Here is a 129,785-nt window from a genome sequence, read left to right as displayed (position 1 = left end):
CTTTGTTGGAGAGTACGAGGAGCCTACCTCAGAATTGTACTCAAGAAGAATCCTTGAGGAAATGTACTTTATTACTTTCCACAACAGTTAATGTATAATAATGATAGCCTGTCTTTATTTTTAAGTGCTACACACAAAAAAGACGGTAGTCAAACTCAAGTGCAACAAAAATAACTATAAACAAAATAACTATAACTACTATAACTATAGACAAAATAACACAAGACAACTTGTCTTGTGTTATTCTGTCTATTGACAACAAGTGAAACGGCACAAACAGGAACAAAATCTAAAGTAATGGATGAAAATAATAATGTGGGCAAAAGGAAGTTTTGAGAGAAGATTTAAGAAAACACAGTGAAGTTGCTGGTCCTAGTTCCCAACTATCTAGAAAAGGTGAAATATATTCCAGAGGGCCAGGACCCTGGCCAATCAGAAACACTCAGGCTATGGGTTGGTGAGGACTGAAGCTCATCCAAACTCTCAGCCAAACTATGCAGAGCCTTAAAATGGAAGCCAGTTATTAAGGGATGCTAAAACAGGGGAGATATGATCATTCTTTCGCAATTTAGTTAATCACATTGTGAATGCAATTGGACAACTGGAAGCTTAGCAATAGGTTTTGGTTAATGGTCCGTTAACATTGCATTAGAAGTTCCTATAGTGAAAGGAAGTAACAACATGATCGTAATCAGGATTTGTTTGTCTTTTTAATATGTGACATGGGGATTGATACTCGAGGGGGAGTTGGTGGAGCTGGTTGTAACCAGAGTTCAGGCCCTGCCAAAGGGTCATCACATCAATCTAAGGGGGTCGATGCATGATAATGAATGAGGATAAGAGAAAGAACAAAGTGCAGACTCTTCATGCTGATGGTAAAACAGTTCATAGACAGAGCACCAACTCAATACTCGTGTGCAGACTCACTGGCCAGGTTGTATTTGATAATGTATACATTTTTCACGCAAAATCTGAAGAGCAAAAGCTATGGGCTACTGATTTAAAAATGAATATATGTTTAACTCTGAAAAATGCAAGTAGGGCCAACTCCGGTTCAAATCAAGCTCTCCAACATTTTATTTAAATATGACTTCCAGCACCTGACACTTGAAACGAAACAGCCTGTGACGAGCACACACTTCCAAGAGTGGAACCTTTTAGAAAAAGCAATAAGTCGTCTCCTCAACATGTGTTATTTAAAACTTTACCTGTGCTTCACTGTTTATCACAAAAGCCTAATTCATTTGATTTTTTTTGTATGATTTTCTTCAATGGCAACATTAGTAGAGAATAGCTTAGAATTTATAACAAGTAAAACAAGTAAAGTGGAAAAGTTAAGCTGTCATTATAACATCAATAGAACTCATTAGGATTCTATCAATGGGTCTAAATTAAAAGTGCCAAGTCACACCCACACTCACACTTTCACACTTTCACACTTTCACACTTTCACACACACACACACACACACACACGCACACACACACACACACACACACACACACACACACACACACACACACACACACACACACACACACTAACACACACACACACACACACACACACACACACACACACACACACACACACACACACACACTCACACACAGACCCTTGGGCTCATCCGCTCGCAGGAGTGGGGAAACATTATGTCGAACCGTACCCTTTGCCTTATCATTAGCCTGTTTAGATTAGATTCAACTTTATTGTCATTGCACAGTACAAGTACTTATACAACGAAATGCAGTTTAGCATCTAACCAGAAGTGCAAAAAAAGGCAGTAAAGTGCAGAGTATCGTGCGTATTTAAAGTGGAATGTAAATATATAGATATGTACCGTAAGAAATATATATGGAATAGTACAGTATTAACAGGTATTGTATGATATAAGAACTATGAGCAGTAAGAAATATATATTGAATAGTACAGTATTAACAGGTATTGTGTGATATAAGAACTATGAGCAAGACAAATGTATAAAAATATATAAATATGAATATACTATAGGCGGGATAATACAGTTGTAAAAAAAGTGTAGTGCAAATGTTCAAATGTTCAGTGGTTGGAGGAGGGTGTGTGGCAGTCCAAGCCAGGGTGGAGGGGGGAAGTATAGTCACTGGAGAAGGTGTGTGTGTGTGTGGGGGGGCAGCTGCTGCTATCACTGTGATGCAGAGTTCAGCAGGGTGACAGCCGCAGGGATGAAGCTGTTCCTGAACCTACTGGTCCAGGAACGGGGGACCCTGTAGCGCCTCCCAGAAGGGAGGAGGGCAAACAATCTGTGGCTGGGGTACGAGCTGTCCTTGACAATGCCCTCCGCAGACATCTCTTGCTCTGGACAGCTGCAATGGTGGGGAGTGAGGAACCAGTGATGCATTGGGCAGTTTTCACCACCCTCTGCAGTGATTTGCTGTCCGCAACAGAGCAGCTGCCATACCACATTGAGATGCAGTTGGTAAGGATGCTCTCGATGGTGCAGCGGTAGAAATTTTTCAAGTCCAATTAAGGACCAATGCATACTAATATGTCTGCAACAGGCCAAAACTACAGGCCTCGTACATGATGCAGTCAGAGATTAGAAAGTCCCTTGCTTCAGTAAACCCAAATATCCCCACACCTGTGCACCTCAGACCCCAATTCTCCTCTTTTGTGGGTTAGCACCTTAATCACTGGTTGGTTGTCTTAGCCATTTGTTATGTATATGGCCCCAATCGATGACACAGCTACAGAAACACATTGAACGGCATTTGAGTGTGACGTGTGTCGCATGCCCTGTGAAGGAGATTTGTAAAACCTCGTCAATAACGGAAAAATTGCTTTTTTTAATAAAGAAAATAAATATTCCTCAAACAATTTGGAATAATTGCCTCCTAAAAAAAAGAATTTGAATCCATAAACTCTAGACCTAATTTTTAAAACTTTAACTTATTGAAGTGATGGAGTGACTTACTTTAATTATTTGGTCCTTCATCACCCCGGGTCCCACGAACAGCAGAACTGCTCCAGAAAGCACTGTCAGAACCCCTGACACCATAAATCCAATGGCTACTTTGGATTTATTTATGCGCATGCTTGCGAGTAATGAACGACGTTGCCTAAGAACAGAAGAGAAGAAAGTTCCCAGCTGCCCCTGAGTCTGCAGTGTCTTAAAATCCAAGCATGGATGGTGCAGGATGGGTCGAGAGGAGGCTGTGGTCCAGCATGCTGGCTATATTTACACTGTGCAGACCCCGCCTATGCACGCACTGAAGGGGGAGTGGGTTCATCCTTTAAAGCGTCCAACCTCAAATCCGTGAAAATCCATGTGGAGTCACATTGAAATCAGATGACAGCTTAGTATGTTACTTCATGTGTTCTCATCTTGTCATTATTAAACAACGATTTCTGGCAACACAGATCATTTTGACATGTCCCCTGGGGACTGACGACGCAGGGCATGTGACGCAGATGTGTTTGTCAGCTGCACACAAGATGTTCTGTTGTGACTTAGCTGCCCCATGGCTACATTGCTTTAATGTATTTCATTCATTACCATATTGAAATGTTCCTGCCCAAGTCAGTGCAAAGTACATGAGCAGGTTGGCCAAATGACCAAGTGGGCTGTCGTGCACTAGTCTATTATTTCTTATTATTTAATCCATCACCAGATCATATTTAGAGTAGATCATGCGGTGCTGTCACAGTATTTCCCTCAGTGATAAAGAGCAGCCATTTGACCTTTTTAAAACACACACAGATCAGTAGGGTACACATATCAAACGTATACAAATTACCTCATATCAAGGCATTCTAAACATATTGATATTTAGTGTGCAGGAATCCTCTAATACAGTGCCAGGGGGTTCCTTCATATCCATATCCTGCTGTGTGACATCAGAATCAGAATCCGAATCAGAAGTATTTTATTGCGAAGTAGGTTTACACCTACAAGGAATTTGCTGTGGTTATTGGTGCTAACAATGAACATAGAAACATAAAACGCAATAAATACAACATACGTAGGAAAAGCAATAAAAAATAGAAAACCAGTATATATTTACTCACTGTTTACTTCTTATTTACTCACTTTCTTCCAATATTTATACAAAGTAGCATTTATTTTGACATAAAAATTTCTGAATATAAATATATGAAAGATAAAAGATATAAAAGTGAAGTAAAAAAGAGAAATGCAAAATACAAAACAGTAAACAGTGTCCGATTGCAATATGCAATGTAATACAGTATAATATAATATATTATAGTGCTGTTGCTTCAGTAAGATACTCTGTTGATAACGCCGACTCCTAAGGTGGTCAAACTTGGTCCAAGGAAAATGCAAAAAAAATAATAAATTCTAGACTTTCAAGAAACCCAGAACCCACTACCTGCTCAGCATAACCTTTAGGTTGTCTTTCAAGTTCTACTCCTCGAACAAAATTATTACAGACAAGTGGATATACTGATCACTACATGGTAAATGGAACACATTTATATAACACATGGTTTAGGGTTAACCCTAATCCCCCCCCTCCACCTCCAAATATTTGAAGATGCAGACAGGAGAAGCAGGAAAGGAACCATCAACCTTTCGATTAGTGGACAACCCGCTACGTCCTGAGTCACTGCCAAGTATGTAAGGGGGATGAACATTCACTTTGCAATACCTGTTTATCGTCAAACAACTGAAAGCTAAAGAGACAGACAGGTGTACCCTCGGAAGGTAGTGGAGACCAAACAGAGCAAAAAGAGAGGTGAAATGGGCTATTCCTCATCAGCAAGTTACTGTGTGTTTGCTAACCTTTGCTAACCTTTCACAGAGATAATGTGTTGACAGCTTTTTTCCTGGAGGAGATAGGGATGTGGTGGTCTCGCTATCTTTGACCTTTTAATCAAACAAGCCTCAAAAGAATGAGCTTTCCCAGAATTTACGTATTTAATTCCAAATTTGCTAAAATAAATGGTTGTCAGTGGTTAATCTTCAACATCTAACAACTTCAGCTCTTGAGCTCCTAGCGGTACAACTACAATCCCAGACCTCAGCAGTTAAAGGGTTAAATGCCCAAATGAAATATGAAGATTTAATTTATTCACATGATAGGTATGGATGTTGGTTGAATGTATGGGATTTGCTGCCTTCAGATTGGCCCCATATACCTTAACCACTTGCTCACCAAGCGTGTCATGAACATGCCTTTCCAACATCGGAACCACAAGCTCACAAATTCCATTTGAAAGTATCAACAGTTTATTGTCCTTGTAAGGTTACTACAAGGCAAGAGGCCTGTGGGGTAAAGTCTTTTGCACAGTTGTGACACAATTAAGCTTTGAAGTGAGCGACTACTGATTTTTTTTTGTATTTAGCCATAACTGAATAATAATTGTATTTGTGTTGATTCCTTCATACAGAGATATATCCTTTAGTACTAAAGAAAGAGCAAACTAAGTCTTTGCTTACAATAACTCCTTCACTACTTTAATGACCGAAACTTCCAGAAATTAGGGAACCAGAAGAATCAACCTCGAGGACTAATCTAGGAACTAGATTTCGTTCCTGTTTTTATCTGGGGAATCGTGTCGATTTGGAAAATTAGACCCCAGATGGATAAAAAAAAAAAACATTCCATTTTGCTTCTTAACCTGGATTCAAGTTAAAAAGAGTTTTTCAAGGATAAACAAGGTAAAACATTTAGTGCTTGTCAATAAATGAGGACAGTTTGTATTACTTCATATTATTTTATTATGTTCATCTTTATTTATTTTTATTTAAGTTTTTTATCTATTTTTGTTCATATAGGATTTGATCAGAGCAGTCTCCCACATGGGTTGCCTGTGACCATGCAACAATAAAACAAAATGTAAAGATCAAACATCTGGTCAATTAAAACTACAAAAGTGCAAATAAAAGACATTGATAAATTGGTTAAATTATCAAAAGGTATAAAACCAGTACTAAATAATGATTGCGAAATTAATCCTTTGAAAAAAAGTAGAGCAGCTCTTTCAGGATACATTGAAAAGACAATGACATGCTGATGGTTTGAACCTGGAGCTTGGTAATGTTTAGATTTGATATGTTTTTTTTGTTTGTTGTTGTTATTTTTGGGTTGGTTTTCTAATTTCCCACTGAGTAGTTGTTTTCTTTAATTCAGAGTTACCTACCATGTGTCGTTTACTCCATGTACTTCCTGTCTGCTTGTTTTCCCACTTTATGTGATTCACCCAAATCATCCCTGCCTCCTTGTTTGCTTGGTCTCTGTGCTCCCTGATCTTCCTTGTCAGTTCATCTATTCAGTTTAGAGCTAGTCAACCTAGTTTGGTTCAGTCCAGTCCTGCTTGTTTCCTGCTTGTTTCCTGCTTGTTTCCTGCTTGTTTCCAGAATTTTGACTGTGTTCATGCTGACTTGGAAGTTTAGTTTTCTTCTTGTCTATCAACCTGTCAAAGACTGTAAGCCTGTTCTTGCTAAATATTATTGTTGCCCACACCTACAATTTGGATCAAGTGAGGAGACACATAATAATCTGTATCCGGTGAATTTAAAGTTGGACTGTTGGGCCTTGGCCGAGGTGCTGTATGTCCTCTGTAAATGTGCAAATTGTAATTGCAGATGAATACTATTTATGTCAAGCACTAAGTAATCTAGAATTTGAGAGGTGCTATACAAATAAATTATTACCATCTAATAGATAAATTCAAATATTTAACTCTTATGTTGGCCTGAGAGGAAAGGTCAGGGGATCGTCACAGTTTTAACAAAGCATGAACTGGACAGCATGAATGTGTTTATATAATTCCATGCCAATCCATCCAGTATTGTTGAGATGTTTCAGTTTGGACTGATCGAGTCATGGCTCTTCATGTTATCATTAATAGTGGTGGTGGATCCGGATTTATTGCACTTCTGTCCCCTGTTTACCAGGAGTTAGTTTTTCCTTACTCTCGTTGAGGGTTAAGGGCAGAGGATGTTAAACCTTAAGCCCTATTAGACAAATTGTGGTTTGTGAATATGGCCTATTTAAAAAGACTTGTATTGATTTATTGAATCTTAAGTCCGTCTGTGTATCTGTGTTGGATTTTTCCTTTAGGTGGTATCATATTGAACTGCACGCTGTTATGTAATTATATAGTCTCAAAGTCATCCATCGTCATGTCAAATGTTTTCCTGCGCGTTATAAAGATGTCTCTGTAAGACCAGAAACCGGGGAACATTCCCATCAAATGAATCTCACAAATGCAGCCAGTCTTTGCTCCAGGACATATTATTTAAGGCCCTTAACCACCAATGATGTTTAATACCTCACGCATCTTTATTCATGGATTTGGTGAATTTGGGTGATGAAGAGGTCCCCTCTTACTCAGTTTGCACATGATCACTTCATACAAATTACAGAGCTATGGGGCCACGACAGCAGTCGACCACAGCCCCTCATCTGACTGTGCTGTGAAATCGCTCGTTCTCAGATCGTTTTAGGCATTACCACAGACTGACATGGCATTTTCCTCACATGTTTTCCTTTCTATACGCTGATGTTAGCATTAATAAAGCGGAAGTTTAAACCATGCAGGCTTTAAGCTTGATTGAGCTTCCCCCTCATTGTCATGTGTTTTCAATGTGATTTATACTCTATGTGTCATTGCTTAAAAAAACAATGATGATCATCTTCAACACTTTGTTGTCACACAGTTAGTGCACACATCAGTCAGGAACACTACCACCAGATTTTGAGCAGCACTTTAAAAACTTACCCATGGATTTCAATTCAAATGGATTTTTTTCTTAGGATACATACTCATCATGACAGATCCATTTAAAATGTACATTCCCAAAAAGCAAAGATGAGAGAGAACTCAATGAATCAGTTTTCTTCTTGCCACTCTATCTGTCTGTGGACTATTACAGTGACTATATTCTTGGTGTTGAGTTGTTCAAAGACAAAGAAAAGAAGCTGTCAGACACAAACTACTCTCTAATTATTGAGGTTGGACATTTTTGTCAAAACAGAATTTCATATTTATATATTGTCATTACATAATAGCCTCATCATGACATTTACACAATATAAGCTTTATATCAAGTCTTTAATGTTGCTTGTTGTAAAATAAATGCATTACTATGATTTTAACTGTGACAAATTCATTTTTACCACATGATCACAATAATGTTTTTTCATCTATAGTCCTAAAATATGGAGATTTACAGTCTATGGTAGATTTACCTCAAAAATTCATTTTTTAACTGTAATTACTTTATTATGAAATCACTAAATGGGGTGGAATACGGATTGGATCAATACCAACTTTAGATTGTCCAGAGGAATGTGTTTATCAAGTTTGGTAAATTTTCATCCATTTGTAGACACATGTGCACTAGCACATGTACACGCACACCCAAAAGCACAAGCACACCCACACGCACAAGCACACGCCCACCCTACAAATCTTTTCTAAACATAACGCAACACAGTCTTGAAATTCTCATGCAGATTAATGCTACAGGTTTTACAGCAGTTAATTCAGAACAACAGAGTTTTGGGAATATTTGGGAACATTACTTTATAGGCTAAAAATCGTATTGATCCTAATGTGAGCCCACATACAGAGACAACTACTCTTTTAAAGTCAAGAAACGATTGGCCTTAACATTGCTTATTATCAGTTGGACACAGCTTCCAAATCTGGCTGAGATCTTCCATTTACACAAGAAAAAGAAAATCTGAGTTTTTTTTGTGGCATCTATTAAAGGCAAGATCAAACAGCTTATCTGTGATTTGAAATTGGCTGGCATTTCAATTCTCCCACATAAAAGGAACACTGGTGACGCGCGTCACCAACACTTTCCACCTTCCTGATGCAAGTCACTGTTTAAATTTTTCCTAGTAACCCTAGTTTTTGAAGTTTTCCTCATCCACTATCAACATAACTGGAACTGTAGAAGTGTCAAAAAGAATAACGTGCATAATGAGAAGCATGGATGGAAAACTGAACAAGCAAGATTGTGTATATAATTAAAGGTTCAGTGTGTAATATTTTGGTGAAAGAGAGCTATTGGCGGAAATTAAGTATATAATAATCCTTGTGATGTTTTCACCTGTGTGATTCATCTAAATCGTATGAAGTGTTGTTTTCTTTAGCCTATAACAGGCCCTTTGTATTTAAATACCTATATTTATATTAGGAGCAGGGCCTCTCTAAGGAGGCTGCCATGTTTTTCACAGTAGCCCAGAATGGTCAAACTAAACACCTTTTGTGTTTTTATGACAACTGAAAGCTTCCACAGGTTCTCTTTCATGTGAGATTCAGCTGCAACATGCAACTTCACTACTAAATGTGTCTAAATTCTACACACTGAACTTCGAGGTAGCCATAATTGGGATCTCAACACTGAAGTTTATTGTCTACACCACTGGTTCCCAATCTGGGATACATGACCACCCACCACTGGTCTTTTCTGAAATGTGAACTGACATCTCTTCTGCAGGTCCTGCCGTGCTCGTTCCAGAGAATAATGGTACACATGGGTATAAATGGTAACATTCACATTCAACAACTATTTTAAAGAACATTTTTATGTGTTATATTCTACTTAACTCTGGAAAGTCTGTCATCAGTGGCTCAACCCCTGTACTCGGCCATGGTTTAGATCAGTTTAGTTTAGTTCTCAGCCTCCACACCTTGCTCCAGACTATTTCAACCACACATCGTCCAGTCAACTCACCTTTGCTCTCTTAAGAGTTAACGTGTGTTTTGAACCGCTATCAGCCTTGTCATTAGATTTACAATAGATCAGCGCCACATAATAGGAGATGCAAGAATTATTGAGATATCATGTTCACAGGAATTGGACGGAGAGATAGGCAGACAACCCAAACTCATAATGCCTCCCACCACTGGCTGTCGCTGGCGTGGAGGCATAATAAAACATTTTGACAATAGCACACGTAAAGCAGATGACAAACTGCAATGGTGTTATGTTTCCACTAGGTGGCAGAATCTACCTATTTTTTTAGGGGGGGTTTGTAACCATTTTAAGTTGAAGTAAAATCCCATGAAGATAATCTGACACATAGGTAGACAACAGTAATATACGAATGAATGATTGTGAATGAGTGTATTTATATATAGGGTCATGGAACAACAATGGAAACAATTGGACCTACAATGTTAAACATATTAGGAGAATGTATTTTTTACAGCAAAATATAAAAAATGTAATATTACTGTAATAGATTCATTAAATTCTGTTGGGAAAATACATCTCAGTCATCGTCTGCTTCAAACGAATCAGATGACTTTTGCCCTCAAGCATTAGAGTCATTTGCAGATATGGCCACAGATGAATGTGATATGGATATGTCCGAAAAGTTCAGTGACCTTTTTCTTGTAAACATCAGTTTATTCAACTTGAAATTGCAAATTTCTATTACTTGCTTCAACCATACAGAACATTGATGAGGAGATGCAAACCATCCATAAGTTGGCTCAGGGATATACTTTGAGAAAACTTACTTCACTTTTAAAAGAAAAGAGACATTGTTATCAAATTAAGACATCAACAAAGTTTTTGAGTCTGTCAGGGGATCTGATCTGATAGGTCATACAGGGCCAATGAGGACGGCATCCCAACGCGAGCAGTCTTTCAAAAGAAACTATGTGGAGCCTAAGAGAATGTTTTCGGTAGAGATGAGAACAGCAGGTTTTTATAAAGACAAAAGGCAAGGTTGGACTGTGATTGCAGCGGGACTGCTTGGCATGTCATGTTGGGGTTGTCCTTCGGGATGCTTACCCTCATCAAATGCTGCTAGAGACTTTAATCTTTAATCTTGAAGACTTTAATCTTGATGATGTTCTTCTACACGTGGCATCTATTGCACTTCTGTCCGTCCTGGGAGAGGGATCCCTCACATGTGGCTCTCTCTGAGGTTTCTACGTATTTTTACCCTGTTAAAAGGGTTTTTAGTAGTTTTTGCTGAGGGTTAAGGACAGAGGATGTCACACCCTGTTAAAGCCCTATGAGATGAATTGTAATTTGTGAATATGGGCTATACAAATAAAATTGATTGATTGATTGATTGAAGGTTCACTTACTCCACTCTCAATCAATGCACTAAACAGCTCAAAAACTTTGCCTCTGATGCTTCGATAAAGCAAAGTGAGGCCAGCCCTCATTATAGGTGACAGAGTGAGGGATACATGAGATGATGTGTGGCAGCTGAAAGAAAGTGTGCACATGATTAGTGCTAAAAACCTTGATGTTCTTATTCAAGAATATCTACAAAAGCTCTGCTCCCAGAAATTAACCTGAAACCAAAGCTACTTCCCCATTACCCAGCCCTGACTCATTGGCCCCTTGATCGGACTGTGGACAATGAGCTCTGAAAAGTAAGCAAAGTTATTTCAAGAGATGTGCAAGGAATTTGAAGAATTTCAAGAACCTCTGCTTATCTGTCTGTGAAAGGCACCAAATGGCTTATCTAACAGCAGGATCATTGGGTCACTGTCTTGCAAGTTAAAGGTGGTTCTCCATATACCCAGGGCTGTACATTCAAGCCATTAAGATGCAGTCACACTATTTGGCTCCATGAGACCAGCACAAAGGTCACAGCTAAAATTCTGTACATGGGGACATCATACAATAAAAAGTACAATTCCTTGTCACAGGGAACATAGACTCTGTAGAGTTTGGTGAACTACTGCATACTTTGATAACAAATGACACGGTCAAAGCACATAGCAGAATTCCTTCCCTGTTACCATCTTCACCCAGTTCGAAAAAACAATGAAAAGATGCAGTGTCTGAACATCAATGAATTGATTGATTTATATCCATTGCCACCTTATATGAAGGATGGATACCAAATGGTTTGAGCATGAATCAGAAATGGATGATGCGGAGCAAAACATCCTCAGCAGTGCCATTGCTAAGGTTTTGCCAGACCTCCCAGGCTCGAGTCAAAATATTTTGGAGGTGACACTGCTATCATTCAGGGTGGAGACCACTGAGGATTTCCCTTCATCCAATAAGCTGATCTGCTTTCAGTCCTGAGGCCAATTCAAACAAGGAAATTGGTTGCTGCCTGGAAAAAGTAATTACATTTAGATAAATTAATTTTAGTGTCACCAATGACAAAAGATCATTCAATAGATGTTGTAAATGTCATTATTTTGGTTTTACAGCACAGAGCACTGAATTCTACAAGGGGTCAGTGTTGACAACTCCAGCTTCCTCATCACGCTCCTCACTCTCTCCTTCTCCATCACCCAGTCACTCAACAGTGCTTTGATACAATGTTTGGAGAAGGAGAAAGAGGCCAAGCCCACGGTTACGGGTTGTGTTGTTGTCTCTGAGATGATGAAGGCCTGTGGATCTCCAAGTAAACAAGCATCAATAGAAGTTGGTTGCGAAATATCCACGATCACTGCAACATGTAATCAAAGGTGATAAAGTTGGGGCAGGTTATCACTCACTGGTCAAGCAGTTCCAAGCCCGAATTGAAAATGTGAAGCGTTTGTCGGCACAAAGAATTAGAATTGAATCCAAGCAGAACAAAAGGCAGCTAGCAGAAAACATAAGTCTGCATGTAGTGGGACGTGGAATTCATGCCAGAGAGTGAGACACCAATGTGCCTGTCCAGTGAATGCAGCATGCATGTGAGTGACATGGGGGGCGGGGTCGTGTGTGCGTGTGAGAGAGAGAGCCGGAAGAGAAAAGAGTGGCTTTGGCTGTGCGGAGAGCAAGAGGGTGAAATTCATAGTTTTCCGCCCTCTTTCGCGCAGGTCATGATGTATCCAGTGCTTCATTTGTAAATCACAAGGTGCCGGTCATTTGTAAATCACAAGGTGCCGGAACGCTAAGTACATATGACAGCGCAGGTACGACGAGCACAGGTCCCGGAACGCACATAAAACGAGGCAAAATTATACTCGTGTTGCACAGACGCACGCATGCACGCAAGACACGCAACACGCCCCTTTCGAGCCCTCTGGCGGCTTGCGTGCGTCCGCCAATTTTTCTAACTATACGACAAAACGACGCGAGCCTCACGCAGCCCGCAAGGCTTGTGATTGGTCGGCTGACTACATCCCGTCCGGAGTCTAGTTTCCGGTTTCATGCCCCACAATACGCGGAAATCACGGAAGATTTAGAAGAACGAATATGGACCAAATAGAAGAGCACTTGGCAGAAGAGATCCGAAAGTATGACCACTTATATAACCCGTCACTGACTGGCCGATTTGTCCGCCAGAAATAGGCTATGAGGAGCCGGAGTGGCGATGTAAATAAACATTCGACGAAGAAGAAGACGTCTCTTCTTTGTGTGTTTTGTTTTCGAAAAAAAAAGTTACTCCGCCTAGTGTTCTGGCGGTGAATTGCGTTGCAACACGCGCAACACGTTTAGGAAGCATAAACCAAAACGGATCCGTCGATGCAGCTGCGTGGCCTTCCGCGGTTGCAGTCGCAGGACTATAATTAGGCCAAAAAAAAGACAGCACACACATGCCACGTACAATGCAGTGGGCAATTCGGCCTCTACTGCAGTGACGGTATCAGTCTTTGTGTCAGTGATTAATAAAGTGGCATCTTGAGCAAAGGCGACTTCTGTGTCCAGCGGAGAAAACGAACGGAACACACACACACACACACACACACACACAAACAATTTGTTAAATTTAAGGCAAATTCAAGGGACACCACGGCTCCTTTACGCAGACGCTGCGCTGTGATGTTTTGGGAGCTTCTTTAGGCAGACGGATTATTCTAAAACGCAGCAGTTTATAACACGTCATTGAGCTAATATCTACATTTTACAGTCTGGGCTGTTTTACATTATTATTTACACCTGACATGTGTGGATGAATTTTAATGATTTAAATTCCCTCTGGTGGTGACATTTACGCACCGAGCCACAGACTGTACATGACGATGTGCATAATTATTTTGGTTCATCTTAGAAGTCTGCATTTGTTATTATTTTATGAAATTGTGATGCTGTTGTTAAGAAAGCTTTATATATAACTTATTATCTTGTTATTGCGTGGCCACAATTAGTAATTTATCCACCGATGTCAACAGGGGCTCCTTAATTTTCTAGTGATTACATTATATTGTTATATTTATATATTTTTTCGATACGAGAGGTACCGGATCTGGCAGCAAGAAGTAGGCAAGAGAAAGCATGTTCAGAAGATCCGTTCATGTTCTTCAATATTCTATTCATGTTCAGAAGAATCCATTGAAGTTAAATAACTGTTAATGAGGACATTTGAGAAGTTATTTTTTGTGGAATACGTGATGCGGCCCAGCCTTACCCAGATACTGCCTCCAGTGGCCCCCAGGTAATTTGAGTTTGAGACCCCTGAGTTAGAAGGACGCTCAGAAGATGTGAAGGATATGGTGCTCCTCCTTCTTGCCTATTTTTTTGGGGAAAAGGAGAACCTCTTCCCGTATGTAGAGGAAACAGGTCTGGCAAGGGATGTTAAAGTAGAAAGCTTAACTGTTGCACATGAATCAGTGTATGTGGCAAGTAGATATTCAGTTATTTTTCTTTATAAATTGATAAAGAAAAGCAATCGTTAGTTGCAGCACTGTAAAAAATAATTATGCATACATATGTATATATGTATGTATGTATATATATATATATATATACACAGTATATATTTACATATAAAAATACACAGTAATGTGTAAAGTCAATGAACTTAAATTTAGTGCCATTGTTGTGTTGAAGTTTCAGCTCTGTCAATAAAAAACTGAAAAATTATTTAATATAAATAATATATTAGAAACACACACACACATCAATAGGGCTCCACACTATTCATCAAAGAAACAAGATACATTTATACCAGTAAAATAAACAAAATAACTTAATCACACATTTATTCAAAAGCCTTATAAAGTATAAATCATCAAGTTATAACGGGGATCAAAATTAGATACAATAAACAAGGTGTGTGTTTGTCCTTTGTGTTTGTCCCTACCTGCTGTCTCTGCTCCTCCCCCTGTTTTCTCTACAGGTGAGATGGGCGTGGTTCCTTCCTCCACTAAGTACAGCTTGTCCAACCAGAAGTGAGGGGGATCTCGACCTGAGTGTTAGTTGCATTGGTATTAGAGCAAACTTGTTAAAGTACAGTTATTAATGTGGTGGGAAGGAAGGACTGGGTAGGTTGGGTACCCTATACACTCATCCACGTAGGTTTTATTTTTTGTTTAGAAACACTAGTGAGCTTAGTTGTTGCCACCTTTGTATTTTTTTCAGTGAAGCTCTTTTTTAGAAAATCAACTTAGGCCTTTGTTTGTGGTTTTGTGTAAGAGGTAGTAAATGGTCAAGACTAGCTTAGTTATATTTAATATATACATATTTACCTATAGCCCTTTGTAGTTTGGATTTCTTGAAGAAAATTGTACTTTCTTGATTTGTTGTTCTGGCTTTGTACCCTCATGGTTGAATGCACTTATAGTAGGTTGCTTTTGATAAAAGCGTCAGCTGTATGAAATGTAATGTAATATTCATTTAATTTCGTTGGCAACTTCCTTTGTTCCATCCTTCCCTACATTCTGTGATTCTTGGTAACATTTGCATTTGATCTATAATTAAATGAAAGACACCTTTATTTGTCAAATCCGCTCTGACTCCATCACGTTATTGTTTGTTGTGGGTTACCGTCCTTCTTTACCCCTTGTTCCACCCAGGGGACATAACAAAGGGAACAGGAAATAATAAAGACCCACAAATTAAGCAGACGCGGATAATCCAAATCTAAACAAAAATGCGACAAACTCATGTGCAAACTGTTGAAAGGCTCGCACTTAACTCAGTAAAGGAATCTGACGTGATTTTTAATGAGCCAAGGGAAAACAAACTATGTATCTCTACATAATAGCAGAACGAAACGTTAAGTACAACAAAGTAAGACAACACGTCAAGGCAAAGCAACCGAGGCAAAGCAGGAACGTGATGAGAAACCAACGCAGCTTTCCAGCCGTACGGTCTCTGAAAAACGCCTTGACGAACACTTCATGTGAGGGGGGATGCACCTTAAACACCTGTTTCACCAACGGAAGTCAAACGTACAGAGTAACGAGTGTGTCATCACCAACCAAGGTTGGAGGCATTAGGTTTCTGTCCATCTACATACATATATTTGCTACTGTACATATCTTATTTATTTACATTCCATTTTACATACGCACAATATTCTGCACTTTAACTCCTTTTTTTGCACTTCTGGTTAGAAGCTAAACTGCATTTCGTTGTATAAGTACTTGTGCAATATAATGTACTGTGCAATGACAATAAAGTTGAATCTAATCTAAATCTAATCTGTGTGACTGCCAGACTGTTCATGAACGTGATATCACAGTAGTGCATCACAGGAATTTCTTTAAAATTTAACCAGGTCACAAGCTTACAGGAATGTTTGTGCGGCAGTAGACCATGCCACAGGGTTCTCCCGCACACACGCAGAGACTAGGGTGTTGCCTTTCAGCATACTTCATTAAATGAAAACATAAATTCAAAAGTCTAACTTAAAGTTCCTGCGCTTTGCAGCTAAGTCTGTGTCTCTGACTCTGTCCGAGGAACATGAGGATCACTCCGCTAACAGCTCTGCCCTGTGCGTGGAGTACACAAATGTTTTTGGCCATGACTCGAGAAAGAAAGGATTATTGTGCTAATTATGACAGATCATAACAGAACATACTATATTACCATATTCTGTAGACCTGTGTGACTGCAAGGTTTGTGTGTGTCTGTGTGTCGTCAATAAAAGGTCACTGACACAGCAGGTACTGAAAAACCGAGCTAGCTCCAATGTGTTGGGACAGCAGAGTGACTGTGATCTTACAACCACTGAAATCTACTCAGTTAATCTTTGTTTCAAACTGAATATTTATCTAAAGCTAACAAACCTAACCCAAACTTTTGTGCCAAATTTAAGAAAATTCCCTCAAGAACATATTGCATTCACCTGAAAGGCACAGACCCCCTGAAGAAATAATGCTGCCACCAATGAAATGGTCTGTAATTATATCGCTCTTCCTTGTATTGATACACAAAGAGTGCATCTATGTGCTGCACTTTCCCTGTCATCACTTACATGCTGCTGGAACAGCCACCAGGACAGTCAGTTTCTTGCCCAAGGACACTTTGGCACACGTAAAGGCACAGACTGAGATTGAACTGCCAACTCTCTCGCCAAACTGTTTGCTCTAGTGGGAGCTGTGGAGTTTCTCTATAACTTTCCAAGATATCAACCTTACTATGTAATGTGTCCTGAGATAATGTGTGTTATGATTTAGGGCTATACAAATAAAATTGACTTGAATTGACTTGAATTGGACAACGACAAAAAAATGGGATCAAATAAGAAAATGGCAAAAAATGCTCACACATTTTCCCAAATCATGATCATGACAATCAAAGTCCAAAGTATCTCCCCCTTCTCAGTATCATATAAACCTTTGAATTTATTATTTTCTTTCTACTCGTCTAATATAAATTCAAGTTAATGTCATTTTGCCCTCTGGAGGTGTCTGTAATATATCCCCACACTCCTGGGAACTTTGAGAAACACAGATGACAAGCATTCTGCAGTGTTTGTCCCGCCTCCATGACGTGGGAGCGTCCTTTCGTTCTTTCACTGTTGAGCAAAATAATTGCATACACCTGCTTCTCCATTCAATAGTGAGTCACAGGGACTGCAGGTAGCAGCTAAATGACACACCTCATCACTCCAACTCAACCAACAGAACTGCTGCTATTTACTGGGACTGCTGATGAGCTCAGATTTGATCACAGACAGTGCATGAAGACTGGATTGTGCCGCTGTCTTGGGACAAATAGACAAGGACAACTTAACTCAAAACAGACACACACACCGCCATGGAGATTGAAAGCATGGTGGCAAACAGTGCTCTTATTAAAGCCCGGGAAGGTAAGAGTTCATTTAAAAAAAACTTAAAAACCTTAAAAATGTATCAGAAACGATTGGAAAGTTCAGTTTCTCAGCTCAGACGTCATGTGATAGAATTTTAAAGGATGACAACTGCTCAGTGTCGTCACATAATCTTTGTCAGGAGCCCAGAGGTCAATGCCTATGCAGTTGTGTTTTGGTCGGGTGATCTGAGGTCAGTCAGCCAACAAGGTGCTGAATGATGAGGGATGATGAAACTTTTTATCACAACTGCTGACTTATAGGTCTCTGTTATGAATCCATGCAAATGTTGGTGTCATTTTTTCCCACAGCGTTTTTTTTTTTTTTTACATTTATAGTTTCTGTCCCTGTTTATCTTCTGTGAACACTGCGCGACCTGTGGGGTCTCCTGAAGAAAAACCAGGTTGCAAGCAGCACAGTCAAACCCTGTAGGAGAAAAATCTCAGTCCTCATTTAAAGGGAATGTACCGATACCTTTGACTTGCAAATGTAGATGTAATCTTCCAGTGGTATCTTTGTGACCGTCTAAAGATGGAAGTAAGTTGCAGAGTAATGCAGTCCCACAGGCTTTGCTTACCTGTTCCCAGAGCTATTAATAGTTCATTCACTGTAGCTGAACCTGCTATTGTTTGAAACCTGAAGGACGGGCGCACGCATGTACGTGTGCTTGTTTCTGAAACATTGCAGATGTGAGTCTGAGTTATTATTCATTACTTAGCTAATTTCTTTTAACATATTTTCACATTCGCTGTCTGTCTGCCTGTGTGTCTGTCTGCGTGTATCTGTGTGTCCGTCTGTGTCTGTCTCTGTGTGTGTGTCTGTCTGTGTGTATCTGTTTGTCTGTGTGTGTCTGTGTGTGTGTGTGTGTGTGTCTGTCTGTGTGTCTGCTTGCAGGTGGAAGGAGTAAAGGCAGAAGCTGGAAATGGAGAGAGATGCTTCGCTTCCCTCACATCAGTCAGTGTGTGGACCTGGCCATGAGCATTGGTATGTGCACCAATGCATTTCTGTTTGTTTTGTTTCAGCTGTTATCATCACATGATCAGTTTTGTTTTGCGTGATGACACCACACGTTTTATTTTCTCCGACAGAACGAGACTATCAAAGTCTATGTGTGACGCAGCCTATTGGCAAGAAACTTTTCCAGCTCTTCTGTCGGAATCGTCCTGATCTGCAGAACTACATGTCCCTCCTGGATGCTCTGGTATATTTCAACTATGGAGACTTTCCTGGCAACAAGTATTTATAGGACGTGTTCTATAGGAAATACAGAGAAACAGAGATCTGATCTGAGCACATTTTTAAATCTTACAATTACAGAAAGCCAAAATACACCAAACAAAATCTACACTAACTTTACGCTATTAACCCGAAATGGCGACAAGGCAACAGAAGTCCAGAAAAGGTGGGGAAAGCCTTTTAATTGAAAGGGATCTCAGTGAAATACAATATGCACAGGGATTGATTTTTTTCTAACGTGGCCACGCACCAGTAAACTGCATCACTGGAAACCAGAGCGGGGAGGAAGTAGTGTAAGGAAACATTTGATTAAATAATTTGCAGCCAGCATAGAGGAGGCTGTCACCTAAGGCTTGAACTGGAGTTTCCTGGAGAGACTGGTTCACAAGACAAAAAGAGTAACAATTTAAAATGTGACTCCAGTGTGACTCAAGTTTTTAATTTGATTCTGCATTGGAAAATTGTGTTCTAGATAAATTTCAAAAGAGTTGAATGCAAGTCTCAGATACTTGCATTCATCAAGCATCAAAATGATAACATTCTGCTGGAGAAAGTTACATAAAGGACGTGTTTTGTTGATATGAGCTCCATGAAAAGATAGGTTGAGTTCTGAAGTCGTTACATTTGAAGCAGCCTGTCTGATGTTTGTCAAGCGTGTGATGTGATAAGTGCAAAAGTTTGCACTGTGTATTCAGACTCTGTTTCCCTAAATGTTTATCTCATTCTTCTTTGTCACTTTTTAGGACATCTTCGACACAAAGTCGGACGATGAGCGAAGAGAGTTTGGCATCAGCATCATTCAGAGATTCCTCACGAGTCAGGTGTGACAAAGGCATGACGTCACATGTCTTTACTAGATATTTATTTTTATGAACATGGTTTATCTCCAGAATAACTAACCAAAGTATCAAATAGCTGGATATTAACACAACAAAGTATCATTAAAATTGCACTCATTTTCCAAAGTATCAATACTATTAACTGGGTCTTTCTTGCGCTTTCAGTCGATTCAATGTGTACCCACAGTGCTGAGCCATGAACAGAGAAGCATCCAGAGACTGGAGCTGGATCCCTGTGGGGACATCTTCCATGACTGCAGGGAGTGAGTCCACACACACTGCCTGTGATGTTGTGTACACGTGCCTGTGATTTTTAGGGTATAACAACTTAACTCTCTATTTCATGGATCAGAGACCTACACAAACACCTGAGTGGAGAGGCCTTCACACTGTACCAGGAGAGCATGTTCTTTGACCGTTTTCTTCAGTGGAAGATGTTGGAGAGGTCAGAGTGTGTGTGTGTGTGTATGTGTATGTATATTTGTGTGTGTGTGTGTGTGTGTGTGTGTGTGTGTGTGTGTGTGTGTGTGTGTGTGTGTGTGTGTGTGTGTGTGTGTTCACCAGCCAGAGGAAGCATGACACAGAACATCCTGTGTGTGGTTGTGCATGTGGCTGGTTCATCCGCTTGCACTTGATGAACTCCACTGTAATTACTGTGTCACATTTAGCTCACACATCTTCTTCAGACTTTGTGTGAATGAAAACAAGCTGTCCTTTTTCTTTAAGGGAGCCCATCACCAAGAATAAATTCAGACAGTACAGACTACTGGGGAAAGGCGGGTTTGGAGAGGTAAGTCACAGTCACATCACTTTAAGTACAACATCACTCTCTGTTATGGATTTCAGGGTCTGTTCTCCCCAATCAAAAAACATGCTCTCATTTAAATCTGGTGGCATCTACAAATTAAGAGAGCTTATGCGTTATCTGTCCCTAATTTGAAATGTCTGCTTTTGAAAAAAACGATGATAAAAATTATCAACTTTACTTATACTTTATGTTAATCAGAAGGCTACAATCAAACAGTCATGGACTCCTCAGATTTAACAGACTACAGTTATAAACGGTTCAGAAAGACTGCTCAAGGAAAATATAAATTGAGGTAAAATCAAGAAAGGCTCTCAGATAAAATGTTGTCTTAAGAAGGAACTGAGAAGTTACTGAGTCAGTTGACCTGATAGCTTGCCTTCAAACACGCCAATCCCTTCACCCTGTACCAGAACCCCTGTTAATCTAAACAGTGACTGTCCATGGAGTCCAAGACATTTTTTTTTTTTTATTATTAGAGGATGTCATTTTCATCACAGTTCACAGACCCGTGCAGCAGCACTGTCTGCTCTTAATGTGAGAAAATCAATACATTTCCGCATTACTTTCTGAGTCTGTGTGCACTTGGTCAAGTCTGAGAAAATCTTTAAATTTCCCCCAAACTTTCAACAAGGAGCCAGGATTTTTTGTTTCTCTATTGCATTATGTAGAATGAAGGTCCCAGTGTTTGTGAAGCTTTGGCATCGAGAACAAGAGGAGGAAACTATCAACAACATGAAGATTAACGTACTTCTTATCATCAAGTTTTGTTTTAAGTTCAATGAATTTTCTCAAATAAGTACAAATCCAGCAGAAAACTATGCTATAGGTCTTACTTACAAAGCTATGTGAGGACAGTTCATTGCCGCTACAATAGTTAACCTCAGGAAGCTGCCATTTTGCTTTCCTAACGTCATTTTCTAAGCAGATTTGCCACATTGTTAGCATCTCTGTTTCCTCTCCAGGTGTGGGCTTGTCAGGTCCGGGCCACAGGAATGATGTACGCCTGCAAAAAGCTGGAGAAGACCCATGTGAAGAAGCGGCGAGGGGAGGCCATGGCTCTCAATGAGAAAAAGATACTGGAAGGATTGGTCAGTCGATTTGTGGTGAGATTACCACACTTGTAGTCTGGCTGTTGGATCCTTTACCCTTTTGTCTGCTTGCTTTTTATATGATATACACTAAGCTTCCAAACCCACATTTGGTAGGATGAGTCTGATTCTAAAGTTCCTGTAGTAAACTTAAAAGATTTTAGTTTTAGATCGAGTGATGAATACAGGATAATACTACAGTAATGGAACAAATGTGGATCCTCCATTTTGACCGGGGGGGGGGGGGGGGGGTGCTGTTTTCGGCCCTGTCAGTTGGCTTGTTTGTTTGTCAGCAGTATAACACAAAAACAGATTTCAACAAAAACATGGCACAAGGGCCACAGAAATAACCTCAATGTTGTTGTGGATCAATACGAAGGGGTGGAGCCAGGACTTATGTATTCTTTCACTTTTCTTTCACTTCCATTTCTTGGTCCCAGTGTGTGCCACTCTACAAAAAGTAAGGGATCAGGCACAGATAATCTTTAAATAACATAAAATAAAATATAAACATCAAATATTTGGTTGCTTTCAAAAACTGCATTAAGACTGCGTCCTACTGACATCACCAAAGTGCTGCATTCTTCATTAGTGATGCTTTAACTGCAGCCCCTTCAGTTCCAGTTTGTTTGGTGGGCGTTCTCCCCCCCAAAAAAAAAAGAGGAGGAGAGGCGCTGGTCTATTGGCAGAAACTTCGACTATGAGCAGAAAAGGTCCACGGAGAAAAAACAAAAAGACGAATCTGGATTGATCTGTCCAAAAATCCAAGAGGATTCTCCCTTCCCCGTCTAGTGCCCCTGAGCAAGGCACCGTACTCCCCCAACATCTGCTCCCTGGGCGCCGTACATGGTTGCTCACTGCTCTGTGTGTCCTGCACCAGATGGGTTAAAAGCAGAGGTTAAATTACCCTACAATTGCATGAGTGTGCCTGTGCCTGTGCATGTGTTTGGGATAAATAAATGTATCTTAATCTTAATCTTAATCAGTCTCCTCTTCAGGAAGTGAGCTGCTGCTCTGATTGGTTAAATGTCTGGGATTCTTTACCCACACTCCCATCTTTACCCACACTCCCATCACTTTGGTAAAGCTCCATCAAGAGGAGCTTCACAGGTGAATCTCAAAGGAAAAACTAAGAGTAGACGCTCACAGGTGAATCTCAGGTGTAAAACTAAGAATAGAGGTTCACAGGTGAATCTCAAGAGTAAAACTGAGAGTCGACGCTCAGAGCTAATTCATTTTGGAACATTCAATCTAAACGACTACGCCTTGGCAACAAGTATGACCTGAAACAAAAGGGTGGGTTCGAAAAACAAGAGCTATTTCAAAATCAGAGAATAAAAGCTATAGCCTTTGTCTCCTCACCCCTGGACTTATATACATGCACAAGTCGATCCTCAGTTTCTTGACATTTTAACTGTTGCAGAACGCTACTGCTTGCATTTTAACCAAACCCAAGTATATGGCTCATAGCTCTCCAATTCTTACCTCACTGCATTGACTGTAAGTTAAATTAATGATTGATTTTGAGATTTCATTGACTTTTAAAGATCTGGCCGTTTTAATGAACTCGTTTTGCTAACAACGGAGAGCTGGCTAACGTAAACATTGTTCCTGTGCGACTGGAACGCTATTCGCTCAGGTTGTTCAGGTGTGATGTCATTCCGAGGGCCAAGCTCTGAGCTGTGATGGAACACAAAGTAATCCAGTCTTGCTAGTAGTTCCAGTGAGCAAGCTTCTGCCATGAGGACATCGACTCTCTTGAATTCCTTGTTGAAGAGATTAGTCTTGCCAGCACTTTACCTGTTTTTAAATCATTGCACTAATCATAATTTTATAGGAAAACTTTTAAATATATTTTAACATGTACATAACATCTATTTATTTATTTGTTCTGCGTTGTTAATAGTGGATTGTTTACATAAGTGCTGTACAAATTAAGTTTATATTATAATGTTCTGTGATTAATATTATTTAAATATATTATTATATATATTATTACACTTTCTCTCGGCCTCTGTTAAGGTGAACCTGGCTTATGCTTATGAGACCAAGCACGCCCTCTGTATGGTTCTGACCATGATGAGCGGTGGGGACTTGAAGTATCACATTTATAACATCGGAGTTCCCGGCCTGGAGAGAGACAGGGTATGTTTCTACGCTGCAGAAGTCTGCTGTGGTTTGATGCACCTTCATCAGAAATCAATATTATACAGGTCAGTGTATTTCCACATTGGCACTGCTTAATGCCACATGTTCTGTTCAGGAGGTTACTGAGTAGTAAGGTTGCATTCTGTGTTACAGAGATCTGAAACCAGAAAATATTCTGCTGGATGACAACGGTAAGTACAGCCACAGTAAACACCCTTTGTTTGTTCTGGAGTGACCTTGCAACAGATCACATTCCAAGCTGTGCAGGTGGAACATGATGACATGTTTCAGAGCACCTTCCGATGGGGCTATTTTTAACTATAATTACAAGTTGATAATAGTTCAAGTTTGACCAGAAAATCACTCGGCCAATCAGATTCAGGATGCAGCTACCAAGGAGGAAGCAGTTAATGGCATTTGGCAGTTAATGGCAAGAGCACAAACTGAAGAAGGTTGGGGAAGGGAAAGCCAGGGGGAATCAGGTGTGGTATCTATTTTAAGAGACCTCAGCACCTGTGGAACCACCTTTCTGACAGTGCGTCACAGCAGCAAGAATCTCAACCACGAAACCAGCTCAGTGGATTCTTTTGTACTTGTTCAATGAAGGACACATCCGCATCTCTGACCTGGGCCTGGCTGTGAAGCTCTCCGAGGGGAGTCTGGTGCGAGGAAGGGTGGGCACGCTGGGCTACATGGGTATGTGTGAAACTCGCATTGTTGAAGTCCACCCTGAGTCCCATGAAGACCCTTAGTCTGGAGGTTTCCATCTGAGTAAAAGAGGTCAGAGGCTGATTTCACTGGACAAGAGCCAGGATGGGAGCTGTGTTAGACTGCCATGTTCACTGTGAACAAAAAAACAAACTCCAGAATTTTTTTTTTCATCCCCAGCAATCACAGTGAAATGTTTGCAATAAATGAGCAGTCAGTCTAATGACTGTGTATGCTACAAAACAATTAACAGATAATGAAATGCATGTTATCCACATGTTGTGTTAACTCCCTGAAGTCTCCTGCAAAACTATAGGTTTTGGGCAGTTTTGGGTAGAGCTGCGAATGACTAGATAAATAGAGCATCCATCTTATTTAACCTAGTTTTACTGCTGTTTATTTTCTAAAAGGTTTTACAGTATCAAAATTATGAAATAATTGCAACTCGTGTTGGACAGTGCAAACATAAAGCTGAACAGATTGAATCACTGGTGACAGTCTGTTTCTTCTGAAGACTTAGAATTTAGTTGTCTATTCTTTACAGTTTCAACTTTAGCATTCAAATTCAACTTCCAGCAGTTGTACTAGTAACAATTTAACAAATAACAGTCCGCACTAAAGCTAAACTAAAGATTAACAGATTTAGTGCCTGAGATTTATTTTTAAGGTCTAATGGTGAACAAGGCTCTTGTGATGGAAACCTGCAGACTATATAGACAGAAAATACATCTCCTACAGGTACAAGTGAGCAACTGACAGGCTTGCTGCAGCAGAGCAGACAGTTTATTAATTTGAATAATGATTTCAGCTCCCGAGGTGATCGGCCATGATCATTATGGGATGAGTGCAGACTGGTGGGGCCTCGGCTGTCTGATTTACGAAATGACCTCAGGGCAGCCGCCGTTCAGAGCCCGAGGAGAGAATCCAGGTTCCTCAGAGATGGAGCGACGGATTCAGACGCAGCAGGAGGAATACAGCGTCAAGTTCAGCAGGGAGGCGAAAGAACTCTGCTCCTCGGTGGGTGCTCAGAAATCGTCAGAGCTGCTCAGCTGACAGCTTTCACAGCTCAAAACTCAATCAAGTGCAAATACAACTTTCTTAAAGCTTTAAAACTAACCAGGTGTCCTTCCCTTTTGTGCTGTAGCTGCTGACTAAGGACCCAAGGCAGAGGTTGGGCTGCCAGGGGTCAAAGGGGAGAAAAGTCCAGTCACATCCTTTTTTCCAGAATATCAACTTCCGGATGCTGGAGGCGGGACTCGTCAAGCCTCCGTTTACACCTGATGTAGGTACCCCAACCCTGATTGGTTTAGACACAAGTCATATTCACATGGGCAGTGACAGGAGAAGCATTCAGATACATTATGCAACAATAACAACGACACAGTGCAAACTATAAGGAGCATTTCTATTCAAATGCACTTTTTATTGTACTAAAACACAATTGGATTTGGTACCACTTTCTAACAAGCCACTCTTTTAGGGGAATGAATACTAGTTTGTCTTAGTGGTTCATAATTGTCTTATAATTGTCTCAGTAGTTTCTTAAATTGTGATGCTTATTAATAGTAATACTAATTATAAAAATAACACAGAAACTATAGACAAGGTTTGGGAATTCCCATAGGAATTCCATCTAAACCCTGAATCTTATTTATTTGACAGTTAATAACTAATTAAGTAATTATTATAAATTCCTAGTCCCTCATATAAATACTTTTTCTGGTTTAGATCCACCAACATAATTCACTTTGTCTTATTAGTTCTGGCATCAAAGACCAGAACAAATTTATAAACTGTGGTTTAAATCACAAAATATAGGGGGCGACCTAATAGCTGAATGATGAGGGTGCACAACCCTTGAGGAGGAGGACCCTTGTTCGACTTCCTGTCGGTCAGACCATATGCCATGTGTGTCTCCCCTACCCTGTTCCAAACCCTAATCCTAACATTTTCACCGCTCAAAAAAGGCTTAATGGACAAAAAAACTATTTATATATTTATTCTAGAGTGTTGTCCAGAATTTATATCTTTGACTGTTTGAGGTGTTCTTAACCCGAAATGTATAATGGGCATTTTGATCCATTATAATCGTAGTCGAAGTGCAACATGGATTCAAATCTATACAAAAAGACCAGTGATTATGGCTCTGAATTTGTAGAGTAGGTTAAGATGAGCTTGAATACATGTGGGTGTAGGTTGCAGTGAATAAAAAGTTTATAGCAGCGATTGTTTTTTACTCCTCCAGCCCAGACAGGTGTACTGCAGTGATGTGCAGGACATTGAAGAGTTTTCTACAGTGAAAGGAGTCAGTCTGGACCGAACAGACGATGACTTCTACGCCAAGTTCAATACAGGCAGCATTCCTATAACCTGGCAAAATGAGGTGTGTTCATTGGCAAACACACATCGTATTATCAATCTTTTCTTATGTTTAAAGCAGAGTTAAAGATCTATCTGTCGTCCCTGTAGATAATAGAGACAGGATGTTTTAAGGAGCTGAATGTTTTTGGCGCAGTTGGAACCCGAAGCCAGGACCTGGACTGGAACCAGGCCCCTGACAGCCCCAAACGTAGCCTGCTACGCCGAATCTTCCGCAGACACGTAAGAAGTCAGCGCGCTGCTTATCAAACTGTGTGTGTACAGTTGTTTGTGAAAGTTGACCATTTCTCTCTCTCTCTCCACCGACAGCATATTTCGGACTCCTCAGACGAAGGCAAACAGAGCTTGGTGCCAGAGGAAACCTACCTGAAGTCAGGACTTCTCAGCACCGCCCTCTGAGGGCAGTCACAGCAGAAACTACTGGCAAAGATATTGACAACAACCAGCTTTAAATCCAAGCATCGACCCCCCCCCCCCCCCCCCTTTTTTAGAGCTACATTAGCTCTAGTTTATAGCTGCACAAACTTGCACTCACTCATTTCCATCCATTTGGAAAAACATTGTCCATCTATTCCTTTTTGTTGAGTACTTGAATTTGGACAAAAATGGAATATGAAGCAATGTCGTAACATTGTATCCAGTTTTTTCCCAGCCATATGAGCCATAAAATATCTTTGTTGCGTCACTTCCCTGCCAGGGTTTCATCCGACAAAAAAGAAAAACATATTCAACCAACAAGAGATTTTTTCTCTGGGTCAAAAGTAAAGAGATTTTTAAAGCAAAAGTAAAGTGTGACTAATATACTGGTTCCGCATGTAAATATTTACAAATGGTGATTGTCTTGTAGGATAGTCAACTTAATACCTTCTATTTTTGGTTTGTTGGAAGGACAACTCATGACATTCAGAGAGGCTATCTTGGACTTGTGATGGGCATTTAAAAAATGTGTGATATTTTTAAAACAATGAATCGAGAAATTTGGAAAATACTTAATATTTGAAAGGCGCACAATACATTAATCATAAACTTCAATATTTAGCATTTATAAGCAGCAAAATAACTCTTAATACATGAGTACCAACAAGACTAATGTAGTTGAGTACCGATGGGTTTAACGACAAATTGAAATTAAGACTTGAGGGAGGACCCACAGCGTCAACACTGTGATACTGGTTTGTCGAGTGTGGCTTACTAATGTCGGCTGGCTAGCTCCATCAGCCTTCTTTCCTTGTAGGTTAACGTCCACATACCCAAGCTTAATGTGACACATCACTTTAGTCAAGCTGTTATATGCCAGTTTATCCTGTTTTGATATAGAAACTGAAAAATTATTTTTGTATTCAACAGTTATTTCACATTTATCCTGGCATTTAATCGTCTACATTCAAAATTACTTTCCGTTTCTATATCAAATCACTGATAACCCATACTGGTTTTACCACAAGTCATCTGTCCCACTTTCCGCATTGGCAGTTTACAACGGTGCATGAGGTGGGCTGATGCCCATCAGATCTCCAGCCCCACCTAGTGACAGGCAGTTGTGTAACATCTTATATTCAACAGTTAACCAGCAATGTAGAAGAATCAAATATTAACCATCAGGTTAAATAACTAGCAATTCCTTTATCAACTGGTTGGGGGAGAAATGTTCTAAAATCATGAAGCTGATAGTTTCCACAAATATCTTGATGTAAGCAGCTATAAGTGTTTATTTACTTATTTGTAAATAACTTATACTCCCCATACACATACCTGTCATCAGATGCAGGTATATGCTCAGATAAGAGATGATAATATAGAAAAATATAATGATATGAATTATGTCTTCATAGAAACTGTATGGTACATTCATTGATGCACTTAAATGTCTTTTTATACATTAAATTCTAAAACTTGTATATAGTACACATGAATTCTTAAGGCTTTCGATGTAAATGTCAGGAAGCACTTTAATGTAAAATGCATCTTTCTTTGAAATTTCAGATCTCATGAATTCAACTGGGTCCTTGTATTATTTATTTTTATTTAACTCAAGAGTATAAAACAGTAAATAACTGACATACATTGCAATACAAATAAAATTAGCAAAAAGACAGACCATACTAAAGACTGCAGAATCAACTCTAGTCTAGAGACTGATTGTGGGAAATGTTGTTGTGGGTCTATTGGGCCGCAGCTAAACGCAGAACATTAGAGGTGGAACATGATACTCAACATGTGTGTTGTAACTGGCCCCCAGTTCGGTCTCTAACAAGAACTTCAAAATGTACATATATTTCTAAGCAGAGCCTCAAAGATAATCCCATTTTGTTGTTGGCTGATGGCACGCTTGCTGACATATAGAAGTCCATCAAAAGCAATTTCATTAATTTTAATTTATGGACCATAGCTCACGGCATTGTGTGGTGCTTTTATTTTACGACTTGAAGGAGGAGCAATGTTTTGATTCGTGAGGAGGGTGTATACTGAATTCAAGCCGGATTCATCCTTCCCACGGAGGACTGCGTCGGCCGTCCACATCGGTCTCCACGTGGTACAGCATGTCAGACAGTGTGTGCTCGATCACAGCTCCCCAGCCCATGTCACTCATCTGAGAGGAAGACACATATGATTGATCGTGCAATAGGTCAGAAGGGTAACTTTGAATGCAAAGGGATAATAACACCGTCAAGCTGCTTTCAGACATGCACTGAACTCTGCAGACTACCTCCGCCTAGCCCCCTAATATAAAGGGTGTCGAAAGTCAGGAGAATCCGATATGAGAACACAGTGGGGTATCCATTATTGGAAACACCTCGAGTGCTCTGAAAGGTGCCTATGAATAAAATGTATTATTATTATTATAATCTTTGAAGAGAAGGTGTTGTGCGTGTGTGAAAAGCGACGTCTGGGTAAAATCCAGACCCAATTCCCCAGACTTTCCTCTTTAGCTTGTTTGTAGTATTTTCTACAACTAAGCAACCAACTAAAGAGACTATCCTTGTTTACATGTACACAAGACATATTCAAATTAAAAGATATTAGAGTGGACATAGCCTGAGGTTTGTAAAGTCCTCGACACAGAGGAAGTGATGGTCTCACCGGCTGATACTTGATGTCCTTTGGCGGATATTTGAAATGTGGCCCAAAATTGACTGAAACCTGAAAAGAGACAGAGGTGAACTTTAACTGACTAGAAAATGAAAAGGGTACAGATTTCATAAGCGTGCCTCGTGTACCGACCGTGCAGCTTTTGTAGAGCGAGATGGCGGGGAAGTAGATGCCTTCAAACAGGTTTTCAAAGGCAACACCTTGACTCACTCCATTTTTAAAGAAAATCATCTGAAAAACATGATCCACAAGTTTAAAGCAGCCAATTCTTCCAGCTTTTTTTTACCACATTTTATGTTGGAGGAGTTTTCTGACCTTGGTAGGAGTCGTTGACTTGAGACTTTTCTCTGCTTTGTCCACATAGTCCTTCTCCTCAAAGTACAGGTAGCTCTTGAACTTGATTAGCGCCTGTAATCAGAACGGAGCAAGAAAAGGTGTCAGACTAACAGCCTGTAAACAGTTATTAGCTCTCATTATTTCTCAGTTGTTACCTTGTCTTTGTATGTATCTGGCAGAGCCTTGGCTGTCTCTGTGCCATCGGGCAGCTCTATGAAGAAGCCCAGCGTGTCTCCTTGACCGTATCCTGAGGAATAATGCTTTCCAATGGACTGATGAAACCGCGTGCCCTTCTTACTGCGCCACGAGTAGCTGAACTTGTCATAACCCAGAGGTGCCTGCAAGTTACCTGTAAAATACAAGAAAATAATTCACTATACTATTTCAAATAACAACACAACAAGCCTACAATGACTTCAGCCATTTGTATAATTTAGAACGAATAAAATATGTTTCAAAGTCAGGTACCATCTATGTTTTACTAGAATGCATTTAAACCAAGCAACATGTAAAACAATGTTTGGAGTGAAAGCAGATTTCTGCAAAATGTGACTCCCTTTAATGAAGGCACATTATATCACATGACTATTATTATATATTAGGGAGCAATGCGAGTCAAACTCTAGGTCCACATTATTTCTAGTCCGACTATTTATATTACGGCATAACGCTATAACAGTATTTTGGTTAATGTGATTCCACTACAGCTCAAAGAAAATAGCAAGAAGTCTTTCTAGACTTAACAAGGACTGTGGGTTTTGTTCCCATCACTTACACTGAAGGTTCATCAGATCTTCTTATAACCAGTATGAACATGAATTATTACAGCCAGTATATTCTGTTTCAGTTTTCATGTGGTCAGGTCCCCTGACTATTATTTTAGGAAGAATGCAAAGAAACAGAAACTTACTCTTCGAGGGTTTGCATTAGATACACTGTGGTATAATCAGTTGAGAAATTAAGACTTTAAACAACTTGTTAGAAATTGGACCTTAAATGTTGGGATTTCCACTCTGTCCGTCTCAACCAGAGAGCAAAAGGCAAAGAGGTACGTGTGAGGATGGAGCAGATACTGACCGAGTGGTTGAGACCAGCCAAGCCTAGCCGCGGTCTCTGCAGGCATGTCATCAACAGAGACCTCAAAGAACCAGGAACCTTTCCGTATGCCGTGCGATGCTCGCACCATGGAGTAGCCCTTCTCTCCAGTCACTGTCAGACGGTCATCAGAGATCTTCAACTGAGGCGCTGCAACATGAACATGAGGAGTCTCGTACACATCAAATAAAAATGGATTCGGCAGCACAGCTTGATCACAAAAGAATAAGCCTTTTGATTCACGGACATAAAATCTAAATCTGCTCTGAAACAGGGCACGTAAGCTTTCTGATATTTCACAAATAGCTCAATTCCCCAATTTCTGTTGTTTAGTGGGAACTTTACAGCGATATGATTTTGGAAGCTGTGTAATGTGAACTTGGCCTTACATAAATAATTTTGGTGGCTTTTAATGACATGTTTTTAATGAAATGTGTAACATGATAAAGCAATGGGCCTAAACAACTTGTGGATAGGATGTTATCTAAAAACAAATTACGCAACTTTGCTATATATGAGGTTTTCTAAGTACCTCTGTCATGTAAGGCCAGCAGCACCCTCTCATAGAGACAGGCCCTGTACAGATCACCAGGTATGGGCTTGCCAGCCCAGCAGTCCAGCTCAAGCTTCTCTGGGTCGGGAGCATGAGGGTCGGGTTCTGCCAGGATGTAACGATATCCGTCTTTATTGAAGGGGTGCTCCAGTGGGTAACCATGAGGCGGTAGGCGCTGGGCCGAGAACAGAGGATCACTGTGATGGGGGAAGAAGAGAAATACAAGTTTATTCGAACTCTTCATTCATTTGGAAAACATTGTCTCCCTTGTGGAGCAGTCTTGTGTTTTGTCTTGTGCTGGCCTAATACTACATTGTTTGAAAGTCTCCTGACTGGATCTGCACACACAGTATCTTAGGACCCTCATATCACTGCACCAGATATTTTTCATTGTGTTGCAGGTCAGCACACAAAAAAAAACTTTCAGCACAAGATTCCAGTTAAAAAATATGCAAATATGTGCAAAAATATGAGGGTTTGTGGTATCAGGTTACAGGAAAACTGGCAATACTAAGTACTTTTATTTATTTATTTTCTGTTTTATTATGTACTGTTTTTGTTCTTATATATCTCATTCCTCTGTGAAGCCTTGCAAATCTTAAGCTGCTTTTCATAGTGAACATGTGGGCGTGTTGATGACATTTACAACATGTGATGGATGAAAAACTGAAAAAATTTAAATATCTCAGTATTAAAAAGAGAAGCCACTCATGAAGGAGTTGTCCACTTGGAAAGACAACAACATTTAAGGGCTTTTGGTAGTTAGCCAAGAAGTGGTTTGCTTCACAACCAAAAGGAGTGCATGCATTCAAAGATCCCGGACAAGCTCAACAGATCATTGGTGGATATCCCCAACGTGTCAGCGTTGACGGACACTACTCATTACCTGCGGGTTCTCTTGGTTGCCCCGGCAGCTGTGCCTTCCTGTTGCTGCTGCTGTTTACGTTTAGCTCCTCTGCCTTTTCCTGGACCAGGGGCCAAAGCACCTTCAAAAACAAACCACAGATTACACTGCTGAACAGAAAAAGCTGGACCAACACAAACACACCAACTTACACAGTGAAGGCACGCTATTAGGCGTTTGGTATACGTAGGGAAATAGCAGGCACGAAAGGCAGGAATTAGTTTGCATGGCGTCTTCCAAACACTATCAGCCTCATAGGATCCCTCTTCAATTCAAACTTGCTAGACTGTTATGTCAGTGAGTAAAACCACAGCCACATGCTGGGGTTTACTTCATCTTCCTTCCAAGAATAACACTTGTTATATGGAAAAGTAAATATAGTGTAGAAGAAGAGTCTAAAACTGTGTGTTCCCTCTTACAAATGATCATCTACCCAGTAACAAAGAGCTCAAAACAAAGCACAGGCTAGTTCAGATACTATACACATAAAAATATTCCACAAAATACTGTATCCATGTGGAAAACAAAGTTTTACCAAAGACAAGAAATGTCTTTGGTAATTACAACTTACGCAATGTCCATTTGTCCTCATTTGAGTCAGTGCATTAACGTCACAGGTGATGGTGATTGTACAAACCTACAATCATCTTGACCTAATGTTGATGATGTAATGACGTCCAATGATGTTTTAGTAAAACTATGTACATTTGAAACAAAAACCCACAGGAGAAGTAAGAGGATGAGGCTAATCAGCATTGGATGAAAGCCAACGGCACAATTAAAAAATGGCACTCTGCTCTCACGTGTGTCGTGGTGTTGAAGGCAGAGTGTCATTTCAGTGCGGAGTTGTATTTTAGGGATTTCAGGGCTCATTAACAGCAAGCCGGAAGAGACGAGAAAGGTATGTTCACCGATCAAAAGAGGGGGGTGGGGGCGGCAAAGCTTTTGGGAGGGTGGCACCAAACAGACGCAGAGATCAGACAGGGAGGTTACAACTGAACATGGATGAAGTTGCCCACAAGATGCTTGTTGAGGATCAGTTTAGGTCGAGTTTGGTTTGAATGAGGGGAAAGAGCAAACTCAAGTCGGATTGGAACCTCAGGGCCAACTTCTATCCGGAGGGTTACAAGACAAAAACACACTGAGCAGTTCCAGATGCCAAAGTACCACATAGTCACCTGAGAAAGCAGATCCACCTGGAACACAACACACAGAGTCACCATGGTCATCACATGTAACAGTCTCTTGGGCTACATCCACACTTAGGCCTTTTAGCTTTAAAACTGAATTTTAAAACACTCACTCCATCCATATTAAAACATGAGAAAAGGCAGCACATGTCCCTTCACAAACACTGGTCCTGTGCATGACAGTGTGAATAGCAAGCAGATTGTGCACTCTGAAGTTGGTTGCTTAGTTACAGAAAATACATTGAAAAAGAAAAACGATGAAAAGTAAGAGCAGGTTTTTCGTTTATTGAACCAACGAGGTGGATATGTAAGTGACAGGAAGTGTGGTACTTCCAAACATCATAATTTCTGCCCGTTTAGAGTAAAATGCAGACCTTGAGTTTTCACTCTCAAACAGAGCCGGCAGGATTTCTGAAGTTCTCCCTTTCAGGTGATTGAACCTTCCGGAGTAGTGTGGATGTCAGGCGTAAATAGCAACAGTGATGCATTTTAAGTCTGAAACATAGTAGCGTGGATGCAGACTTACTCTCAATTTGGGGGATTTATACTGGCTATTGTATTGGCTATTGACTTATATTGTGAGGGTGCTTCCACACCTAACTTGTTTGGTTTAGTTCTAACAAAATTTGCAGTCTTTGTGTATTTAGGGCATCTTTTGGTCTGTGGTGAAGTCAAAACCAGACATGAGATGTCCTGAAAAGACAGATTTTGGTCATCTTCCAAGTAGACCTCAACAGAGAGCAGTAGGTTTGTCCAGGTCCCTCCAAAATGAAAAGGAGTCATATTACAGGGAAAAAAAACACCTCTTTTTGTTTCCGTTTGTCATGATATATGATGATGTCCGCTTAGTCTGAGCCTTTGTGATCTCGACCTGACGCAAAAAGCAACGCAGAACAACCCTTTGGTCCACACCTAATGGAAGAACAGGTGTGGAAGCACCTTTAACTGTTCTGCCCTTTGGCCTTTTTTGAAACAAGAGGAAATTATCCTTTTTCAGAGATTAGATGTTATTGTATCACATTCTCACCATTGAGTCCACCAGCCGTAGGCGCAGCAGTAGCCTGTTTCTGTGTGTCATATGACGGTCCAATGGTTCCCAGGTCCTATAGAAGATTAACAGAAGCTAATGTTATACACAAAATCATTTGGTTTCTACAGCCCGCTTCCCAACATAGTGCTTTATGTATCGCAGCCGAGTGGTAAATACCTGGTCCAACAAGCCGAATTTTGGGTACTCCTCCTCTGGGTCTTTACTGCCGGGGTCAGGGTGTTCCTTCACTAGAAAGACATCTCGCTCTTTGCTCTAGAAAATAAACAAAAGTACCAATACTGAACTGCTTAACCACTAAAGCAAGGCCAGTTGCAAGAAAGAATGAGACCACAACAGTTCTGCCATTGACTGATTTTTACATGAAGGTTTAGAAGCAGCATCTCTAAATTCTCTGTGTGCTGGATTGGGTTTCCCAGACTATACACCACAACATTACCATTGTTTTCACTATGTTGTTGGGCCAGGTGAGCTTCCCTGGTCTCTGACGGGTTGTCATGCACTCCCAGTACTTGTCAATGAATGGTATGATATCCTGCAACAAAGAATTACAAGAAACACAGACAAATGGTTCCATGAATGAAAAGTTTTCAGAGAGTCAGTGTTCAACACTCTAATATCAAAAACAATTCCACTTTCTTTTTCTTTCTCTCGATGAACATTAAGTGAAGAGCAGCAGTCAAGGGTGAGTTCAACCTAAGTCTGCAGATCTTTGTATTTCGTGAAACAGCACCATATAATGTGTATGGTGTGACTGTGAACACAGACATAAATAATTTATTTATTTATTTTATTACAAGGACATAAATCAATAATATAATGAATTAATCTACACACACACTACAGTTCAAGCCTTTATGTACAGAGCTGGCCTCAGTTTGTGACATAATCTAAAAACCACAATAATGAATGATGATTTTTTTATTTAACCAATTAATCTGCTATTATATTTAGTTATTTATTATTTAATCAATGGAGGCACACAGTGGTTAGCAAGGTTGCCAGTTAATTTACTATCAGCATAATATCATGTGGATACACTAATTTATTGTGCTTTAAAGTCAAGTTTATCTAAACTGCTATTTATTACACATTGTGCAACTTGGGCACCACATCTGCAACTGCACATTCGCTGAAAATGTATAACTCTCACCTTGTCTTTGGGGAACATGGTCTTTGGATGCTCGTCTTGTGATCTGGATCTCCATGTGAGGTTTGCCAGGGCTGTGAGACACATCTCTTTCAGGTCTGAACACAAAAAGCAACATCAGCTTATAAGTGATTGAAAACACTGTGGATGGTAGCAGTAATTTCAGGTCCTAACACACAAAACACCTACTTGCTTGTTTCCTCAGGAAGTATGTGTTACCACTGTGATGGCACACGTTGCAGTGAAACACATAATTAGTCATAAAGGGGAGACAGGTCCTGGAGAGGAGGAAATGAGCGAATTATTAAAACGGTCAGGGTGAAAGCGCAACAGCAGATGTTTCATTGAGAATTAACTGAATAACAGATTACTATACATACACGGTGTCGATGGCAAACGTGTCTGCAGTGAACCACTTCATACACAAGGCACACTGCAGCTCCACCTCCCCCAGTTGCCTCCCACTCTCCTCATCTCCTGATCCAGTCAGAGCATCAGCTGCCTCAGAGCCTTCCCCGGCTGCCTCCTGTGTAAAACACAACAGAGTATTTGTATTGAAGACATGAAGTATACATCACATTTGAGCAGTCAGAAAACCAATCCATGACACCAACGTGTAACACAAAATTTCAGAAAGAGTCATAAAAGAATAATATCTTGGGATGTTACCATTCCCTCTTTGCCATTTGAAGATTCAGTATCCATGCTGATGGGTAGTTCCCCAAATGCACCATCCCTGGAAGTCAGCAGAAAGATTCATCAATCAATCAATCAATCAATCAAATTTTATTTGTATAGCCCATATTCACAAATTACAATTCATCTCATAGGGCTTTAACAGGGTGTGACATCCTCTGTCCTTAACCCTCAGCAAGAGTAAGGAAAACTACAAAAAAACCCTTTTAACAGGGTAAAAATATGTAGAAACCTCAGAGAGAGCCACATGTGAGGGATCCCTCTCCCAGGACGGACAGAAGTGCAATAGATGCCACGTGCAGGAGAACAGATCAGAATCAGAATGTATTTATTGCCAAGTAGGTTTACACCTACGAGGAATTTGCTCTGGTTATTGGTGCATACAATGAACATAGAACATAAAAACATACAAACACAATAAATACAACACACATAAGAAAAATAAACAACATATGTTTACTCACTATTTACTTCTTATTTACTCCATTTTTCTAATATTTATACAAAGTAACTTTTATTTAGACATAAACATATCTAAATAAAATATATATAATCGATAAGATATAAAAAGTGAAGTTAAAAGTGAAATGCAAGAGAGTGAACAGTGTCAGATTGCAATATGCAATGCAATGCATAACTAGACATTTAACCAGATCCCTACAAAAGCTAACTCCATTTCACCTAGTTAAATAAGTCCTCGAAGGTTTTTTCGAGTCTAAAAGAATAGAAGTGCAATACATTCCCGAGGCATCATGTTTCCAGTCAGAAAGGAAAATGAACATACAGTATCAAACTACAATAATATCAACAGGATTTCAAGGTACTTTTTTTATTTCCCCCTTTTAATAACGTGGAAGTTCAAACATTTTCCGGCACATTTCTAATGTCCAATTGTCTTCCCGTGTTGATTAAAACTGACATTATTCAAAGGGAATCTGTCCTGAGGGGTTTTATGTTATTATCAGAGAACCGTTATCATCACATCCAAAGACAACCGGCAGACTATGTAACATTGAAATGTTATATTTTAAGATAGGTGTTTTCTCTCCATTGGAGCTAAAGAGATCATCTGTAACATTGAATGGTTCCGCCGTTGAGTCTGTGCTTCGCTAACGTTAGCTAGCTAGCTATCTGCTACTAGCAGCTTGTATGGCTAAAATAAGCAAAAGCATTTCTGCGGTTGGACGTCTCACAAATAGTCGATGTCATGTCCTACTCATCAGTGCCGGTAAAACCCTTGTGCAAGGATCAGACTCACCCTTCTCCACTCTCCGGCTCGGTTGTAGCAGCGTTACCCGCCTCAACCTCAGACGCCATGTTTCAAATCAATGAAAACAAAAAAATATCGCGAGAGACAATTGAGACAAGCACTTCCGGTCATGGCACCACTTAACAGCGACACGACAGGTTTGACGGTGAACTGCAATTATTCTGCACTTAGCCATACATAGACTGTGTATAAAAAGTGTGCATACAAGGAATTTGAGTCGAATTTTTTGTCGCTGTTAATGTACCTACTGTCATGGAAATTATTGAATCGAACTGTCCTCTTCTGAATTGTAACAGATCCTCCTGTCCTGACAGCTATGCTCAAAGTTCAGTGGGATTGACCTGAAAAAACATCATTATTTAAATTCCACTTAATGTTTGCATCTGCCTGATATCAGGAAATGTTAGTTAGTTTGAGCCTAAACGTTCTTGTGACTATTTTATTTTCTACCCAGTGACTATACACTCAGGAGAGAGGGGGGCATTTTGCCCATCCTCTGAGCAATGTCTGACAAAGTCTGAGCACTGGACACGTCCTACCTGCATGATATCGAAGGATGACGTGAACCCTTGAGCTGTGCATAAAAGCTGGCACATCCCACCCGCCATTTGGCAGATCCTTGATACCTGCAGTGGTGTTGAGAATTCTGTCCCGCTTGGCGGTACAGAGTGTTTGCTTAGTAACTCTGTTTGTGTTCAAATCTATTCTCAGTAAATTGTTTCTTGACCATTAATTAAATACTTTGATATCATTAGATTGATCACTCAGTCTGATGGTTTATTACCTCACCAGGGGATTAAATACAAATTCCCTCTACACCTACACACAGCACCAGTAATAATTTGCAGCAAGATAAACGTGAAGAGAAACAACAAAGACAAAGAGGCTGTGATAAACAAAAAAATAGGACTGTAACTGCATGTGTGTTAATAGAGTTATTCGAATTTTACACAAATCAATGGCCTTTTAATGGAGGGTGCAATTTTACAACATGTTTTTGTCTATGCTCTTGAGAACATTCAGAAGAAAGTTCACTCTTTGTTGAAACGGGATTTTATGTGTTCCTGTGATGAAGCCAGGGATTTTGCCTGGTGGAAGCTGGGTGCTGAGGGTTGATAGGAAATTCAGCATTTTCTGATAGAAACTGTGTGGAAAAATTGTATTTCTCTATTTTTGTCAAAGTTTTATCTAACTGTATCTGCTTTATTTAATATATTACTGAAACTGAATATTTGCACAACTAGCTATGAGCCAATGAGAGACCAACATTTGAATAACCACAATACAAAATTAGCTATTGTTAAAAAATGTGTTTCATACAATCATGTTTCAATATTATTCTATTTCTTTTTGGATACATTTTAGTTCATATCTGGACATTCAACTGCAGCATGTGGAAATCGTTTTCATGACAATGGATTTTTTCAAATTGTTTGACCAACTCCACACTTCTTCACACACTTTACTTGAATATAACACAGAACTGTTTAAAAAAAGAAAAAGGAGAGATCTCCTGTGCTCATCATTGTCCTGACATTAACATCCACCAGGTTTTTGAATGTCCAAACGTCTCCTCTACTTTTACTGTTTCCATTCACTGATTACGGCCAAAGGGCAGTGCACTGTTAAAAGCTTTGTGGTGACATGAGACCACCCCACACACTTTCTGAAAGTCAAACGTTATTTAGACATTTGTAGGGGCCATTTCAGAGCATGTAAAGATGAGTTGAGCACAAAGGCAAGTGTGCCAGAGGACATTTCACAAAAGAGCTTGGGGAATGCTAAGAACACCCCTGGGTGCTTCAATAAATGCCTTCAAGACATTGTTAGGGAGATAATAGCTGTGTTTTCTCCTCCCCTTTCCTCTTGCAATGGAAACACATCTGTGATGTTGGGATAGTGTGTTTGACGCACACTTTGATTGAAGAAATCAGATCTTTGTGTTTGACCTCATATTTTGTACAAAGATATAGATTGACTGTCTTTTTCTTACTTGATATGATTTATATAAAGATATTTCCAAGTCAGATCTAAAACTTGAATTGTTTTTTTTTATGAACAGGTCGCCATCTTGCCACTATTGTTCATCTCATTCTAAAGATGCTTTTAAATTTTACTGATACATGCCTCCTTCATAACTGGCTTTCAGGTGTCCCTCCATGTTTCTAAAATGCTGACCATAATATTGTATATCATTGACAGGGCTTTTCTACTTCTTCTTTTAATATTTGTACTCTCCACCAGTTCATGCAGAGAGGGTATATTTGTACACACAGCACAAAAAAAACACTTTTATTTCTAACAACAATCTAACGCTATGTCTTCCCATTCAAAATATGAGGTAAGATGACAAGAGGGAGAAAAAGTAACGTTTGAATAAATTACATGAGGTTCCAGATCATGTTCTAGCATAATTTTCTTGTCTTACTTTCCCCCTCCACTCCACAACGTATCCCTCCTCATCATCACCAAATCATCGCTCCATCAGTCCCCCCCCTCCCGACTCTATCCATTTCCCCCTGTCCTCTGGAACAAATCCCAGGGTCAGAGAGGGTCAAGCTTACTGGTGACATCTGCTAATTGTCCTGATGGGCCGCCCTCTCTTGTCCCCTCAATGCCAGTCTCTCTGTAGGTGTCTGGAGCTGTGACACACAGGCAGCTGCCACCTTTTTGACTTACTCCTCCATAAGATCATTTACCCCCCCCCCAACTCCAACCCCGCGGATCCCCCTTCACTTTGTGAGGAATGGTGATGGGGTGTATTAGGAAACTATATCGGATAATGTGTGTTTAAAGATGGGACTGTTTAGGGTTAATGAAGCCACTGGAGGCAGATAACCAACAAAAAAGGAACTATATAAACTAGAAACTCTTTAACATGATGTGTGATCTACATATTTAAATATCCTCTTAAAACCCATTTTTATGTGTCGTTGTGTTTAACTGTCTTATTAATGTTTTCTTTTCACCTTTACATGACTCCTTTTATGTGTTCTGACATAGCTCTATTAATTTAATTTGAAAACTACCCTGTTTCAGACCTCCATGTCAACCTCCATGTCACATCCGGCTTATTTCTCTTATATTTCGTTTTCTTGCTTTGTGCTCAAAGTATTTCGTAAACTCTGTCTCTAAATTGTTTTAATGTATTTATTATGTATTTATATGCCTGTAAAGCATCCTCTAATGATTGACACTGAAATAGTTCAATTATGTATTGAACTCAGTCATCCACAGATGCATTCATTCAGCTTTTCGGTTGGAGAGATGATCGTATTGTCTGTCAGTATTGCACATGCTCTGTATTAGGTTGTTGAAGCTCTTTACTGAAGCCCCTTGAGAACTGGAATACTGATCGTACAAACAGTGACTCCACTCATTAGATTTACTCTCTCATTAGAACAGGCCTCAAATTTGTGACCTCCACATAAATTCCATCATAAGTTTCAGCTCTGTAGGTTATAATATTTTATAAAATGGGGAATTTATAGAGTGGAAACAAATCAAATATCGCATTTTTATCCATTTCTTTCTCTTCTTAACACATTGAATAAAACCTCTCTGTCTACAGTCACACACACATGCCACACAATTCACTTTTATGCTGGTGATTCAGAAAAGAAGATTGAGTGTGGCAATATTTCTCAAAACCTAATTATTATAAATTAAAGAAAATTGAGCTTTGTATTGGTTGTTCATATATTTGAGAAAACACTGCTATATGTTGGAGGTTTTGCTCGATGACTGACTTAAAATCAATTCAAAGTCAAGTCAATTTCTTTCCATAAACTGATAGACTACGTGTTTAAGGACTGTAAAATAATCAGTGGAAAGCTCTTCTGTAAAATCATCAACAGCAATGGAATTTGTATATGTGATTTACGTCATTTCTCTGCCAGTTTGAAGTAGCTACAAAGATAAGATGGTCAATAGCTCTCATAAAGTTGTTAGTGGGCTTCTAATTAAACCTACGCGCTTTGTGAGGAGTCAACGGGACAAATGGAAACAGTAGAAACTGGGACACAGGGGAGAGAAGACGCAAACTTTCCCCTTTGTTGAGTCCATCAATTAGCATCACAACCAGCGTTCACGTGTCCTACCAGCGTAAAATCTCACATTCGCAAATAATGACAAGCCAAAGCACAATGAGGAACACGGAGGGGAATAAAGGGGGCACATTTTAAACAGATGCCCGGTAATAAATAACAGGCTCGGTGCCCCCCTCTCTCTCTCCAGCTGAGAGCGGACATTTACATTTTGAAGTGCCGGCACGGGGGTCCACCAGGGGCCGGAGCGTGTCCCGCAGGAATGACAGGGTCACAATTGTTCGTGGAGGGACTCGTTGCTTTATTTCGAATGTAATGCAAATTTGCAAGCGCTCCGGTGGCGTGCGCGCAGACTGGAGCGCATATAAACATCTCGGGGAGCGCATGCACAGCCACACGCGTCCTCGTCGGTCTTCAGCCGAAATGCAGCCAGTTGCAGCCAAACTACCGCTCGTGCACAGAACGCCTTTTTCTGTGGAGGATATTTTGGACCCCACGAAATTTACAAGGAAAAGATTCAGTTCTGAAGATGCAGCAACTACAGGTGAGAGTAAAACTCGGTTTTGTGGAGCATGTGTGTGCTGAGTGAAGATAACTCAAACACCTTTCTCCTTTTTAAAAGATAGAGTACTTTTCATAATGAATGTCTTTTATTTTAGAAGCCTCTACCGAAAGAGATGAACCCAGAGAGAGGCAGCTTCCCCCGGCAGGTGAGAGCTGCAGCCCGGAGGAGGTGGCGCTGAGTCCGGGGAAGCTCGACGAGTCAAGTGCAAAAAAGAGCCGACGCATCCGCACCGCTTTCAGCCTGGAGCAGCTGCAGGTCCTGGAGCGCAGCTTCCACCGGTGCCACTACCTGTCGGTGCTGGAGCGACACACCATCGCCTCGGCCCTCCGCCTCTCAGAGACCCAGGTGAAGATCTGGTTTCAGAACAGACGCACCAAGTGGAAGAAGGAGCGTGTGCAGGGCAGCGAGCCTGAGGAGGATCACGGCTTCTCGGCGTCCTTCACCTCCCACCCTGCTCTGTGCTCCTGTCCCAGCTGTCTGCCGCTGCTCTGCCGCCACCTGCAGCTCCCTGCGCCGCTGCTGCCGCTGCCGCTGCTGCCCCATCACCTCTACTATATGTAGACCTGCACTGAGGGACCGAGCTCCACACAAAGTGGCACTGAGATTAATGTCAATATATAAAAATGTTTAATATTTTCTAATGTAATTATACTATAACTTATTTTGATAAACACTTTTATATTGATTCATTGGATCTTTGTTTTATTTAAAATGACTTTACACTTTATTCCCTGAAAGTTTAGCGCTCACAAGAGAAAATTAAAAAAGTTCAAATTAACTCTGTTGACTCTTAGATTATGATTTAGCTTTATATGTCAATACTGTGGATTTACCTGTAGACTTTGCCTTGTTCATTCAGCTATGAACAGCCACATGTTCAGATATATTATGATGTAAAACTATGAACAGGTCAATGTTTGCAATACTTACCAGGCAATAATGTGACTCAGGGACATGTTAAGGTTGAAAGGGGTAAAAGTTGTGTGGTAAAGTGTTTTCTTCCATCTGATGGTGAGGACCGTGACAGTGAGGGAGTAGATTTAAGAAAAAGGTGTAAAAACAACAAAAATACTGTCAAATTGAACTGAAGAACCTCAGTGATAAGTAATAACATTTAATACAAGGCAATGCATCCTAATATTACATAAAATATATCGGAGAAAATAAATAGAAAATCGATTCAATGGAATAAGAGAATGAAAAAAGTAATGGTGGGTTAAAAGCTGAATCACCAAAGGTTTATAACTCACGGACTCATGCCAGACCTGAGAAGGCAGATGTTGGTGCAATACCATGAAGTGCTTTTAAAACCAGGTACATTTTAACATCAGTTTTTAAAATGGAGAGGTGGTCAATCATCCTCTCCTTCTTACCCGGGCCAGAACTCAGGCTGCAGACTTCTGGACACATTTCTTGGTATAGACCAGAAAACAGAGCATCACAGTGCAGTTAGTGAGCATCAGTTAGAGACCAAACGTTCCTCATCCAGATTCAGTTATATCTTGAATCATGAAATATTCTTATTTGGCTATTTGTGCTACAGTACACAAGTGTCGGGTGGAAGGTATAGGAACAACAGAGAATGACATGTGGTCATACAAGTCAGTGTAGAGTGCTGTTATGCAGATGCAGAGAGCAGAAATGTGTTAATAATCTCCATTTTATGACTAAAAGAGACAACATCCTGCAGAGGTTTCACACAGCATGTGTCAACAGCCTTGCTACAGTACTTAGACAACAAGCTGACTACAAAGTTGACCACCTTCTACATCTCAGCCATGATGCTTGACCTCTTTACCACCTGTCTGCAGTCCAAATGACATTGGCAAATTATTGTTTTATCAGGGCTTCTGTGAAGAAATTATGACCATGGATTTAAATTTATTGAAAAGAGCTCTTTGCTGCTTCTACATCTTCAATCAGATATAACAGGACATAGAAAAGAAAACAAAGTGCACAGATGTCATTTAATGAGGGAGGGGGTGAAGGGTATTTGAATATTTACATGTCATTAAATGGGAGAAACACTGCCAACCATCAGACTAACTGGAAATATTCAAAGTAACATGGCCATACCATGCAGCTGAATTATCCCAAAAATCATGCTTTATACAAATAAATAAATACCGTCAATTTCTAAAATGATTCCCCCGGGGTTTCTTTGGGACATAGTTTAAATGTTATGATTGACAGAGTTTTGAAACAAGATAAAGCCCCCCCAAAATGTTTTTAAGAAACTCAGAACATTTGAATTCGTGTTTTTCATACATTGTGTCATTTCCTCTTTCCTCGAGTTTAGCCAGAGCAGGTCAAACTGTCTCTCAGCCAAAGATGGAGGATATGTAATGTTACTTGCTGCCATCCTGCCGAGGCCTTGAAGGAATTCAACCATATGATGTATTAGCACTGTCAGTTGACAGTGAGAAGGTTCCGGCCAATCAGAGCTTGTCTGTGTGGAGTTAGTTCTGTCAGGCCACTCTGATTTCCTCCCACTTTCCAAACACGTACAGTTTCGGCTGTAAGTTTAAGTTAATTGTTGAAATGCCAACAGGTGTTGATGTGAGTATGAATGGTTGGTCGTCTATATCAAAAAATAATTATTGCCTCTTTTATAACAGGGTAATCCATTTATTGACATCTGTATTAGTTGTTTAAAATGTACAATATTTATATTTGTCATTAAAGGTAGAGCCTTCACAAAATGCAGGGACACCCAAGGTGGAAATTCATTGAGTCATACACTGTCCTCACTTAGAACTGTTCTTATGATGTTTTCCATTTATGAAAAAAGTATTCATTCTGTATTGCCTTTATTTGTATTATATTTGTATTCACTTTATTATTTGATCAAATATAGTAAATGATGAAGGTCCCAACCAGATTAACTATTCAGGAAGAACTTGTGTTTGTTCAGGACCTGTTCAACCAATCTATAACAAAGCATGTCATCTTATAAATAGATGTGTGTGGCGCTGTTGAGCTAGTCACTGTGTGTGCATGTTTTAGTTGTAATATCACACGCAGATTGGACAGCAGAGAAACCTTTATGGAGTCAGGAAAGTGAAAAAGTCAATCAATGTGAGCATGACACAGCTCAGAGAGGAAGAAATAGTCCATTTGACCGAGCACTGCTGTCTCTTGTGGCCAAAATGAGTATGACAACAACAAACAAATTTAATTTGCCTCATAAAGTTATAGTTACAGTTTCAGTGTAAATGTCAGTGCAATCTGACAATTGTTGACACATTACACAAACACAAATGTGAATCTCAGGGTGGCTCTAGAGAAAATTTCACAGGAATTCTTAAGCCTAAAGGATTTTCTGAGGAAACTGAATCTACCTAGAAGTTGCTGAGATATTTCAGTTTGAAAAAAAGCCATCCTGCGGCGCACATCATCACCGCACATCATCCTGCTGCGCACATCATCCTCCTGCGCACATCATCGTGTTGCACATATCATCATCACCTCACATCATCGTGCTGCACACATCATCGTGCGGTATCATCCTGCGGCGCACATCATCCTGTGGCGCACTTCATCCTGCGGTGCACCTCATTGTGCGGCGCACATCATCCTGCTGGCATAGTGCGGCGAACATCATCCTGTCGCACATCATCACCGCACATCATCGTGCAGCGCATATCATCCTGTGGCGCACATCATCCTGCAGCGCACATCATCCTGCGGCTCACATCGTCCTGTGCCGCACTTCATCCTTCAGTGCACATCATCTTGCAGCGCACATCATCCTGCGGCGCACATCATAGTGCGAGGCACATCATCCTGCGGTGCACATCATCGTGCAGCGCACATCATCACCGCACATCATCCTGCGGGCACATCATCACCGCACATCATCCTGCGGAGTACATCATCCTGCGGTGCACATTATCGTGCAGCGCATATAATACTGTGGCGCACATCATCCTGCTGCGCACATCATCGTGCTGCGTATATCATCATCACCGCACATCATCGTGTGGCGCACATCATCCTGCGGCGCATATCATCATCACTGCACATCATCGCGCGGTGCACATCATCCTGCGGCGCACATCATAGTGAAGCATATATCATCATCACTGCACATCATCGTGAGGCGCACATCATCCTGCGGCGCATATAATTATCACTGGACATCATCGTGCGGCGCACATCATCTTGAGGCTCACATCATCCGGCGGGGCACATCATCCTGCAGCGCACATCATCCTGGGGCGCACATCGGCGCACATCGTCCTGCAGCGCAGATTATCGTGCGCGCACATCGTCCTGTGGCGCACTTCATCCTGTGGCGCACATCGTCCTGTGGCACGTATCACCCTGCGGAGCACATCATCCTGAGGCACACATCATCCTGCGGCACATCAAAGGAGGAGGGTTGGACCTTGAGCTAGAAGTTCCACCCCACATAGCAGCCTTTTGATTAAATTTGATATTCTAACATTTAACAATACAGGACAAAATCGATTTCTTGATACAGCATTAAAGTCATGAAATTATTATGAGAAGTGATGGCCTATTTCAATGGCAAGACAAAAAAAAATCAACAGAACGGAAACGTATTGCATTCACTTTTATTTTTATTTTTTGGGGCACTTGTCTCGGAATTTCCAAGATAATTATCCCAAAAAAACAGAATAATTTTTTTGTGAAGTGACTGTAATACACTTCTTTAGAGGAAAGCTTATTTTAAGTTCTAAACATATTTAAGGTGTTTTTTCTCTCATTCTGTACGTCCTATAGACCATTACATTATGCAAATTAGGCAATGACGTCATTTAGCGACATCTTGCGACTTTTAGGACAGCCAATTGCTACTTTCCTTACTGAGGAGTTGGCAACACTGCACACATAGTGAGATCAGAGCTCGTTCACGTGAATCAGCCGGTCAGGGACAAACAAGAGATGGTGTTCAAAAACCAAGTTGAAAAGAAAGTACAATGAAGCCTGTCTTGCTCTTGGGTTCACAGTCAATGTGGTAGGTCATGAGGAGAGACCAGTGTGTAATTTATGTCTGAAAACTCTCTGAGAACCAACAAATTAAGAAGACTCTTAGAAACAAAAACAAATCAAGAACTTCTCTGACCTGCCATCAAAAACCTATAAATTATTCTTAATATTTTATATTATTGTATCTCTGCTCTTGTTAACTTTTTTCTATATCTGATTGTATATATTTTTGCCACTTATATGTTGTAACTTATACTGTGTGGTTTTTTCGGGGGGGGGGGGGCAGAACCACCAATGCACACTCACACACACACACACACACACAAACATGCTCCTGAGCACATCTGTATGCAATTTAGCATATGCTATTATCCTCAGATGTCAGGGGGTTTTAACTCTCAAGACAAATCAATGAAATATGAGTTTTTAATACACCATTGAAAAACTGTGATATAAAAAACGAAGAAACTTAAAAACCAGGGAAAATATACATTGACAACATTAAATGCTGTTTTGTCTGATGAATAGATTTTCACCTGACAGGCTGGTTAGAGAGAAACTGATCTGAAGCCACCTCCATCGGTGAGTTATTGGAAACAGATGGAGACAAAAAAAAAAGAAAAAGAAGATGACTGGACAAGATGGAGGACACACTCACACACACACACACAGTTCTGAAAAAAACAAAGCCAAAACTGTGAGCGTGAGCAGGGAAATGAGTCATAATCAAATCGAAACAAAGGAATATTGTTTCCATGGTTCATAATAAAACAAAAATTATCTGGCTGATATGAAACATGCAACTAAGATTTGGCTTCCCTTATCCACAGGAATTAAGACTCTTACAAAAATGTTCAATGCTTCCTTTTCTGTAACCTTAAAAACACACAGCCAAGCAAATTCATCTCACTCTGTGACACGTTTCAGACCGGACCAGACAGATGAACTGGCCTGACAATGGTATCACTGTGAATAACAGTGCTGATGTACAGATCCATTGTAAAATCTGTCCTGATCTCCTCTCTAATTTGATGGTCTGGGAAAAACAAACTATTCGCTCTTAACAATTTATGTTACACATATTATTATGGCAGCCGCCTCTTTGAATGTCAATGTTGGTCTTTAGGTCAGTTAACATCCTAACTTTGTCTACATGCATTGTTACAGCATTTGCTGCAGACGCTCATTGTAGCAATGATATTTCCAAAGCACTACTGTACCAAAGTGCAGCCACACAGAGCAACTAGCTTGTCAAGACTCTTTTTCATTTGTTTTTGACTCACTTTCAATGTTAGTGTTGGATCTTTTATATTTGTGTTATATTTTATTGGCTTTACCAAACTGAAGTGTGCATCTTTTTGAGACTCGAACACAAAATCTGCTGTCTTTTACATCAAGACTCAGTTTGTTCACTCATATATGTATATATGTATTGAAACCCTCACATCTGCTTTCAGTTTTCTGACTGATGTAATGCTGCATGACCCCATTGTTGACTGAGATGCACACTTCAATACAAAAATGTTAAATAAAACACTTTCTTCTACAGTGGGTACGCCTTTTCCTTATTATATCACCCACAACCATTCAATCCACATCTTGTTTCCATTAGATTGTTCATATCTCATATATGTTTTCATAATTGAATGTCTGTCAAAGTCCAGAAAACACAGTGGGAATTAAAGTCGATAGTCATAATCCAGATTTGGCCACAATGCTTGATTTTCACTTTATGAAAGGTTAACAGTCAAGAGACATTGCCATATGTGATCAACGATGATGTTTAATGTAAAAAGGTAGTAGCTATAGTTACCAACCCAGTAATAATCATCTGTCAAAAATGCAGCTCCTCAGAATTTGATTTGCTTTGTTTAGTGTTTTCTAAACATTGTAATTATTAACATCTTTTCCAGCAGCAGCAGCTGTTTTTATTGAAAAGCTGTGATAAACCACTGTACACAACCTGCACAGCCCCAAACAACAGATGGACACAGTTAAGCCATTGTAACATGTGAAAATGTCCAGAGAACTAGGTCAGTTAGTTTACCTTCCCACACATTTAGTGCACAACTGCAGATTGTCCTTGTGAGACATGTTCTCACCTACTGGAATTATTCCATTTGGTTTAGCAGAGTACATGGCGTCAACATGTCTTCTCACTGCAAGAGACAATGTCCTGCTCTGTTCACACATCAGCTCAATCAGACATTACACAGAGTTTGGACCAGGGCGATGGCAGAAGTTTGAGTAATGTCCAGTCCAGCTGATCCATTCACACGTACAGCTCCTCTGGATAATGTTTGTAGGTTAGGTTTGAGACCAGCTGGTGAATAAAGCGCAGCACTTAAGAGTTAAACAGCACAATGTTTCCCTCATGAGTTGGTAGAGACCAAAACCTGAGCTTAAAGAAAGTGAATGAGAGACCTAAATATGTGAGATGGATACAAACACTGCTCCACTTCCTGTGTCAATTGTGTAATTAAGCAAATGGTTTTATGGTTTCACCATCTTTTATTGTTATTGTTGTTTTCAGGTAGTTCTGCTGCCTTCAAGTGGACAACAATGTATAAATTCAGTTTTCCAACATCATCAGTGATATCTTCAGATGCAAAACGTCAGTGTATTAAGTTAAGAGCAATAGTGTGTATGTGTGTCATTTGATTATCAAGTTAGCTTTTCTTGTTGCAGGTGTTTCATAGTGCAACACTGCTGAATATTTGCACAGCAGGAATAGCAGCACTTGTCTCTTTATTATTGCAGAAATTTATACCAACCTAATTCTCACGTATTTCCGTCTATATCTTCCATAAAAGTGTAAAAGAGACAAGCAGATGTCCTGATTTTTTTTGATGTTCTGAAGAAATGTGGAGGCTGAGCCATATACTTTCAGTCGTCTCTCTTTCCAAGTTGTGTCTCATATCCTAACTGAATCCACATGAACTTGAACAGCCCTCTCAACTCCTCATGTGAACACCTACAAACCAGAGTAAAAAGTCCTTAAATTTTCTTTTCTTCCTTTCCTCATTTCCATGTAGGAATGTCCCATGTGGGAGATGCTCCTCCCCTCTGCTCAGAGTTGGGTGAGGGGAAAAGGGGGTGAAGGGCCAGGAGGGAGAGATGTGACTGAGGAGTGTGTGGGAGAGGAGGAGGGAGCAGGATGAGGCAGGGAGGTGTGTAGCTCTGCTGCGGCTGCTGCTGAAAATCCATTTCCTCTGCTGAAGCACGGCCAGGACGCTGCTTTAAAACTTCCAGCCCTCAACATTTTCTCACTGATCCTCTATCAGACAGGAGGAAGCTCTGCAGACCTCCTCAAGCTCATCCTTTTGTTCTCTCCCTTTCATGTGTTGTGAGTCCCAAGGCAGCTCAAGCTCTGCGTCTACAGGTCAGATGTTGGTTATTGTGAGCCCACAGTTATTTGTACGGCTAGTTTGAGATTCAGGGATCTTCCTGGAGCACGCCTGTTCTGTTTCCTCTTCATTTGTGTTTTCTCTGGAGAGATGAGGGCGGAGGTGCTGCTCATCTGGAGCAGTTTGACTCTGTGCTGCGTCCTGATCTGTGCCGGAGAAGAGGTACAGGAGAGCCAACTCTCCAGAGGCCGGGTTCAGGTGAGAGAAAGTAAAGGACTGGTCAAACACAGGAGACTGGAGGAGGAAGGAGATGTTTTAATGTCAGACGAGCCTGCTGAAGCAGTGGAAGCAGAGAAGACAAAGCCAAAGAGGAAGAAAACTCCTGAGGAAATTGAAGCAGGTGAGTAGGAAGCTCTGCAAACTCTCTTACTGCCATGGTGAGTAACACAGACTCTATGTCACCAGTCCTCAGATGATGCTGATCAGTCATTGAGTTTAATAAATTAGTGGGCATGTATGTGCATGATTGTTGTTTTGTCCTTTCCTGGCTTCTCCTCTCTGAGCTTGAGCCTCAGTTTGCGGCCAAAACACAGAGAATACACAGACAGGATAAGTCAGTATTTGGATTGCACTGAAAAATAACCTCATGTTATCTGGTCCACTCTCTCCAACTGTCTCCTGCTGTGCAAATCCAGAGAATACCTCCCCTCAGACAATATGTTTATCTCCATATACTCCAATTCTTTTAGTAAAGGATGAGTTATTCAGAGATGACAGGGCAGAACTGATTCATTCCAAAACTTTCTTGGCAGACACTGTTGCTTGCATGACCTTCTCTCTCTGCTGGGAAGTTGTGGACAAAACTGTTCCAGGTTTTGGTAGCATGGCCCAATGATCAGATAGTGAACATTTACCGCCAGAGTGGCGTCTGTGCCTCAATTATGTCTACAACTGTGAAAAACACACAGTCTGAGCAAGAGCGGAAATATTTCCACTACTATTTTCCACAAGTGAGCAGACAGGATTTACGGGAGGCCCACTTTGAGTAGTATTGAGGCAATGGCCCTGATGTTCTGAATGTTAACTTTCCGCTGCGTGAAGCAAAACCACAAGCCATGTAGCCAGATACATAAAGGCCATAATTAACCCAAGACACCAAACATTTAGTAATTCCTGTCAAGCTTTGTTTATCCAGGGAAAACTTTGCTGACAGTGCAGAATCCCTTGCTCCTTGCCCAAGAGAACCCCAGGGGCTGCTGAGAGTGTGGATGTAATTTGCTGTCTTTTTCAGAAGCAATTTTCAGAGCTTGTCAATAGAACGAATGCTGCTATCTTCTGCATACTTTGGTATTTTGGTTAAGGCCTTTGAAATTGATTTACTGTGTGCATGGCCCGATTAACCTTCTGGGGGCCTAGAGGCAAAAGTCATGGTAACAATCATAAAATCATACTTGAAGTTGTTGTGATAAAAGAAACAACAAAGACTGTGACCACAGTAACAACGACTGAGTGACAAGGTAACAGAAAGCTTACATGAGTTGCAATGACCTCGGGTCACGTTCACACGTTCGTCAGGGCTCGGACAGAAATGTGCAGCCAGAGCCACACGCGTGGTGGAAATCATGTGTTTTGTCTTCACACATGAATCTTACAATAAATCATGTTAGCACAATACAAACAAACAAACTTGAGGGCTGGCTTCAAGAGAGGGCCACAATATCACATAATAATGCAGTACAACTTAGTTTATTGTGTCAAAGTTACCTAACAAATGTCCATGATTTATATGAACATGATCTGAACATGTTGTGAGCCTGAACAGTTTAGGACATTTGAGGGGGCCAGACTTCGTCCTGCTATGACTGCAAGTTACCATTACACATTATTTGGCAAGAAACCTATCTGCTGTCAGGGATGTTACAAATGCAAGAGCCCCCCTTCACTCTTCCATGTTGTGTAATGCAAAATCAAAATACCAAGAAAGGTTGACTGACACCGATAAAAAGTGTGCGTGCAGTGCACCCTGGGGGAGTAATGGATGGGCTGTGGCAGACTGTTGTGTTTACGCACCAGTTGAACATTAGGGAAATATGTTCAGTAGAAGAAAACAAGCAGCCCACTGTTTCTGCTTTGGAGTGGTGGTATAATGTGGGACGATCAAAAACCCTCCGGACATCTCCTCCATGTCATTTTCTAGAAAGCTCAATGTGAAACCACCTATTTCACATTGTAAGGTTTATAAGTGGTTTCTTGAGAGGGTGTAATGCAAAACCTCAGCATAGCTGCATGTCAGGAAACAGTTTACTGCCCCATCCGCCCACTTTGTTTGTCTGTGACCTTCATATCTTTCAAACTAAAGGCTGGGTTTGAATACCTTTGGCTTTTCGTACACTTTGAGTCAATTGAACATGTATTAATTAGTTCATTCAGTTTGTTGTTCGGTTGTTTAGTTATATTGGCAAGAAGTGTGACTTGGACATGCTTTACTTTTTGTGATATTGACAGTATGTGAATGGTGTGTATGACAGAAGAAGCCTGGTATATGTATGAATGTGTGAAAGACACTTTGAGGGGTCAATAAGATAATTTACCATTTGTTGATAACTTGCATATGCACATGCATCACTCTGACTGATGAGTGCCCAGCAGTTAGACCAGCCAGATCGAGATATTTAAAATAATAGCTTGCAGATGCTCTATTCATATATCTATGTACAGTATATAACATAGAAAACATTGCAGAAGATAAAGAATATACTTCCAGTGGTTCAGAAGAAGTTTCTTATTGGTCCTTGTCAAAGTTCTTCAGTCTGACTGCTTTCTTGCTTGGTCTCAGACCAGTTGGCTGAATTCTCCTGGATGACCAGGTCCTGCTGACTTTATGTGCAACAGCCGTGTCTGTCCGTCTCAGTTTTAACTGGCACGGTGTTTGTCGTAAATACATCTGTTCTGACTAACAAGATAAACAGGCAATAAAGACGGCCTGCAGAGAAACACTTGGCAATAAAAGATCACATAACCCTATGCAATAAAATTTTGAGAAAATGCTTGCACAACTGCTTTACGTGCCATTCTCTGTTTCATGCATGCACACACACAGTATACTGGTTCAAATAACTGAACATGTTTTCCTTTTAACCCATCTCTCTGAAGCCAAAGCAAGGAAAGCTGCAGAGAAGGAAGCCAAAGCAAAGAGGCAGAAAGCTCCCAAGCCCACCAAAAAGCCAAAGGCCCCAAAACCCACCAAGAAACCAAAACAACCGAAACCCACAAAGAAGCCAAAGGCGCCCAAACCCACCAAGCAAGCGAAGACAACAACCACAGAGACACCAAACATCCAGCCTCCTTCTATCGAGGAGGAAGAAGAGAAACTGCTGATTGCATTGGGCTGGGACACATGTATGTAAACTTGAGATTCATCGTTCTAGCAAGCAAGAAGAATTTTCCTTGATACTGATGAAAATGCATGGTACTTACAAAGCGTACTGTCGACAAGAATAGTGCTGATGACTTGAGTAAAACGGAGGAACTCCACTCTGTCACTTTATCCTCACAGTGCTTCGACCTGTGACCCCAGAGGGGCCTGGATGGGAAGAGCCTGTTGAGCCAGGCCTGGGTAAGACTTTCATGAGTCACTGAACTGGGCTGTGGGCCTGCTTGTTGTCAAAAATGCTAGAAAAAAAACTTGTCTATTTATCAAACAAATTCCTACTCTAGACTAATATGTATTTCTAAACAGATGTGGAGTTACAGATAGGTAAAGATTAAAATGTATTGAAGAATATATTTGAGCTTTTCATGCCTTTTCCTGCAGATAATGACAATGAATTTCTGTGCTGATGTGGCGTATCTTTACTGTTTGATTCATACCATGCTTTTTGCAGATCTGGTGCCTGGTAGATACCCTGACAAGAAACTAACCACAACTACTGAGGTCATCATGTACATACCAGGTAGTCCTTGTTGTTCAAAGTTGACTTGTGACAATGTGTCTATTTTGGGGGTTATAACTGTTTGATATACAATATATATTATAAGAGGCCTGATAGACTGCATATATAATTTAGCCTACTTCCGATTATTTTAAATTCTAAGGGTTATATGATATGTATGACTCATGCAATAGTATTCAATACATCTATTGGGTTTACAGGATCAGGTTTATTATAAATCAATTTCAAAACTACTCTCTCTTTAATATTGAGTTTTATTTTTGCTCAGACCGGTATCTTTAAATCAGGTGGGGTTACCAAACCAATTTCCTTATATGTGGAATATATGTCATTACATAACCCCTCTTTCTAATTCTTCAATATTTAGACCTCAACTGCAGTGGTATTCTTTTTTATTTATCATGAAAACTCATTGTACATTAATCCAGGTTCTGCGATATAATAAAGATGATTAAATTCTTAAAATAGTACATATTTTTCAGATAAGAGGGAAACAATTGTTACTGTCTACTCACTTTTCTCTGTTTATTTCAATGTGTAACAGTTTACAGTAATTATCTGTTTGCTTCTGTTGCAGAGGAAACCACCACCGTTCCATTTGTCGGCCCCTGGTATGAAGAATATGATTATGCTGACTGTACGTGTAGCCCGGGGATTTCTTTGTTATTCAAAATTAGATTTAAATATTGCATATGCACACTGAAGGTCTCCATTATTGACAGGAGTGGTTTTCTGTGTCTGGATCTCCCTCCACAGTGGCTGCCAAGAAACAAGAAGAAGAAGAGGAGAGAGTTCGGAAGGAAAAGGCAGAAAAAGGTTTATTCAATTATTTATTTATTTGAAATATCAGAGCTATGAGCTCCACTGGTTAATCTCAATCGCTCAGACACTGTCCCACTGCCAAACGTACACACCAGGGAACTCAATCTGTATTCATCAGCCAACGAAAAAAGAGATAGTCCCTAGCAAATGTAACTGTTTGTCCTGGTCACATGGGTTAGATAGACCAGATGTTTTAGGAAACTTCTGAGCCTTTTACTGCGTTCAATGATCGGAGCTGTCATTTGAATACATCAAGTCAACACTTTAATTTATTACACAGGGTGGGGGAAGTAGTTATTGGTAGTAGAATACCAGTTGTCAACAACCTATTACACTAGAAACACCATTAAAACCTGTGCACAAATAATAGTCGGACAATAAGTAAACGGTACAGCTTCCCACCGGTCTTGATGCTCTGTTCTGGGGGAAAAACATGTCAAACAACCTAATGTGTTGTGTTAAGAAAACATTAGATCACAATGTTATTCATACCATATATAGAAGATACACAGTTCAGTCGCAGGAGCAATCTCATCGGCTTTCAGCAAAACCGCCAATTTTTTTCGGGGCCTAAATCTCACCAAAGAATCAGTGACAAGTGATTGCTCCATTCGTACCATGTGAGCTGGATTCTCAGTATCTTGCTCTCACTAACAGAATTGGTTGGGTTCTTCTTATTCAATCTGGCCTCACGGGGCATTCCAGTTAAAAAGTCTGACTGGGAACTTGGGAATTCCAACTTCCCAGTTCACAAGGAACGTACCGTTTTTAGCGACGCTTGTCTAATGGCTCAGTGAGTGAAAATGTTCATTTGTCACTCAGCCACATTGGTCCAGAGTTAAATGTCACAGCAAATATTTATTGGATTGACATGAATCATCAACTCCAAAGGATGTATTTCTCTGGTGATTTTCAGCTAGGGGCCGGTCAGAATTTAAAATTGAGACCAACTGAAAGCTGAAAGCCACAGACAGGGAAAGTATGAGAGATGGATTGCCACATTGTACATTTTAGTCCTTTTGTGGGATTTGTTTACAATAACGAAAATGCAGAATAACACCAGACCCTTCGTCATTATTCCTAATTCTTCAGCGGTTTGTCATAGAGGCTGAAGGAGGAAGACAGGATTTCTAACAGCTGCTCTGCTCAGTGTGTTGATGTGAGTTGTTATATAAAGCTCTGTTAACAGCTGGTTCATCAGAGAAAGCAGGGAGGGAACTTACAGACGGTATCTATTTGATAACGGAGCCTGTGAGTTGTATGCAACATTCTGGTCTCCTTATATTCAGGTAGTTTCAAATGCTACAACGGTTTTCTGTATGACTGACTTGAAAATATGAACTCAGACAGACTGCGCTGACCCATATTGTAGAAAGGAAACGCTTGAGGAATGCATGAGTGCAAAAGAAGGAGCACTGTACGAGCACATATGGAAATATTTTGTGTGGTGCTGGTGGTTGGCTGGAGAGCGAGGTCCATGTGAAAACACATATTTACACATATTGTTTTTCCATTACACGCTAAAGCTGAGCGACTGAGGAAGACGTGGGAGGAGGAGGAAGAGGAGAGGCTGAAGCAGATTTCAGTGCCCACTGAACCAAAGAGTAAGATAAGATGATTGTTTACTTGTCTCTGACTTTTTAAACCCTAACATTAAATACAGAAGACGTGCACAGATTGACAGGGATTGCATTAGTGTCAGGTTGGGTACATTTGCCTCCCTGTCAAAAACACAAGCGTCTTCATCTGTTAATCATTATTAACACTACTTTGTCTTTTAGGACATGTTTTACAGCATCTAAAGAAAGTTGTTGACAGAGTGTTTTACAATAAAGTCATTCTTGATCATTTGTCAAACAGATCCTGTTAATGGTTGTCTGTGTGTTTTCCTTGTCCTCTCAGAGTGTCCCCCTCTGGGTGTGGAGTCTCACCGGGTGGAAGACGACCAGCTGCTGGCCTCCTCTCAGTCTCACCATGGCTTCACGGCTCAGAGGGGACGACTCAACATGCAGGTATTCCGTACATTACAACTCGTGATGATCCGGCACTTTGCTGAGTTTGGCTTGAAGCTTAGGCCTGTGGTCCCCTACAGGGGTCCGATAATGAGGACGATCTATACGGCGGTGCATGGTGCGCGGAGCCAGAGGAGCGCAACCATTGGTTGGAGGTCGATGCCCGCCGAGAGGTGGAGTTCACTGGGGTCATCACTCAGGGAAGAAACTCAGAGCAACAGTGAGTCCTTCTATAACTCCATCTCCACATCATCTTAGTTTTTAGTCATGCCAAAATCTGGGTAAAAGTAATCAGTATCTTCTCTGATTACATTACATTACATTTCATTTAGCTCAATAAACTCAATAAAATAACTCTGATGTGACATGTAGGAAGCATTAGTACAGCTTCAATGAGGTTGTATCTACAAAAAAGTGTGAAAATCCATGCTGTCAAAGAAATAACTAATATTGCGAATTAAAATCATACGACAATTTTTACTAAATATGAAAGTTCATGTGGTACATTTATTGACAAACATCATTTACATCACATGCATTTACAGTGGTTAACATTCACCCTGTCAGAGCACAACTTTTGGTCTCCACCACCTCCTGGGGGAAGTATCAGGCTCTTTTGCTGCTTCAAACAGTTTTTGATCCAATGTTGATATGGAAATGTTGATTAATGCAGCTTTGAAAATATTAACATGGGTATTTTTTACATGTTTGTCATTGTAGCATTATAATCCATTTTAAAATGTTCCTGGTAGAAAGAGTCTCCATAGAGGTCAATAAACTAATTTTGATTTCTCTAATTTACTTCCTAGTGAGGATTTTGTGTCCTCCTACTACGTGGCCTTCAGTAACGACAGTCGTGACTGGACTGTACTTCATGATGGCTATGCTGAATGGGTGAGTGGAAAATAAACAACACAGTAGCAAGTGTTTGAATGATAGCAGCCACACACTGTCTCCCCTCTGTGATCCTCTCCCGCAGCTGTTCTATGGAAATGTGGACAAGGACACACCGGTGATGAGCCAGTTTTATACACCCATGGTGGCCCGTTACATCCGCATCCTGCCTCAGAGCTGGAACGGCAGCCTGTGTCTCAGAGCTGAGGTCCTGGCCTGTCAATTAGCCAGTACGTATCACACAGAACAGCATCGCAGCACACCTGAGCAAATCTCTTCCTGGGAGAAAATCATGATGTTAAGATTCTCAATAATAAAGAAGAGTTCTTTTCTTCTCTTAAAGGTAAAGTTCACCCAAAAATTGTGATTCAATTATAATCTACTCACCACTATGCCAATCAGGCACGTGCACAGATAGACCCCTAGGGGTGCTCAAGCACCTGCCCTTTGGCCCTGGATGAGAAAAGCGCCCCTTCTGCTGGAGCCCAATTTTTTCTTCATTCATAAACATTTAAGAATTAAAATTACTCTCTCTGTCATCAATTCCCCCTAAGGTGTTATGATATCTGACGTGCATTTATTTTAGTTCTTGTAAATGATATTTCACCCACACTACTTTCGCCAAACTTAGAGCTGATTTTGCCAAAGACCAGTAATAAAGTCTGTTTCACAACCGGAACCTCGCTAAAACTGTATTTCATAAACGCATCATGGTATAACTACTAAGCGTTTTTATTGTCTCCCCTAACTAGTAACTTTACAGCGCAAATATTTTGAAGCTAACAGTGTCTCAGCAATGGGAAGACTAGTCCGCTCTAAGCGTGTTGTTTGTTTCAGGCAGTTATCTCAGTGAGAATGAAGTGAACTCATCAGACGAACTGGACTACAGACACCACAACTACAAGGATATGAGACAGGTCTGTTGGTTTCAGTCTGATAAATAAGAACACGTGAATGCAACCTGATAACTCTTCAAACAGCAGGGTTACAGATGTGGTTTCTCCCCCTGTCTCTCTCCTCCAGATGATGAAGGTGATAAACGAAGAGTGTCCCAACATCACCAGGATCTATAACATTGGTAAAAGCTCTCAGGGCCTGAAGATGTACGCCATGGAGATATCTGACAACCCAGGGGAGCACGAGACAGGTAGTTAATGTGCACTGTTACTCACCCAGGTCAATGTTACTCAATCAGATACAAAACTAGAGCAAATGACAAGCTTAACACAAACACATTGTTGTATTTTGGAGTAAAATAGGACTATTAAGTAGAATATAATCGAATTACTTGTGTGTGCAAACATTTCTCCATATTGATGCCTGATTAAAACAAGCTAAGAGCGCTGCAGAGCTGTGAAGTAATAGCTGCATAGTTTTCACAAACCTGATTTACTTCACTATTTTGATCTTTAGAAAACAAACACATTCACACCTCAGTTGTAACACGTTGGATGTACATATTTCATCTGCTCAGCTCAATAGAAACTAATATCAAAATTGAAGCAGTTAGTCATTAGTTAAGCTCCAAAAACTCCAATCTCAAAGTGTTGCTGTTCTCGTTTTTTTTAAGGCTATAATTAATAATTAATAATATAATTTTTAAGCATTAACTTCATTTGATATATTTTTGTTATTTATTTTAACAAAATATGGGTAGATTCTTCACTGGGTTTTCTTCCTCCCCCTTCACTGTATGATATTATTCATAATTTGTTGGTGTCTTTTTTAAATCTGTGCTAAGTAACTCTTAACTATTGTACATTTTCCACTGTCGACTCAATGGTCTTTCTCTCAAAGCTTCTATCTGATAGACTTCATTCAAACTCAAAACTTTCCTGTTGAATTGTTACAATGTAGGCAGCGCTGACATGATCCTCACAAACAAGTCACAGGAAACATAAAAAAAAACTCTTCATCCTTGTTATGAGTCAATGAGTGGCCCTTTAATTTTTGTCCAAAAAATAGATTTTTCTCAAACAAAGTCATCCATCTTGGTGCTGACTATTGTTCTGTTGTATTTTCAACAGGTGAACCGGAGTTTCGGTACACAGCTGGTCTCCATGGTAACGAGGCGCTGGGCCGAGAGCTCCTGCTCCTGCTGATGCAGTTTCTGTGCAAAGAGTACAATGATGACAACCCCAGAGTGCGTCGCCTAGTGGACGGAGTTAGAATACACCTGGTGCCCTCTCTAAACCCTGATGCATACGAGCTGGCTTACGAGATGGTACGATGAGCCTGGTGATAGTAGCCATTATAAAAATAATGGCAGAGGAAAACACTTTCAAACTATTTGGCATGAGAAGCAGGAGATTAGTTCATGTTTGGAGTGTCACCATTTTTTATATCTTTCTTTCAAGTTGTTCATTATAACACCAAACCACTACGTGTAAAATGTTCTCCGAGACCTAACCCTGTTTCTGTCCAATCAGGGCTCAGAGATGGGGAACTGGGCACTGGGCCACTGGACTGAAGAAGGTTACGACATTTTCCAGAACTTCCCGGACCTCAACAGCATCTTGTGGGGTGCTGAGGACAGAGGCTGGGTCCCGCGTATAGTGCCCAATCATCACATTCCCCTTGTGGAAAACGTCCTCAATGGCTCTGTGAGTTAGTTTAATGTCAACAAGAGCCAAATTATTACATTTTACTTCCGAAGAGCATATTAATATTCAATCATTTCTCTATTTCTTGCCTTCACAGTTTGCTGTCGAGACAAAAGCCATCATCACCTGGATGGAGCGTAACCCATTTGTGCTGGGAGCTAATTTGCAAGGAGGAGAAAAACTGGTCGCGTACCCTTTTGACATGCAGCGCCCCCCAGTTGCTGTAAGGCCATCAGACTATTAGAACAATTATCTTTAAATCTAAACCTATGAAGAAGTGCACCCATATAATAATCCTATATTCCCTACGGTTTCATTTAGTCGACCGACAGCAGACGTTGGAGGACTAATGGTGAAATGAATGAAGACACGTGGGCACGTATTCAGCGGCAGAATGAGGGAGCTCTGAGAGAGACGCCGGATGACGCCATGTTTCGATGGTTGGCCATGTCGTACGCCCACAGCCATCTGACCATGACCGAGACCTACCGAGGCTCCTGTCATGGTGATGATGTCACCGGGGGACAGGGCATCACCAACCGAGCCAACTGGAAGCCGGTGGTGGGCAGTAAGTGTTGACATAAAGGGCATCAGAGGAAAACAGTAAACGCGTATCAAAAGACAAGAGCAGAACAGTGGAGGCAAGATACAGAGGACATGAGGACCCTGCCCCCTCTGCAATCATTGTCACTTCGTGTATATGACCTGACCTGCTTTCTCTTGTTATCCATGGCCGAAACTGACCTGTTAGGGTGCCTCAGGAAAATAACAACACTGCGGATGGCAACTTTATCATAATTTGCACCATTCGATACTCATACTGCAAGGGGTAGATAAAGTACTAAATACATGTAGCTCTGTTTACACTACTGTACATTTGGCGTCTGTGTACATGGACATGTTCACATGCCTGCCATCACATACAGACAGGATCCACATGGACATGGACAGACTAGGCAATTTGTGTAAGGTGGTATGAATGTGACCGAACTAAACTAGAATAATTCCTAGGTTTGGGGAAAACCTTTGACAAGACAATGTCATTATTCAGGACATTGGCTCAATGGAATCCAATCTTTGAGGGATCCAAGTGTTAACCATGCAGACTGTCTTTTGATTCATTGTCCAGCCTCATTTCCAACACTTCTGTAGCCAGTCCAATCCAGTAGAAGTGAATGGGATTAGTTTATTGGTACACCAATAACTGAACACAACTAGAACTGGCTATTGTTTAGAAATATTGCTGTTAAGGTTTTTGAATGTTTTGACCCAATTTCATTAAGGTGTTGGCAGAAGTCTCATTCATGAATATGATAAATGGTCTGTATTTATGAGCATTGTCTAGTCTTTAGTGTATCTATGTGCAGCTTTCTCAATCATTCACACACTGTCGACACAGCCGTCAGGGGCAATTTGGTGTTCAGTGTCTTTCCCAAGGACCAGGACCCGGGGCTCGAGCCTCTGACTTTCTGTTTAGTGGACCACCCGCTCTTAACTGTAAGCCACAGCAACCCACTACCAGGAAAAAAAAGAAAGATCTACCTAGTTAGGTATTTCTTCAGTGTAAGTGATTGTCACTTAATTCTTTGAAAAGCCCTGATGAAGCTCCGTTCACTTCTCCCACAGGTATGAATGACTTCAGCTACCTGCACACCAACTGCTTCGAGCTCTCCATCTTCTTGGGCTGTGACAAGTTTCCCCATGCAAGTGAACTTCCTCTCGAGTGGGAGAACAACCGCGAGGCTCTGCTGTCCTTCATGGAACAAGTAAGACTGGGCCAGAGTATGAATATGACCTTGAGAAACGTGGACGTTTTTTTCTCAAAGCTGCCGTGGTCAGATTAGATTTAATGTTAGTCATAGAAGGATATCCGAGAGCAGGTGGCCCCTGTGCTCTGTGAAAAATTAAACTAAACAACCTTTCTGTGATTACTACAAGGTTCTGTCCAGACAGACAAGAGCAGTGGAGGAAGATACGCGACCTCTCATTCATTTCAATGACACATATGGTAACCGGGGTGATGCCCCTGGCACAAAAGTTTAATCTGGCTCAACTTATTCCACAATGTAATGTTACTTTTGCAGTCTTCCTTGGGACTGGAGGTGTAATGTACTGTTTTCTTGTGCAGGTAAATCGAGGAATAAAGGGAATCGTGAGAGATGTGGAAGGAAATCTACTGCCTAACGCCACCATAACTGTGGAGGGAATACGGCATGATGTCAGAACTGGTATGCTGGCCACAAGAGAAAGATGTTCTGCTGAATATGCATGATTCAGTATTTGCATTTTAAAGGAAATACGAACCTAACAAGAGACCTTCCCAACATTTAATTTCAGCTGTCGGTGGAGATTACTGGCGACTCTTGAATCCTGGAGAGTACAAGGTGACCGCCAAAGCCGACGGCTACACCCCTCAGACCAGACTCTGCATGGTCGGCTACGACTCTGGGGCCACTCCGTGCAGCTTTACCATGGTAAGATCCAACTGGGACAGAATCAAACAAATCATGGCGCTGAACGGCAAGAGGCCCATACGACTGGTCACCAAAGCAGTAGTGAAAACAACCCCGGCCAGCACCGTGGGAGTCAGCAGCACCACCACAGAGACTGACGAGCACGCCATCGCCCAGAAAGCAGAGCGACTGAGGCGGCTGCGGATCATGCGTCTACGCAGGCTGCGTCTGCAGAGATTAAGAGCCAGTAAGGGTACGAATCCTACTACCACTACCACCACGACGACTACTACCACCACCACCACCACCACCACCACCACTCAACCACCTGAAACTGAGAGAACAACCTCCTGGTACGACTCGTGGTTTCCTTTGGAGAGCTGGTCGACTGAGAACCCGTTCGACAGCATCGTATTTGATTCAGGGCCCACACAGGACTACCCCTTTGAATACACTATTGATTGATCACTGCACTGTATGAACACCTTAAAAACCACTTAATGATGCTGCAACATCACAGCTTAAAACATACACATCACACAGGTTGTTTATTAATATAGTCATCAGAAACATCTCACCTCTTTGGTTTACATTTGAGTGGAGAGGAAACAGATTTTTAAGTCCAGAAGATTTGTTTTTTGTAAAGATTTATAGAGAATTGATCTGGAAGAGCACGTCTCTGCTGAGCAGAGACTACAGGGCTCAAGTTTATTTGGTTGTCTGTTCAGTAAAAGTAAATACAGTATGTTCCAATACAAATCTTGGTATTACACAAATCTATGTACAATTTACCTTTCTGTATCTTTACGATGTGATTGCTGGCCTCAGTTAAACTGATTTAGTGTACTGCTGAATGCATTTTAATAAAACAAAGATATTTTCTAAAATGTTGCTGTTCATCTTTTGTGGTTCACTGGAGTCATTTGTATCACCTGCAAGATCAAAGGTAATATCTGACCAGGTAATTTTCTTTATAAAGTCAGCGTTGAGTACGGAATGTAAATGTGACAAAGAAAACAGTTTTAAGATAAATGGTTCTGAAAGAAAGACGGGATGTAGTATAAGAACATTTTCACCTGCCTCTGAAAATACCTTCTTCTCCTGTAACTTCATGCTGTGTTGAAATGATATAAAACAATAAAAATACGCAGCAACAGATTTGTATAAAGGGTGGATGACATGTGTCCTCTAAATTCATGAGGTGAAAAAATCCCTGGTCCCTCTAAAGGCTCCTAGGAAATCTTCCTGCAGTTGAAACAGAACTCAGTATTCCCTCTCTTTTTGGTCTCCACCACCCACTGAGGGATATAACTGCCTCTTTAACTGCTAAATGTTCAACTATGTTCACAAGCTGCTCTCTGACAGTGAGTCAAGCGTCGACTGATTCTCAACTGTTCTAACCTGCATGAGACCTGCTATAGAAATAAACTTTGACTGACTGAACAATTCAGAGATCAGTGATCAAGAAGAACAATGATCCAAATACTCAGTTTGTGGGGAGCACGCTTTATTTTATTAAACATATTATAAATGAGATCATACAGATACTTTATCCCTCAGACTGCATTTAGTACATCATGTTTGGATTTGACAGAAATCCAGATTCAAACTGATTCTTATATTTTCTTCTGTCCACACAGATCAGCACAAGTCGATTTTGTCCGTAGCCCGTAAAGCTTCTTATTTGACGAACACAGTTTATATTTGTCTCAACTGGTCCAACATGGAGACCAAACAATCCTCCTCTTCAGTGTCTCTGCACAGTTTTAACATCCAGGACTGACACACGTTCATGTGGACTGCAGCTGCAGCTACGACTGGCCCGCTTTGCCTTTCCGGCCTTTTCCTCCACTGTATTTGAAACTCCTCAGTGGGTTTGTCCGCTTGATGTTATTCTACAAAAACAAAATACATTATTATAGCAAAAATCGTGTGTATCATCTATACCTCTGTGTTTTAATACGCGTAACACACAAACAAAAAATAAATAAATTGATTAAAATATACATTAAGACACAAAAGAGATTATAGTTAGATGAAGATGGATCTTGTTTACATAGCTGTTCCTGGTTGCTCTCTCAACCTCCCTCTCTCTCTCTTATCTCCCCTCTTTTCCACCCCATTTTGTCCCAGTTCTGCTCGTCTTTCTGTGAGTTTGCATGTTCTCCAAATGTCTGCATGGATTTTTCTCTGAGTACCCCAGCTTCCTCCCACAGTTCAAAGAAATGCAGGTTGAGGTTAAGCTTATAAATTGACCGTGGGTGTGAGATCCCATTCAGACCTGGTATTAACATGTGTCCTGAGGGATCTGATCACAAGTGATCTATATCCAGGTCTGAACGCACCCAAACACAATCACGAGATCTGATCACTCAGCCCAGATTTAGGAGTTCTAGAAGCATTTGATGCATTTGAATGTGTCGTGGATCTCCTAACTCAGCCAATGTCCTCTGACCTGATGGATAAAATGTTTTTTCCTGCCTCGGAGGTGACCTTATGTTGATTTGTTTGTGGTCGCTGCCACAATATCAGCAATGTTCGCCCCAAAATTATTGATACTTTTCTAAAATAATTAGAAAGATTATTGGTGAAATCTTTTTTCATTGCAAGCTGCACATTCTTTAAGTTCCTCTTGACTCATCTTGCCGTCTTTCTCTCCCACGCTCACAGATAAGAATTGTCATCGTACACAACTGTAAACTCTGCCCTGGTTAAAAGAACATTATGATTCACTGATAATCAAAGCATACTCATATTAATGTTATTAATGTTAAATGATATCACCAAGTTAAAAAAGATACAGACTTCAAGTCAAAAGCCTCTGCTTATGGGAAATATCAGCTATTCTCTTAGCAGGGCAAGATATTTTCATTAGTTTCAAGGTGCTACAATTGTAACTGTACAGTTGAATTTTTATGTCTCATGTCTACAAGATTTCAATGTTCACTATAAGATTATTATGGTGTTCAGGGGTCTCACCTTGAAACTGGGCTTGACAACTCCTTCAGGTTTTGATTTTTCCTTCCTTTTCCTCCTCCTCTTGCTGGACAGCGGATTTATCACACCCCTCAGAGTCTCGGGAACTGAAGGAAATTGGTGAAATTGATCAAATTATGACCTAGTGTGTGCCGTGTGTGAGTTTGAGAGTGTGTGTGTGTGTTTGTGTGTGTGTGTGTGTGTGTGTGTGTGTGTGTGTGTGCATATCTTACTGAGGTACTCAGGTATGTTCTTCAGGTGTGGTTTGACGACAGCAGGATGGAGGTCTTTGTCGTGTCTGAGCAGCTGTAGATCTCTGGGGTTGTCCTCGAAATATGTCTGAGAAAGTGTAGAACCAGCCAATCATTTACACAAGTACAGAGATATATATATACACTCCTGATCTAAATCTTTTTTAACTGGTCAAGACCAGTAACTGTTCAAATCTTAACATGTAATCTCCCTCAAATCCACCTCTGAGGTGGGATCAGGGTGATCCTGATTTTTAGGATCAAACTGATCCAGATTTCCCACTTAAGTTTTGAAATACTCAACAGCAGCTTTTAATCCGGATCAAAGGCAGGATTGGATTGCCAAATCTGAATCTGAATCTTCAGGATCAGATTTGCATTGAAATACCCGTTTTTAGGATCTGATCAGGATTTAATCCAATCCAGGTGGATTAATCCTGTCGGATCATTTTGAAATACCGGCCCCAGCTGATCAAAAGTTTAAGACCACAGCTAAAAAAAAACACTCCCAAAACAGAAATTAAAGTGTCCATAACTGACTCAGTAATGAGTAGCTCCACCATTATTGTTGATCACTTCAAAAATTCGTTTTGGCATGCTTGATGCAAGTGTTTTCAAAAGGTTAATGCGAATGTTGCGACAAGTGGTGAAAATGGCTTCACGAAGGGCATCCACTGTCTGGAACTGAAGTCCATTTTTGTAAACTTCCCTTGCCAACCATCCCCAAATGTTCTCAATTGGATTAAGATCAGGGAAACACGCAGGATGGTCCAAAAGAGTGATGTTATTCTCCTGGAAAAAAGTATTGGTCAGACGGGCATTGTGAATTGGAGCGTTGTCCTGCTGAAAAACCCAGTCGTTACCACACAGACGAGGGCCCTCAGTCATGAGGGATGCCCGCTGCAACATCTCCACATAGCCAGCTGCTGTTTGACGCCCCTGCACAACTTGGAGCTCCATTGTTCCATTGAAGGAAAAAGCACCCCAGATCATGATGGCGCCCCCTCCACTGTGCAGAGGTGTAAAAAGTACTGAAATATTGTACTCAAGTAAAAGTACCTTTACTTTGATGAAATTTTACTTAAGTACAAGTAAAAGTACCCATCTAAAAATCTACTCAAGTAAAAGTAAATAGCTCATTTAAAATGTACTTTAAGTAAAAGTTACTTAGTTACTTCCAACAACTTGATGGGGGCCGCTCCCCTACAGTGCAAAAAGGACAAGGGGTCATAAATCCAATTAATTAAAGGATAATCTTTATAAATATAAGTGCAATCACATTAAACATGTCAAACATTAAAAATGTAACATGTCAACACAACATTTAATAACTGCCCCTCGGCACCATTGTAAATGAGAATCTTATTCCTCAATGTGTTTTCCGAGGCTTAAATAAATAATCAATCAACTTTTGGGAGGACATGTCAAGACATGAGCCACATGACAGTTAAAATAAAAAGTTAAAATGCCGCTGTCCCACTGTATATTTAAACTTTTGGTTAAACTTTGGTCCACCTTTAGTGCACTAGTCTACAAACTTCTTGTTGAGTTTGAGCAGCAGCTGAATTTCAAGGTGAGTAGAGCTCATCCAGGCTTGCTGTGCAGTGAACAGCAGCACAGCTGAAGAGTTGATGCAGGCGGCCGAGGCAGGTAGGCCAGTGTTGAGTTTCAGGCAGTGTTGTGCATGAACAAGTTCAAAAGAACACTAGCGGTTCCATTCAGCCTCGTTGGACGACCATTTACCTACATGTGGATGCTAGCGGACCTACTGAAGGCAATATTATCGGGGTGCTCGTGAGTAGCCACTATTGGGCGAAAAATAACCCAGTTAACAGGCCTGCAACAGGGGGGTTGATCTGATCGTTTTATTTGTTGTTTTCCAATGTAAATAATTGACAGTGTGTTATGGACTCCACTCACTTCCATTAGTAGGTATTATTCAGGTGGTATAAAGTGAACTCAGGTAAAAGCCGAGTCTTAACAGGGAATTGACTATAGGGCTACAGACAAATAATGAATTTGAACGGTAAAAAAGTTCATATTATCTGAGGTCTAGCTAAAACGTTACAGAATGTTTTCCTTCTTTTGAGAGACGCTGTCTTGAGATCATTGTTGTGTTTATTTCAAAAGAAATGCAGTCTTACAGGGCTAAATACCGTCTGAAAGTTGTAATTCCGTTTTCTTGGAAAATTGTTTGAAAATGGTGGGGGGGGTGGGGAGTGCCAGGAGTCAAGCTTGCATAGAGCCCCAAATGTGTTAGGGCCGGCCCTGTGTAGCGCAGTGATTCTCAAACTGTGTGGTGCGCGGAGTCATAACAGGTGGTGTGCGCGACAGGAGGGGAAAATGCGAGGCGGAACTAATATTATAGCCGAACTAATGTTTTGACGTCCGCATCTCTTAAACGACGGCGCAGTAAACAAATCGCTCTTTCGCCGTAGCCAGGGGTCGGAACTCGCAGCTCTGCAGCCGCGGGTTGCTCTTCAGCCCCTCTGCAGTGGCTCCCAGTGCAGTGGCGCGCATGTCGTGCATATTTTTCGCGCACAGTGAGCTTTACGATCAGTTTCATATGTTGAAAGTGCACGTGAGGGAACCTCATCCACTCTATGCAGCATCTACCACTGCAGTGAGAATTGCCTTGCTCCTTGAACTATGTTTTTTTTTTACTCAGTAACGGATGTAATTCCAATGTAGCGAAGTACAATACTTGTCAAAATCTACTTAAGTAAAAGTAAAATTACCCATTTAAAAAACTACTCAAAATTACAAAGTACACAAAAAAACTACTCAATTACAGTAACGTGAGTAAATGTAATTCGTTACTTTACACCTCTGCCACTGTGCTGCGTAGAAATCTCAGGTGGCATCTCCTTGTCATGCCAGTAACGTTTGAAGCCATCAGGACCATCAAGGTTAAATTTTTTCTTGTCAGAGAATAAAACTTTCTTCCACCTTTGAATGTCCCATGTTTGGTGCTCCCTTGCAAAGTCTAAACGGGCAATTTTGTGGCATTGAAGGAGACGTGGGCTTTGAAGCGTTTCTTGTTTTTGAAGCCCTTCCTTCGCAGATGCCGTCTGATGGTTATTGGGCTGCAGTCAGCACCAGTAATGGCCTTAATTTGGGACGAGGATCGTCCCGTGTCTTGACGGACAGCCATTCGGAATCCCCCGGCTAAGCGCCGATGAGATTTTTTGGGGTCTACCACTTGATTTTTTTGTTCCATAACCCTGAGAATCTTTTAAGAAATGCAAAATGACTGTCTTACTGCGTCCAACCTCAGCAGCGATGGCACGTTGTGAGAGGCCTTGTTTATGCAGTTCAACAATCCTACCACATTCAAAGACGGTGAGCTTTTTTGCCTTTGCCATCAAGAGATCTTCACAGTGTGATTACTTGACAGGAAATGACATGGAATCCACATTTTTGCACAGATTTTGGCTTTTAAAGGCTGTGGTCTTAAACTTTTGATCAGCTGATGAACAGCCTATTTGAGTTAAATTGTTGTTTTCAATAAATTGCCTGCTCACAACTTTTGGTCTCTTGTTCCCATTTCTTCTTTTTGCATTTTGAAGCTCTACTTAGACCTTCCTAAGATCCAACAGTGCAAAATGCAAATTCATGCAATTTTTTAACTGGTCTTAAGATTTTGATCAGGAGTGCGCACACACACACGCACGCACGCACGCACGCGCGCACGTATATGTATATATCTTCAGATTATTGACTTTCACTCACCTTGAGTTTTTCTGAATTGAGCAGCTCCTGTTTGATCTCTTTCAGCCTGGCCTCCTTCACCGCCTGTTTGGTCACTGAGCGCATGGCGTCCTACACACAAACAAGAGTCATCATCCTGAACTTAAAAGCCTCCAAACAGCTAAAACTCTGTGTGTTCCCTCCAAACATGTTACCACCTTTAAAAAAAGGTTTGAACCTTTTCAGCAGAGGTGTAAAAAGTACTGAAATATTGTACTCAAGTAAAAGTACCTTTACTTTGATGAAATTTTACTTAAGTACAAGTAAAAGTACCCATCTAAAAATCTACTCAAGTAAAAGTAAAAAGTAGCTCATTTAAAATGTACTTTAAGTAAAAGTTACTTCCAACAACTTGATGGGGGCCGCTCCTCTACAGTGCAAAAAAGGACAAGGGGTCATAAATCCAATTAATTAAAGGATAATCTTTATAAATATAAGTGCAATCACATTAAACATGTCAAACATTAAAAATGTAACATGTCAACACAACATTTAATAACTGCCCCTCGGCACCATTGTAAATGAGGATCTTATTCCTCAATGTGTTTTCCGAGGCTTAAATAAATAATCAATCAACTTTTGGGAGGACATGTCAAGACATGAGCCACATGACAGTTAAAATAAAAAGTTAAAATGCCGCTGTCCCACTGTATATTTAAACTTTTGGTTAAACTTTGGTCCACCTTTAGTGCACTAGTCTACAAACTTCTTGTTGAGTTTGAGCAGCAGCTGAATTTCAAGGTGAGTAGAGCTCATCCAGGCTTGCTGTGCAGTGAACAGCAGCACAGCTGAAGAGTTGATGCAGGCGGCCGAGGCAGGTAGGCCAGTGTTGAGTTTCAGGCAGTGTTGTGCATGAACAAGTTCAAAAGAACACTAGCGGTTCCATTCAGCCTCGTTGGACGACCATTTAGCTACGTGTGGATGCTAGCGGACCTACTGAAGGCAATATTATCGGGGTGCTCGTGAGTAGCCATTATTGGGCGAAAAATAACCCAGTTAACAGGCCTGCAACAGGGGGGTTGATCTGATCGTTTTATTTGTTGTTTTCCAATGTAAATAATTGACAGTGTGTTATGGACTCCACTCACTTCCATTAGTAGGTATTATTCAGGTGGTATAAAGTGAACTCAGGTAAAAGCCGAGTCTTAACAGGGAATTGACTATAGGGCTACAGACAAATAATGAATTTGAACGGTAAAAAAGTTCATATTATCTGAGGTCTAGCTAAAACGTTACAGAATGTTTTCCTTCTCCTGAGAGACGCTGTCTTGAGATCATTGTTGTGTTTATTTCAAAAGAAATGCAGTCTTACAGGGCTAAATACCGTCTGAAAGTTGTAATTCCGTTTTCTTGGAAAATTGTTTGAAAATGGTGGGGATGTGGGGAGTGCCGCGGGTTGCTCTTCAGCCCCTCTGCAGTGGCTCCCAGTGCAGTGGCGTGCATGTCGCGCATATTTTTCGCGCACAGTGAACTTTACGATCAGTTTCATATGTTGAAAGTACACGTGAGGGAACCTCATCCACTCTATGCAGCATCTACCACTGCAGTGAGAATTGCCTTGCTCCTTGAACTATTTTTTTTTTTACTCAGTAACGGATGTAATTCCAATGTAGCGAAGTACAATACTTCAGTCAAAATCTACTTAAGTAAAAGTAAAATTACCCATTTAAAAAACTACTCAAAATTACAAAGTACACAAAAAACTACTCAATTACAGTAACGTGAGTAAATGTAATTCGTTACTTTACACCTCTGCTTTTCAGAGCAAACCACAGTCCAAACAGTTGCCCATGTGTGATGATGAAAGCAATAATAATACTAATAATAATAATGTGTTCTCGACTTAAATAAGGTGGTGACTTACCCTGCACCTGTACCTGAAGCCTTCGATCTCATCCATCTTAAATTGGTATGGTTTCAGAACAGAGTCAGGATTATCTAAAAAGAAAATGTTAACACATAAATAATCACAGTATTATTTCCTATCAAATGGGCTTGCTGTTTAGTCTTGGTTTTAGTCGTTATGCTAAGCTAAGAAGGTGCTGGAAACATGAGTGAAACTTGAAAATCTCATGGTAGAAGTCCTTGTTACCTCCGGTCAGAGCCTCCTCCACGTCTGACAGCAACGCGAGCTCAGTGTTAGAGATGAACGACAGAGCAGTGCCTGGGTTGTCCGCTCTCGCCGTTCTACAACATCAAACAAAGTGAACATTACTGTTGGTTATATACACAAGCAGTGTAACTGAACTGAACCACACTGCTTACCTTCCAACTCGATGGATGTAGGACTCTACAGTTGTTGGGAAATCAAAGTTGATGACATTGGCAACATTTTGGAAATCCACACCTCTGGAGACTCCATACTCCTTGTCCTTGCTCCTTTAAAACATATCAAAACAAAAATTGTGTTTTTACTCTCTACCACATTATGGTGTTTGCTGCTGAGCAGATAGTGGACAGAGGCTTTTTGCATCAGTCTCTCTGAAAACCGCTGAAAATCACTCTGGCCAGATCTGGTATTAACATCCGTCATGAGAGATAAGATCACAAGTGGACAGCGGTGAGATCATCGGTTTACATTTGGAATTAAAAATGCATCCTGATTGTGTCTCAAGCTTTCACTGCCCTGCTCAACAGGAAATAATCACTTATGTCATTTCTGTCCACTAAGACTAAGTTATGTTGTTTTTACCTAGTCTGACTTTAGAGATCTTGTTTGTCTCTGTGTGTGTGTGTGTGTGTGTGCATAAGCGAACAGACAGACCGACGTAGAAAGAGGAATCAGGAGGGGCCAAATTAATCTCTTTTACCAGTCTAAGAATGGTTTCAGTCATTTTGTGTTGGTCAGAGTTGATATTGAAGTAATGTTGGAACAAAAATGTTTGAACACCAAGAGGTTTACAAATACGTTCGAGTCATTGTAAAATGTAGCGGGTCAGAGATGAGATCATATGTGGCCCTGGAATCGTTCAAGTTCACGTTGTGTCACATGCGTCCATCTCAAAATATAATACAAGCTTGCTGAGAGCAGTGAGAGAGAAGCAGATGGACAATGAGCTGAAACTACAATGTTCCATGAGGCTCAGGGAGTATCAGACTCAGCTATCAATTCTCCAACTGTTCTTCAATACCGGTAATGATTATAACCACTTATATATATAGTTTCATAAATTGTGTGACTCACTTTCCTCCTTTCTCTGCGGCCTTTTTCTTTTTCCCTTTGCCCGCACTCGTTGGTGGAGCTGCAGCGGGATCGGCCAAACTCTGTTCATCTGTGGCGATGATGTATTCGTAAAATCCCTGGTTGAACTGGGTGATGATGTGACTCCTATACAAGAGCGGTGGGAAACATGAGCATGAAGAAGTGCAACTGATGTGTTGCAGTGAAAATTATACAGGACAAGAAAATTCTCAAATATCTTTTGCTCTTCAATCGTCATATGAGTCTGTAGAGGATGTTTATCAAGGCTGTTTTCAAGAAACATAAACATGTCCAGTTGCCTACGTACACTTGTAAAACTTCTGAACAAACCATGACCTGGATGGCTGAGAATCCTAAAATAAGTTTGCAAAGTCTGCCTCCATTTTTGTTGTTTTCGCAAGTGTTTAGTTAGATTATAGAGGAGGAAAGTACTCTGCTATGGGAATATTAGTTAAACAGGGAAAATGTATGGAACTGCACCCATCCTGCAACAGGAAGGCTGTATGTGAGGAGATACTAGTTACACAGCATTGTGCCAATCGGCCCAACTGAAGGACTGAATAGCTGAATGAGATGGTTTTATTAGATCAATGTGAACGATTTTTGTAGAAAGAAATTTCACCTCCTTTTCCTCTATACTATATTTCATGATAAAAGTATTTATACATTATTTCTATTTTATATCGTGAAAAACAAACATCTAATGTGAACCAAACTACTTTTAATAAATGTATAAAACAACATTACCTATCACGTATTAAATCAGAGAAATATTTGTCAGCTGTCCTCCTCTCTCACCTGGACTGGACGGGCAGCTCAGAGTTGAGCACACAGGCAGGAATACTGAACTGTTCCAGGAACAGCTTCAGTCTGTAGCATCTGTCCACTGCTCCCACAAACACCAGCGTCTTTCCTTGAACCAGTCGCAGCTTCAGCAGCGTGTAGATGAGCAGGAACTTCTCCTCCTCCTCACATTTGATGCTGTACTGCTGCAGCTGGCTGCTGTCCGGGAGCTGGGAGCCCTGAAGCTTCAGGATCACCTGAGAGAGAGCCAACGTCAGAGAGAAATCAAGCTAAATCTGTGCAGCTGTAGCAGATGTTCCTGCCAGTTTCCACTGTGTCCAGCTAAAACACGGACACTTGTGTGGCGATGAGACACTGAATGTGAAAGGTCGCTTACAGGGTTATGTAGCAGCAGCTCCTTCAAGGCCTGGACATCCTCTGTGAGAGTAGCAGACATCAGGAAGGACTGGTAGATCTTCGGCAAATGACTGACACAACAAACACATTTCAATTTGGCTTGTTTTCATTCCGGTTTGTCATCGTTCAAAAACACACCAAAAAAAAAAAAAAACCTTGTCCCTGCTGTTGTTGTACAAACAGGTTTAGCCTAAAGGTCTCAAGGTCTCTTTCAATAAAGGTTATTGATAACATTCCACTGAAGTTTGCCTTTTTCTATTATCACAATGCTTATTGGCAGCTAGTTATCATGTCTTTCGCTCCATGAAACGCATGTTAATGCTCAGTAGTACACATATGGTACTATAATGTATTTACATTACAAAATTTCCCTTACATTACTTTTACTTTTATACTTTAAGTAGTTTTGAAACCAGTACTTTTACACTTTTACTTAAGTATAAAGCTTGAGTTGATACTAACCCTAACCCAACTTCTACAAAAGTATTTTTAAAACCTAGTATCTATACTTCAACTTGAGTAATGAATGGGAATACTTTTGACACCTCTGAAGATTACACAGAAGATGCTGAGGAGTAAAACATTTATATTACCTCATCAGGTGGAAACAAGCAAACGTTCTGTGACTGCTTGACGTTATATATAGGGATGTCACGAGAACCAATACTTATGATACCTTTCGATACTAAAATAACAAAACACAGACGATGCCCACTGTAAGAACCATGAGCGCCGATGCCAGCTGTGGCGCAACGGCGCTGATCTCTGAGCAGCTGAGACCAGAGAAACTCAGTGTTTCCACTGATAAGAAGCAACCAGTCAGTCAGTGAGCAACTGCTTGACGTGAACGAGCTGTGATCTCACTGTGTGCTCCGCTCCCCGCCCGCTCACTCGCTCAGAGTCACAGTCTCTATCTCGGAGCGTGCGCGCACACACACAGGTTGCCGACCCCTGTTCAGGAGGATGACGTGAAGCGTTTTTTAACCATGGTATCGAAATTGGCATCGAGAATCGTGTTATTTTACTGGTATTGGCACCGACTACTGAATTTTTGGTATCATGACACCCCTAGTTATATAATATATAATGAGATTTTTTTTCTGTCAGACACAGGTGTGATGTTTATTTATTTTGCCTAAAGTTGCAACTAAAACTTCAATGATAAATGCTTACTTATACTTTCCTTTAAAGAACAAAAACACTCTAATCTGATCAAAGAAACCCATATTATCTAAAATGACATCCAAAACTCTGAGTCTTGTCCATGTCCACTCTGGGGTCATGGCAGGGGATCATGAGGATACTCACCACAACAGGTTCTTCAGGTCTGCCTCGAACCCAAAAGAGAAGAGTAAGTCGGCCTCGTCCACCACCAGCATCTCAAGCGAGGAATGCAGGACCAGGTTCTGGGCGTTGAGATGGGCCAGCACGCGGGACGGCGTCCCCACGATCACATCGGGCTTCTCCATTAAGATAGGTCTGTCCCAAGAGTAGCAAAATGCTAAATTCCATTAACCATAATTACAGAAAAAGCACAAGTCCAAAAAACTAACCAGGATACTGAGTAAATTTAAGTTTCACCCTAAATATGTTTGACATTCAGTGTTTCACAGTCAAACCAAATCTTGTGTATTTCACTCATCAATCTATCTGATTTTCTCAGAAACTTAATCTCACCCACAAAAGCTTCTACATCCAATTTAGTTGAGGTGTCACTTCTCTCTTTATCTCCTTTCCATTATGTTCACTATTGTGTTTATAAGAAGTTTTTATTTACCAGCTGTTGCAATCCAACTGTAGCAATGTGACACCGTAATGTATTTAAATATGAAAAATGCACCGAAGAACAGCAGTTAAGTGAGTGAGTGAGCAGACCGACCTCTGCGAGGACAGATCAGCCTTCCCGGAGATGTCCGCCACCCGCACGTCCCTCGAGCAGAACGCCGTCAACTGTCTCATCATGGTCTGAACCTGCCGACCCAGCTCTTTGGTTGGAACCAGGACCAGAGCCCTCACGTCCTGCTCACGAACACTCTGAACACAACACCGAACGGAAACGTAAGAACAGAGCCGGCAGTCCTTCAGTCCTCCAACTGAACCACTTCAACCCCAGCCAAAGGACTGGACTTGTTCATTAATCACTGTTCAAAATCTAAGTGTCATTGAAGTGCTACTATATTGTTAGTTTAAAATTATTCAAGGTATAGTCAGGTGTGTTTTTAGTTTGCTGCGGAAGATGTGTAGAAGTTGTGATTTTGTTGAGTGTTTAGCTCGCAGTGAGGGAGCACAAGCCATTGTTGGGCTGGGGTGTAACGTATGACCATCTCCTGAATGTAGACTGGACCAAACACTTATGTTTTGAAACCTGTAACCAGGGAAAAGCAGTGAAAATGCAATAAACCTGGAGGCCGGTTTGTGTGTCAGGTCCAGAACAGGGATCCACTGAGAAATGGCCATTACTGGTTTCACAGCTCACCTGTTTGGAGGCCAGGATGCGTTGTATGACAGGCATGGCGTATGCAGCCGTTTTTCCAGATCCTGTTCGGGCTCGAGCCAGAATGTCTTTCCCCTCCAGAGCCAAAGGGATGGCCTTCTCTTGGATCAAGGTCGGCTGGGACCAACCTAGATCTGCAACCGCCTGGATCATGACAACAACAGGGAGTGACTTCACAGACAACAAAAACAATGACTCGTTCGTGTTGTTTAACAGTTTGTGTTGTCAAAGGCTCTTCTAACCATCTGCTTCACATTAAAAGTAAAGATCTGGTCAAGATGGTCTCCAAACAAATAAAGAAAGATGGCCCCGACAGTCTGAAAACTTTAAAATATATTACATTATTCTTAATTAGTCATGTTTATAGGAAGTAACGTCTTTAGCTTTGCCTTCTTCTCATCCCCACACACACACACTCACAGCACACGTTCTCTCTCAGACCCATACTGAACCTGTGTGTGGTAGTTAGCCAAACACCGGCCTGCTGAGAAGTTACTGCAATTTCATCATCGAGTTTCCGGTTGAAACTCCATGTCGCTCCTGTGGATCATTAAAGGTTCACAGACGATATCAGACGTTTTTTTTACCTTAAGCAGTCGATCGTCTAAACCCATCTCATGGAACAGCAGTCTGTCAGCAGCCATCGCTTCCTTCTACTCTCACATGTGCGTCGCAGGGTTACTACGTCATGTCGCCTTCCGGTCCCACTCTCGGGCTCCGTTTTTTAGCTAATCACAAAATTTTAGCTTTTTCTTTTCTTAACTTTTTTTCAATTCATAAACTAACACACACACACACACACACACACATATATATATATATATATATATATATATATATATATATATATATGTAAGATATAATATAGTAAAGATTTTAAATTACCTAAAATGTAATCCGATTTTATTTTGTTTTAGTATAGTAATTCAATGATGTCTTTGTCCATCTTGTTTTCCCTATAGTTTAAAACTTAAATTGTAAGGAAATTGAAATGTAGTTTGAAGTCTTCTTGACGAAACACAAAGATGTTATAAAATATAATCCATCATCTATACTGATGTTGGTCAAATTAATTATAAAATATTTTTTTGTATGAAGACCAACATCTTAATTGTGTAGCCAAAGAAAGAAGAAGACGCTTTTATTAACATAAAACCTAAATTATGAGCACATTTAAATATTGTAGCTTTATTTCATAAACTTTTTATATTCATTTTATAAATCCTCTCGTGGTATTTATTTAATAACTGAGGAACTTGGAATAAAGACATAGCTTTTGATTAATGAATGCTTTTCACAAAAGAATGTAACAATTTCCAGTCTGGAACATTGTGAAGCCAACTAAAGGGAATTATGAGGAACCCAGTACTTGTTTTAATCAAGGCAAGACAGATTACATGACACATTGGTGGTATCAGGCTTTATTAGGACACACACCATATTCTCTGCATAGCAAAGGAGATCAACTGTATGTCCTTAGCGTGTGTGATGAATAAAAGAAGACCAAGAACAGACCCCTGTGGGACTCCATAGAGGAGAGTAGCACATATCAAGAGGCACCTACAAGTCCAAGCATGATAGAGAAGATCTTAGATGGACCAAAATCCTGAGTGACATGACAGATGCCAAACAAAACATTTCAGATAATGTATCAGAGTCTAAGCTGTGTTCTGAATCAGCAACAGGCAAAACGGAAGGAGTGTAAATGATCCAGAGCCTGAAATGGTTTGCAATATGGTATGTTCAATAAAGGGCACAACAGATCAGACATTTGTATGTGTGTAGACCATGTTGAAAAATTAGATATTCCTAAACAATCTGTACAACATGTGACATAATTTGCCCTAAACCCTCGACCAGGGTGAGAAAACCCCCTCAAAAGAGTCTCAAGTGAAGGATCATCTCCTAGGATGGACAGACGTGCAATGGATGTTGTGTGTGACAGAGAAAATCAACAAAATAACAATATTTACAACATTCATGAGAAAACCCTCTATCTAACACAAATGTAGAGGTGTTGGAAGAGGGATGATGGAGAAGAAGAGGGATCGACGTGCAACGATTTTACATCGAAGGCACACACGACGACACAATGTATACAAAGACATGTTTGCATGATGGACCTTGGAGACTGAGTTGAAGAATGAACTTTGAACGCATCACTTGTTGGCGCGCCCATCGACGTTTGACCGACAGATGGCGACAAACCCTCGCAGTTACCAACTCACCGACGTCACATACGCGTTCATTAATAACCAAATAATAAATAAGCGCCATCGTCTCAGCGAAACCTGCGAGGCTTACGGTGCTGAACTAAGAAACAGGGAGGACACGCGGAACACGGGAGCGACGCTTCCACACAGATGCGCCCTCCTGCGGAGACTTGTTGAGAGGATGGAGGAGCTGCGGGTGGAGGTGGATCAATGAGGTGGATGCTCAGCAGCGGTCCCACCATCACATCCATCCCCCCACAGCAGATAAGTGAGTCAACATGGCCGCGGAGCTGCTCCATCTGTAGCTCCTCTGAGACACGGAACTCAACAACACGCAGGTAAATAAACACGTGGAGGGGAACACTGTGGGTTTCATCTCATGCGAGCGTAGCCGCGCTCGCATGAGACGCGTCCAACTGTATCCACCAAACATTAAGGAGCCACAGGTAAATGCTTGTTACATAACGCAACGCTCAAATGCAGTTATTCCAACACATTTTTGTTTCTATTCTCATCGCTAGCCGTACGTATTATTAATATTGTTATTATTGTTGTTATTGTTATAGCCATTATTATTATTACTATTATTATCCTCCTCACCAATGGCTTTAATTGTCTATTTAATGCTCAATACAGTAAAGTGTCTATCTATGATGAACCGGTGGTTTCGCCTCTCCTATCAGATGGCGTTCATGTCCCGGTTCTCTCGGTCCCGGAGCAGCTCCAGGTCTCCAAGCCGAAAAGACCCGGAGCGCGTCACCCCGAACCTGAGCGTGTCTGAGCTGGAGCGGCTGCTGTACACGGGCAAGACGGCCTGTAACCACGCGGACGAAGTGTGGCCACGACTCTACATCGGAGACCAGTGAGTTTACATAACCCTCCCGCCATATATAATAATAACGCTCTGTGTTACAATATTAATGCTTTATGAAAACTTAAAGGGATAGTTCACTCAAAATTGAAAACGCTCTCATTGTCGCACCACTGTGCCAATGGAGGGGTGGGTGAAGTGTTTGAGTCCACAAGACACTTTTATTTTCGAATAAAAACAACTACATCCTTTCCGGAGTCGCATTTCCGGTTTCATGCCACATAATACCGGCAGAAACAACGGAAGATTTAGAAGAACGAATATGGACCAAATAGAAGAGCGTTTGGCAGAAGAGATCCAAAAGTATGATCACTTGTATAACCCGTCACTGACTTTGTCCGCCAGAAAAAGGCTATGAGGAGCCGCAGTGGCTATGAAAATAAACAATCGACGAAGAAGAAAGAAGGCGTCTCTAAGGCTGTCTTCGACAAAAAAACATTACTACGCCTACTGTTCTGGCGGGGAATTGCTTTGTAAGAGGCGCAACGCTTGGGGAAGCATGAATGACAATGAGTCCTTCGCAACAGCGGCGTGAAAAGCCGCAGACGCAGATGCAGAATAATGCGCCGGCCTTAACACTTCATCCACCCCTCCAACGGTAGGAGTGTAGATGATGATTGAATTTACATTTTTGGGTGAACTATCCCTTTAATGGTAGTCAGCAGCAGGGTTTTTGCCATGTGGCTCAATGGAACTACCATATTTTATATTGTCCGGTAACAACAGAGCTTTTTAATGTGTAGAGGGTTCTTCGTGTGAGTAGAGGCTTCTTGTGAATCATATTGTGAGCCCTGAGCAGGTGTAAAGTAAAGCAGGACACTTAACCATTTCTGCAAAAGCATACATTATAAATCAATAAGGGACAAGACTTGAGAAGAGGATTCGGGATGTCGAAGCTGCTGTAAAGATGTTAGAATACAATTTTAAATCTTTTTTTTTTTTTTTTATTAGGTCTGTGTGATGTGTAGTCTAAATTGAACCCTGTATGTACATGTATTTACCCGTTTACACATATATGCTCTATGTCCATGTTACTTAAACTGCATAAAGGGTCTGAGCACTTTCACCAGCCATTCTTTTAAAATCTATATATATATTTAACTGGCATTTGCACACAAAATTGTACATGGGTGTCACCATGTAGTTATGATAGTTTGGAAAATTGCTACCATACATATATTGGAGTGCATCTAAAAGAGTTAAAATAATTTCATAATTTTTACTGCTGTATCATTCACACTCAACATATTTGGTTTTAGTCCGGCGCATGCTTCTGCAACTGCGTCTGCGGCTTTTCACGCCGCTGTTGCAAAGGACTCGTTGTCATTCATGCTTCCCCTTTTCAGTATAGTTCATTTGCCAAAACAGCCAAAACACAATTCATAGCATTATTTATTTTTAAATGTCTGTAGATATCACAATGATATTGTTACATATTGTGACAGCTTAACACCGTCAACATGAACCCATTAAAGAGAAGTGAAAATCCCTTTGACTGGCTGATGATGAGCTGTGAAACAAACAACTCCTTGTCTGTAGAGATATCGCATCAGATCGGCGTGAGCTGGCTAAGCTCGGCATCACGCACATCCTCAACTGTGCCCAGAGTAAGTGGCGTGGCGGAGCCGAGTATTACGCCGGGATGAACATCACCTATCACGGCATCGAGGCCCACGACTCCCCCACCTTCGACATGACCGTCAACTTCTATCCGGCGGCAGAGTTCATCCACAAAGCCCTGACAATTGGAGGTGAGTTTGTGAATGGGGACATTCAACACTTGTTTAACACTTCAAGTGGTCATCCTTTAAAATCTTTGAACGGCATTGAGTTATGTCGATGGCTGTGGCCAAATTGTAGAATAACTTAATTTACAAATGTATTTTTGGATCAGTATGTAAAACTCATTATACTTTGCATATATTTGCCTCAAAATCTCTCCTGCCCCACAAAGCAAAACATAATGCATTATGTTAATCAGAGCATAACAATGTTGTTTATCTTTACCAATTATCTTTAACTATGGTTGCATTTTAGAATAAAAAAAAACATATTAGCAAATAATACAATAATCGTTTCTATAAGAAAATAATAATACATTTTTCCCTAAGAACTTAAAATGATGTAGAGTAAAATTCCGTGACCCTGAAGACTATACCGGCGGGGGTTATACCCCTGGCAGGTACTACCAAGCCAGGCAGTTTTCAGGTTAGAGGCCAGTCTAAAAGCAGCTTTGCCATCACCCATTGGCAGTAGGATGATTGGCTGAAGATTGGGCCGATGTATTTGTCATACATATGAATGGTGTTTCTGCCTATGCAAATTAGGACATATTCATTAAGTGTGGAGCTCATGTGCATATTCAAATTAATTTCAGAAATTTCCAGAAACTTGTAATAATTCTTTTTTATTTTACTCTTCATGGGTACTTTCTTGTGTAAACTTTTATTTTGATAGGAATAAAGGAAAAAAATAGCCCCATTGGGGAGTATTGTTGCGTGGCATTTAAAGTAGAGAGGGGCATGAAAGATTTCATAACAGAAATGCATGTTCCTATTGTTCCTATCGTTCTCTGTTTGTAGGTAAGGTGCTGGTCCACTGCACTGTGGGAGTGAGCCGCTCAGCCACTCTGGTGCTGGCCTACTTGATGATCAGACAGAACCTGACCCTGGTGGAGGCCATCAAAACAGTGAAGGACCACCGTGGCGTCATCCCCAACCGAGGCTTCCTGCGCCAGCTCAACGGCCTCGACGGCATCCTGAGAGACAGCCGCAAGACGTCGCTGCCGAGCTGAAAATCATTGAATAAACGGTGTGATCGTAGGTAGCAGCACGCCTGGTTACACTGACGGAGATAATGGGACCAAGTCAGGAGCAGCCTGTGGGTTCCATACACCGTGGCTCTGGGAGGCAGCAGGTGATCTGAGAATTTATCTGATATTAGTAACGTCAGACTCATTCATTATTATAACTGGTCAATGTTGAATCAAACAACACGAGCACTGGATAGTTAGTGTTGAGTCAAGTCCATAATGCCAAACAGCACCATTACCCCAATGAAACATTTATTAAAATCAAGTCTAGTCAGTGTTATTGATCAGAAGTCCTTACAACACATGATAACCAGCCCTGGCCTCAATGCATGGTCACACCAAAACAGCAGAATTTCACAGCTAATCTAAATAAGAATTTTTAAAATGTGTTGTCCACAAGAAAGCCATTTTTGCGGAGCTGTTGAAGGAACGTAGATCCGGAGAGTCCAAAATGGAGGCAGCTACTGCAGCTTACAAGCAGCGTGTTACCATCCAGTTTGATTTAACCTACTCTGTAAAGCTGTTTTTTACACATGTCGCGTGTCAGAATGTAAGCCGTTATTAACTGCTAGCCCCACAAACAGTCACTACACAATCAAACCTCTAGAGCTACACATTTTCGGGAATTCAGCTGTAATGCGTTCTGATGTGACCATGGCCAGACTCCAGGGGAAGAAATTTCAGAAGAGCAACAGGGCAGGACTCATTCTTCTGGGACAGATATATGAAATCATACAAAGAGGACAGGAACTCTCACAAGATAAATCTGAATGGTCACATGATCTTTTATAAACTGAAATAAAATCTTCAGAATATTTAAAAGCTTCTAAAAGCTATTAAAAATGATCAAGGCATTAGAGGGGTGTAACACTCAAACCAATGTGAATCCAGCCAGGATTTCTGTGCACTTTCAAAGTAAGAGGCGCCCCAAAATGATCAATAAAATGAGATAATAATACACCATCGATCCTCTCTAAAGAGTGTCTCAAAGACACATCAAACCTGTGATGAGCAGTCCCAGTCAAGTTGGCAAGAATTGTCCATGAGGGGTTATAAAAGAAAAAGGTTTGAAATCATGTACGAATGTACAGTCCACTCCCTCTACTTTCTAATCAAACTTCAGATCATTCCACTGAAACTTATTAAGACATGAAGCCTGATTGTATTTTGCCACTGTAACATTCTGCAGGAAAACTTCCTGCATTTCTTTCTTGATAATAGCTTTCAAAAAGTCTATGATCAACAATACATTTTCTATTAATAAACAAATCAATCAATCAAATAATTGAGGGTTTTTATCAGCCAGTCTGGATCTTCTGTATAGTGCTTTAAGGACTGAAGTGGGTCAGGGTTGGGTTTCGGGGGGGGGCCCCCTCTTGTTTTTATGTGGAGCCCTAAAATAACCACACCTGGCCCTGGCCAAGCATGGGCTCCAATGTCTTTTATAATAAATGCAGAGGTAAAACCTGTGATATCTTTACATTCAGCAAGTGTCATTAAGTAGCCCTGAACAACTCACACTCTGCTCGTTGCCCAAGTCTGAAACCAGCACTGTTATGTAGCCTATGATTATAGTATTACAGTGTTGTCACTATCTGTGGGAACTGCCCACATGCCCACCAAATGGGTTTAAAATCACCTCCACTCCCCTAAAATGAATCCAGTCCAAATGGGGCTTTAGACCCAATATCGCATTCTTTTATTCAACTTTACACTGAGTCTCAGTCGTACTCTAAGTGTGCTTAATATGCCAGCATCTGAAATATTTAGAATAGACTGTGGTGTTGTGCACGGGGAGACAATAACACAAATGTGCCATTGTAAAAGCTACCAACTGCCTGGATAACAGGAGAGTGCACAGCCCTCAGTGCTGAATTACAAAGTCGGCTATTATGTCTTGGTGGTAATTGAGGGTAATTGTGTTCTCATGCTAGCGAAAAACAATAGATGAACCAATGCTGAAATTTAAACCAGCTTTTCAAATATTCATGTGCGTGTTACTAATGATTACCTCAAGTGTCATGTTTGAAACATATTGTTGTGACTTGTGGTCTTTGTCCATGCTGTTTCAACATCACCACCTGGGAGAGGGGGTGAACAACTTTGCTCAAATGCAGAAAAAAATTACAAAAATTATAAAGTGGATTTATACAGACAGTACAAATGGAGATTTAAAGGTACACTTTGAATTCAGAGGTAGCGACACCACTCTTAAGTCTGTGTTACAAAAAGAATAAGAGCAGGAATTAGCCTCGCTTAGCATAAAGATTGGAAGCATGTGTAAATGGTCTGGCTGTGTCCAAAACCTAAAATCCATTCCTTCTCAAATAAGCCAACGCTGAAGTAACAATAAAAAATGGGTTCTTGAGTTTACCAACCAAAACCAAAGCAGCTGTAATTATTCTGTATTGTTAGCTGAAATTACTCCTTAACAAGGTGTAGCAGACAGGCTTATTAATTCTAACTTGGTGAGTTGGTGGAGAACTGTCTACATTGAACTTTTTGAGGTGTATAAATGCCTTGTTTTTAAGAGAAAAATAACTCAAATAAAAATACCGACATATGGTTCAGTGGGTAGAACGTGGTGATATCTAGTGGTGAAGCTGCATGTTGCAGCTGAATACTCCTCACCTAAGCCTAGCAGATTAGTTGCTATTTATTTTACTGTGCTATGACTGCACTGTGCAATCACTGTTCATAGCTAGGCTAGATCGTTGTGCCTGCTTCCAGGTCTATATGCTAAGGTGTGTTAGCTAATTGATCCTGGTTATTTATATTCAACTTTAAAACATTGATCGCATCAGCTCAATCTCGTGGCAAGAAGGCAAATTTCCCATTTGTTTTGCTTTATACTATTGGAAAGCAAATTTGAGCAGCAAACCATTCAGACATGGATTGGGTTGGCATTGTGTGTTTAATGCAAACCAATCTGAATTACAGCTGGCTACCTGAGGACCAAGTTGACCCAAAGGATCAGATCCCAACACCTCGGATGTTAGATCACAGGTATATCCTGAGATCCTTGATATTTCCAATTGGCACATGTTAGAACTGTTACAACCCAGAGGAATCCCTTTTTGGACGGCGCCTCTTTACCAATCACCATCTTTACCTTTTTCTGTATTAGATCTGTGTGTTTTGAATCTGTGGTTTTACTGTGCTGTGATTGGTTGTTCCTTAGTCTCAATTCCTGTTTATATCTATATATTTTTTCTTACAGTGACCTTTCTATAGGGAATCTTGAATATCACTCTTTGAAGGAGAAAGTGGCAAAGGAGATGTTGCCTTAACATGTGTACTTCAAGTTGTTTTTTAGACCTGTGTTTATGTTTTTACTGTAAAGAACACTGAGCATTGATACTTTGTTTTGATAAATTCAGTACCAAGTCAAAAATTAAAGAAAAACCTTCTCATTGATTTGTTGTCCTTAATTTTGTCTGAACTTTATTGTGTGTCAATCATTAAGTAGTTTCTCTGCAGCACATCACTTAATTTTTTTCTTCCAGTTGTTGAATATTTTGTTTATACCTCATTTCCTGTATCCCTAGGCTGTAAATGGATCATTTACCTTCATTTTAATATACGTTTCACAAAAACCTACCTTACACATAGATGTAAACATAAATACATAACTGGATTTCACTTACAAATGCTTAGAAACTGAATAAGGACTCACACACGGTCAGGCTGCCATGTTGCTTTATTTCCATCATCAACATCCTGAATTCAAGTCAGATTTTGTTCATAAATTAGGCCATTTAAGGACAAACTTAAAAGGGATGACCGATAACATAGTGAAGATTTAACAATTATTTTTAGAGTTTATTTCTTGTATTGATATTTTAGATATGCACCATCTCAAAGACTAATTGGAATGTGAATGATATGGATACATCTGACAGGAGAGCGGACTGACATGAAGGAATTGAGTGAGTTAGACTATAGTTGGCCACAGTCAGCGATGACAACCTTGGCTTTAGGAGTGCCGCCCTGTGTGCCACGCATGTCCATTTTATCGACAATATCCATTCCCTCCACGACGTTGCCAAACACCACGTGCTTTCCGTCCAGCCTGAGGATGAGCAGAGAAGATGAATATTTGAGAAGAAAAAAAATCTCAAACCAGCCAAAAATATTTGTTTCCAACTAAATGCAGGCATGCACGTGTCAAAGTGGAGCTCACCAGGCAGTTTTAGCTGTGCAGAGGAAGAACTGGGAACCGTTGGTGTTGGGCCCAGCGTTAGCCATTGACAGTGTCCCTGGGCCTGTGTGTTTCAACTGGAAGTTCTCATCAGCAAACTTCTCTCCGTAGATGGATTTGCCTCCAGTTCCATTGTGTTTGGTGAAGTCTCCGCCCTGTAAAACAAAGTTGAGTCAACACATGTGGCAACAGCCGTAGTGATTAAGGTTCGACATGAGCTTAAGCCTAAACTGTACCTGGCACATGAATTTAGGGATGATGCGGTGAAACGAAGAGCCCTTGTAGCCAAAACCCTTCTCTCCAGTGCACAAAGCACGGAAATTTTCTGTAAGTAAAGACACGGTCAATCCTCAAGTAAACACATAACTAAAACAAGCACAAAATAAAAACCTAAATCCTCTTTATAGGAAATTTGGGAAACAAGAAGCAGACACATTTTGTACTCTGATACAATGCAGTAAATCTGAGTTTTGTTATGTCTTGCAAAACTTTTAGTATCAAGGTTTATGATCTTTAAAACAAACAAGGCCCTGGAAAGATGTACACGCAGATTGAGAAGGTTTACAGGCCTTTCAACACTTGTTTAGCTCCTAAAAGCAGAAAACACAAACTACTGTGTCTTTAAAGTCATAACAACATCAAAACCTGCAAGTAGAATCTGAAGGGAATGTGAATAACGAACTCATTTCCATGAGAGGCAAACTTCTTTTTTTTTAACCCACTGAGAATGAATTAGGCCAGGTGACAAACATTGGACCCAGTAAAGTATTGTGCAGGTTTGAACCACTTGCCAGGAGCGGTTTCTTCCCTCTTGCGGTTATCACACACAGCAGTGGTAGCACATCTGCTTGAGTCAATGTTTTACCCTCACATTTGACTCTTGGACCAGATATTCAGGTTTTTTTTAAACGATGAGTCAGTGACAGGCTCAACCCACACAATGAATGAATCCTCAGCATTGTTTATTCAGCCAAACAAGTATTTGGGTGTGTACAACAAGCATGGGCCTGATGCTGTGTGCAGAAACTCTAAAGGTTTGTCTCACCAACCTGCCGTCTTTGGGACCACATCAGCCCGCAGCTGCAAGACAGAGGGATTTTTTACATGAGTGAACAGTTTGACACATACAGGAGGAACAGTGAGATACTATGAAAGACCGTAAAATGTCCTATATTTTCCAGTAGACGGGGCTATGACACTGGCATTAGGCCAGACGATGTTGAAATTTATGAAATATTGGATGTTGTGGGGCTAAGTCTTCAAAGAGGGACTCTCACTCATATCTTAAGGCTTTTCTGAACGTGATAAACCTGCTAGGAAAAACGACCTCAAAGTGTAACAGACGCCATTCCACGTAGCCACTGAGTCTTAATATTGTCATGTAGATGTCTTGTGAAACATGTGTAGTTTTGCGCCGATTTGACAAAGCACACGCTAGTTATAGGCCTACTTCCTGTTTCATCCACAATCCCGTGCCATGGACCTGCACTTCCTCGTCTTTAAAACGGTCAGGGTAATGGAACATTACGGCACGCCCATGCATGAGTTCTATATGTTTTTTTTTTTAAAAAAAAAATCACAAGATCGGACGTGTCTGATAAGTTTTGTGACTTTTCAAGCCTGTTCGGGCCTCAAAATGCGTAAAAGGACCAAATGCATGGAAGGACCTATTGGGTCCTTACGGGTCCTCGCACCATTCTTTCCACAGGCCTCAATAAAAAGGAAACATTTGCAAGTATCTGCTCATAAACCTGTTTTTAACGTTAAAGCATCACCTGAGAACAGTCACACATACAGCCTGTTAATGAACCCAGCTTTAAACTTCTTGTAAAATCGTGTATAGTCAAAAATAAATATATAGTCGGTGATTGATTTATCTTACCTCCATTACAATCTTTCCAGCAGCAGCGCCATCAATAGTGATGTCAAAGAAAACTCTGGGCCGGGCCATTTTCACAAACCTGCCTCTGTGTTGGTTATAATGTAAAAGTTGCACTTGAGGTGAATCCTGTCAACTTGTCCGACTCACTGGCTCTCAGCGCAAGCTGAACTAAGAGCTAACAACAACCAATCACAGCCTTGTCTTCCTCGAGGGCTTAATATTGGACCAATAGAAATGAAAATGTGCGATGACGTGTGGGTTGCGCTGTAGAACCGGTTTCAGGACGGCTTGAAAGGGCGGAGCTACGGCAAGAGAGAAAAAGCTGCGGTGGAAAAGTGAAAATCTACTGTCCTCAACCTATGGAAGCCCATTTCCACCACATTGATGAAGAAAAAAAAAAAATCTATCTCATAATTATGACTTAGCATCTCATTATTATGAGATAGTATCTCATTATTATGACTTAGTATCTCATAATAATGACTTAGCATCTCATTATTATGAGATAGTATCTCATTATTATGACTTAGCATCTCATAATAATGGGATAGTATCTCATAATTATGACTTAGCATCTCATAATAATGACTTAGCATCTCATTATTATGAGATAGTATCTCATTATTATGACTTAGCATCTCATAATAATGACTTAGCATCTCATTATTATGAGATAGTATCTCATTATTATGACTTAGCATCTCATAATAATGAGATAGTATCTCATAATTATGACTTAGCATCTCATTATTATGAGATAGCATCTCATAATAATGAGAGAGTATCTCATTATTATGAGATGCTAAGTCATTATTATGAGATACTAAGTCATAATTATGAGATACGATTGTGGGCGGGGCATAACAGAGCAGAGAAGCCGTTGCTGAGCGGCTTCGGGGATGCCGCCTTACTCGCGGAAGTGGGCGACTATGCATCAATACAGTGACATAACATAATCGATTCATGTTTTCTGCTCCATTGATTGTCATAGCGATGTGCTGCCGCTGTATGATTATAACCAGCGCTGCTCCAGGATCAGAACAGACGCTCATTAAAAGTCCGTACGTCCTGTACGTGTCGCAGTCTGCTTCCGCCTCACTTCCCCTCTGTCCTGCGCTCACTTTACACTTTAACAATAAACCCTAGCACTAATCACAAGTTATTAGGACACGTATAGGACTGACGTTTAATTTGTGTTTGTTTGAGTTCATGAAACACATTAAACACCGTGAGCACTCAGTCCTCCGCTCCTCACAACACGAGACGTAACGTGACGCGCACAATCAGTTCTGTCAGGGTAAAAGTGAAGGAGCGATCCAGAGTCATGATCGGTCATGAACGAATAATAACTTAAAAAATACATGTGATTATCAGTTTTAGTGAAGAGGAACAGAGACAAGCATACACACACACCCACACACCAACACCCACACACGCGAACACAACCCGCCACACACACACACACACACACACACACACACACACACACACACACACAGACTCGCTCAGTAACTCATAATTATGAGATACTATCTCATAATAATGAGATGCTAAGTCATAATAATGAGATGCTAAGTCATAATCATGAGATACTATCTCATAATAATGAGATGCTAAGTCATAATTATGAGATACTATCTCATAATAATGAGATGCTTAGTCATAATAATGAGATACTATCTCATAATAATGAGATGCTAAGTCATAATTATGATATAGTATCTCATTATTATGAGATGCTAAGTCATTATTATGAGATGCTAAGTCATAATAATGAGATGCTAAGTCATTATTATGAGATTCTAAGTCATAATAATGAGATACTATCTCATAATAATGAGATGCTAAGTCATTATTATGAGATGCTAAGTCATAATTATGAGATACTATCTCATAATAATGAGATGCTTAGTCATAATAATGAGATACTATCTCATAATAATGAGATGCTAAGTCATAATTATGATATAGTATCTCATTATTATGAGATGCTAAGTCATTATTATGAGATGCTAAGTCATAATAATGAGATGCTAAGTCATTATTATGAGATGCTAAGTCATAATAATGAGATACTATCTCATAATAATGAGATGCTAAGTCATTATTATGAGATGCTAAGTCATAATTATGAGATACTATCTCATTATTATGAGATGCTAAGTCATAATAATGAGATACTATCTCATAATAATGAGATGTTAAGTCATTATTATGAGATGCTAAGTCATAATAATGAGAATCTATCTCATAATAATGAGATGCTAAGTCATTATTATGAGATGCTAAGTCATAATTATGAGATACTATCTCATTATTATGAGATGCTAAGTCATAATAATGAGATACTATCTCATAATAATGAGATGCTAAGTCATTATTATGAGATGCTAAGTCATAATAATGAGATACTATCTCATAATAATGAGATGCTAAGTCATAATTATGAGATAGATTTTTTTTTTTTCTTCATCAATGTGGCGGAAATGGGCTTCCATACTCAACACTATTCCTTAAACTCGAAGGAAAGTTCATGAGGTCAAAGCAAATTAATATTTAAAGAAATCAAAGTCCAGTTGCACTCACATTATGCTTTTTTAAAAGAACAATAACCAGAGGTGGAAAAGTAAACACATTCTTTACTCAAGTAGAAGTAAAGATGTTTGTGTTAAAAGTAACATCAGTAAAATTGTCAGTACTGATTCAAACTCTTTACTCAATCAAAAATATAACAATACAGGCTCTGAGTTTAAAAGTAAAAGATAGGACTATCACAAGACAGTGAGAATATTCTGCTCAGCTTCGTTATCAGTGATGTTGGCTGATTCTTCTCTTTCCTCCATGTGGATATTCCTCGTCACGGACATATGAGAATATGAAGATATGATACTTCCTGAAGCCTCAAATGTGACAATAGCAGCAACAGCATGTACCAGTAGTTTTCATTAAGCCTGGGCTGATGGTGTGGGGCATAGTTACAACACTTTTTGTCCAAGAAAACTTCACAATATTCCGTCATTCAGGTCTTGACCATTATCTGGCTAAATTTGAGCAAGATCTGAATAGAGGTAAGAGGTAAAAAATACACAGCCTATAACTTCCTGTTGCCAGTCCTACCTGTAAAAGTTGGTCTACCTACAATACTTTAAATATTCATGACGAATAACCATAATTTACCAGGCTATCATATTAACAACATTTTGAGAAAACTCACATTAAAGCATCACTAAGGTTTTAAAGCTTTTCTGACCAAACTTTAAGTGGATGCATCAATCTGTTAGAAGACGTCTATCCTTTCTCTAGCCACCAGGTGGCACACTGACTAAATATTTGAATGTATTTGAATGCATTGTCCAAGTCAGGTCGAGACTCTTTATTAGTCATATGATGTTTTGTTTCATTTGACCATTTAAGTCCAGGTATGAAGTACATCCTGTTTCATTCAATATTCCAGAGGACGCCAAGGCTCTTCCACAACAAAAACTAAAGAACATCACAATAAAACATACATTTACTGTGTGTACTTTATATGCTTTGTGTCTTTAATTGTTTGTATTTCCATGTCTCTTTAAATAAAGGGAAAAATAAACAGCAAAGAAAGAATTCCTACAAAGATATCCAAGCCGACTTTAAACCTCAAGTTGTGCATTGTCCAAGTTAAAAGTGAATATTGTGTGATATATATACTTTGACCTCAATCACAATCCTGCCAGCAGAAGCGCAACAAACAGTGCAACAAACTCTGGGGTTTATTTACAAACACGCCTCTGTGATGATAAAAGCCAAACTTGAGTGATTCCTGACCAATGCGGTTCTACATGGAATTGCGCCCCCAGGCGAGACCCCCTCCGAGCCCCCACCCCCCCCCCCCCAAAAAAAAAAAGAAAATCAATGCACACAACTCTGCCAAAAAAAATAAAAGTGAATGCAATACGCTTCCGTATTCTGCTGTTGATTCTTTTTTTTTTATCTTGCCAATGAAATAGGCCATCACTTCTCAAAATAACTACATGACTTTAATGCTGTATCTAGACCCACATACATAAATCGATCTTGCCCTTTATTGTTAAATGTTAGAATATCAAATTTAATCTAAAGGCTGTTACGTGGGGTGGAACTTCTAGCTCTAGGTCCAACCCTCTTCCTTTGATGTGCCGCAGGATGATGTGCCGCACGATGATGTGCGGTTATGATGTGCGCCTCAGGATGAAGTGCGCAGCAGGATGATGTGCGCTGCAGGATGATGTGCGCTACACGATGATGTGCGCCCCACAATGATGTGCAGAGATGATGATATGCGCCTCATGATGATGTGCGCTGCAAGATGATGTGCGCCTCAAGATGATGTTCACTGCAGGATGAAGTGTGCCGCAGGATGATGTGCGTGGCAGGACCATGTGCGCAGCAGGATGAAGTGCGCTGAATGATGATGTGCGCCGAAGATGATGTGCGCCCAAGATGATGAGCGCCCACGATGATGTGCCCCGCAGGATGATGTGCGCCCCGCCCGATGATGTGCCGTGATGATGATATGCACAGCAGGATGATGTGCGCCTCATGATGATGTGCCACACCATGATGTGCGGTGATGATGTGCGCCGCAGGATGAAGTGCGCAGCAGGATGATGTGTGCAGCAGGATGATGTGCGCTAGACGATGATGTGCCACACCATGATGTGAGGTGATGATGTGCGCAGCAGGATGAAGTGCGCAGCAGGGTGATGTGCGCAGCAGGATGATGTGCGCTACACGATGATGTGCGCCCCACAATGATGTGCAGTGATGATGATACGCGCTGCACGATGATGTGCGCTGCAAGATGATGTGCGCTGCAAGACTATGTGCGCTGCAAGACGATGTGCGCTTCAAGACGATGTGCACCGCAGGATAAAGTGTGCCGCAGGATGATGTGCGTGGCAGGAAGATGTGCGCAGCAGGATGAAGTGCGATGCACCATGATGTGCGCCAAAGGATGAAGTGCGCCACAGGATGATGTGCGCTGCATGATGCTTTGGGCTGCAGGACGATCACGCAGGATGATGGGCGCCGACTTGTGCGCCTCAAGATGATGTGCGCCACAGGATGATGTGGGCCGCAAGATGATGTGCGCCCAACGATGATGTGCGCTGCAGGATGATGTGCGCTAGGATGATGTGCGCTGCAGGATGATGTTTGCAGCATGACGATGTGCGCCGATGTGCGCCCCAGGATGATGTACATCGCAGGATGATGTGCGCAGCCGCACGATGACGTGCGCCGCAGGATGATGTGCGCGGCACTGTTAAGTGGGGCGGCATTGCTAGCTCTACGTCCAACTCTCCTCCTTTATCCGGGCTTGGGACCAGCAAAATGAGCCAAAAGAGACACTATGGCAGTTTTTTTTGTTTTTTTTTCAGGGTCCTGAAAGGCTTCAGTTTCACCACGTTCCACACTAGAGGTCTGGAAATATGTCGATTCTTAGATGCATCACGATGTGGACTCTGCATCGGTAAAGAGACTGAACTCAATGACTCAAGAGGTGCTGTCATTTGCCAGCACCTCGGCACACAAAACACACTGAGGACGTTGCCAAGTCGTGAAACAAAACTGCTCTCGTCCTATTTGCAAAGCATCGGTTGCCTGACATTTACGAATCAGAAACTTGTCCATGGTTGTGTGTGTTTGCTGATACAGTGTGTGTGTACAGTGGCTTCCTGAGCACAACACTGTTGAGGAAGCCACTGCAGAGGAGCGGCTCTTCAGAGCCGCTGGTTGCAGACCCCTGTCTACGGCGAAAGAGCGATTTGTTTACTGCTCCGCTGTTAAAGAGATGCGGACGTTAAAACATTGGGCGCGCCACACAGTTTGTAAATCACTGCTCTATACAGTGGATCCCTCCCTTGTCCGTTCCATTTGGGAGACCCAGAGGTGAACTGTCCCCCGCGCCTCCTCCCCTTCCCCTTTCTCACACAGCATCAAGCAGGGGCGCTGCAGTTGCAGGGGGCGCCAATTTGCCAATTCCACACACAGTGACCAGTTAGCAAGTCATGTTGCTAAGTCATGGCTTAGCAACATGACTTTCATGTTTTGTCTGGAGATACCGCTGAAGATGTGGTGGCTTAATGCCACTGTTGGCAAATCTCTCCCCACAGAAAAAAACAAAAAGTGTAAATAACCCAATCTATGTTAATGTTAATATTGGTGAAGTGTCTTTGTCATTTTATTGTGAAATATTTGTTCGCTTTAAGGTCATAACATTTCATTTCCGCTTTTGTATTACATGCTTTTATTTTGAAAGCTTTATTTTGAAATTTAACTTCACAACGGAAAACTTTTACGTTTTAGCGAGCCTCCGAAGAGCTACAAGCTCTCACGGTGTTGTTTAGGGAAGGCTCTCTGCTCTGGTTTCGCCTTCTTTGGTACTTGTCCCTCCGTGTTTCAGCAGTATTGCTGCTGCACTTCAACTCGACTCCATTGTTGAAGTTTTCAAGGCAGGCGATGACAGGCGATGACAGGTGGCGTGTGCCAGGTTGGGTCAAACCATCGGTATGGGGGAGATTCTGTTTTTTTAGGATAATTAAATTGAAAAGCCTACTGAATATAAAATTTAGTTCATAAACTTACACTTACATTATATTGAATATTTGTTAATTAACAATTTTTCAAGGATTTTTGAATGGATGCTAATTTTAAATATAAAGAAAAAAAATCCCAAGTACCCCCTGGAGTACCTTCAAGTACCCCCAGGGGTACGCGTACCCCCATTTGAGAATCACTGTGATAGATAATAGAAAACCGCTTCGCGGGCCAGATAACTTTTTTTTATAAGTGCTCGTGCCGCCCCCCACGTGACATGAGAAGGTGCCGCCCCGGGCGGCTGCCCGGTTCACCCGTGCCCAAAACCGCCACTGTTCCTGACAACTTTTGAGAGGCACTGGGTCTGATCAGTTCATAGAGCTCAACGCACACGCTGGCATAAGAATGAAGAATCAAGCCTATACTTACCTCTAGTGTTGAAATATAAAACTACAACAACCTTGTATCACCTTTTCATGACACACTAGACAATAGATCTCAAACAGGAGAAAATATACAAATACATAGCTGGAGTTTTTCAACAAATGCTTAAAAAAAGAACGAGAGGACACACACAAAGTCAGATAAAGTCGGAAATTGATTTATTTACACCATCATCATCTTCATCATCCATCATCAGCATCATCAATGTAAGTTAGATCTTAAATGTGGTCTTGAAGGACAAACTGGAAGGTACAAATTATGATAGAGTGAATATTGGACAAACTGTTTTTAGAGTGTTTTTTCTACTCAAACTGTAGATATGCACCATCTCAAAGACTAACTGGGATGTGGACGATAAAGATAAGTCTGACAGGAGAGTAGACTGACACAAAAGAACTGAGTGAGATGGACTAATTTATCTGGCCACAGTCGGCAATAACAACCTTGGCTTTAGGAGTACCGCTCTTTGTACCGTACTTGTCCATTGCCTTGACAACATCTATTCCCTCCACGACGTTGCCAAACACCACGTGCTTCCCGTTCAGCCTGAGGATGAGAGGAGACGATTAGTATTCAGGACCAGCAAAACTGCTTGTTTTCACCTAAATGCAGGAGTGCACGTGTCCCAGTGGAGCTCACCAGTCAGTTGACGCTGTGCAGATGAAAAACTGGGACCCGTTGGTGTTGGGCCCAGCGTTAGCCATCGACAGTGTCCCTATGCCTGTGTGTTTCAACTGGAAGTTCTCATCAGCAAACTTCTCTCCGTAGATGGATTTGCCTCCAGTTCCATTGTGGTTGGTGAAGTCTCCGCCCTGTAAAACAAAGTTGACAACTGCCGTCAAAACTCTGCTAAGATTCGATCTGAACTTATGAAAATGAAAAAAAAAACTGCCATAATCTCATAACTGTACCTGGCACATGAATTTAGAGATGACACGGTGAAATGAAGAGCCCTTGTAGCCAAAACCTTTCTCTCCAGTGCACAAAGCACGGAAGTTTTCTGTAAGTAAAGATAGAAAGTCAATCCTCAAGTAAACGTATATATTCACAAAATGAATACATTACAGCCTAGTACTGGTCCTTGCAGCTGACACAGGAAACAGACACATTTCATGTCACAATTGAATAAGCAGCAATTAATGTTGAAGTTCATAACAATAGCTTGATGGTTATTGTGTCTGATAGCATAAAAAACTGCACTTAAATAAAAGTGAGAAGAGTCAACAGCAAAGGCAAATAAACAAATGTGAAAGGAGCTGTGTAATGAAGTAGCTTATTGAGAATGTTTACCGACTTTTAACACTTGTACAGCTCTTAAAAGCAGAAACAAGTCACTACTGGGTACATGGAGTTACACCAAAAACCTGAAATGCTCCACACAAGAGACACAAGTCAAGATAAAATCACTCATTATAAAACTTTTAAGAGTGAATAACACAAATCTAATAATAAATACCATAATCTCATTTCCATGGAGGTAAAGTTCTTTTTTTGCACCCACTGAGAATAAATGAGGCCATGTGACTAGCATTGGCCTTTGTGGGGCAGAATCACAGGGACCCAGTAAAGCATTGTGCATGTTTTCTTGCTGTTCAACCACTTGCAGACATCTTCCTCTTATTTCTTAGTGTTATTATCACTCCTAGCATTGGTAGCACTCAGTTGCACGTCTGCTTCGGTCACTGTTTTACCCTCACATTTGACTATATTCAGATTATTTCGATCCGTGCATCAGCCAGGGCTAGCCTCAGATCCCAAATGAAGGATAAATGCTCAGCTAAATGGGGACACCTTGTTTTTTCAGCCATTAACAGATGTGTGTTGGATGTGGACAAAAAGCCTGAGCCTGATGCAGTAACTCTGAAAGCTTTTCTCTGTCTCACCCACCTGCCGTCTTCGGGACCACATCAGCCCGGAGCTGCAAGACACAGGGATTTTTTTACATGAGTGAAACATGCCACAGTTTGGCAGATACTCCACACAGACAAGGAGGAACAGTGATATACTCATATCTTATGATGAAAATTGAACCTTTGTAAAGGAAAGGCAGAGAATAACTGAAGCCTCAAATGTGAAAACAGCAACACCAACATGGCCCAAGAGGCTTTTTCTTATCTATTCAACACTAAGAACAGCCTCATACAAGAAGCACAAAAATCAGCTGCCTTAACTACATTGCATTTCTATTACATACAAATGCGTCGTTATTTTATACACCAATCGGTAAGTAAGCTGTTAAGGGTTAGGGTTAGGGTTAGGGCTAACAGAGTATTACTTTTATAAGTAATATATGCATCTAACTTTCCTTCAACTGGTTGTATAGATGCTGTTTGTTTATTGCTAATCTTGTAAGTGCTCTATCATAGTTTCTATTTATATTTCTATACTTATTTTCATTTTGTAGACTTCATAATTGTTATATTATATTGTATATATATATATATATATTTACAATGAGACGATATCCTGCGGCATATATATGCCTATATACACATCGCTCCATTGAGTCACAGCCTGACCTAAACAAATGCCATGATGATGATGTTGATGAGGATGAGGATGAAGAAGATGATGATGCAGATGATGACGATGATGAAGGTGATGAAGATGATGATGGGCGTTCCCGTTGGAGCAGGACTATTTTGTTGGATATGAGCATGATATACTTGATTTTGTCTGTATTTATTGACATATTATAACCTGAGAAAACAAAGATTGAGACCTATTCAAATCCATGAACACTTGTGCCCAGGTCTCAACGCTGCGGTTGAGAACATAGTCCCAGCTTCAGCCCAAATCAAACAAAGATGCCAAAGCCGAATTTAAACCCTAAATTGCGCACAGTCGAGAACGACTAGTTAATGTGGGATTTGTCTTACCTCCATTTTGATCCTGCCGATGTCAGCGCCATCCACAGCGATGTCAAAGAAAACTCTGGGATTTCCCATGTTTACAATGGCGCCTCTGTGCTGGTTTGAGTGTATAAGCCGCAGATGAATGAATCGAGCCGTCTGACGCACTGGATCTGTTTATGTGGCTGTGATAACACTCCGATGCCAATGCTGCTGGCAACCAATCATAGCCCCCGCACTGCTCAACGGCGCAGAAGCGGACCAACAGGAATGAACACGGACATGAGGTGTGCGTTGATTGGTCGGACAGGGAGATGGGTTTCTAATTGCGAACGCAGCAAAATGACACTTTTGTGGAGGTATTTATTTTATGTGGAAGTATTTGTCTAAATGCACCAGAGGGATTAAAGAAATGCTCAGAACTACACATTTATGCATCATTAATGATTTACTGATAAGACATTATTGACACAACACAGTTTTCTGCGGAATCAGTTTACCTATACTAATGATACTTACTGTACATTTTATTTATTATTGCCCTTTTTTTTTTACCCCCCCCCCCCCCAAATGAAATTCATACAGAAAAGAAAAGAAAAGAAAGAATCTCAATAATAATTTTGTCTTCATAGGGTTAGGGTTAGGGATAACCCATGTATCACTTAGGTTCTACGGTTTAGTGAAATATCTGAATACCTTTTGTTTTTCTCTGTTCCATTTTAATAGACTAAATCCATGGTGCGAGTCACAGGGGAGATCCCTGAAATTGACACCAGCTCCCCTCAAAGCCTATTTTTTAGATGTTCAGGGGGAGCTCTGACACGCTGTGGTCATCTACACATGCCTCACAATCACAATAATTTTCACATTACGTCACTTATTGACCTTCTCTTCACATATTTGGTGGGGCTTATGGTTAATTAGAAAACAAAACAACAACAACAAAAGAAAACTTCAAAGCCTCAGACTGTCCACGGATTCAACAAACAAACAAAGACAACGACGAATGACGACAACAGTGCACCGTGTCAGGAACAAGGGAATTGAACAGGGAAGTGTGTTTTGTGATATTGTTGAGTACTCAGGAGTCACAGATGCTGAATGGACTTACAGATGTTTTAAGGAAAAGACATGCAGGACTCATTTTGCAAAAACTGGCAGAGTCTACGGACTTGTTACTAAAGGCAAGCAAGATTCACCCAAAGACAGTCTATGCACTGTCTCGTTGAAATGAATTTGCTCTCAATAAATCCAATATGCAGGTGTAACCACTTAGAGATTTTGATCTCAAAACTGTATACCCTCTTTAAACAGTAATTAAGAACAGTTGTTTTTTCCAGGGCTTGGCTGCAAGTTTAAACATGCACACCTTGAAAATAGGCCCATTCAATACTACTACCCTGCATCTGATGACCAGTTCTGAACAGCAATACACACTTTTCACTCAAAGACAAGTGCTTGTATAACCTATTCAACCCACTTGGTCGTGTGGCTCCTACGGGAAAGCAAGATCTGGCAGAGTCCAAAACCCCTAAATATTACACCACAGCCACCCCCTCAACACTGTTTATACCGGTTTAATCACATTTATATTTTTTTCTATATAGTGTTGTATATTTCTATTTCTAAATATTCCTTCCCCCCAAGTACTGCATGCTACTTATGTGATGTCTTCTGCTGCTGTAACATTGCAAATTTCCCCATTGCGGAACAAATGAAGGACTTATCTTATCTCATCTTATCTTATCACATAAAAGCCACGCAGCCTTAGGCATACCTGATAGATGTTCAAAGAAGATGCCAGGTTGATTTCATCATGGAAAAGCTAAGTTAGCCCCCACGTTGGTTTATGCTATTCCCAGGCTTGAGGTAGGTGCTGCTGTCCTGCCTGTTTTTTATGTGTAATTCAGAAAAAAGGTAGAAAAGATAAGGACACCCAAACGTCCTGAGCAGTGGCTTCATGTCCGCACTGTTCCGAACCCTGCTGGTGCCACCAGCTGTACCTCGATGCTCAGACACCAACTGGCTGACCAATCAAGAGTCTGATATATAGGTTTGATGCCACAAACTCCAACAGAGGCTCTGGAACACATTGCTTTGGCGGGTTTTCAACATGGCAAACCCCGTTTTAGAGACTCCCTTGTCCCGTCCTTCAATTCTTAGGGGAATAACTTTATTGGCATCACTGTTCAAAGCCTAACAGCTGACACACTGTTGTAGGTACGGTGCATCTTGTTATATTTTCGGAAAAAGGAAGGTGAGGTTTCTTGTTTGGAGAAAGAGGAAGACATCAAGTGGATCCTGATCGTTGTGGCTGCTGATCGTGGACTATTACAAGACTGCTTGATATACAATGTCTACTCAGATACTCTACCTTTACTGACAATAGTCCACCTTCCATTATGCTACAAACTGCAGTAATATTCCTATTTTGCTGATGTTCTCATTACACTACAACACTTCTCACTCATGAAGAGATCTTAACCTTACTAGCCAAGATTGGATTAGTATTAAATGAGAAATTGCTCACACCCATCTCAACTTATGCAGACTCCCCTTTTCTTGTAGCTCCAGCGATGATTGTGACACAAGGTCAGCACCCCTCCTCCTCCTCCAGGGAGCTTTGAGTTGACAGATCAATATCACCTGCAATGGAAACATGTCCGACATTTGGCAAATGTCTTCTGTGACAGCTGAGACTGTGACTCGTTGACTGCGTTTATCAGCGGGACTTCGGTTTCACTCCATAATCAACCAGGATATTATGGCCTCATTTTTGTACAAGGAAGTGGACATGTGTGGTCCAACTTTATTTAGAGTCTATGGTTAACACTCCAAATAAAGACATAGCTTCCGAACAAATTCTTGTCAAATAAATTGATTTTAATTGTGATTCTGACTGTCAGGGAAGGGAAAACGTAACTGTAGGTATGATGATTAAAATATAAATAGAAAATAATGTAAATTACAGTGAATTACAAAATATGTGTAATAGTTTACAAATAAAAAAAACATCCTTTCCCCTATAAATTTGAAGTTAAACAGTCCATTTCCAAATAACATTGTGTCGCTCAAGTTAGCAGGAAACATTATTTGCTGTTGCCATGACGATGCAGGGTTGAATTCATAGGAAAAAAAAAGTCAGCTTCAAAAAGTGGCATTTAGAAGAACAATTTCAAACTTTACATCTTGAACTGCAATACTGTCAGCCGACTTCTGTCATACATGCATCATGCGTGTATGTATGACCACTTGTTTTTACAATTGGTTTATCAATTTTCTAACACAGCATGTGTACAGTGGCAACAATGATCCATTCTCCAACTAATAACATTTAAACTTACTATGATTAACAAGTCATTTGATACACACACGTTCTCTAATGAAAACAGCTGATTATACAGTACACAAACCCGCGTCGTGATGGGTTATACAGGTGACGATTTATAAACATACAAATAGCTTTCAAATGGCAGAAAAGGCCATGACACACAGCATTTACAGTATGAAACAGCTTGAAACAGCCACACTCAGACACACCATCCCCAAAAGAGGGTAAATTCAACAGAGTGAGAGGTGGGAGTCTTTATATAGTTCACAGTGCTGAAGGATGTTAGAGATACAATGAACCTCAGTGGTGTCCCAACATAAAAATATGATCTGGGCCTTTGTAGGCTGGGCTTTATTCACTATTATTGTTTTCACCCATGTCTGTTTCTTCCTTTTGTTTGTACACAACTGATTTGCACCAACCCTGGTGGAGGGATGGTGTATTGGCTGAGAAGGAACTCATTCAAGTTTGGTTGGAGATCTGGTTTTAGGGCTGGATTTTCTTTTATGACTTTGTCAATTTCTCCAGGGGATAATGTAGCCAAGTAAAAATCTGACTTCTTTATGGTGTTGAGACATGGATTTAAAACAATGTGGTGCAGATTACCAGACTTTCTTTCCCTAGACCATATTTCCTTTGGAGGAGGTATGCACTCTGCCATCCTAGTTTTATCTTCGTTTACCATGTTAGGAGATAAACCTTGGATCCAATTTTTACTATCGTAGGTCTATACAAAACAAAAATGTGACGTTATCCTTCATCATTGTAAGAAATGATAATTATCTTGTGATATAAACATTAGTTTGGATCCGGCTCCTTTTGAGAACTGTTACACTTTTAAAAAAGTTTTGAGACGGCAGTCTGCACTCCAGTCCACTTGGGAGCAGTAATGCATAAGCTAACCATCAATAGAGTTCAAAAGAATAAGGTTATAAATCACAGAAGACACATAGCAACTGCTTTCCTTTATAAATACACAAATCTGTTTTTTAGAGCCACCACATTTTCTATTTGAAGATTTCAGAAAGCATCGGACTGCTGCAGTTTCTCCCGTAGCCACTGACCTCAGTGGTCCCAACATTTGGAGCAGCAGAGTCGTGGGGTCAGACTTGTTTGAGTGGAAATGTGTGGATTAGACACAGGCACCATGTTGCTGTCACTCCTCAATAACACTTGCCGTGTTCCACTATCCCCCCCACCTATCAATTATAACTATCTATAAATAAAGATCCCTCAGCCTGGGAGTTGTGCTTTAGTTTAAAATGCTGGTCTGCACAGTCGGAACCCACTGTACTCTTGTATTCTTCATACTTATTGTGGACAGTGTTCAGGTGTAGAGTGTTCCATGCCATTCCCTCTACAGAGTACTGAACAGACTTCAAAGAAGCGCAGGACACTTCAAAATGACACACAAATGTACACACGCACACACACATGCACACAGAGTGATGGGTGCCATCAGAGATGGTGCAGTGTTCATCCTGGGCTACAGAGAAGCGGAGGCTGGACTTGCAGGTGTGAGAATCTGAAGGTCATCAATTGTTCTCGAACAGAGAGAGGAGGTCTTCGCTGCTGTTGTTAGGGAGGTCGGGGGGACCCAGATAGGACAGCAGCTCGTCCGGATTGGTCAGCTCAGGAAGAAGCTTCATAAGAAAAACATTTTTTTTTAATTAATTTAATTAAAAACTTCAGATGCAAATTTCAGATGTTTGAGCTTAGTGCCCGAGTAACTTCATGTGCATTTGCTTGCGCCTTCGAGTTTGTAAATCAAAAAAACAGTCCTAAACAGTTTCTCCTCTCTTGTACTGATGATTTTCAATCAACTGAATATTTGCTATCAAAACCAGAGGTTAAAGCAGCTCCTTCCACTTCATAGCTTAATTGTTCATCCTTAAATTTTACTCAGTGGTATGTTATTGTGGTAAAGCATGTAATTTCTATTACATTTACAAAGAGGGAAATCAAGTAATATTCACATCCTGCAGTCTAAATATGGTTTGTTCTTTCATAAAACTAAACACATGGTCAACAGCTTTTCACTCACATCTAGTGCATGATCGGCTCCCTCTCCTCCAGGTGCTCCTTGGCCTCCCAGACCAAAGGAGCCTTCGCTCTGCATCCGGGGGTTCTGGGTATTGGTGTTCCGCTGCGACAGCGGGCTGCCGGTGTCACAGAGACCCTGGTTACCATGAACACTGGAGCTGTGCTGCTGCAGGATATGCTGGGAGTGTTCCATTCGTCCAGGATGAGGGACCTGGCAGTGATGAGCAGGACGAGACACAGAGGAAGAGAGACACAGACACAAAAATAAATCTTTATTTTGGCACACTGCTACAGGACTTCTTATTTGACTGTGTATTCACCACAAACTGCACTTTGTTTGATAAAAGAGGCTGAACACCAGAAGTGTGTGACAGTGGAGGAGGATGAACTTACACCCTCAGCAGACAGCCCCTCAGCTGTGTGCGACAGGTGGTCTGTGCTTAGTGGCGCAGTACTTTCTGTGAGTGAGAGAATCTCACCTCAGTCAGTGCTGTCTACTTGTCTACTTCAGGTTCAGTTAAAGCCTCTTAACTGAACTCACAAAACCAGAAGGAAAAGACAGTCAGTGTCGCTCCACAGCAGCACATCATGGAAGCTTTTCTACCAAATCATTACAGGTAGACATCCGCCTCATTTACAGGTTTGCTGCTGGGGCTGTGTTTACTTCTTATGACTTCAAACATCGAATTCATTCTATCAGTGATTTGCACAGGGATGCCCATATATTTATTATATGCCCAGTCCAGAGTTATGGGTACATTTCAAGAATAGAAACAAAACAAAAAGTAGTGAAGATTTTTACAATTAAACTTTTTTTATTCTCATAGAACCAACTTTAAGCTTGATGTTTTCAGTATTCCCTTACCCTATACCTGTATGATTAAAAATATTCATTGTAAAAAACAATTAGTACAAACAGTACTTAAAGACAATCTGTCAACTCTGTTAGAGCATTTTGGGTAAAATATATAGTAAAACAATACGATACAATTTAAAAAATGTGTCTCCCCTAAGAGAACTTTCGTCTCTACATCCATTAAGTCAATTTGAAGTCTAAAAAGATGGAGACGTTTAATTTTGAAGAAAAAATATAAACATGCTGTGCATTAGTATGTATTTTCACTAAAAAAAATAGCTTTAAAAATTAATGGAATGCTTTGAAATTTAATAAAGCACTTGTGACACAGCCTCTGTTCAAATTCTTAACAATACTACATATCTAAAGCTCATTTTAAAAACAAAATCTTAAACAGAGTTGACACTGACAGTATCAGAGTTGATATGAATAACAAAGTAGACCCCCCATTATTTAAAGATAAAACATTTCCTGCCCGACAGAGAAACTTTTAGAACAAATTTTAAAACGTGAAAATGATTTAACTCAAAAATACATCAGAATTACAGATCATTCATGAACTTGAATTATAACTGCACGTGTCTCATGATTTACTGATCTGGAAAATATAATTGCAAACACTTTGTTCTAATGTGCATCATAAAATAGCAAATTCAGGGGCAGCCAGGGACATATCCCAGCTTTCCCAGACCATAGGCAAGCACATTAACCATATCCTGGTTATTGGTCATGGGCTAGAAAGCACACACATCCAGAATCGCTCACTGGCAAATTCTGCCCATATTTCTTTGTTTATTTCTACATGACTTCCTGTCACTGAGGTTGGTTGTGGAATGATTCTTTTGATCTTTCCTGACACATTTAATATCATCTGACTCACTCTCTCTCATTCTTCTTTGGTGTCTTGGTACTTTTGTCTGATATCTTTTATCAGCACGTTGTGAAAAAAAGAGTTCTTTGAAGCTCTGGAGAGACTTTGATTTCCTATCGGTTTCCGCATTTTTGATTCAGGGAGTCAGACACGTGTCAGTCTCTGGAGGTGTTTATGATATTTTCAGATGGCGGTTCTTTTTCAGCAACATCTTAAATTTTTTAATTTCCCTGCATAATTTGGAATTCTCCCATATTATTTTTCTTCATCCTGACCTCCTTTGTCTGAAAAAATAAAAACAAATTTAAATTCAGATTTAATTTAAGTAGCATATTTCTTACTTAGAACATGGGGCAATTGCACTCATCTAACCATGCATTCTAACACTGCTCAATAAATTGCATTTATAAAAATTCTCTGTACGAATGTCTAGCATTTCCTGACTTGTATCCATGTACGACTGTTTGCCCATTGTGGCGAGTGTTGGATATCTTATTTAACCCAATTAAAAAAACTAAAAACAAACGTGTAGTTACATTTTCAAAACACATTCCCTGCTCCTTTGAGTTTGATTCCACCAGAGGAAATTATGCATTTGTTTGGGGACTATTTTCAGTGGCAGATCAATCCGCAAACAATGCTGTAAGTCAGTATTTGTGGCAGCAGGACGTGTGTGTATGTGGGTGTGTATGTGTGTGTGTGTGTGTGTGTGTGTGTGTGTGTGTGTGTGTGTGTGTGTGTGTGTGTGTGTGTGTGTGAGGTGATGAAGTAACAGATCATGGCTGTGTTGTAGTAGTTTCTTGAAACAATGGGGAAATCGAATATATCAGACAGATGATACCCGTTAGTAGAATCAGTGTATTGATAGTTATCATCGTCTTCTTAAGATTTGATGAGAATGAAAAAAAAAAAACGTTGTTATTAACTTGCCTTTCCATCTCTTTCAGGAGATACAGTATGTGCCTTAGTGGGAGTTACATAATAGTAATTTCTATGACTGTGTTTGTGAAGCAAGCTCATAGTACAGCGCCTTCTGTCAGGAGTCTATTCATGTAGTCTACTCAACCATTAGGGAAAATGTCCTGAGTGAAATGAGAAGAAGACACTGAGCATTATCCACTTCCCTGTGGCCAGAGGCCACGTCAAGAAAAGAAGAGGAATACGTTTCTGTGCGTTCCCTACTAAATGCATTATGCAATAAAGGGTGATGGCAGGAGATATTATTTTAAATGTATCTAACCTGGTCAGACTGATAGGGGAGCAGAGGTGGTGGCCCGGAGGCAGAAGCATACTCTCCCAGTGTCGGGGTGCCAGGAGTGTTGGGGAAGTCTGTAAACCCTGTTTGGCTGGAGAATCCCTGGCTCCCTGCAGAAACAAGAATGAACAAATGTTACCACTGTGAAGAAAACTAAGCAGGTCAGTGCACACTTTTATGTTGACTTGCATAATAGTGGCCGATGCAGCCTGAAAGAGAAAGGGAAGGGAACTTCTTTACATGTTGCTTGACATATTTTTCTGGGTCATCCCCCATCTACAGAGCGACTGTGTACAATATGGGCATATAGAGATTACAGATATTGTACACAGCACCAGTTAAAAGGACAGATGCTTTATATACATTAAAGCCTCTGTGTATATGGTTTTCTAATCTTTTTCTCTCCAACAGTGAATACCTATAACATAATAAAAAGTCACTAAATCAATATAAAAATTAACAAATATACTGTTGTGATTATTATGTTATAAATGTCTTTATTGTACAGTATTTTTCGACAGATTAAACTTCTTTTCAAAGGACATATTTTATTATGACGGGGTATTTTACCATATCACCATTAATTATCTGCTTATACAGCAGCATCTACAAGTAGGTGTAAACCATGGTTTCAACAAGAGGAGTAATGACTTTTGACGAAGGCACAACTGTATCTCTTTACAACTACATTATAGTCTGTTACGAACCATTAATTAAATATTTATAGACTGACTAGAATTTCTAAATTGGGGGATATTCTGTTTTATAGTTCAAAGACAGTGTGTTTCATCTCATTCAAGCAGCCAGCAAACAGAAAACAAAAGAACAGCCCTCATTACAAGAATGAGGGCTATATTCAGTAAAACCCTTAAATCCCTGAAAGAATTTTTCACTCTTCCGTAACATTTTAATGAATAAAACTTTCCCAAAAAAATGGTGGCCCGGTATTGTTAAATATGAACAACTTTAGATAACAGCACACACATGATCATATAACAACTACAATTCCACATGGGTGATGTTTGATGATACTTAATTAGTCCTTTATTAAGGTTCTTATTTATGCATCAAAATAACTAAAATATACCCTGAATATTTTTTTATTGAAACTGATAAGCTGATGTCCTTAGTCAGAAGGATTCATAGTTTATAAGACCATTCTCATTAAAAATAAAGGCACCACCACTAACTCATTGACCCCTTTGACTTCCCTTCTCAAATAGAACCTAACCTGGCCTGTTGTAGTCGGGGGTGCTCCTGCCTCCTGCTGTCAGACTCTGGTATGGAGAGGACGCAGGGCCCAGAGCTGCGATCATTTCCATGACGTTGGGCAACACCATGTGGCTCGGGCTGACTGTGCGGCAGCGCTTCAGCACTGGACCATCAGGCTCCTCTTTTATGTGCAGGTCTGGTTTGATGGGCACTGGTCTCCAACCACACACTGGGTCTATGGTGATCTCCTCATAGTCAGAGCTGGAGACAGGAGAGACAAACGGGTTTTCTAAGTATATTAAAATGCCAATGGACATCAAATATCCAAAAGATAAAAAACCCAAACACTTTGAATTTCACATATAAGTTCTTACTTCTGGATATAGACAAGAATACCAAGCATGTACTGGTCGACCTCCAGCCCCTCAAGCAAAGCGGTTTTACTGCAGACGAGAAAAACAAAGTGTTATCTAAAGTTTTCACTGAGATGAGTGGATCTGAGACTAGAAAGTGCAATAAATCCTTGTTAAATACATACTTGCACACAGGACACCTCCAGGTCCCTCTTTCACAATTGAGTTGCAAATAGGACTCCAGGTCAAAACACTACGATAGAGAGGTCCACATTAGACAACTGAAATGAAATATTAGGTGTGTGTGTGAGTGAGTGAGTGATTAAGGGACCTCACCTGTATGTGTCTGCAGTCATGACCTCTGGCTGGCAGCTGGATTCGTCTAAATGTGATCGGGCATTTGAGAGAGACTTTGATTGCCGTCTGCTCCACACCGTCCTCACCGTTCAGACCGGGGGTCCCGGGGATAGTGCCACTGCTGAAGTTTCTCTTGACTGAAACGAAAAGAAGGGAACACAGTCACATCCCTGATCTACAACACGGCTGGGCGTTGTTACAAGGCATTTTATCTTCTATCGGTCAATGCTGAATGTATATTTATCAGATTTCTGTTAAATATAGATTTTTTTTAATTGATTCTTTACATTTTTAAGGTCTCAACCTTACAGTGTAAAGTACCTTGAGATAATGTTTATTATGATTTGGTAATATACGAATAAAATTGAATTCAATTGAATGTAATTTGTAAAGGACACGCACAGAGAAATGTTAGAGAAACTCATTGTTACAGAAGCAGTGTACAGTGTATTTAGCAGAGCACATAATAATAAGGTTCCCCAGTTTAAAGTATCCACAATAGTTTAAATCCCTGATTTGAACTGGAATCACCATCAAAAGAGATAATTTAAGACGTGTCTATTTACTATGGAAAAAGGTTGACTGTGGTTATGAGTATGTGTGTGTGTCAGAGAGAGGGACTTGGTTATTGGAAGGTAAATTGTATAGTGGTTGGTGGGGGGAAAAAAGTGCAATTTAAATGCAGAAATTTACATATTTACATTTACATAACATATTCCTGACTAATTGCATCATGGGATGGGTCTAATTGCTAGTCTGATTGTAAGGTGATAGACCTACTGTACTGTGCAAGAATACATCACTAGTCTGTTTAATGTCAGCCTCTAAGTACTGTGACAGCTGTGACAGTGACCAAGGGGATGAGTAAAGGGAGCACACAGTCGTCGGTTGCTGAAACTGGCCGGTTAGTGAAGCTGTAGTTTAGATTCTCTGATGTTGTGAATCTGTTCTTCAGATCCTTATTTCAGATGAACCGCACGCTCCTGGCAAAGACCTTTTCAATATCACATCAGTGGTTTAAATGAAAAAATGGTGGCTACTGTTGGATTTGGACTCACTCTTTGTGATGCAGTGCTCAGCCGGCAGCAGTCTCTTTTTCATCAAACCCTGCAGGACAGACCTGACAGACGGCCGGTGGACCAGCTGTAAGACAAACAGGTGGGACTGGGGAGAAATGGCGGGGGGTTGAAATGGATATTGCTCATTTTAAAGTGGGACATACAATCAACAGGTCGCATTGTGACACTGCGTTCATTTCAAAGCTACTTACACAACAGCATGCGGTTACTGTGATCTGTACTGTGTTACGTCCTGGCTGACACACTTGCTTTAGGTACAGAGGCTTGTGGGAGGTTTTGTTGTCCCCTCGCTCAATGGACAAAGGGGTTGCATTGACACTAACCTGATCAAGAGGGAAAAAAAAACAGTATTAGAGTAAAGGTGCATCTAGAAACCCCTAAAGAGACTAAAATGACAGTGAACACCCTTTAAGAAATGGTGTTCGGACAAACACACACACAGTACCAACCAAAGAAAAAGTGAGGATGCTCACTTGCACAGAGGCAGGCCAGTTAGTGTTCATTTGTCTGTCCTCGTGGTGGTAGCACTTAAACTGCAGCTCCAGGTCAGGTCTGCAGGGGGAGACATAAAACAAATAATCAGGGAGAGAATGGGTGGGGTTATCAGACATTCCTCATCTGCTTTTCCTCATGTGGTATTTTAAATGACAAGAGAGAGATGCACTGCTCTGAATACACACTGTGCTACAGAGGGTCACAGTTAAAGTCTGGCCTCTGCTTTGAGGTTGATCATCTTCACTACACAGCAGCTCACTCTACCCTTTGTAATCATAAAATTAAAACACTAGTTTCAATATAAAAAATAATTATCCTCCCGTTACTCAAATTTCAGCTTTTAAAATCAGGATCTTTATCAGTTTAAAAATCCATGTACATCACATATATTCAACCAAATCCTTCTAGACCAGTGCTTTAAATGTAACATGTAATCTCTGATTGTATGCAATTTACAGTATGAGAAGCAAGGGAAATTGGTAACCAAATACGCTGTGTTTAGGGAAAAATCGGCCCAAATCATTGGTTTGTGTTAAAAAAATTCAAATAAAAATAAGAAGAAGATGAATCCTAAACACAAGATCAAAAGTCAGATTTCTCACCTCAACATGAGTGTTTTGTAGACGGAGTCTCTGAGCTGGAAGGCATGGTTACTGACGGCCAGGTTGTGCTCTAGTCTGAACGGCTCTAACACGACACCGTCTCGTACCGGGAAAGTCAGCCGCAGGTCATCACTGGGGTTACCTTGAAAGGGAGTTAAATAGCCTTTTAGTTTAGAATTGGCTTTTTACAATGGATGGGTCTGTAATGGAAAAGTATACCATTATACCACACTATGTATTATCCCTGCTTATGGACACTATTTCATCACAGGTCTCACCTGTAGAGGGCTGCAGGGTGCTGATGTTGGGTTTGGTGTCTGGTGGAAGGTAGGGTGGTTTTGTGTCCTGGCCTGGGGATAGGTAGGGGGGTATGGTAGTGCCAGGTGTCATTGGGGGGGTGGGGTTCCCTCCCATCGGTGAGACGGGATACCCGGGCATCACTCCACCCCGACCTGGCTGAGATACGAGGATGAGGAAGCGTGTTTAGAACGTCAGATCCTCAGCAGTGTATTTCTGTGTGGGCTTAACTGGACTCAGTCTTTAGTAAAAGGGTGGTGTGTGCATAGATGTCTTACCCCGTTCACTGCGGCCTGTGTGAAGGCATTGTATCCCCCTGCTCCTCCTGTTGGCAGGCTGCCCTGACCATTGAACGGCTCCGACTAGTGAACACAAGACAGGAAACAAGAGAGTCAGCTAATGATCTGTATATCTGGACCTGGAATAGTTCACAGGGGTGCAGAAATTTGTGTGGCCTTAATTCTTCAGAAACTTTGATGGAATGCATTTTTTCCCTGTTTTGATCAAACCTCATCAAATCAAAAAGTTAAAAGGCTGCAGTCTAATTATTATGAAAAGTAAGTAAAGATTATATAAACATGCCTATTAGTTGGTCACTAAAAATTCAGCAAATATAAAATAATTTCACAATCAAAATGTCATAAAGCCTGTGAACTGACAACCCTAAAATCTCTTGAGACCAAAGATATTAAATAATAATAATAAGCTCTTTGAGAGTCATTCTGTGTCACCTTTATTTTCTTTGCTTTGTCAACTTACACTATATCTTGCTTTTTGTTTGCAATACAAACTCCATTTTGTTGTTCCTTGGGATATTTGTCTTTGGCCTACCCTTTAAAACCATTAAGAGATCCTCAGAAAAAAGGCTTATGTAATTATGTGCTTATGTTGACAAGAACATTGGAACACTTCCTGGAATTATCAAAAGTTAAGATATCAATATGGTATCAATAATGGTATCAGGTTTGAGTGTGTGTTATTGGTTGGATGTGATTACCTTATAATACTGTGGAGGATTAGGCTGAACTGCTCCAGGAGGGAACTGTGCTGGGTTGTGTGGTCCAGAAGGGTACTGTCCCATAAAAGGCACCCGGCTGGATGGGTAAGAGGGTGAGGGGGCACATCTCTGCTGTGGGCCGGGGGGGTACTGCAGAGGCTGGTTGGGGTATCCCGACATCCCACCAGAGCTGTACTGCTGTGGTGGATAACCCTGAAAAAAAAAATATACAGAATGGAGCAGTTACTGAACTGTTGTTAGTTTTAAAGTTAATTAAGAAGCAAACACAAGAGTGAGGGACTGACATTTTCTTTCTCTAACACACTATTTGTGAAGGTAATGCAACATCATCCTTCTATTCAACCAGTCTAGCCCACATTTGACCATGAAGTGGAAAACCAATTGGATGCATTTCATTTCATAAATATAACCAGTGGTTTTGCTGTTGCCAGGACACATGAAAACAGAATAATCAGTCATCAGCTAGTAAAACTGAAAACTTCGAAAGAGTGAGTAAACATCCATGAGTAAACAGTCCAAACTAACCTCTGAATGGTAAGGCCGTTTGAGACCCTGCTGTCCACCAGGATAGCCCACATGCTGGGCCATCTTCTGTGCCTGTGCAGCGTGAGAGGCATATAAGCCCCCAGCGGAGGGTGGAAGTCCAGGCCTGGAAGGGACCATCCCACCAGGGTTCATCACTTGAGGGCCACGGGGGCCCGAATGGGATAGGAACTGGGTGCTGTAAGTTGATGCTCCACCCATCTGGAAGGGAAAAGGAAAGCAAGAGACCAGATGAGGGATGGAATGATAAAAACAAAGCCCTCTTAGTAAAACAAGGGGAAATCGTTGTAAGTGACTGTGTTTACATCTACTTTAGAGTTGGTTTATGCCAAGGAGGAGGCTGGAGTGAATACATTTGCATAATTAACTGCAAAAAAACCAACATTCATGTTGAGAGGGATGGTGCTGTACTTTCCTGTATCTAGTTTTCATTTGAGCTCCTTAACAAGAACCAACAGAGATAATAATTGTTTGCTAAGCTTCTACAGTGACTCTTATTATGTAAATAAGAAGTCTGTAGAGTAAATAGTCTGGCAGGGGAGAGCAGTGTTAAATTATGTGATGTATCTGCTGTTAATAAGAAACATGTGTCGTGAGTGTGTGTTAGCAGCAGAGGAGCAGCTTCTGATTTGCAGCCGTCGGCACCAAACATCACAACTCTAAACCAGGCATGGTTGTTAAAGATGTAGTTTTTCCTGAAGTCCAGTGATTACTCTGTCATTAATGAAAGATCACATCTCATATAAGTGCGAGACTATAATGGATTTCAGTATAGTGAGGCATGCATGAGGAGCAGCTCAGACTTTTCTCCTTTCAGTTACTGCCACAATAACTAAATACAGTGATACTCTACAGAGGATCTATAACATGTCTGTATGTGGAAATAATTGGTGCTTACAAATAACAGTAGATAGTAGCAATTACATCAAGTAGCAAAACCATCTGATGAAATAAATACAATACTATATTATTTCAACTTTAAACTGAGCAGAGGTCTTAACCCTCACCCAAGCAAATACACTTTTATGTAAACATTAGGTGAGAGAGGCACACTAACATGTAAACATATGATTCCCAATGATTCTATCATGTCATTAACTCGCTCATGTTGTGTGTATGTAATGGGACAGACATTTTTTCAATAACTCATCAGTTCCCATTTATTCTTTGAAATTTGGCACATTCAAGGGTAAAAGTTTAATGAAACACAACCCTGGGAAATACACAGAAGACATCCTTCACTGAAGCACTGGCCTCATGATGTTAAACTAACTAATTAAAATTACATTTTTAAATCAACTTAATCTGCTGGAAAACTGACAGGGACAGGCTGCATCTGCATTAGCTCCATTTAAGAAAAACAACTCAAATGAGTCTGGACTGGCGGAGCAACACCACTGTTCTGCAGACACCAGGCTTTTGTACGGACCTAGATATTTAACAGGGAAACCTGCACATTCAAATAATTTACTTCAACTCCTGTATTTCAGTGGTTCAAAAATGCCTTCTGCAGAATATGTGGATGTGACATCATATTTAGTCGGCTTCAAATCAGGCAAATTAACTAGAGTAAGACTGATATAGGCTTCATTCATTTCTAGAGAACCACAAACACAAACTAAAAAAATGACATCCATGAAATACAAATCTTATCAAATCGTATTAATATTTAGAGTCAAATTTATAAAGAGCAAAAATTATTATTTGCTTTTATTTCGGTGTGTGCAGCTTTCCCAGTTTCTCCTTTACTTCCTTTACTTGGCCTGAGCTACCTAAAAAAAGTGTGTGCCTTCCCTCCCTTCATTAATTTCAGGCATGTTTACCTGTCCATAGCTCAGCTCCTGATGCTGTTTTTCCTGTATTGCTGAAACAGTTGCTGTGGCAGTTGCAGTTGCTGTGGCGGCGGCGGCAGCAACAGCGGCGGCAGCAGCCTGAGTGAATTCTGAGGGAGGACGCACGCCCAGACCGGCACCTCCACTGTTACCAGAGTAACTGCAGGGTAGAGGGGAAGACGGGGGAGCTGAGTGGGCAGTGAGCTCAGAGCACTGATCATACGAGCGTGAGAGGTGTCGTCACTAGCATGAGCAGTGGGTGAAGAGCGGCCACGTTGACATTAGTTAATGCAAAAACCCCACAGCATGACAGCAGGACATAAGAAACAGCACAGTCCTGAATAAAAATATATACAAATTCATTTTTCATAGTCAATTGGTAATTTCAATATGTGTGTGGCATGAGCCGTTTTGAAAGTAGATGAACCTCTAACAAGACACACTGAGTTTCATGGGTTTGTGTCCTGTTTAGTTTCTCTCTTCTTTTTTTTAACCATCTTTAGTTCTGTGATCATCGTGAAAGTGAAAGTTAGCTTGACCTTTTAAGAACGGCACAGTTACGAAAAATACACCAGGTTGTGTATTTGGTTTGCTTGTCAATATATTGGAATTTCCCTTTTATGTAATTGCAACTGTTGCAGGAGCTTGTTAGGAACTTTTGAGTTGATGCCTGTTAAACATAGATGTACTGATCAATGTTTAGGAGAAACATATTTTCTATTTATTTTTTGTCACAGAAGCCATGGTATTTTCAGTTGTAGTTATTGGGGGCTCAGCCATGTGCCATGTTTGTGTACGTTAACAGTGACCTTCACCTTAAATTTACTTTGAATCACAACACCCATACTGTCCTTACGTCTGGACATCCATAAGAAAAGTTTGAATCCAATTTTTGCTGGTTTGCTAAGGACACATATCTGAATGAAGTTTATTCTCTACATTCATAAAATATAAGTAATTTAATTTACAGTTCCATTTGAAGAAAAATCCCTTTCTGAATTTCTTCTCAGTGAAGCTGACATTAAGCGAACAGAAAATCATCGAGCATACCTTCCACCATAGGCCGAGGGTTGGTTGTAGCCGGCGTTGGGGCGTCCATACATCAGTGGGTGACCGTAGCCTTTAGATACAGCGTCGCCATATGACTGTTGTCCCATAAACTGGGAGGCCATGCCAGGGCCCATACCAGGGCCCATACCAGGGCTGCCACCAGGCATCATGTGACTGCCAGAACTTTCACCTGGACCCATGGGTGCACAGAACACCTACATACATAGGAAAGGGGAGAGGAAGGGGGTTAGGGGTGGTTTTCACAGTCATAAGAACCATAGAGCGTTGAATACGTTACATTAAATCAGTTACAGAAAGCAAGTGAAACAACAGAGAGACACACTTAACAGTCACATTCGCCTGAAAGAGAAACTACAACTAAATGTTCTGGAAGTTCTTTAATGAATACATTTAATGAAACTGAGAGCCAAGTATTGAAGTGAATGATGGCATCCTGTCCTGTATATTATTATATTATAGTACTATTACATGTGAATTGTGCCATAATAAGTTAGGTGCTGTAAATCTACTACCATGGCCAAGAACCATGGGAGACCAACAGTTACTTTTACTGAAAGTAGAAAGGAGGAGAAGACATTGGTGTAGATGATGTGTGAGACATTTGAACTGATTCAGGCATGAGGAGGGCGAATTTTTGGGTGCATTTATGACCAGTGAGAGATATGGACCAGACATGATAACAAACAGACAAATCACAGTTATTTGGGTCTGTGTTGTCATGATGTGCAGTTACATTTCAAGAGAGGTGCGCGTCAGTGGACAGTACAGTAGCTACAGGCTTGATCCTGCACAGTACAAATTGGCCTTAACAGAGATGGCAATCAGACTCTGTGACTACCAGCTCAAAATAGGAACAAAAACGAAATTATAAACCTATCAATCATAGTCAAAAGAAATATGAAAAAAGAGCCACAGCTGTACTTTCAGATTTCAAGTTCAAAATGCCTTGATTCCCTGCTCTGAGATAAACAGAAGCTTTTTTTATCAGCTTCTGTTAATTCTGGTTTTGTGTAGTCTCAGAAAACAAAATGTCTCAGAGTCATGCGTTACCTGACTGTGTGTGGGATTGGTCACACCCCACACTGTGGTTACTACAGAGAGAGATCCTGGGTGCTGATTGGTGCCTGGTTGCCAGGAGACTGGGTCATTTAGATAGGGGCCGTCACTGCTGCAGAAGGATACAAAGCTGAGTTGATGGGGATGTCGAGGAGAGAGTGTTCATTCACATATCAGATATAATAGATCAATATCAGAGTATCACAACATTTTATTATGATCCATTTCTGTATTACACTTTTGGGCGCAGCTGTGGAGCAGAGACACTGCACCTAGATGGTCAATTCATCATTCACTTTGCTGAGTTAAAGATCAACCTGAGGGTGGTTTCGTCATCTGACAGTTGAGGTTACAAACCATTTCCTCAACAGGAAACAACCACATTAGCAGTACTCTCATACCACATTATTTGCAGGGTGCCTTTGGCTGAGATCTTCTATCGCCACTGTCCTTTTGATATTTCATAAAAATATTTTAAAAAGATTTTTTTTGTACAAGAATCACGGGCCTAGGTTGACATTGATTAGAATATAAAATCAGCCTCACTTCTGGTTTGCTTGTTTTTCTTTCTCTCTGCTTTCAGCACTTCTTTTCAGCCGATGCTCGTCATGTCAGTGAGTTAGAGACACATTTGTCCCGCTTTCATAGCTTTCCAGAGAGCAACAGAGTGGTCAACAGTCTTTGTGGCTGTGCTCAATTAAAGGCTGTTCTGGCTCGATAAAAGCTCAAAATCAAGATGCTTCCAAAATGTCTGCAAAAAAAACCCACTCTACAGCGGCTTTGTCTTAACAGTGTGTAGGAAAGGATCAGACTGGTTGGTCCAGTTTTTAGGGAATTTATTCATCTTTGCTCTTCTAATTATTCATAGATCAGTCTGAGGGCAGTAATGCCTGCACTATCAAATGAAACAACAAGCAAAAAAAAGAATGACATATTTTGCTTAAATCATTGTGCGAACATTTGTGTGTTATTTCAAAGGCTTAATGGATTAATTAATCTAAAAGGATATAATGTAAAATCCAATATTCAAGTAAAGCAGAAAGCCAAAAGCACCAACTAATAGTGACTATCAGAGCGCACTACTATTGTATAACAATATAGGAGAAGTTAATCGTTTCCTTTACATATAAACAAATATCGATAAACTGTTAATTCCATCTCTCTGAAGGCTATAATTATAGAAAATAATTGACCAGTGTCTTTATGGTAAGAGGCTCTGTGTGAAACTGAAAGTGAAAAATAGTAAATTTATGCATCATGAGCACTATACCAGACATTGATTCTCTATCTGAACACACGCTGCTGTCATTTACCTGTATCTTACTTTGTCACAATAATAAAATCAGGGATTTATCAGAACCTCATGCGTGGCTGTTGGTTACAACAGAGACAAGAAACAGTAGAAGAAGCCACAGAGAGCAGTGGACCGAAGGGCAGACTAAAGCTGTTCTCAGATATGAACTGCGAAGAACCTGCAGACAGTTTGGTCCAGACTTTCTCCAGAGGTTTCTTTTAACATGTTTATGAACAACCCAGCAGGAGATCCTTAGCTCAGAGGGATTCACAACAGCAACAAATGCTCAACTGTGTTCAGGTGAAAAATGGTGCAGCAGACAGAGGCATGTAATGTATTAATTCTGCTGCGAAAATCACGTGCTCTTGTTTACATCACATCGACCCTGTTCATTTAGTTTTAGTTTTTTGGCATGTATATGTCTGTAGTTCGTTAGAAATCTGCAGACTTTATACCAGGAGGTCAGGCGCAGAAAGTCTGCAGAAACTCTGGGGGCTCTCGCTCCTTCAATTGCCACTTGTCAGACATTTGCTCAGACACCTCCTCCAGAGCAACTCCAGAGGTTTTCCAGGAATTAAGGGCCAATTTATGCTTCTCCGTTGTGACGGACACGGACAGGTAGGACCACCTTCTTTGCCGTGGAACCTCCTCTCCAGGCTCCGCGGAGAGCTTTTCGTGCAGCTCTGATTTTTCGAACTACACGTCGGCATGGCGGAGAGCCTACGGATAGCCATTGGCTGTGATTGGTCCCATAACGACAGTATTTCGGGACTACATCATTTCCGGACCTCAAACTTCATTTCCCATATCACAATAAACCCAAACACAACTACGATTCTACTATTAACGTGACAAGTGTGTTAAGCTAGTGGAGTTGTCTGGCTGACGGTGGCTGGTTAGAATGCTGTCACGACTTTAATTCCACACTCATCATGACACTGTTTCTCAAACACCGTCATGTTAGAAGCTAACACTTGGTAGTAGTTAGTATCAGGAGTCCCTGCTGACTGTGTGTGGAAGCTGGGGGGGAAGCTAGCTGCCCCCGTGTAGCTTCAAGCTGTTGAATTAGCAACGCAGTTCGGAAACAAGACCGGGGAACTGCTGCGCTAAGAAACGATAACATAAGCATTATGACCCGCTGGGTGTCACTTTATTTTATTGAGTTACCATTGTACACTGCGTGTGTGAAAAGCCGGGAGCAGGTAAATAATGAACGTGGACTTCTTCTGAGAACTCATGAGGTAGGCTTCTCTAAGCTCGTCTTCCGTTGCACCACCTACTGTTCTGGCACCCAATTGTTTTCAGCAACGGAGAACTATAAATCAAAAAGTGTCCGTCTGATCCGTCACTTTGGTCGGGTGTCTTTGCCTAAAACGGATTACTTCTCATGGCGTTTTAATTTTGATGATGGAGACTGGAAGTACCAGTGGCACAGAATTTTTGCAACTATTCTTTAGTTAGTGATAAAAAGTTGACAGGATTCTCTGAACATGGAATTTCACAATCCTAAAAGGACTCACTTCACAGGGAGGAAAAACCACAGCATGCAGCAACATTTAACATTTACAGAGGAAGAGATTTAACCACTATTAAAGTTGTTTGGGAATTTCACAGTATAAAGTGGTTGATATGGAGACAACCTGAAAACACAGATGAAGACGTTTATCTCACGTTTGTGTGCAAATAACTTGATAAGACAACTCAAAGTGAACTGATCAGTGTATGACCAGCTTCATGACCAGTGATCCAGTACCACATTCCGTAGCTGTACACAGCTCAACTTCTGCAATGCAATGTGACTACATCTGTCATCTGCTGTCTCATGCAAGCCCACATTCCTGGCAATTTTCATTGAGACGCAAACACTGGATTTCTACTGTTAAACTTGCAATCATCGCAAAAAAGGTTAAAAAAAGTTGCCATCTTCTTGAGTTACAAATTCCATTGAGCGGTCTTTTAGCCGCTCATATGCCTCAAAACACAATATGTCACCTGAACAGGATTCCTGGATCCTATTTCATCCCTTACCAATACCTTCAGCTACAAGCGACACACCAACGCAACCACGTGCATTGGTCTGAATTCCTGCTTAGGTTCAGTGACACAAAGACAGAGCTGGAATAAGTTAAACTTGTTTCCACCAAACACACCCCTGGGCCCAACAACAAAACCATAATACAGCACTGGAGAAGGCAGGCGAGGTGTCACATAGTTCACCTGAGGACAGCAAGTTTAATCTCACCACTGTGTGTTTGTGTGTACCTTTGTGGATTGGGAGGCAGGGAGGGTTTCATGGAGTTGAGGTGGTTCATCGGATGAACGGGGGGATCATCAGAGAGCCCCCACTGTCTTCAAGTGGCAGCTCCTGTGAGAGAGAGGGGGAAAACACACACATAAAGACAGTTTCTCAAAGCTCATTTGCTGCACAGCAACAATTTATCATCACTGCAGCCCAAACTGTGTGCACTAAGACATAGTGCCCTCCCACTCATAGCCACTCACTTTAATCTCTGTGTGTCTGGATGTGTCTGTGTGTGTGTGTGGACTGTGCACATCAAAATGTTAGCCTATCACTGACTGCTGTAGCTCTGATACCTCTCAAAAGGAGGGGGAGGGGTGCTGGGAGCTAAATTTAGCATGCTGATTTCAAAAGGAATTTAAGAGAACGGAGATGTGAGGAGGCAGACGCTCCGCCCGGCGACGCCGACGTACAATCAGTCGCTCGCTAACACACGCTTGTTCTTCTTGTTCCTCGATTTGGTTCATTTAATAAAAGCCCTCATGTTTATCTGCCACCTTCCCTTCTGCAATACGTGATCTTTTCTCTATTTCCTACACAATCCTTATTTCCACACTGCTCCTGCCAACTGCTGCTCTCCTTCTACCTCCCACTAATGATTTTCTTTATCTGACTGTTACCAACTGAAATGCTAATTTTCCAACATCAGAGCCTTGCCTCCACATCCCCTCCCCCTTGGTTCTTCTCTCTGGTTTCCCTATTGCACTTTGCAGATTTGGGTCAGACACCCCACATCTTGTACAGCAGGAGTGGAGGAGAGTGCTCCTCAGATCAAATACCTGTTTTCCCTCCGATTAAAAGACACTGTCAGCCTCCAAACAGCACCTTGCAACTTCCATCACAGCTCAGCAGCTAAACCACACAATGCAAGAGGTCTGTCTTCATCAGATGCTGCAGCACAGTCTGTACCTGCAGAGGAAGGATTGAGACACCCTGTTCCCTCGGTTGACCTCACTTTTCAGACTGTTTTTCACCCACGGCTCTTTGTGCTGCCTGTTCTTTTCTTGTCCTCTGCCTCTTCCTCTGCCATCAAACTGACAGCCAAAACACTGCGGGCGCTCAATCAACCCTCAAATGACCCTGTGCTCCCACAGCCCCTGTGTTGTTTGGTTAGCACTGATTTCAGCTTTCATGAGCAAAATGAGATGAAACAGAAAGCAAGACATGAACCTGTTCAAGGCAGTTTATCCAGATGATGTGGTGTTTTCAATTTTTTTTTGTTATCTGCAAATCAAATTCCCACTGTTACAATCATAAACCATCAGAAAAGGTGTTTGTTGTAGAAACTTTGTATATTGCTTGTACTGTTACAATATGAAAATGTTCAAGGCTGAAGGTCTGTACTTTTAGTATGGCTGAGACAATATTTTCATTACTGATTATTCTGCAAAGGTTTTCTTTTTCAATGTAAACAAAAGTTAAACAAATATGATTTCCAAGAGTCGTAGGTGACATCTTCAAATGTCACTCCAAAGTCAATGCATTCACAAAGAAAAGCAGCTAAATGTCACATTTCAGAACCTTGGGCATTGGTATTTTAGCTTTTTCCATTTAATCAATTTATTTGCTTATCACTTTGGCCTTATATTACACAGTGAGACAATTGATTATATTTCATATAGCAACTTTTTTACACTCAGAGGAGGATGCAGTATACGGTGGCAGCATCAACCTGCTCATCATTACTTTACCTGGACTGCTCTGATGTGGTTATTTAAAAGAGCCTTAAGGACTTTGAGCAGTTAGGCTTCATAATCAAAACCAAATTACTAGCATTAATACCAACATATTGTAATCTCTATACATTCAATTTTGGCAGCTAATTACATCTTGAGCCAAAAGGCCACAATCATATTCAGTTAAAGTGATCATCAGTTTGACTTACGTCACAGCCATTAGTGATCAACTGCTTGAGGGTAGGAGAGAATGGCAGCTAGTCAGCAAACATGATTAAACACTCTCTCTGCTTCTTAGTCAAATAGAAAGCAAAGAGCTCTTTACATAATGTATTAACTGCCACTCATTGTTTTCTGACTCGAACCGTCACACAACCGATCAAGGTTCTTACTTAAGTGCCTCTTTTATTTTGACAGTCACTTATCAATACTGACGATCTGACCCAATCATTTGTGGCACAATTTATATTTGGAATAAAATTAAACAATCTGACAGAGAATTAATCAGCATAGATTTGATGAATCCTTTAGGTCTTTCCTCAAGGAAAAAACCTGTCAACCCAGTTGGAGTATTTCTAGATTTTCTGGTTTATACCATTGTCCTTTTGGTTTTTGGCTGTTGATTGAGTGAACTATGGAAGAAATCTAAGAATGTCTTTCAGACTTAATGTTCCGATGCCCTTTTCCCCCTCCCGATACGTATTGCCAAATTGCCATTTAAGCAAGGTGTGGCCAACCCTACACTAATGAAAATAAGTTCTTCTTCGCAGCTCTAAAAGCAGCTTTGGACAGAAGCAATTCAGTGCAGCTGTTACTTTGAGACGGCAAAGAATAAGAGATTTTAAGGACAAGAAATCTGCCTCATTAGTTTAGTTGCTCTTAAACTGCCACTGAAAACTGTATATAAATAAGTGAAGATAGTAAGTCAACTAAGTAAAAAAAATGTGTCAATGTCATCTTCTGATCTCAAATAAGACCCAAACCTCAGTCTCATGTGTGAAAGTCCTGAGCCCAACTCATTTATCACCTCAACCTCTTCAGGACATGGACTTTGTCGCTCTTTGTGAGACCTCTCCGGACTTCCCAAAGCCTTCGTCAAAAGTGGTGTTTAATAAGCACCTGACAGCCGCAGATGTTCAGAAAGTCGCTAGGCACCATATTAACAGTGCACTTTCACAATATTCGTGGTCCTGTACAAATATTTTTTAACAAAAACCTTCCTGGTGAAGACGAAACAGGTCACGAGAGTATTCTCAACAAATAAAACCTCTACCAAGGTAGAACTAATGGCAACCATGGATGTGAGCCTTCAGCTGCTAATGTAATGTGTCACATTACTTAATTAATATTTCATATGTGGTGCTTCTCATCTCAGCTTCAGGTTGTAGGTACAGACTGAGCATTTGTACAGCTCAAAATCGAAATATTCCTTTTACAATGAAGGAGTGGCTGACATTACCAGCCTGGAACAAGAGTATATAATCAAAGTCAGTAAGATGCGTTTCAGTTCTGGAACAGATATGTATGAAAAGGCTCGCACTGACAAATATTTTTAATCTCAATGATGTACCTATTATTTTCACAATTAATTGATTGCATCTATAATGTACTGTCAGGAAATAGAAATTTATTATCACAAAGCTGAACAACAAGGCCTGAGATGCAAAAGTGTGTTTAGGTAAGACTGTAAATAAATGCATTACTTAGAACTCAATGAGCAACTATTTAGTTAATCTATTAATTCACTTACAAACTTTAGTCTGTTGCATTTCTTTGTCTAATGTGGTTTTAAGATGTAAGGTACATTTTTGGTTCACCAAAAAAATCAATTGATGAACAACTAGAAGACTAGACTAATATACATAACTGTTGGTGGCAGAACCCAATGTTTACAGCGGAAATTGAATGATCATGCAATTATTCGATTAGTTCAATTTATGAGGAAAATTTTTACAAAAGGTGTGAAAATCTGAATAAGGAAATCGCAGATGAGGGCCAAAGGCTCACAATTTACAACACGCCCACTTAACTGGTGACTTGCACTGCTCCGCACTAATTGAGTCTCAAAGGGGTCTGAGAGATTAACCAATTAATAGGCGCTTAAACACCATCATGAAAGGAAAGCGACAGATCACCCCAATGAATGGCAAGATAGAAATACTCTCACACACTGACAATAGACACATGAAGAAACTGTGGTAAATTCAGGTTAGAAGTCCAAAACAAAACATATGTGCCATGCACAGTATGTTGTGTACTACAGGTGCCTGGAATAAGAATTTGATTTTCAATTAATAGCCTCATTTTGTACCATAAAAGGATAAAATATAGTGCACGAAAACTGTACCAGTTACTTCACTGAAAATCATAATTTAAATCATTTTTTTTTGTGTATATAGATCAACAGTAGGGACGCAAGTATTCGTCGATTGACCCAAAATATATTTTTTTAATAAATACATTTCAGACATTTTTCCAGAAAGGTCCAACGTTTATAGGGTATTTAATTTTATTCTATAGCCTGATCATAAATCTGTCATTTCGTTGGTTTTGGTGTTTGGTTGGAGAAAACAAGCCACAAGATCACATTAACTTTAGCAGTTTTTCAGGCAAAAATGCAAAATAATCTCTGGTTTCACCTGCTTTAAGTGTGGGGGTTGGATTCTTCTCTTGGTCATGTGTGACAGCATGGTAACATCACAGTGGGCTCTAATACACTGTCACAGCATATTAGTTAACTTCTCTCTATCTACATGACATCATTGGGGATAATAATCAACAGACTAACTGAGCTGCAGAGAACACGAGTAAGATCATATAGCCAAAAACTAAAAAAAACACTAAGAACATGTGGAGGCTTCAGACAGCAGCAGCCTCAACACAAGCCCCTTCATTTTACTCTGCAGTTTTCTAAGCACCTTCATTATCCTACACCTCTTCTTCTTCTTCATCTCATGTAAACACTGACCCAAAGTGACTGAGGCCGGCTTCCAGCCAGGACAACATGTTATTGTACCCATGGTATATTCAGGAAGTCATGGCCCAGAGGGACAAACGGGCAACCTCACCTCAGACCCACTGCAACGCCACAACACATGTATGATATAAAAACAACAACAGTTGTGAGGCATGTAACCTGTGTGTGTGGGGGGGGGGGTCTCCCTTACGCAACCTCTCACATGATGTGATTATCGATCTGTGAACATACGACAGTAGGAATCCATGCAGGCAATCACACCAGGACACTAACGTCTACCTGCAACACAGCAAACCAAACATGCCGCGCACATTTGCAGCAGATCGGAACAAAGCCTTTCAGCGGTGTGGAGTCCAGCCTGTCCCCCTCGCTCCGTCTCTGTCTGTCAGTGGGTACGAATGTGTGTAAAATGCGAATCGCGGGTGTGTTCTGTTGCACCTACCTGCCTCAGCTGCTTTATAAACGCAGATACGTCCAAAGCCCCGCGGTAAAAAGCGACAATAAACGAGGGGGAGAGCGTGAAAAGGCGTCCGGTTGAAGGGAGAGTCTGGTGTCGTAGCCTGGCGGTGTTAAGTTAGTGTGATGTGTCGCTGGGAACTGAGCAGGAGCGAGTGGAGGCTCTTTAACACGCTGCTGCCGTTAGCCACTCAGTGCTAACTAGCTCCCCGCCAGTCCGTGGCACGTTAGCCCGTCGTTACACTACCTGTCTGCGCGGAGGGCGAGAGCAGCTATGGCCAAAAAGCTGTACCCCCGTGGCTGGGATAAAGTGAAAGCTGCTCGGCCCGGTAGCTTACCTTTTCCCCGCAGGAGCCGCTTGGTCGCCAGACAGCGTTGCGTTAGCCGGGCGACATTAGCCTGCTAGTGTCGCAGTCGGGCTAGCCGGGAGAAGAGAGGCAGCCCGATGAACGTAGCTTTCGTTAGTATGACCTGTTAGCTTGTTGTTTCCACACCCCGGGCTTATAATAAGTAAGTACACTATTCATCAATTTGCCCTTAATGGCTCGTGTGTTGCGAACTTGACACAATAAACTACACAAACTAACTAAGTACACGCGGGTTAATAGTTGCTGTGTGCGCTCGGGCCCATAACCTGGCACCTCGGCTCGGCTTCACCTCCCTCATTGCACAATGACCCGCTATAATATATTCATGTGATCACAGGGATATAATGTTTCCCACCGAGGAAGACCCCTCCTCCTGCAATTCAGGCGGCTGAATGACTAGTAACCACAGAGAAAGTGTGTGAGTGGGGGGGGGGGGGGGGGTATTGTAATGACATCACCTATAAATTATCACGTGGGTGTGTGACCCATGCACAATCAAATCATCCACCTTCACACGTACAGATAGATTCATGCAAAGGTTTGGACATGCTATGTTGATTTTTTTTTCTTTTTCATAACATGAATTCAACTCCTGCAGTAACCAAACATTTAAAAATGAGCTTTTCTTCAAATGATCTTCCACTGCTACTTTCTCATTTTATCCGTTCCACCAAAGGACATTTTCAAGCAACTGTGGCATGCGCATAAATTTGGAGTCATGCAGTCCAATTTTTCCTGCAGAGGCCACAGCTTGCAGGCTTTTTCAAAATCAGTTTTGACTGGTGGGATGTTCAGCCTCTCCTGCTGCTGATCACTTGACACATGGCTTCACCATCATGAATGAACTACTTCTGCACAGTCCCCTGACTTGAACATCACTGAGAATCGAGCCAGATGGAACAGTGTCGTACCACAATATGTGCCTGTCATCCTGAAAGATGAGGTGAGAGGTTGCACTACCTTTCTACATCAGGGGTCGATAACAAGTTTTTTTTTTCTTCAATGAAGATGCAGTATGATTTGGTTTGTCAATGATTTTTACAGTTTTCCACACAATCGACATTATTAACTAAGGGAAATCACTTTTGGTAATATTATGCTAAACATCTTACCTTTAACATTGAGGTTATGTTTTCATCACTGTCATAACTTTATATTCCTCAGCAGGATTGCACAAAAAACACTGAACCGATAAGCACCGAACTTGGTGGAGGGATGAGGCGTGGGCCAGGGAAGAACTTATTCAACTTTGAGGCAGATCCAGATCCTTTATTATGAATTAGAATATTTGTCTGTGAGGTCTGGTGTGTGCTGGTCTCTGCTCTCCGAGGGTCCTAGATAATGAGAGAGTTTTGCTGTGAAATCTTCTTCAGGTTCTTCATTTCTCCTGTTCAAGGCTTAAAAGAAAGAGTTCAGCTTTCAGTATTGAGCCCATTCTTGCAGCGAGTTCATAAAGTTTAATAAGAAGTTTTTCAGGTTGACATTCAATTGCAGAACCCCACCTTCTGAAAAATGTTGCCTCTATAAGGTCAGTTATCTGATCCAAATTGTCAGCGCTGCTGGAAGACAAGCTGTTGACTAAAACCTGAAAACCCTACAAGTGATGACTAGATTGACATTATCAATGTTATATATTTTAAATAGAAACAATTACTCTTTCTGTCAGACTACAAAAAGACAGGTTTATGAAGTTATTCAGTTGGATGGTCTTTTTGTAAATTTTTTGTGAATATCTAAAATTAAGTTACTGCCAAATATTGTGGCTCTGATTACAAACGTAGTAAACATGGATATGTTTTATTTAGTCACATTTATTAATTAGATCATTTTTTTTCTTTTTATATCATACCATAGAGGCATAAACCATCTTGAATTTCTATGAGCCTTAATACAATGATCACAAGTACATTTGCATTCAGCAACTAAAAGAGAATAAAAACTCTGTGGGTAGGTAGACATTAAATGTGCTGCTGTGCAAGGAAACCTAAAAATATCTCTGCTCTGCAGGAAGAGTGGGTGAAAAATCATCGAGAGAAAAGACTGTAACAAAAAGTGTTGCAAGCTGGGATGTCTGTAAAAGGGGGGAGGAGTTACTGGGTAATGTTAAAACTACTATTAATAATAACAGTAATAGTAAGATTTCTTTTTTACAGCCCCAGCATCTCAGTGCTGTACACATAAATCAATCCCACTGAATAATAGGTCAATTATAATCAAGTATTGATTATATTTGAACTCAATCGAGTAAAGTACATCAACAAAGTACATAAAGTACATCAACAAAGTGCAGCAGTGAAGTGAAAGCCAACTCAAACCCCAAACTAACCTACATCCCACACTTTCTGTTTAATTTGTGGTAAGTTATTGATATACAGTTAATTAAAATCTGAAGAAGTCCAATTTGTGCCCAAAGTGTGTGTGTGTGTGTGTGTGTGTGTGTGTGTGTGTGTGTGTGTGTGCTTGTGTGTGTGTGTGTGTGTGTGTGTGTGTGTGTGTGTGTGTGTGTGTGTGTGTGTGTGTGTGTGTGTGTGTGTGTGTGTGTGTGTGTGTGTGTGTGTGTGTGTGTGTGTGTGTGTGTGTGTGTGTGTGTGTGTGTGTGTCACTTGAAGCCAGTCAGTGCTTCAGCAGCAGGGCCAC

At 40.7% G+C, this 129,785-nt stretch overlaps 9 protein-coding genes across 17 annotated transcripts; 4 read left to right on the top strand and 5 right to left on the bottom strand.

The window, feature by feature from the left end:
- The first annotated feature begins 17,695 nt into the window (after window positions 1–17,695).
- On the top strand, window positions 17,696–29,092 carry grk5 (G protein-coupled receptor kinase 5). Of its 3 annotated transcripts, none has more exons than XM_062412927.1 (16): window positions 17,696–17,915; window positions 18,810–18,899; window positions 19,004–19,116; window positions 19,895–19,972; window positions 20,156–20,253; window positions 20,343–20,435; window positions 20,717–20,780; window positions 21,761–21,901; window positions 23,909–24,099; window positions 24,188–24,225; window positions 24,641–24,730; window positions 25,551–25,759; window positions 25,887–26,024; window positions 26,988–27,125; window positions 27,258–27,343; window positions 27,431–29,092. In XM_062412927.1, exons 1-16 carry the CDS (start codon window positions 17,864–17,866, stop codon window positions 27,489–27,491), a joined length of 1,680 nt encoding a protein of 559 aa, XP_062268911.1. In that variant the 5' UTR covers window positions 17,696–17,863; the 3' UTR covers window positions 27,492–29,092. The 3 variants fall into 3 exon arrangements, with proteins under 3 accessions (XP_062268911.1, XP_062268910.1, XP_062268912.1); XM_062412926.1 differs by having other exon boundaries at window positions 27,212–27,343; XM_062412928.1 differs by lacking the exon at window positions 24,641–24,730 and having other exon boundaries at window positions 27,212–27,343.
- A 31-nt stretch (window positions 29,093–29,123) lies between these two features.
- On the bottom strand, window positions 29,124–38,518 carry ash2l (ash2 like, histone lysine methyltransferase complex subunit). Of its 2 annotated transcripts, XM_062412924.1 has the most exons (17): window positions 38,442–38,518; window positions 37,157–37,223; window positions 36,868–37,013; window positions 36,677–36,765; window positions 36,491–36,585; window positions 35,777–35,872; window positions 35,497–35,592; window positions 35,317–35,392; window positions 34,278–34,295; window positions 33,082–33,181; window positions 32,175–32,392; window positions 31,625–31,792; window positions 30,703–30,896; window positions 30,527–30,619; window positions 30,344–30,442; window positions 30,203–30,262; window positions 29,124–29,711 (listed from the first exon to the last, which is right to left on the bottom strand). In XM_062412924.1, the coding sequence occupies exons 1-17, from the start codon at window positions 38,498–38,500 to the stop codon at window positions 29,604–29,606; spliced, it is 1,782 nt and encodes a 593-aa protein (XP_062268908.1). In that variant the 5' UTR covers window positions 38,501–38,518; the 3' UTR covers window positions 29,124–29,603. The 2 variants fall into 2 exon arrangements, with proteins under 2 accessions (XP_062268908.1, XP_062268909.1); XM_062412925.1 differs by lacking the exon at window positions 34,278–34,295.
- A 4,401-nt stretch (window positions 38,519–42,919) lies between these two features.
- On the top strand, window positions 42,920–43,625 carry pnx (posterior neuron-specific homeobox). The gene is made up of 2 exons (XM_062412247.1): window positions 42,920–43,059; window positions 43,175–43,625. The coding sequence occupies exons 1-2, from the start codon at window positions 42,923–42,925 to the stop codon at window positions 43,623–43,625; spliced, it is 588 nt and encodes a 195-aa protein (XP_062268231.1). The 5' UTR covers window positions 42,920–42,922.
- Window positions 43,626–51,160: 7,535 nt separating this feature from the next.
- On the top strand, window positions 51,161–64,991 carry aebp1a (AE binding protein 1a). Its single transcript, XM_062412216.1, has 20 exons — window positions 51,161–51,767; window positions 54,521–54,766; window positions 54,924–54,983; window positions 55,252–55,320; window positions 55,898–55,957; window positions 56,077–56,136; window positions 57,669–57,746; window positions 58,045–58,154; window positions 58,235–58,374; window positions 58,964–59,048; window positions 59,134–59,278; window positions 59,886–59,965; window positions 60,072–60,195; window positions 61,076–61,272; window positions 61,478–61,651; window positions 61,749–61,874; window positions 61,973–62,219; window positions 63,278–63,417; window positions 63,780–63,879; window positions 63,989–64,991. Exons 1-20 carry the CDS (start codon window positions 51,518–51,520, stop codon window positions 64,567–64,569), a joined length of 3,072 nt encoding a protein of 1,023 aa, XP_062268200.1. The 5' UTR covers window positions 51,161–51,517; the 3' UTR covers window positions 64,570–64,991.
- A 598-nt stretch (window positions 64,992–65,589) lies between these two features.
- ddx56 (DEAD (Asp-Glu-Ala-Asp) box helicase 56) lies at window positions 65,590–78,665 on the bottom strand. The gene is made up of 14 exons (XM_062412215.1): window positions 78,565–78,665; window positions 77,960–78,121; window positions 77,363–77,517; window positions 76,792–76,962; window positions 75,464–75,554; window positions 75,082–75,323; window positions 74,266–74,409; window positions 73,347–73,460; window positions 73,174–73,268; window positions 72,946–73,019; window positions 71,064–71,153; window positions 67,314–67,419; window positions 67,084–67,187; window positions 65,590–65,999 (listed from the first exon to the last, which is right to left on the bottom strand). The coding sequence occupies exons 1-14, from the start codon at window positions 78,619–78,621 to the stop codon at window positions 65,916–65,918; spliced, it is 1,689 nt and encodes a 562-aa protein (XP_062268199.1). The 5' UTR covers window positions 78,622–78,665; the 3' UTR covers window positions 65,590–65,915.
- Window positions 78,666–80,235: 1,570 nt separating this feature from the next.
- LOC133974585 (dual specificity protein phosphatase 26) lies at window positions 80,236–87,286 on the top strand. Its single transcript, XM_062412213.1, has 4 exons — window positions 80,236–80,528; window positions 80,874–81,052; window positions 82,601–82,812; window positions 83,644–87,286. Exons 2-4 carry the CDS (start codon window positions 80,874–80,876, stop codon window positions 83,853–83,855), a joined length of 603 nt encoding a protein of 200 aa, XP_062268197.1. The 5' UTR covers window positions 80,236–80,528; the 3' UTR covers window positions 83,856–87,286.
- Window positions 87,287–87,555: 269 nt separating this feature from the next.
- On the bottom strand, window positions 87,556–90,121 carry LOC133974586 (peptidyl-prolyl cis-trans isomerase-like). Its single transcript, XM_062412214.1, has 5 exons — window positions 89,957–90,121; window positions 89,124–89,154; window positions 88,311–88,399; window positions 88,057–88,229; window positions 87,556–87,945 (listed from the first exon to the last, which is right to left on the bottom strand). Exons 1-5 carry the CDS (start codon window positions 90,023–90,025, stop codon window positions 87,813–87,815), a joined length of 495 nt encoding a protein of 164 aa, XP_062268198.1. The 5' UTR covers window positions 90,026–90,121; the 3' UTR covers window positions 87,556–87,812.
- Window positions 90,122–97,091: 6,970 nt separating this feature from the next.
- On the bottom strand, window positions 97,092–100,007 carry LOC133974794 (peptidyl-prolyl cis-trans isomerase-like). Its single transcript, XM_062412548.1, has 5 exons — window positions 99,835–100,007; window positions 98,843–98,873; window positions 97,867–97,955; window positions 97,595–97,767; window positions 97,092–97,501 (listed from the first exon to the last, which is right to left on the bottom strand). The coding sequence occupies exons 1-5, from the start codon at window positions 99,901–99,903 to the stop codon at window positions 97,366–97,368; spliced, it is 498 nt and encodes a 165-aa protein (XP_062268532.1). The 5' UTR covers window positions 99,904–100,007; the 3' UTR covers window positions 97,092–97,365.
- Window positions 100,008–102,669: 2,662 nt separating this feature from the next.
- zmiz2 (zinc finger, MIZ-type containing 2) lies at window positions 102,670–127,452 on the bottom strand. Of its 6 annotated transcripts, none has more exons than XM_062412542.1 (20): window positions 127,119–127,452; window positions 121,635–121,737; window positions 118,073–118,190; window positions 117,002–117,216; window positions 115,943–116,111; window positions 114,102–114,320; window positions 113,556–113,768; window positions 112,837–112,920; window positions 112,540–112,717; window positions 112,262–112,403; window positions 111,614–111,716; window positions 111,356–111,487; window positions 111,144–111,249; window positions 110,065–110,222; window positions 109,914–109,981; window positions 109,750–109,818; window positions 109,395–109,636; window positions 108,149–108,273; window positions 105,183–105,392; window positions 102,670–104,781 (listed from the first exon to the last, which is right to left on the bottom strand). In XM_062412542.1, the coding sequence occupies exons 2-20, from the start codon at window positions 121,682–121,684 to the stop codon at window positions 104,674–104,676; spliced, it is 2,709 nt and encodes a 902-aa protein (XP_062268526.1). In that variant the 5' UTR covers window positions 121,685–121,737; window positions 127,119–127,452; the 3' UTR covers window positions 102,670–104,673. The 6 variants fall into 6 exon arrangements, with proteins under 6 accessions (XP_062268526.1, XP_062268529.1, XP_062268528.1 ...); XM_062412545.1 differs by having other exon boundaries at window positions 111,638–111,716; XM_062412544.1 differs by having other exon boundaries at window positions 118,073–118,187.
- Window positions 127,453–129,785: the final 2,333 nt, after the last annotated feature.

This window comes from Platichthys flesus, chromosome 19 (genome assembly GCF_949316205.1).
Source record: "Platichthys flesus chromosome 19, fPlaFle2.1, whole genome shotgun sequence".
In the NCBI taxonomy this organism is placed as follows: domain Eukaryota; kingdom Metazoa; phylum Chordata; class Actinopteri; order Pleuronectiformes; family Pleuronectidae; genus Platichthys; species Platichthys flesus.
The sequence above is the reverse complement of the archived record's forward strand: the minus strand, read 5'-3'. Positions and strand labels throughout refer to the sequence as shown.

Coding starts and splice junctions, on each gene's coding strand:
- ddx56 (XM_062412215.1), bottom strand. CDS start 78,621: ATGGCTGCTGACAGACTGCTGTTCCATGAGATGGGTTTAGACGATCGA. Junction 71,154..72,945: donor GCTTCAGGTACAGGTGCAGG/GTAAGTCACCAC, acceptor GTTTGTGTGTAG/GACGCCATGCGCTCAGTGAC. Junction 67,188..67,313: donor GAACATACCTGAGTACCTCA/GTAAGATATGCA, acceptor AATTTCCTTCAG/TTCCCGAGACTCTGAGGGGT.
- LOC133974585 (XM_062412213.1), top strand. CDS start 80,874: ATGGCGTTCATGTCCCGGTTCTCTCGGTCCCGGAGCAGCTCCAGGTCT. Junction 81,053..82,600: donor CGACTCTACATCGGAGACCA/GTGAGTTTACAT, acceptor CCTTGTCTGTAG/AGATATCGCATCAGATCGGC. Junction 82,813..83,643: donor CAAAGCCCTGACAATTGGAG/GTGAGTTTGTGA, acceptor CTCTGTTTGTAG/GTAAGGTGCTGGTCCACTGC.
- zmiz2 (XM_062412542.1), bottom strand. CDS start 121,684: ATGAACCACCTCAACTCCATGAAACCCTCCCTGCCTCCCAATCCACAA. Junction 112,718..112,836: donor CACAGGCCGCAGTGAACGGG/GTAAGACATCTA, acceptor CTCGTATCTCAG/CCAGGTCGGGGTGGAGTGAT. Junction 112,404..112,539: donor CACCCTGCAGCCCTCTACAG/GTGAGACCTGTG, acceptor CTCCCTTTCAAG/GTAACCCCAGTGATGACCTG.
- pnx (XM_062412247.1), top strand. CDS start 42,923: ATGCAGCCAGTTGCAGCCAAACTACCGCTCGTGCACAGAACGCCTTTT. Junction 43,060..43,174: donor ACAGGTGAGAGTAAAACTCG/GTTTTGTGGAGC, acceptor CTCTACCGAAAG/AGATGAACCCAGAGAGAGGC.
- aebp1a (XM_062412216.1), top strand. CDS start 51,518: ATGAGGGCGGAGGTGCTGCTCATCTGGAGCAGTTTGACTCTGTGCTGC. Junction 55,958..56,076: donor AGAATATGATTATGCTGACT/GTACGTGTAGCC, acceptor CTCCCTCCACAG/TGGCTGCCAAGAAACAAGAA. Junction 61,273..61,477: donor ACGAGCTGGCTTACGAGATG/GTACGATGAGCC, acceptor CTGTCCAATCAG/GGCTCAGAGATGGGGAACTG.
- LOC133974794 (XM_062412548.1), bottom strand. CDS start 99,903: ATGGGAAATCCCAGAGTTTTCTTTGACATCGCTGTGGATGGCGCTGAC. Junction 98,874..99,834: donor TCGGCAGGATCAAAATGGAG/GTAAGACAAATC, acceptor TGTGTCTTGCAG/CTCCGGGCTGATGTGGTCCC. Junction 97,502..97,594: donor TGCACAGCGTCAACTGACTG/GTGAGCTCCACT, acceptor TCTCATCCTCAG/GCTGAACGGGAAGCACGTGG.
- LOC133974586 (XM_062412214.1), bottom strand. CDS start 90,025: ATGGCCCGGCCCAGAGTTTTCTTTGACATCACTATTGATGGCGCTGCT. Junction 89,155..89,956: donor CTGGAAAGATTGTAATGGAG/GTAAGATAAATC, acceptor TCTGTCTTGCAG/CTGCGGGCTGATGTGGTCCC. Junction 87,946..88,056: donor TGCACAGCTAAAACTGCCTG/GTGAGCTCCACT, acceptor GCTCATCCTCAG/GCTGGACGGAAAGCACGTGG.
- grk5 (XM_062412926.1), top strand. CDS start 17,864: ATGGAGATTGAAAGCATGGTGGCAAACAGTGCTCTTATTAAAGCCCGG. Junction 25,760..25,886: donor CGAAAGAACTCTGCTCCTCG/GTGGGTGCTCAG, acceptor TTTGTGCTGTAG/CTGCTGACTAAGGACCCAAG. Junction 27,344..27,430: donor GCCGAATCTTCCGCAGACAC/GTAAGAAGTCAG, acceptor CTCCACCGACAG/CATATTTCGGACTCCTCAGA.
- ash2l (XM_062412924.1), bottom strand. CDS start 38,500: ATGGCGTCTGAGGTTGAGGCGGGTAACGCTGCTACAACCGAGCCGGAG. Junction 36,586..36,676: donor CTTCCTGAGGAAACAAGCAA/GTAGGTGTTTTG, acceptor TTTTGTGTTCAG/ACCTGAAAGAGATGTGTCTC. Junction 35,393..35,496: donor AATTCGGCTTGTTGGACCAG/GTATTTACCACT, acceptor AATCTTCTATAG/GACCTGGGAACCATTGGACC.